The sequence below is a fragment of the Myotis daubentonii genome, chromosome 16 (genome assembly GCF_963259705.1).
Source record: "Myotis daubentonii chromosome 16, mMyoDau2.1, whole genome shotgun sequence".
In the NCBI taxonomy this organism is placed as follows: domain Eukaryota; kingdom Metazoa; phylum Chordata; class Mammalia; order Chiroptera; family Vespertilionidae; genus Myotis; species Myotis daubentonii.
The window spans coordinates 50,998,829-51,143,007 of NC_081855.1; the positions used below are offsets into that span (position 1 = coordinate 50,998,829).

The following is a 144,179-nucleotide window of genomic DNA, read 5'->3' on the forward strand; positions in this document are numbered from 1 at the left end:
TCTCTTACTATGCCCAATTTATGAATTAAACTTTTTATAGGTATCTATATATAGGAAAAAAACAGGTTCCGGACTATCCACTGGGGCTGTTGGAACATATGCCCCACAGATAAGGGGGAGCCACTGTACCCACCATGTCTCAGACATGATAGATCAATAGGATAAATTCTTGTCCTCCAAAAGCTCTCAGCATTCCAGGGGAGACAAACATGGACACATGATGCATGGCCACATGACTAAAATACAATTTTTTGTTTCTATAATAAAATTATCACTGTGCTACAGGAGCATAGAAATACTGTGCTCCTGCAGTTATAGAGAAGTAAACAGGGATAGTGAGGGGAAAAGTCAGCAGTTATGAAGGATGTCCTAATTTTGCTTTTCAAATCAAACTGACTATGTCATTAAATAAGAAAAACTTTATGAGTAGGGGTTATTAAAATGCTGAACATGCTGCATCGAAGAAGCAAAAAACCAAAGGTGTTAAAAAAAAAAATAAAGGTCAGTGGTTTTCCCAGGTCAATGTTTTGGGGAAGAAACCTTGAAATCTTAAAATCTAGAATAATGTTCAAACTAAGAGAACAAGGAAAGCCATTCCCCCTCCTCCTTTTGGTGGTTGCCATTGTTGACGTTGAAGAGGAACTGGAATGAATAAGTTAATGGTCAGAAGTTTGTTTTTGAGATGCCTGCACTATGGCACTTGGGCAACCTCCCATGATGCGAGGTCCCTGTTGGGTCTGACGAAGGCAGACATTCATTAAGCCTCTCACCACCAGCGATTGGAAGTCATCCACTTCATGCGAGGGGACAACCACAAGTATTTCTTTCCGTACATCAGCACCAGAAGCTAGGAGCATGGAATGCACACAGTATGCTTTGAACCTCATAATTGTTCCTTGTAATAATAAATTTTTACATTTGAACCTGTGAGTTATCAAGGAAAAAGAAACACAAAGCCACTTTGGTTAAAGGATAGACTTAAAATAACAGGAATTATGGAGATGGAAAAATACCACTTTTCTCTTTTGGCCCGAGGATTTATGTTTGGGGAAAAAATGATTCAGAGGTGATGGCCTTTCTTGGACATTAACAAACTGTAAGCAGTTTGCATCCCTGACAGTGGATGGTGTGTGTAAATTTGAACAGGGTGGGGCATTGAGGGGAAATAAATGAACATTAAGCTCAGGCAGCTTGCTGGTTACAAAGGGAAGGAACACTTTGGGTTTCTTTTGTAAGGAAGAGTTATGATCAAAACCTCTTCAGCTCTACCAGAGGATGAGAACAATGGTGCTTTAAACACAATGTGAAAATGAATGTTGCTGAAAGTGATATAGTCATACAAACAATAGGGTTTCCCTGCCCAATTTCTTACACTCAACTCATACTTATAAGCTAGGAGCCTTAAATAAATAGAATCCAAATAGGAGAGATAGTCAAACGTTTAAACATTAGAAATCCCATGACAAAGAATGAACAAAAAAATACATTTCCCTACCCCCTAAGTTTCCAAAGGAGCAACATTTTAAAAAAGCTGATAGTTGGAGTTTAGGTATGTTTAAAATTTATCATATGTAAAAAAATATTTTATATTGAAAGGCCAACTTTATATTACTGCAGGCAGTTATTGCATCAAATAGAAAAATGGGTTTATCTCCTTTTTTTAGTTCCTTTTTTTTGGTTTGTTTTCCTTTTTCTTTGACTCATTCAATTTATAAGAAAACTAGCAGCTCAGTGCACAAATCCATGCACATTGAAAGGAAATTAATTAGAAGAAATATTTTAATATCGCTGTTCGCCCTTTCTCTATAATAGAAGTGTCAACCAAATTCATGATTGACAATAACAGATCAAAACACAAGCATGCGATTGGCGCCAGCGAGAGCTTTATATGTATTGTGCAAGCGTGAGTCAACTTAGCCATATATATATATATATATATATATATATATATATATATATATATATAGAGAGAGAGAGAGAGAGAGAGAGAGAGAGAGAATAAACTTGCTTAATTAGACCTGCTTTCTGATTTAGCTAAACTTTTTCCAGTAAAGCACCCCAACTTCTCATTCAGGTAATTGTCTGCAACACAGCAGTAAATATCAACATGAAGCAGATTATTATTGTAGATCACGCAGGAAGAACAAAGGGTAAAATATTTAACTGTAGCAGTGTTTGACTATATTCTGCACAGTAAGAAAACCTGAAATAATTTTGAAGGTCCACCATTCCTTACGTCTTTTCATTCGGGTTAAGTTTCTAAGCTCTCTAAATCTCCATTTTCTGGCTAATGAAAAGAAAATAGGATTCCACTGATTCTCCTATCTACCTACTCCAGGACTTCTGTGAGGATCAAATGGGGTGAGGCATGGGAAAATGCTTCACAGACATTTGGTTAAAGTGTAAAATTTTGCACCTGGCTAGAAAGCAAGTCGTGTTCCTGGGCTGAAGAAAATGCAAGGAGGCTAGTCACTAGGGAGAGGAAGCCGGGCATTGCTACATGATGTCATTACCCAGGGCCCACAGCCACTGTTTCTGGGCTGGGCTGTGGGCTGCATTTTGTGCCATGGGGTCTCAGCAGCATTGGATGTGATTTGGTGGGCTGTCACTCCTGGGTGGTTGTGGAGCCTGTGTCCCACTTAGGGGAAGCCAAGTGTTGCTTTGTGGGCACCAGGTTCATGGTGCCATTTCTCTGTAAATGGCCAGTGCACGTCAAGGCAGCTCCCGCATTGAGTGTCTGTCCCCTGGTGCTCAGTGCGCATCATAACTACCAGGCGGATGGACACTTAGCATATTAGCCTTTTATATATAGAGAGAGATATAATTAACTAATAGACATACTGGCCAATGGTGTAGCTAATGAGTGAGTAAATATAAATAATAAATATATAAATGAAAAATGTTCAATTATGCTAATAAAATTATATTGCGTTAACATTTCACCTATTAAATAATAATAAGTATCAAAATATAATTTTTTAAGCTAGCAAGAGTATCAGGAACTGATTTTCCTTCATTGCTGATGATATTGTAAATTGGTAAAAAATGTTTTGAAATGTGATTTGAAATTTTATGCACTTGTTGATTGAGTGAGCTGGGTTCAGAGGTGTGAAATTGTGAAATAATTTTATTTTTTCCGCAGTAGCCCATTAAGTTTTGTGTTGAACCCAAAAACTTCAGGTAAACTCATTCTCAGGTGTACAGAAGTCCAGTTCAAGGTTAAGAAACTCACTAACTAACTAACTAAATAAATAAATCTTTCATTATGTAATTCTATTTGAAGCTTTTCCCCTGGACTCCGGACTTGGGGCCTCAAAACCTACATAGTAGGGAAGTGGATACTTCGTTATTTTTCCACTTAGTTCTTCCATTTTTCCTTCCTTACCCACTTTTGTTTTTGACCTCTCCTTGGTGATATGGGGTCAGAGAGGAGAAATTGGGGCTTAAGTTGCTTATTGATTGGTACAGTTGTAATCTGGGGTCAGCGCCCTACGGTGGGGGCAGATCCCTAACTGCTGGTCTTTCTGCCTTCGGGTATTTTATGGGTTCTTCAAAGAACCCATGAAAACTACCCAGGATGCCATTCACTGGCTTGCCAATGGCTCAGCTGGCTGACTGTGTGTGACATCTGTCTGAACGCCTGTGTCTGGTGGTTCTTCCCTTAGCCTCTTACTTGGTTTGCTCTCACCCCTTGCGGGCAAACCACGTGATGGCTCAAGCCTCCCTGCCCTCTGTAGTGTCCACACTGGCTCCCTTTCTTTCTTTGTCAGCCATTTGGATTCCTTCCAGAAAACCTCTTGCCTTTAAATTTCTAAGGTGAGAGCCAGCCTCTTTGTTTTCCAAATTCCTGGCATACCAAGATCTATGTTTCCTCACTTGGCCCCAGGTTGGCTAAGAAAGCACAGAGGAGGGGAAGAGAAATGCAGGACTTACTGGCAATTATTCTCAAAAGTTACTTACCAATCTTCCCAGCGCATTCTGAACTTGTGTTATATAATAGAAAGTAGGTGATAGGCTGATTGCAGCTGAGCCTGATTTTGGCAACTCCTTTTGCAGGTCACCTATCAGGAATCTCTCTCACTAGAAGGTAGGAGTATTTGTCACCTAACTTCTCAGCTTTGAAGTCCCAGCCAAAATGGAAATGGTAGAAAAAGTCCCAGTTAGCCTTTACATGTATAAAAAAACTTTTAAATTTTCTAAGTGTTTTAGACTATAGGAAAAATAAAACCCTTAAATTATGTAAAAGTTATATGAATTAATAAGTTAATCATTATAATATTAATTATAAAACTATAAAATTCCAAAATGATAATTAAAAAGTGCTCATAATTTGGAAGTAATCCAATGCCCCATGATAGAAGAATGGTTAAAGAAGTTAGGGCATTTTCATATTAAGGGAAACCATGCTACTAAAATAATGGTAACAGACTGTGTGCTCATGTGGGAAAATATCATTCAACATTAAGTGGGGAAAGCAGGACACAAAATTGTATGCACACTAATTTGCAACTATGTATGATGCCTATTAGGAGGTTTGGACTAGGAAATCAACTCATTTTTCAGTCATGCCTCTGTGACTTGGTGGTTTGGTAACTGTGAAGGACTTTGGCCTGGACTCTTTGGCTAGACCATTCCTTTTGAATACAAGTGTCATCACTCATTAGTTGAAGTACCTACTGCAAGTTACTTTACCTTTTGTGCCTCAATGTCCTCATTTTAAAATACAGATAATGTTAGTACCTGCCATAGGGTTGATACAAGTTTTAAATGACTTGCACATAAGTAGGTAGGTAGAAAGATAGATAGATGGATGTGCTTGCAGGTGAGTGCTTGCACCAAACATTATTTGAAGCTGGATAAAGAGGGGTTCTTGTTATGTGGTGACAGAAAACTAATAACACTGTGACATGCAGTTATGTGAAATGTAGAAAGTGTGTGTCATAAGCTGGATGCTCTAGCTAAGACTATTTCTAATCAGTGTTAAAAGTGCCACCTGGTTTCTCTTTGCTGTGTCTAGGGCAGTGATGGTGAACCTTTTGAGCTCGGCGTGTCAGCATTTTGAAAAACCCTAACTTAACTCTGGTGCCGTGTCACATACAGAAATTTTTTGATATTTGCAACCATAGTAAAACAAAGACTTATATTTTTGAAATTTATTTTATATATTTAAATGCCATTTAACAAAGAAAAATCAACCAAAAAAATGAGTTCGCGTGTCACCTCTGACACGTGTGTCATAGGTTCGCCATCACTGGTCTAGGTTGATACAAGACGAGAGAGATAAGCTAAAGAAAAGGCTATTAATTTTATATATACATATATAAAATTTATATATATATTGTTTTGGAAGATTGGAAGATTCCCAGGGTTTAACACATAGGAGAAAGTGACTACCTAAATAAATCACTGACATTTTAACCAAAAAAGGTAATGAAATTCTTCTGTGTGATACTAGAATGGCAGATACACATTAGTATACATTTGTCAAAACCAGTAAAATGTACAACATTGAGAGTAAACACTAAAGTAAGCTATGGATTTTGGGTGATAATTGTGTATCAATGTAGGTTCATTGATTGTAACAAATGTACCTCTCAGGTGGGGGATATTGATTTGGGGGAGGCTATGCTTGGTTGGGGGAGGGCAAGGAGTATATGGGAACTCTCTGTACTTTATCCTCAATTTTTCTGAGAATCTGAAACTTCTCTAATTGTTTGTAACTAAAATAGTCACATTGAAGTCAGTACATATCGAGCATTAAGTTTTGACTATTATCACGGTGGCCTAGGCCTATGTTCCTGACAAAATTTAGATGACTCTGGGAAGAGTCTAGTTGGAAAACAACAATAATCAGAGGGGCTGAAATAAGTGGGTAAAGATGGTGACAAAAATAGAACTATATCCTCTGAGTTTCATGCGGAATTTTTAATTTCAGATTCTGTGCTCCTGGGTTGAGTGTTTGGATGTGGGCACCAGGTGTGCATATATCAGTTCCTAGGACCTTTGTTATTAATTTACAGTAGCACAGTGCCATTCCAGTAGCTCCCACAAATTGGACTCATTTAGCCCCTTCATGCTTCAATAAGAGATTGGGCTTAGGGATGTCCCCGTGGTAACTTTGTTATTCAATGCCTTTTGAAGAGAAAGGAGAATCAGACCTTTAGGAGAGTTGACCACATTTTTATTCCTTCACACACTGAATTTCTATTAGCGATGACCAGATTTCTACTTGTGTTCCCAACTGAGATGTGGGAAAACCTTGGGCTTTCATGAACAACAGGACAAAGTAGAGATGTGGAGAAGCAGAACTGGAGCACACAATATGTGTCAGTTAAGAGAAGGCTAGTGATTCATTTTACTCTAGTCATGTACACAAGTAAAAGAATTAGAATCCTTTGGCTGTGTCTTAGATGGCTCTGTGTTAGGTGGCTTAAATTCTCTGGGAAGTCAAAGTACAGCCTATAAATTTGACACAATGGAAATGAATTGAAAACAGGTCATTAGAAATGAGTCAGAGAAAGAGGTGTAACATCTGGGATGACACTCCTGAACCCTACAGGCATCTCCCGCTCTATGAACCCCTGGAAGTAGCCTCACCCTAGGCAATTAATTCTAAACTGGAAACTGGACTGGAACTGTGATGATTCCATGGTTGTGAAGGAAAGGGTCCTCTGGCTTCCTGATACCCTGTTCGTGTGACAGCGATAACATCAATTGCATATGTGGGTGGAGGATGGTGAAGGACAGTTGGCAAGATAGAAAAATTTCATTATGTATTTGGAATTACACTTCTTATTGCTTGCTTATTCCCAACATTTGAGCTTACAACACGGAACCTAAGAGGAACAGTCTTTCTCCTTATAAAGCAAATGCCTTTAATTCTCTGAAGAACGTAAATGAGAAGGGAAATAATTTACATCTTGGATATTTGTGCTTGTCAAGGTAAAGGATCTAGATATAATAAAAATAACTAAATCTATTTTAAGTATTAAAATAATATTTTCTAAAACTATAGTAGTCTTATTGACATTTAGCCTGACTTTGGTCAAGATTATCATAAAAAAAACCAGAGACATTGCAAAGCCATTGTGATCATTCATTCTGGTGGACATCTACTTGCATGAACTCAGTTGTAAGGTCATGAAATATTCCAGAGTTGATGGAGCAAACCTTGTGTATTTGAAATTTAAGAGCATGTTTTATTCCCTCTGGTAGTCTTTCTGAAACTCTGTGAGTAGAACTTACCTAGCTTGATTCTTCATTACTTGGAAGTCCTTAATGGTTTTTCTTGGAAGTGACCAGATGGAAAACATTAAAAGTGTTTTAGAAGAACTATTAGCGCTGTGTGGATTTTTTTTTTCTAGAAGCCTTTTATTTTCATTTAGACTTAGATTAAGAACATTTAGGAGATTAATATTAGCTTATCCGAAATGATAGAAATGGTTTTTACTAGAATTTTAAGCATGGTGGCTACATGCATTGATGAGCTTCACTATGTTTTCAATGATTGTCTTTGCAATCTCTTGAACTTTCAGAAGAAAACAAAAAGAAAGTTTTTATTACAGTTTTGCTCTAAATGGCATAACTAATTGCTTTTTTAAAATGTGAACCTGAAGAAGTGATGACATTGTCTTCAGAATCTTTTCACAGAGGACACCGAGTCCCATTCTTTCGGCCCTTAATGGACGTTCCTTGGTTAAAAGCAATTACAAATAGTGCCATGGGGAGCTCTCAACAAAAGACCAGCTTCTATTACTAGACTTCTGGGAGAAGATAACTTCTACAGGAAAATAATGAGTAAACCCAAAGAAATTCCTGTCTTCGTGTTTTGTAATCACATGCTGTGTGATCCCATTTACAAATAGATGATGCTGAGGTGTTGAAAGCCTCAAGTTTTCCACAAATGGGGAAACATTTTTTTTAAAATATATTTTATTGATTTTTTACAGAGAGGAAGGGAGAGAGATAGAGAGTTAGAAAGATCGATGAGAGAGAAACATCGATCAGGTGCCTCCTGCACATCTCCCACTGGGGATGTGCCCGCAACCCAGGTACATGCCCTTGACCGGAATCGAACCTGGGACCTTTCAGTCCGCACGCCGACGCTCTATCCACTGAGCCAAACCGGTTTCGGCGGGGAAACATTTTGTACGATGTTCATGGTGCAGGCATACGTGCTGAGGATGGGACAGAGGAAGAGTGGCGCTTCTAGAACCCAAAGAAGCAGCCAAATACTTGGATGATCTGTGAACACAAGTTAGCGCCTCTCCCAGAACAGTGCTACCAGGTGTTGTGTCCCTTTGGTAGTTTTACAAGGCAGAGGTGATGGTGTAGAAAGAAAAGACTTTGGAATAAGGCAATCCTGGGTACAGCTTTTTTTATTAGCAACTTCCCCTTCAACAGAGCTCTGAATGTCTCCAAACATCTGTTTTTTTAATTTCTGAAAGGACAGACATTAAAAGGACGCTGGGAAGCCAAGTATCTGGTGGGCCTCACCTACGTTAATGCTCTTCCGCCTGACATTTGTCAGTGTAATTCACCAGAAGGTGTTCGTCTTGTGGGTCTCAGTTCTCTCCGCGTACACACAAACACAATAAATATACAGACAATGTTATCCTCCAAGAATATAAAGGAGTTAGGAAGGTACATTTTAACCTGTGTGAAAGTAGCTGTGGACTAGCCCTGAATCTTGAAAGGGCCTGGTTTGGTGCCCTGTTTTGAAATCGGAATGAAAAGAAACAAAGGATTGTGAAACTGCTTTCACAAATTGTCAAGGGTGGTATGGTCTGTACTCACATCACTTATAAGGAAAACAAGGAATGCAGTTTCCTTTTTTTCCCCCCCAATATATTTTATTGATTTTTTACAGAGGAAGGGAGAGGGATAGAGAGCCAGAAACATCAATGAGAGAGAAACATCGATCAGCTGCCTCCTGCACACCTCCTACTGGGGATGTGCCCACAACCCAGGTAAATGCCCTTGACCGGAACCGAACCTGGGACCTTACAGTCCGCAGGCCAACGCTCTATCCACTGAGCTAAACCAGCCAGGGTGCAGTTTCCTTTTTAATACAAATGTACAGGAAAATGCAAAGATAAAACAAAGGTAAAGGAAGTTGTGACAATGCCAAGGAAGTAGGTTTGTTTACTATATTTGCTTACATTATGTCATTAAAAAATAACTTTTTGATTGTTTTGTAAATGAAAACAGAGAAGCCATGATACCAGATCCCATAGTTTTGGATCCCTGAATTTCTCCAATTTTCAGTCCCTTACAACAGTAACATTTCTTTTCTTATACTTAACAGTTGAATTCTTACCCCAATACTGCTACTGTGATTATAGTGGCTGATATTGGAACATTCATATCATTTCTATTGGTACAGAGCCGAACCAATAAAGAGTGCAGTCATTATGGTCAAGTAAATTCACATGTACCATATACATTTAGAGCAAAAAAGTCTAGGTGGAATCAGGGGAACCAATTATCAAAAAGAATCAGCCCGGCGGAGGACTGTCTATTTGCAAAGCATCCAGTACAGGAATATGTGGTCCAGGATGGACATGTTACGCATCCCCAGAAATTTAGTGGCACGTAGCTCTGGTTTTCAACTTTTTTCATGCTAATGTATAGGGTTTCGTATGTTTTCAATTATCAAATTTTAATTTTGGAAAAGAAAATCAAATTCGATGAATTCCTGGAACTATTCTTCATGGAGCTTCACTGTTCAGGTGTCTTGCATGTGGTGAGGATAACATTGACCTTCAGCGTTGGAGGCTAGCTCCTCTGGTCTTATCTTCCACGTGGATAATGATACCTGGAAGCAGGGATGTTACAAATGATACAGGTGATCTGTTCCAAGCTTTCAAGAACATCTGGTGGTTTTTAGTTTTTCTTCCCTCGTATTTCTCCACTGATATATTTTCTTTCAATGCAGAAACACCTTAGGATATAGACTGATGACAGTAGGGAAGCTGTTTGGAACTGTAAATACTAATTTTATGTGCTGCTTCCCACCCCCTCTACATATATGTAATAAAGCTGAGAGGAAACAATAAAAATATTGTCTATTTTATTGCAACTAAGTTCACAGCTTTTCAACACAGCAACTCCAGCAAAACTTGAAAAGGCATCCAAAAGACTCATTCTAGTAAAATGCCCTTAAATATCAATTTGAAAATGAACTTGTTTGTAGCCTTCCAGTTGTGCCAGTAAGGGGAAATTTCCTGAAATGTTTGCTGATTTTTCTCAGACCCAGGGTATAATGTCCTAGTTACTGACATCCTCTGGAAATTATTGAGACAACTTGCAACTCTCTCCTTCTTGCTCATCCAGGAAATGAAATAAACAAGTGCATCTTTTATGATGTGGCGATGGGAACACTGGAATGTATTGACTAATCTGCTAGAGAAGGGAGGTGCCAGGAATATCCTCTTTCAGCTGCTAGTATCTGATGTTTCCCCCAAATAAACTCAGTCACAGACCTAGGACTTCTTAAAAGTTCATTGTATGCCTGTCCAATTTATAATTCTAAATCAGGTTTTCTCAACCTTGGTTGGCTCTATTGACATTTTGGGTCAGATCATTCTTTACCGGGGAAATGAGGGTGTCCTGTGTATTGTGGAATGTTCATGAGCATCCTTGGCCTATACCCACTAGATGCCAGTAGCACCCCTCCACCCTGATGCTATAAACCGAAAATGTTTCCAGACATTATCCAGGGTATTATCTACACTAATAAAAGAGAAAAATGGTAATTGGCGTACGACGCTACCCTTTTCATTGGCTAATCAGGGCTATATGCAAATTAACTGCCAACTAAGATTGGCAGTTAACTGCCAACAAGATGACGGTTAATTTGCATATGTAGGCACAATGCAGGGAGGCGAAAGGGAAAGCAGGAAGAAGCCCCCTGCCACTGACAGTGATTGGAAACCCAGGGGGGAGCTAAGAGCTGGGGGGCAGGGCAAAGGCGGCCCTGGGGCCGCCTTTACCCTGCCCCCCAGCCATGATCGGAGGAGAATCAAGTGCCTTTTCCGCCCTGGCCAGTGATAGCAGGAAGTAGGGGTGGAGCCAGCGATGGGAGCTGGGCACGGTCGAAGCTGGCAGTCCCAGGAGCTAGGGGTCCCTTGCCTGGGCCTAAAGCGAAGCCCACGATCGCGGGGCCGCTGCAGCTGCGGGTCCCCGCTGCCCGGGCTGGACGCCTCAGGCTTGGGCGGGGGGTGGAGCAAGCGATCAGAGGGAGATGGGGGTCCCCTGCCCAGGCATGATTCCTGGACCAGAGGCCTCAGGCCTGGGCGGGGGCCAGAGCCAGTGATCAGGGGGGAGATGGAGGTCCCCTGTCCAAGCCTGACACCTCTGGCGGAGGCGTCAGGCCTGGGCAAGGGGCCGATCAGGCGATCGGAGGGTGATGGGGGTCTACGCCTCTGGCTGAGGCATCAGGCCTGGGCAAGGGGCAGAGCCAGCAGTTGGAGGGGTCTGGGGGTCCCCTGCCCAGGCCTGATGCCTGGGCCAGAGGCATCAGGCCTGGGCTGGGGGAAGAACCAGTGATGGGGGGAAATGAGGGTCCCCTGCCCAGGCCTGACGCCTCTGTCAGAGGCGTCAGGCCTGGGCAAGGGGCCGATCCTGCGATTGGAGGGTGATGGGGGTCAACGCCTGAGGGCTCCCAGTATGTGAGAGGGGGGCAGGCTGGGCTGAGGGACACTCCCCCCCCCCCACGAATTTCGTCCACCGGGCCCCTATATATATATTTATAGCCCATGTTATATTATTTTAGTCTTAAATATCTACTATTATACAGGGTATCCCAAAAAATGTATACACACTTTAATAGCTGATCACTCAATTTTGAAAATGAAATGTATTTTAATAAACACTGCCTTTATAATTGTTCAAAGTGTGTATATACATTTTTAGGATACCCTATATATAGATATTTGGTATATATATTTGTATAACTATATCTTTTTGTGTCTTCACATACAGTTCTCTAAGCTCATTGTTCTCCTAGAGAACACTAAAGTTTATTATAAAAATAATTTTCTTCTCTGTCTCATAACTCTTGGAATATGCAAGATGGGTGTATTTTGAAAAGCAATTTTTCATGTGGGACTGGCTGTTTATTATTGATAAAAGACCTTAGATGGGGAAGAGTATGTTGCTGGGCTAGCTTCATGTGTGATCACATTACTACTTGTAAATATATTTGCTGGTATTACAATCTTATGTGCATCTGTCTCCAAGAGCTAGCCAACAAGTGCCTCATTGAGACAGCTTTTCCATCTTCCTCTCCCAACACCTTTTTTCTCTCCCTTTAACGCTACAGGTATATTAATCTTGCTGAGAGAGTTCGCCCAGAGAAGTAGTCAGGAAAGCATATATTGAAAACAAAGCCATGAGTCTGACAAGAAAGGTACTTCAGGTAAGCAAGAAGATGGGTTTGCATTTTTATGATGTGTGAGAAAATGTCATCCGCCAAAAATCTGGCTCTGGAGGCCAACAATTATTCACTTTGGGGGAATGTATCATGGAAAAGATATCTTGATTTTAGGAAATCTTACAATGACCTGTGTTGTCCTGGGTGCTTTCCTCAGGAACTTGGACCGTGTTTCAATCTGAGAAAGAATGTTGACCTAATGCAGGGGCTTTCTCTGCGCCATGTCCCCTTCTTTGTAACCTCCCGAGTGTTATGTTTCATTCACCTTGGAAATAGAAAATACAGGGACATGGACTTTGACCCACAGTTTAATCACTTGGGTTTTCAGAATTTGGGAGAATGGGCTGACTGAAGCAGATGTTTCTGAATTTTATCTTTTTACTAAAATCTCCACAAATTGAAATTTCTTCTACACGGTATGACTCAAGAGTTTGATACCTAAAAATAACCATCCAAGAAAGTCGCTGTGCCTTTTCTTAGTCTTTCTGATCATATATTTTCAAAAAAGCATTGAAGTTTATACCAAGGCTTTTATGTTGGTGATCTCTTCAAAGTTTGGATCTGTTATGGAGAATGAGAAAAATCACCTCAGGCAGAGAACTGAGTCTGTTTCTTGGCTTCATCTTAATGGAGTGCTGTGCTCTTTACAAGTGCCCGGATAATTGATAATTCTGAAAGGTGCAGATGTAAATTCTCTATGAATCTCAACTTTGTCCAGAAATTAAACCCTTACCTCCTTTACTTGAAACTAATTTCATCCATTAATAACTATATTGGCTGGAAAGGAAGCCAAATGTAAGGAGAGTAGTAACAAGGCTAACTATGTTCAGTTGTATGGGTTATTAACCATACATAAATAGCCCGCACAGCAGGGGAGGTTGTGTGTGGGTAAGGAATACAAATCCTTTTTTTGAAGTATATAGTGCATGTATATATTTTTCTTCCTTTCTTCTTTCACTAGCACTATTTAGATTGTATACATGGAAATCAGCAACCATTGGCCACTTTCTAGGTGAAAAGTTAGAAAATAATCAGAAGACTAACTTGTTTCATTTGCTTTCATTTCTCATCTGAGAATCTAGAGGGGTTTTGGTGTTTGGTATTATTATCTTTTTACCATGCACCATAGAGCATAGGAATCCAAAGCCCTTAAATGTGTTTTCTACAGTCATTAAATTAGGAGGTGATTATGGCCAATTCCTTTGAAAGTATGAGACCAAAAATACATCAGTGAATCATAGATGTAATTCTCTGTCCTTATGGATGTTCTGTCGAGAAGATCCTTCTGTCTAGAACTTACCACTAACTATTATGGGAATACAAAGAAATCACAGTGAGACATGACTATACACCTATAGAACAGCTTAGAAAAAATATCCAGTGACATAATAGTTGGTGGTTGAAGCTAAAACTATTTGAGAAACAAAATAATTAACATGGTATTGGATTATAGCCCAAAGTATAAAATAAATATACATGATTCCGTACTGGTATAAATAAATTATGGAAATCAATAAATAAACAGAAGGGATAAATTTTCCTTATAAAAATTCTAAATATCAGATAATAATACTCCCTCCTCTCCAGAAGGTGAATCTTACAGACTCATTTCCAAAGAACAGACTATGGAAAGGGAAATGTATTGATTGACTTTACACTTCCTTGGCCAGCTGATGAGGGTTAACATCCTGGTGATGCCATGTGGATTCCATAGGCCATAGGGTCTTTTCAAAACCCTCTGTCTACATCTAATTATGAGAAAATCTCAAACTCCAGTACATTCTACAAAATACTTGACCAATACGCTTCAGAACTGTCAAGGTCATGAAAAAAAAGGAAAGACTGAGAACCTGTCACAGAGCAGAGAAGACCAAAGGGCTATGACAAATAAATGTGATGTGGTCTCCTAGGTGAGATCCTGGAACAGAACAAAAACTCTAATCAAAAGGAAAAACACCCTGCTGAACCATGAATCAAGTCTGGACTTAGTTAGTAGTAATGTTCCAAGGTTGATTTCTTCGTTTTGACAAAATGTACCACAGTGCTGTAAGATGATAACATTAGGGGAAACAAACAGGGTCAGAGGTGTATGGGAACTCTCTGTACTGTCTCTGCTACTCTTCCAAAGACTTAAAATTATTTCCAACGAGAAAGTATATTTAACAAAGCAAAAAAAAATAATAATGTGTAAGGACAAAATGAACAATAATAAGGCAGGCCTAAATGAATGGAAAGGTATAACAAGTTCATTTTTTAGAAGAAACGTTACAGAGATGTCAGTTCTCCCTAAATTGCTACCATGACAGCAAAAACTGCCCTCTTATTACTAATTTGTTGATCTTTGAGTAATACATATTTTAAAAAGAAGGCTAGGGAATTTAATGTACATATAAATGAGTAATTATAAAATACTTTTAATGAAAGGCATAATAGAACTAATGGGCCAGTCACCATAATTATCATCATTTCAGTCATTATCCATTTCCACCAACAAACATGCACCGACTGCTTTATGTACCCAGTGCTCTGTAGAAATGAACAGTCGTATGTCCAATCGCTCCTCTACCCTGATAACAATCCTCAATGTTACTTTAAAGTTAAATATACTGAGATCCATCAAGAGAAATCCAAGTGCCAAGCAGATTTATGCCCAGGAGAAACTGGCACTATTTCAGAAAGCTCTTCCCATCTCCTTGGTTCTGTGGGGATGGAGCTCCCACATGTTTAGCATGGAGCTAACCAAACAGCATGAGGGCAGCCCACAGGGAACTGATGGGGCATCTGCAAAAGGCAATCAGAGGAAAACAGTTTTCAGTCCTGTAGTAATAGCACTTTGAAATGACCCCATGTTCCAGATGGAGGGGAACAGCCTGTGTACTATCCATTCAAGACTTCCAATGGCCTCAAGAAGCCATGGCTACTATGACTAAGCTGCAGGTTAGGAAATAGACTTAAAGAGGTTACTTAAGGTATTGAAACCCATACAACTAGTAAGTGGAGGAAGCTTTAGAGTCTAAGTCCACACTCTGCATCTCACTTTATTCTCCTGAACTGACACTGTGATAAGACACTTCTCTGCAGGACAACAAAAGAGGGCTAAACATTTCAAATACTTGGACACTCCGCGAGCCTGTTTGTTGAAGTTAGGCTGAAATGGAATCACTCTAAGTTTCTCTTGATAATAAATTGGTAAGTCATGCAAACTCTAACTATAAATGCCTTGGAATTCAGCAGAACTTTTTTTTTAATTTTACTTGAGAAAAAGGGGGATTGAATTTCAAGCCAAGCGATTTCTGGAAGGAACCGTGCATGGGAGCTGGTGCACTGGAGGTCCCGCCATATTGGGACAGCTCATAATTGGCGGAAAGAAAGGGAAAGATTCATAATGAACATAATAACAGGGAGAGATGGAACAAAAGCCTCCCTGCCCTTCGCCTTCTAATCAGGGGCCCTGATAAAAGGCACACAGACACAGAACAAGAGCCTTCCAAGGTTGAATCACACCGACTTCCAAACCTGTGTCATTTAAAATGTAGGTTCAGAAAACTAAGCAACCGACAATCAAACCAGACCCTCTCATCTTGGGCCAAATCCTGAGCTGAAGGAACACAGGATATTTTCTAAAAGCTTATTAAATGTTTGGCAAACAATTGAACAATCCTTTATTTGTTATAAAATTATTCTTAAGCTCCCACCACTCAGATGCTCCTCATACATTGAAGTAAAAAGACACGTGAATGACCACCATTCAAATGGACGAGTGGGAAGCACAAGGGTGGGACCACTCTAACCCTTCCTGCCGGGAGCCGGTCCATCCTTGCTGTTTCAAGGGACCTGGCATATATGGCATACGGTTCTTAATATGTTTGCTCACCTTCTTGGCACTGTGTTTTAACCAAGGTCACCTCTCCGAGAAAGGTTGAATCCCCAGGTAGGGATTTTCCCCTGAAGTTAGGGAGGGAATAAAACCCCTCAACTAAGTGCCAGGCGGGTAATTAATCCCCTTAACTACGAACAATCATGCTTGAACTACATAATCTTTTCTCCCTGGAATGGAGATAAGAAACACCCTAACCTTTGTAATAGAGATTGATAGGATTGAATCAACTGGTATAAATACAGTTGTAACAAGACAGAAACACTCAGAACTCAGAACACAGAACTAAGGACACAGGGCTTGGAAGACAGGACCAAGAGAGACAGAGCCTAGGCACAGAACCTACACAGAGCATTCTCTAGAGACAGAAGAACTTCACTGGCAAGAGCATGCCGAAGGATCCTGGACCGGGACTGGCCTCGGAGCCTGGAGGCAGAGCCTGGCGAGAGAGCATGGCAAGGGATCCTGGACTGAACCTGACTATAGAACATGGCAAGAGAACCTGATTAGAACCTGGCTACTGAACCTGGCTAGAGGAACCTGGCTATGATGATCAACTGAACGCTATCTCCGTGCCCTTCCTTCTTCGCCGACTCCGTCCACACCTTTGGGGACCCCTGGACCCGCTGGGTTCGGACCCCGGCATATGGCGCCTGAACAGGGACCCTTAGGTAAGCCGCCTCATTGAGAACCCCACACTCGGGATGGATCAGACTCCACCGTAGGAAGAGGGTGGATAGTCTTCGCCGACTCCGTCCACACCTTTGGGAACCCCTGGAACAGGATTCCCTTAGGTAAGCCCCCCCATTGAGAACCCCACACTCGGGACGGATAGGACTCCACCAGGGTGCTACAGACCCCCCTATAGAGGATAAGTAGGGTAAGAAGGTGGATAGTACAGAACTTAGATTGAGAAGATGTGCCATACTGGGTCCAAAGAAAGAAGACTCTGTATTGATTCTTAGATTGAGAAGATGTGCCATACTGAGTCCAAAGAAAGAAGACTCTGTATTGATCTTTAGATTAAGAAGATGTGCCATACTGAGTCTAAAGAAAAAAGACTCCGTATTGATCTTTTAACACATATGCTTGCTAGCAGAGGAATTAAGGTTACTCCCAGTCAGATGGAACATTTTATACAAGAAATACGTCCATGCTTTTCTGAGGAAGGAAAGGTGCCGGAAAGGTAAATGTAGAGGCATGGGAGAAGGTAGGCCCAAGGAGCCTTATCCTTAACCCCACTGCAGCCTTTCTACCCTGGGAAAGTGCAGGATTGGCAAGCTCTCCCTGGGATGATAGATCAGGACTCAGGTAATAGCGGAAAGCGCCAATCCTACTCTTAAAATGGATATAAGAGAGCATTTCAGGTTTTTCTTTTTAATGCTTGCTTTTAAAAAATAAAAAAGGGGGAATTTGCCGGGAGCCGGTCCATCCTTGCTGTTTCAAGGGACCTGGCATATATGGCATACGGTTCTTAATATGTTTGCTCACCTTCTTGGCACTGTGTTTTAACCAAGGTCACCTCTCCGAGAAAGGTTGAATCCCCAGGTAGGGATTTTCCCCTGAAGTTAGGGAGGGAATAAAACCCCTCAACTAAGTGCCAGGCGGGTAATTAATCCCCTTAACTACGAACAATCATGCTTGAACTACATAATCTTTTCTCCCTGGAATGGAGATAAGAAACACCCTAACCTTTGTAATAGAGATTGATAGGATTGAATCAACTGGTATAAATACAGTTGTAACAAGACAGAAACACTCAGAACTCAGAACACAGAACTAAGGACACAGGGCTTGGAAGACAGGACCAAGAGAGACAGAGCCTAGGCACAGAACCTACACAGAGCATTCTCTAGAGACAGAAGAACTTCACTGGCAAGAGCATGCCGAAGGATCCTGGACCGGGACTGGCCTCGGAGCCTGGAGGCAGAGCCTGGCGAGAGAGCATGGCAAGGGATCCTGGACTGAACCTGACTATAGAACATGGCAAGAGAACCTGATTAGAACCTGGCTACTGAACCTGGCTAGAGGAACCTGGCTATGATGATCAACTGAACGCTATCTCCGTGCCCTTCCTTCTTCGCCGACTCCGTCCACACCTTTGGGGACCCCTGGACCCGCTGGGTTCGGACCCCGGCACCTTCCTTTCTGTTATTACAGGTGCCCACTTTGACGGCTTGTTGTCCTAGTGCCTTTGATCTCCACAGCAGAAAAGTCTCTGCTCCCCTTCCGAAAAGATCACCATGGGTCCCACTCACTGGCCTTTGTGTCAAACCAGCCACAGACCTCACAGATAGAAGTCCGCCGTCGGCCATTCACAGAGAGGTAAGTCCTTGGCATCACTGCCGAATGCTTCTTTCTGTCAACAGAGAACAGTTAAAAAATTCTATTAGCTAATGTTGCCATCTGCTTTGGTTACTAATATGGTTTAGAGTTTGGGCCTTCATCGTACAGTGTTTTGCCAAAGCCCTTTTATTTTCAGCTATTTAAGGAATAAAAATTAAGACTGAGTAGACATTTAAAAAAATGTTTTTAAGTGTTGGCCTCATGCCTTTGCTGCTGATGATAATAACACTCCTATCTGCAGTTCACAACCCGCTTTTAAATACGGATGCTGCTCTGCTACTGGGTTCTGGTCCGAGGGAGGAGGCCTTTGGATTTTCCGCAGGATCTCTCCTACTAGCGCACATTTTTAATTTTGGGGACAGTGACATGTGTTTTTGAGGTAAAAGAAAGGCATTTTGCTATCACAGGGGACAGAAAGATGATATCTGGACCTTGTAAGGATAGAGACTGTGGCTCATTTGAACTCATTTAATTATTTAGGACTAATTAGGAAATCAGAGTGGTGGCATGGAATAACTTCAGATTTGTAGTCAGGGTCCTAGGACCAGACCCAAAAGTTGCCATTTATTTCATTAGTTAACCTTGGGTAAGTGAATTCATATCTCACACACTCAGTTTCCTTGTCCATCCTCTGGAGACGAATATCATCCGTTTATTTCTATGTACAGTTGATTGAGTGTTTATGAGAATATCCGTAAGTGGTGAATTCTGCATTGCTGTTAACTAAAATAATGACTGGGTCACAAGGCCCAAGTTGTAGGGGATTTGGGAGAATATTATCAGGAGTTATTAAATAACACAGTATGGAAAAATGAAATACTGGTTTGACACACTTCATGGCTCAAAACAACGCACCTGTATACCTCCCTGGTCTGTGGTTCAGGAGTCTGGGCCTGGCTCAGCTGGGTTCTCATGGAAAGGCTTGAGGAGCTGCTACCACATGGGTATAGGACGGAGGTCTTTGTGTCTTGCTGACTGTTTCCCAGTGGCTGCTCTTGGCTCCCAGAGACTGTCACAGTCCCTTGCCCATGGCCCTCTCACCAGACCAGTTTAAGTTGTATGAACTCAGGGATTTGTGCATAAGGGGTAATCAAAGAATTATTGTTGAACAAATGAGAATAATTATCCTTTTCCAATAAATGTGGCCTTTCCCTCACTTGATCATTCAGTGTGTCCAGAGGGGCTCCCCGCCTCTAATGCTCCCCTGGTGAGGAGAGCCAGTGTGCTGACCCCACCCCTGGAAAGTCTTCCTGGGGACTCTCAACAATCACTGTTGCCCGTTCCAGAGCGATAGGGCATTGATTTTCTGCCTTCGCCCTTACCCATGTCCAGGAATCAGTGTTTGGGGGTAATAGGATGGATGAAGAGAGGTATGTAAATTTGCAGCTGAATCTCAGTGCTTATTTCTGTGTTTCTTGATGTCATAATCCACATTTTTCTTTGGTGGAAGAAGCAACAAGGCAGAAGCAAAGAATTATTGCCCTGGCCGGGTGGCTCAGTTGCTTGGAGTGCTGTCTTGTACACCGAAAGGTTGTGGGTTCAATTTCCAATCATGGCACATATATAAGTTGCAAGTTTGATACCTGGTTGGGTACATACAGGAGGCAATTGATTGATGTTCCTCTCTTACATGAGTCTCTCTCTCTCTCTCTCTCTCTCTCTCTCTCTCTCTCTCTCTCTCTCTCTCTCCTTTTCTTTCTCTCTAAAAATATCAATAAAAATATATCCTCAGCTGAAAAAAGATAGAATAAATATGAGTATTGGATCAAGCTAAAATTTTAAAAAAATAGGCAGTCTATGAGGACAATCTAAGCAAAAGTATGTGAGTTGTGGCGTCAACACCCAAGGAAGTGCGCCGTGTTAGATTTTCAGAGATAATTAAAAGGAGATTTGGCTGGGTATGCAATATTGTGTGGTGGATGAAAATTGGGAAGCTCTGTGCAATCCGATCAGTAATTGTGAAGTTTTGTTACAGCTGTATTACTCTTTCAACCAGTTCTGGTGTCACTATTTGCTCAGTGGTGTCTGATCAATGAGAAATCCCTGAGACGTCTCACACCCTTGTTTTCATCACAGAGATAGGAGTTATCACAATTCCAAATCCCAAGTAAACAGCTGCCAGACTTCTGGTCTTCGTCCGTGTTCTCTCCTCCTATTAGCTCTGACATTACAGACACGAGATATCCTGGGTGGACCCAGGGCCTTGGAGTCGGAGCCCAGTTCTAGACATGGAGTCATTTTGTTTGTTTGTGCGCCAGCTCCCGGCCCCATCGGGTTCCTCTCTCTCAGTCTGCTTCCTGTACTGCTGTAAAATCAGGACACGCACCTCAAGATCAGAAATCTGCCCTCTAGACAAAGCAGTCCACGGTTTAAAGGAGCGACGCCTGGCTCGGACACATCCTTGGTTCTATGCTGTACCCTCTACGTTTGGTTCTGTGTGATTGTCCATGAAGACATTGGGTAGGGAATTCCTGTGTCTGCTTACCTCTGCAGGACGCAGTGAGGTACTCAGCGTGGTACCCAGCGTAGTAAATGTGTACACCATGCTCTGCCGGTGGCCTTCTATAGGGGACTGTGCTAATTGTTCCTGCCGATCTCGCACTCCTGGCTGGAAGGCTCTGGCGGGTGTGGCGGAGGTACAGTGGGTGCAGTGCTGAGTCCAGATCTAGACTGTGCAGAAATGAGCATGTTACCCCTCTGAGCTTCATTTTCATCTTCTGCAGTGTTAACATGCAAAAGCACTAAGTTTGCCTGCATACTAGCTGTAATCCGTAGCGTTTCAAGATTCTCTAAATGTACACTCTGATTCTGACATGCCCAAAATACTTTTAAGGCTAATAAGTCATTTTTACAAAACTTCTGACTTAACCCATTCAGATACGTATTGAACATTTGCTCTAGAAAGACACTTACTTAGGTGTGGTAATATAAGCAAAATGAAGTAACACTGCTGTTGAACCTTTTTTTTTGTAGTGCTCACACTATAAATGTGATTGTTACTTTTGAGGAATTTTATGACCCATTAAAGGGAAAGGCCATGTTCACATTTAAACCTGATGATTGACAGAGGTTGATAAGGGAGGCTGGGACTCCAAAACCACAGAAAAGTCTCTGTGTCTCTAAGAACCATGGTAAGAAATACAATAATAACTAGTGTAATTATTTATTGTGTGTCAGACCTGGACCAAATGCTCTTCATAGATGAAAACAGTGTTACTAGGCGGGTACTATTATTTGCCCCAATCTACATATTAGAATAGGATGTCACAGACATTAAGTGATTTTCCCGACAGCCGCGTCCTTTGGGACAGGCACAGCCCCTGACGGGGGAAAGGAGAACTGCGGGATTCCTGGCACCGCCAGGGAAATTGAGAGCTGGGTTCTGTGATCACGGAGGACTGAGCCTAAAGGGGGCAGCCTGAAGAGCTGACCTGACCATGCAGTCCCGGTAAGAGAAGAAGCTTACAGAAACCAAGCCTTCCCCGTTTCCGCGGCCGGCATTTGTTTGTTTGTTTACACTGAATCCTGTTCATGGGACATTTCGGATACAGACACTCACCTGTGCTGAAGAGAGGGAGAGTGTGCTGAGGAGTGGAATCTGGGGAGAGACTGGGGAAAGAGGGGGAGCCGGGAGAGGTGGTAGTGAATTGAGTGCTCAGACACCCCAGAGCCTGGGACTGGGGCAGCCACCCGCTCCTGAGAGTGAGTCTCCTCCGCCCAGCCCCCAGGCAAGGAGCACAGCCACACCCAGATTCCACCCTGAAAGAGATCAAGGATTAAGATAATCTGATCAGTCCCTGGGAGTTAACAGGGTCTGGCCTATAGGGGGATTTTCAATCCCAGCAACAACATAGCGCCGGTAACTAACTACTACGCAGTCAGCTCTGGGCAGTGAACTTCCACTCGACAGAGAGGCCCTATAGCCTCAGAGGCCAACCCCAGAACACTGCCACCCAGAGGCTGACCCACAAACTGACTCTTTGCTAAACACAAAATAAGGCAGTCTGGGAAATAAATGCGGCATGCTTTAAAATAAGGACTGTGGTTTACAACACAGAGGAACAGTATATCGCAGGGAATCTCAACACTCTCCTGAATACCTGGAAGGTCTAAGGCGAGCCACACTGAAGAATAGAAGAAACGAAGGACATTCACTACTGCAATTTTTTTTTCTTTTTTCACTTTTTAACTAAGAAACCAATTTTTTTTTTATTTTTTTTTCTGTTCTTTTTTTTTTTTTCTTTTCTTCTTCTTTTTCCATCACCTGATTTTACCCTTTTAATTACTACCTTCTTATTTTTAACCAGTATTATTACTGCTACCATTTTACCATTTTTTAAAGTGCCATTTTATTTTTTCTTTATTTATTTTGGGATTAGTGTTCACCATTCTATTTTCATCGTTATATTATTGGTTGTTTCTAGTTTGCATTCATATCCAGGGAGCTGTTGCTGGAATTTGTTGGGATTAATGGCTGTTCTATAGGAGTATTCTCCTCATATAAAAAGTCTCTTCCCCTCTTCCACTTCATTCTCTCTTTTCGCTCTTTTTTTTTTCTTTTCTTTTCTCGCTTTTATTTTCCCCCTTCCTTTTTCCCAATTTCATTTTTGCACTCCCTTTTTTTGGTCCCTACTTTTCTTTTCCTTTCTCTCTTTTATCTTTTTCTCTTCCGTCTTCCTTATCCCCTAATTCTCTTAATTCAGGTGGTCACCTTTACTTGGGGTTATTAATATCGTAAATATATTTGTGTATAGTGCCTGGTACGTGGTGCCTTGTTGTGTTGTATTTTGTGCCTTTAAATCAACGCAGCAGATCCAAGCAACAGCAACCTCCTGAGCACCACATCCTCTGCTGAGGAACAGCAGCTGTACGTGAAACCTCGCCCCACCAGCCAGAAGAGCCACCACAGCTGTGAACAGCACCCACCAGAGGAGCTGCTGACAACTGAAGAGCAGCTGCTACCGCAACCGCCCGAAGAGCAACCACAGACCAAGGAGTCACTGCCACCAAGGGAGCAACCACTGAACAACTCAACGTCTAGATATGTCATTGAGATCAAACATGGGTAGACAAAGAAACCCCCAAAGGAAAGAGAAGGAGGACTCTCCAGAAAAGCAGCTAAGTAATACAGAGGCATGCAACATGACAGATAAAGAATTCAGAATAAGGATCCTAGAGTGCATAAACCGGATGGAGGAAAAAATCGACAACCTCTTCAAGAAGCAAGAAGAAACAGATGAAAAAATCGATAACATATGGAAGAAGCTAGAAGAAACAGATGAAAAAATCGATAACATATGGAAGAAGCTAGAAGAAACAGATGAAAAAATCAACAACCTAAGTAAGACCCAAGAGGAAATGAAGAGTGATATAGCTGCAATGAAAAACTCCATTGAAAGTATCAACAGTAGACTAGGAGAAGCAGAGGACCGAATAAGTGAATTAGAAGACAAGGAAGCAAAACACACCCAAAATGTACTGCAATTGGAGAAAAAAATTAAAAGACAGGAGGAGAGCCTAAGGGAGCTTTGGGACAACATGAAACGAAACAACATACGAATAATAGGAGTACCAGAACAACAGAAGGATGAACAAGGATTAGAAAACCTACTCGAAGAAATAATATCAGAAAACTTTCCTGAGGTGGGGAAGAAAAAAGTCACACAAGCCCAGAGAGTCCCAAACAAGGTGAACCCGAAAAGACCCACACCAAGACACATCATAATCACCATGGCAAATGTTCAGGACAAAGAGAGAATCTTACAGGCTGCAAGAGAGAGACGGAAAGTTACATACAAGGGATCTCCCATTAGATTGTCAAATGACTTCTCAACAGAAACACATCAGGCAAGAAAAGAATGGACTGAAATTTACAAAGTGATGCAAAGCAAAGGACTGAATCCAAGAATACTCTATCCAGCAAGGCTATCATTCAAACTTGAAGGGGAAATAAGAAGCTTCACAGACAAAAAAAGGCTAAGGGAGTTTGTCACCACCAAGCCAGCATTGCAAGGAATGCTAAAGGGACTGATATAAAAATAAGAAATAAAAAGTTCAGAAAGAAAACAGCCACACAAAAAAAGAAATGGCTACAAACAAATACCTTTCAATAATAACTTTAAACGTAAACGGACTAAATGCTCCAACCAAAAGACATCGAGTGGCTGAATGGATAAAAAAACATGACCCATACATCTGCTGTCTACAAGAAACCCACCTCATTAGAAGGGACTCACACAGACTGAAAGTGAAAGGATGGAAAAATATCTTTCAGGCAAATGGAAAGGAAAAGAAAGCTGGGGTAGCAATACTTATATCGGACAAAATAGACCTCAAAGTGAAGGCCTTAACAAGAGATAAGGAAGGCCACTTCATAATACTAAAGGGATCAATACAACAAGAAGATATAACCCTGGTAAACATATATGCACCCAATGTAGGAGCACCCAAATTCATAAAAAAACTCCTGGAAAATATCAAAGGAGAGATCGACAACAATACAATCATAGTAGGGGACTTTAATACACCATTGACAGCACTGGATAAGTCCTATAGACAAACAACCAGCAAAGATATAGCAATCCTAAATGATTCACTAGATCAGATGGACTTAATAGACATCTTCAGAACACTTCACCCCAAAGCCAGAGAATATACGTTCTTTTCAGGTGCTCATGGGACATATTCAAAAATAGACCACATACTGGGTCACAAGCAAAGTATCCCCAAATTCAAGAAGATTGAAATCATAAAAAGCGTCTTCGCAGACCACGATGGCATAATATTAGAAATAAACTACAATAAAAACAACCCAAAATACTCAAACACCTGGAAGCTGAATAGCATGCTATTAAATATTGATTGGGTTACCAATGAGATCAAAGAAGAAATTAAAAACATCCTGGAAACTAATGACAATGAAAACACAACAATCCAAAACCTATGGGACACATTGAAAGCAGTCCTGAGAGGGAAGTTTATAGCTCTACAGGCCTATCTCAAAAAACAAGAAAAAATGGTAGTAAATCATCTAACTCTACAACTCAAAGAATTAGAAAGAGAGCAACAAGAAAACCCCAGAGTGAGCAGAAGGAAGGAGATAATAAAGATTAGAGCAGAAATAAATGACATAGAGACCAAAAAAACAATACAGAAAATCAATGAAACCAAGAGCTGGTTCTTTGAAAGGATAAACAAGATTGATAAACCTCTAGCCAGACTCACCAAGAAGCAGAGAGAGAGGACCCAAATAAATAAAATCAGAAACGATAGAGGCGAAATAACAACAGACCCCACAGAAATACAAATGATTGTTAAAAAATACTATGGACAGCTTTACTCCAACAAACTAGACAACCTGGAGGAAATGGACAAATTCCTAGAAAAATACAACATTCCAAAACTCAATCAGGAAGAATCTAAAAATCTCAACAGGCCAATAACTATGGAAGAAATTGAAGCAGTCATCAAAAAGCTTCCATCAAACAAAAGCCCAGGACCAGATGGCTTCACAGGGGAGTTTTACCAAACATTCAAGGAAGAACTAAAACCTATCCTCCTCAGACTACTACAAAAAATTCAAGAGGAAGGAACACTTCCAAGCTCATTCTATGAAGCCAGCATCACCCTAATACCAAAACCAGGTAAAGACAACACAATGAAAGAGAATTACAGGCCAATATCCCTCATGAACATAGATGCCAAAATCCTCAACAAAATCTTAGCAAATCGGATCCAGCAGTACATCAGAAAGATCATACACCATGACCAAGTAGGATTTATCCCAGGGATGCAAGGATGGTACAATATCCGCAAATCAATAAACGTGATACATCACATAAACAAATTGAAAGAAAAAAACCACATGGTCATATCAATTGATGCAGAAAAAGCATTTGACAAAATTCAACACCCATTTTTGATAAAAACTCTCAGCAAGGTGGGAGTAGAAGGATCATACCTCAACATAATAAAAGCCATATATGACAGGCCCACAGCCAACATCATACTCAATGGACAAAAACTAACACCATTTCCCCTAAGAACAGGAACAAGACAGGGCTGCCCCCTCTCACCACTCCTGTTCAACATAGTACTGGAAGTGTTAGCCATTGCAATTCGGCAAGAAGAAGAAATAAAAGGCATCCAAATTGGAAAAGAGGAAGTAAAACTGTCCTTATTTGCAGACGACATGATATTATACATACAAAACCCTAGAGATTCCATCAAAAAGCTACTAGACTTAATACATGAATTTGGCAATGTAGCAGGATACAAAATTAACCCCAAGAAATCTGAGGCATTTCTATATACCAATAGTGAACTTTCAGAAAGAGAGATTATAAAAACAATCCCGTTTACCATTGCACCAAAAAAATTAAGCTACCTAGGAATAAACTTAACTAAAGAGGTAAAAGACCTCTACTCAGAAAACTACAGGACGTTGAAAAAAGACATAGAGGAAGACATAAACAGATGGAAGAACATACCGTGTTCATGGATTGGTAGAATCAACATCATTAAAATGTCCATACTACCCAAAGCAATCTATAAATTCAACGCACTTCCCATTAAAATACCAACAGCATACTTCAGAGATCTAGAACGAACTTTCCAAAAATTCATCTGGAATAAAAGAAGACCCCGAATAGCTGCAGCAATCCTGAAAAAGAACAAAGTAGGTGGGATCTCAATACCAGATATCAAGTTGTATTACAAAGCCACTGTTCTCAAAACTGCCTGGTACTGGCACAAGAATAGGCATATAGATCAATGGAATAGAATAGAGAGCCCAGAAATCGGCCCGAACCAATATGCTCAATTAATATTTGACAAAGGAGGCAAGAACATACAATGGAGCCAAGATAGTCTCTTCAATAAATGGTGTTGGGAAAATTGGACAGATATATGCAAGAAAATGAAACTAGACCACCAACTTACACCATATACAAAAATAAACTCAAAATGGATAAAGGACTTAAATGTACGACAGGATACCATAAAAATTCTAGAAGAATCCAAAGGCAAGAAAATTTCAGACATATGCCGAAGCAATTTCTTCACTGATACAGCTCCTAGGGCACTTGAAACTAAAGAAAAAATGAACAAATGGGACTACATCAAAATAAAAAGCTTCTGCACAGCAAAAGAAACCATCAACAAAACAACGAGAAAACCCACTGTGTGGGAAAACATATTTGCCAATGACATATCTGATAAGGGCCTAATCTCCAAAATTTATAGGGAACTCATACAACTTAACAAAAGGAAGATAAACAATCCAATCAAAAAATGGGCAAAGGACCTAAATAGACACCTTTCAAAAGAGGACATTCAGAAAGCCAAGAGACATATGAAAACATGCTCAAAGTCACTAATCATCCGAGAGATGCAAATCAAAACAGCAATGAGGTACCATCTCACACCTGTCAGACTGGCTATCATCAACAAATCAACAAACGACAAGTGCTGGAGAGGATGTGGAGAAAAAGGAACACTTGTGCACTGCTGGTGGGAATGCAGACTGGTGCAGCCACTATGGAAGACAGTATGGAGTTTCCTCAAAAAACTGAAAATGGAACTCCCATTTGACCCTGTGATCCCACTTCTAGGAATATATCCCAAGAAACCAGAAACACCAATCAGAAAGGATATATGCACCCCTATGTTCATAGCAGCACAATTCACCATAGCTAAGATCTGGAAACAGCCTAAGTGCCCATCAGTAGATGAATGGATTAGAAAACTGTGGTACATCTACACGATGGAATACTATGCTGCTGTAAAAAGGAAGGAACTCTTACCATTTGCAACGTCATGGATGGAACTGGAGAGCATTATGCTAAGTGAAATAAGCCAGTCAATAAAGGAAAAATACCACATGATCTCACTCATTCATGGACAATAGAGACCATTATAAACTTTTGAACAATAATAGATACAGAGGCAGAGCTGCCTCAAACAGATTGTCAAACTGCAGCGGGAAGGCCGGGGAGGGTTGGGGGGCAGGAGGTAGTGGGGTAAGAGATCAACTAAAGGACTTGTATGCATGCATATAAGCATAACCAATGGACATAAGACACTGGGTGATAGGGGAGGCTAGGGGGCTGTCTAGGGCGGGGGGATAAAATGGATACATATGTAATACCCTTTGTAATACTTTAAGCAATAAAAAAAAAAAAAAAAAAAAAAAGTGATTTTCCCAAGATCCATAGAACTAGCCAGTGATAGAATCCATATGCTGAGCCAGGCTGCGGTCTGACAATAAACCCACTCCCTTTCTGATACAGCCAAATGCTTGAGGTATTCCAATGAAAGTGAAACATTTTCAACAAGTGACATCAAAGCAGTCTTTGCATATCCTACCTTTCAGGTCTTTACAGTGTTTTTCATTTCTTTTGATCCCATGGCTGCGTGAGAATCACTTGGATGAACTTGTTAGAAATATAGATTCCTGGTTCCATCCTACCTCTATTAAATCAAAATTCTGAGATTGGACAAGGAAATATGAATTTTTAGCAATCACTTTGGTTTATTGTAATGTACACCAAAGTTGAGAACAAATTATAAAGGGAAAGGTTAGATTTTAATAGGTAAATAAGTTGAGCCAAGATTCCAGATGGAGAGAATATGGACAAAGGTGTGGTGTTGAAAGATAAGATATTCTGTGGTTCAAAGAGCAAGCAGTTTGCAGGCATGTGGAGTGTCTGTAAGTTAATGGTAAGATGCAGCTACAAGTCGTGAAAAAGCACAGCTTACTTTTCATTGAGCCTTGAATACAGTTCTTAGGACATTGGACTTTATTGGACATTCAGATGGAGCCATTTGGATGTTTGTGGATGAGTTGGCAAGAGCTTACTTAATTGAGGCCCATGATGCCTGAAGTGTGTGAAATATCACTTGATATTGAGGACTCCGAAAGGAAGGGAGTAAAGTACATTGTGGGAAGAAGAAAACATAGCATGAAGACATTTGGGGTGAGATGTTGGGAGAGGGATTAAAAAGATAAGAGTTTGGATATCTGGGTGCCTGGAATGAAGAAGCACCATGAACCAGAAGAATTATGGTTCAAATGAAGATCAAGCCATTTACTGCTAAGGTGACCATGAAGATGCAAGTGCATTTGATCGCTCTTACTGATCACAGTACTTAAAGAAGTGGCATTTGAAAACATCTAGAGGCAAAGCACACATCTGTTCAGCACTGTTTTATTCCCAGAGAGCCAGACATGGCGCTCTTGCCCTTGAGGCTGCTGAGCCCGTTCTCACTGGTGGAGCTGAGCTCCGCTGCTATTCGCTGCTACCTGGGATTCACACAGAACATTCCACAGGAAACTCACATCTTTCTGAATCATGAGAGCCCTCCTCTGAAAGCACCTCATCGTCAAGGACTTTCCTAAAACATATGTTCAAGCCTAGCCTGAAAGCAGAAGCTGTAAGGCAAGTGACCATCAAAACCCCATCGATAAAAATGTCAGAAACGCTGAGTTGCGAGGCTCCCGCTTTGGTGAGGACTCAGGGAGGTCTTTCTCATCACAACCAGTTTCCCCTTCGCTGACTGTCTTTCGGCGCACTGGGTAGTTAGCTGATCTGGGCATGGGGTAAGGCCGCTTTTGATAAATCTAAAACCCCATCATTATCTCATTTTGGTATATTCTGAGATTTTTCCTAAACAGATGTCATGGAAAATTCATTGAGAAAGAACATAACTCGTTACAGGAGTAACCCACAGATTTTTATCTTTCTCTTTTGCTTTAAAAGTTCAAACAGGACTTACGAGAGATAGGCCTTCTTATAAGAGAAAGAACTGAAGGGTATTTCATGTGGCAAGGACTGGAGAGTATTAAGTGAATTGGGTTGGATGGAAATATGCCTTAAATGCCTTGTGATCCTGTTTGGCACTTCAAACGTGTTCCATTTCCTTAAGGTCTCAACCATTTTCATTTTGAATGATGCTGCTGTGCATATATTAAGAAGCTTCTACCATGAACAGAAAGGTCTCTTTGAGCTTGTTTTTCCAAATAATGTACTGGTTTTCCCTTGAATTATTACCGGACCTTCCTAATGCCCCTGATACCAAAGAGGATACATTTGCAAATAGCAGACTGTGTTCTGGGCTTGCCAAAGAGCAAAGAGATGATTCTTGACCATTCAACAATCAAATCCTTGACTTTGATAATCAGTAAGTGCTATTCAAACTTATCACTAAAAATGAGGAAGTATTTCTAACGTCCTGTATCCTGGAATATAGTATCCTGGAGTATATAACCATTATTATGGAGTTAATTGACATTTGAGATATGTTATTGAGATACGCTTTCCCTCAGAATTAAGCACAGATGAACTTGCAAAGTATCTGAGAATCAGCTAAATCATTTTTCTGTGGAATTATTTAAAGAGCTACCCTTACCACTCTTTGCCTATCAGAAAGCTTAAAACAAACAAACAAAAACTGATAACGTTAAAGGATGGTGAGGAATGCTCATGCTGTGAATGAGGATGCAAAAAATAGTCACTTCGGGAAATAGTTGTGCAGTTTCTTTTCATTCTTTCTTTTTTTAAAAATCCTCAACCGAGGATATGTTTGTTGATTTTAGAGTGAGGGAGAGAGGGAGGGAGGGAGGGAGGGAGGGAGGAGAGAGAGAGAGAGAGAGAGAGAGAGAGAGAGAGAGAGAGAGAGAGAGAGAGAGAAACATCAATGTGAGAAAGAAAAACATTGATCAGTTGCCTCCTGTATGTATCCCAACTGGGGAATGAACCTGCAACCTTTCGAGTGTATGGGATGATGCTGAGAACATCCACCAGAGTGAAAAAATCTTCACCTTTGACTTGTTTATTTACCAGCTACTGAAAACTTCCAAATTCAGCTGGATTTCAACTAGTAATTAAAATTGATTTTAAATCATAAGAAGGAAGCATCAACTCCTTCCTCCTCACAATATCAATTTGGTCGCCTCAGTCATTTCCAGTATTGTTTTTCTGATTCCGAACGCCAAAGAGCTTACGTTCCCTGTGGGCTGAGAATCGGGAAGCTAATTGGCATTTTCACTTAGCTATAAACTTTTAGGGAACAAACTCTAATTTGTTCATTTGTAAGTAACACATAGAAATGAAAAGGGCCAAGTGTCAGGTCCTGAGGACACTAGGTAAGAACATTCTGTCTTTCAGGAGGGAACTATAAATATGCAACAGATATGGTAGCAATTATTTAACTGGGCAAAATGGTCCGAGGGCACTGGAGTTAGGAGTTCTCCAGAGCTTGGAGACAGGGTCTGTAGTATGAGAAGCGATTTTCCCATCCTAGATAAATTACGTGTCCAGGAATTGCTGAGAACACCAGATGAGCTTATTAGTTTCCTATGGCTGCTGTAAGAAGTCATCATAAATGCAGCTGCTTAAAACAAAACACATTTATTATCTTAAAATTCTGGAGGACAAAAATCTGACATGGTTCCCACTGGGCTAAAGTCATGGTGTTGGCAGGGCTGTGTTCTGTTCTGAGGGCTCTAGGGGGTCATCTGTATTCTTGGCTTTTCAGCTTCCAGAGGACACCCACCGTCCTCCTTCCATCATCAAAGCCAGCAAAGGCTGGTCGAATCTTTCTCACATCCCATCAGTCTTATGCTGACTCTTCTTCTTCTTCTCCCATATTTAAGGACACTGGGATTATGGTGCACACACCTGGATAGCCCGGGATAACCGGTTGACGAGCCACCTTAATTCCATCTCCTGTCTTAATTCTCCTTTGCCATGTAATGCAACGTGTTCACTGGTTCTGGGGATTAGGACCTGGGCATCACTGGGAGTACATTATTTTGCTCATCTAAGAATTGCCACTCTTGCCCTGCTGGCGTGACTCAGTGGTTGAGCTTTGACCTGTGAACCAGGAGGTCACAGTTCAATTCCCAGTCAGGGCACATGCCTGGGTGTGCAGGAGGCAGCCGATCAATGACTCTCTCTCATCAGTAATGTTTCTCTCTCTCTCTCCCTTTCCATTCCTCTCTAAAATCTGAAATAGATAAAAATATATTTTTAAAAAAGAATCACCTCTTTGTGACAGCCTATAGATTGGTTGAAATCCTAATCCTAACTAGAAACAAAGTTACAAATAATGTCTTGTGTTGACTGGCTTCATGAGGGTCTTTTGTTTCATTTAACACTGTGCAGGACATCGTAAGACACTTCCCATGTAGGTCACGCCTCAGAGTAGGGAACAAGCCCATGGACAGAGGGGCCCAAAGAGCCTGAAGCTGGTTGTCCATTCTCTCACCTCTCCCCGGCAGTCCATCCTAAGTACCTTCACCACCAAAGCAAGATCTCCAGCCTCCAGATCCATTCCGTCCTCTTTCAAAGCCAGTGGGAGTGGGTATGTTCACATCTGGAAACACCATTTCCTTGTGTTGACACTAATAAACTGGTCTTTCTGACACCTTTGCTGTAAGAATTTCAAGGACCTCCAAGTCTAGGACAAAACATGGTTTTCCAGGGTTTATGTGTTTCACCCTTTAATGGAATTTCCTAGTTTGGGGAATTTTGACCAGATTTTTAAAAGCCTTTATTTTTCTAAATACTGATTTAAAGCAACCAAAATGAGAACTATGAGCATCTCACTAGTTTACTTTGCTGTAAAGAATTCACAAAATGGTAAAAGTTTCATAATAAAATTCAAATTACTGAAGTTTAGTGTGGTAATGAAAGTTCTAGGATCTTCATCCATGAAAATATGTCAATGAGTTCTATCTTCAAAGTTGATGGCAAATAAACATTTTTGTCTGTGAGGTAGCAATGCCTCTGGGGGAAAATGAAAGAATTTCTGTTTGACAGTTATTCTTTTATATTAATTTACTCAACACATTGTACATACAAATTATGCCCCATACACTTGTCATTGTAAGTAAGATTTAAAGAGAGGCAGAGAAGTAGTAATTAAGATTTCGTGTGAGGAGCACTGCAGTTAGAAATATTCACAAAAAATACTATGGGAATAGAGAAGAAAGTGGCCCTGGTTGGCTAAGGAAGCTAGGGAGATTTCATAAAGGAGACATTTAACAAGAAACTAAAAGATGAATTCATATCTGGTTATTTGGTAAAAGTAAGAAAAGGTTTTAAGTAAAAGGAACAGCATGTCAGAACATAAAATGCACAGAGTATTTGGTGGCTAATGGAGCACTTTTGCAGGGCTGGAGTGCTAGACATGAAGAGTCCTGAGATAGGGCTGAACAGTGGGTTAGCATCCGATTCTGACAAAAGGCAGGTCTAAACAGCTGTGTGGAACATGTATTATAAGGCCAGATGTGTGGAAGACATGGCCCCAGAAGACCACTTAGGGCACATTTTCAAGGTGTCATAAAAAACTAATACTATTCCAGTAGGAATGGGAGAGGTGAAACTATTCAATAAAACATTGGCGATGGAATCAGCATTATTTAATGACTCGTTGGATGTGGTAATAAAGGGGAAAAGTAATTCTACAGATCTCTTGGGCATCTAGATTAACTCAGTAATAAAGTACCATTAAGCAAAATAGAAAAGAAGCAGATACGAACGAGGAGGGTTTCTAGCTCAGCTGGGATATGGTGGATCTTATTTATCCATGTATTCAGTTGGCAGTTGGCTAAATGAATCCAGAGTTCAGAGCCAACACGTCCCCAGGTGCATGGGGCAGCTGTCACCACATGGAGAAAGAGTGAGACCTAATAAGAACTGTGAACTTTCAGAAAAAGTACTTTTGAAACAAGACCAGAAGGCTAAGGAGGGAAGCCTGGGGAACACATTACTTAAGAGAGAAGTCAACGAGACACGCCAAAAGTTGGTTCCGAAATTGAGGAAGACATTAAGAAATTTATTGAAGTTAAATTATGAAATAGAATGTTTCAAATATTTAGAATAATACAGAAAATTGCATCAAACAACTCTGCACTTGCCACTGAGATTTAACAACTGACCTTCTAGAGGTCTTAGTTTTGGTTTTAAACATTTGGGTCTATAATATATTTTGAGTTATTTTTTTGCATATGATGTGAGGGAAGGTTTGGGTCTCTCTCTCTCCCTCCCTCCCTCCCTCCCTCCCTCCCTCCCTCCCTCCCTCCCTCCCTCCCTCCCTCAACAGCTGGTTGTTCCTGCCACAATTTGTGAGGAATAATCTTTTCCTTCAAAAAATTACTTAGCTGTTTTGTAGAAAATCAGTTGACTACATGGATCTATTTTATATTTTATTCTGTCGAAGTATTTGTGCTTACGAGAACACCACATTGTCTGAATTATTTAGCTTTTTAATAGACTTCAAATAAGGTAATTGAAATAGTTGAACTTGTTTTATTGCCGAAACCGGTTTGGCTCAGTGGATAGAGCATCGGCCTGTAGACTGAAAGGTCCTAGGTTCGATTCCGGTCAAGGGCATGTACCTGGGTTGCGGGCACATCCCCAGTGGGAGATGTGCAGGAGGCAGCTGATCGATGTTTCTCTCTCATCGATGTTTCTAACTATCTCTCTCCCTTCCTCTCTGTAAAAAATCAATAAAATATAAAAAAACAAAACAAAACAAAAAACCACTTGTTTTATGATCCCACATAATGTTTGGTCCAGGTGATCCACCTTATAGTTCATCTTGGTAAACATTTTATGTGTACTATAATGTCCAGTTGTCGGATGTGAAGGAAAATCATGAAGGATAATATTTACATATTAATTTGTCTCAAACAATATCATATGAGTTTGCTGTGCAGTGATTGGCTTTTACAGTGATTTCTCATCTTGGGGACACAAGGACCATAGAGGGAACAGAAAGTTTGCTTCAGAGATGTTTGATTTCCAGCAGGAGGTGCTATGTTGTTTTTTTCTGCGGAGGAGCCCAGGCAGAGAGATGTCCATTCTCATGGCTGCATACACAGCTGGCGAATAGACTTCTCTCACCCACACTTACAGAGGCTCCAAGCTGGGCCAGTCCCCGCCTGAGGAGAGAATCTCAGTTCAAAATCACACTCCAGTCAAGCTCAGTACAACCTCTCCTGTTCTCCCATGTGAATTTAAAGATCAGTCCCTGGCTTCTGTGGTCTAGCTCCGTTCTGTTAGTTTCTGCAGTTCCCAGGGCATCATGTTATAAGTATATTTCTTTAGCTGGAGTTGCCTCTTTATTTCTATAATCTGGAAATTTTCTTTCCTTTGAGTTGGATTCAGCTACATCATTAACCAAGCATTTCCATTGTTCTGAAAAGAGTGTCCTGTTAGAATCTAAGGTTCCTATTAGATTGTTTTCCCTTGGAGGCATAGTGAGGGTGCGCTGTATTTACTTGTGTGCCCTCTAGTACTTAGCACAATGTTAGGAAACTCCATGAGTGTTTAATAAAAAGAGGCAGAATGAATTTAAAAATGAATGAAAGAAGGCCACTTAAAGTGGTAAAAGTTAAAGGAGAGGAGGCTTTAATATTAGAAATAGATGATTTCTTTCTCCCCCTCTCAAGCGGTCAGAAGAGGTAGACGGGGGCCAGGAGATGGTGGAAAGTGTTACCTTCACAAAGAAGAAAGTGCCCTGCTGGTTGCTGTCCACAGACATCCTGCCAACATCCTGGTGGTTGCTGGTTTGTAATTTTATGGGTTTCCAGAGGATCAAACACTGTATTATTATGTTTGGCTACTAACTCGGGTCAGCAGTTCAAAAGCAGAAAGAAGGGAGTAGAGCGGGTAGGAGGGGAAGGAGGGAACGTGCAGAAGCTGGTGTGTTTAAGACAGTTTAACTTACCGAGTGTGAAGCAGTCTTGACTGAATCTCCACTAATTTCATTTTCAACAGAAGATAATTAGTGTTTCTTGAAAGCTCTGTTTTATAAGAATCAAAGATCTGGCAATTATGTAATTTTAACTGAAGTTTCAATTAATAGGTTGTTTGTTCCCTGTGTATCCTTTTACAAAGATTGGGAATGGAAGATTTTTGTATCAACAATGACAAAAAAAAAAATCAGTTATTAAACATGCTCCAAATCTCAAATCTCTCCTCTTCAAAATATATTTATTTATTTAAATACAATTTGTAGGAATATTGATGTTAAATATTATAATTATTGGCATTTAACAATAACAATCATTATGGAGCAATCAAAATGTAGAAACCATTTTAAAATGTTAAATGATGTATATGGTTTCTCAGAGAATGAACTTGAAATTATGAACATAAGACACTCTGGACCTTGACTTGTCATTATTGAAATCTGCATTCCTGACACTTTCTTTACTTTTAACACAATTCCTGCCACACAACACATGGCCAATGTGTTTGTTGTAATTACTCCATCAACAACAACCACTAATAGTTTCCACTATTACTGTTATCCAGGGCTATGTTAAACTATTGAGAGAACTTCAACTTAGGTTTTCTGATTCAAAGACTAGTGCCCTGTCAGCCTTAAATTCTGGTTCTTTTAGGGAAAAAACAACAACAATAAAAAATCCGGTAGCACCATTATTCGCAGACACCCACCATGGTCATGTGGAAGGGGGTAAAGTCAGGGCATTGCCATCGTAAGTCTGTAAAGGCAGAGTCGTTGCCTCCTGCACAGCCACACTCACTGGAAGCTGGCTCGGGATCAGCAGATGGAGGGAGCTCTCTAGTGTCCCACAAATGGAGTGTGACAGTTCTGAAAATACAAAGCAATGAGCTACACAAACTAATTACAATTTGGCTTTTGGCTCTAGGGCTGGAGGTTCAAAATCTTTCTGTCTCCCTCTACTTCCCTGCTTCGCTTGCGCTCTTGCTCTCTCTCTCTCTCTCTCTCTCTCTCTCTCTCTCTCTCTCTCTCTCTCTCACACACACACACACACACACACACACACACAGGCATTAGACATGCATGTGTGGTTTTCCCTGTACTGGCCTCCTCTCTCTTAGACCCCTACAGCTACAGTAGATAATCCACTCATAGTCAGAAATTAGTGAATGTGCCGTATTTGAAATTCCAACAGGATCTTAATTCTCTTGCCCTATAGACTTCGTCTGATATTTGTGACAGGTTCAGTGGGTTAGGATATAGTAACAAGGTTTGTTTTTCACAATAAAATATTCTTCTCTCAGACATTATACCCAGACTTCATGCTGTTTCTAGGAAAACTCGCCGTTGTGTGTGGTAAAAAAGCTGAGCTCAAATCCTGTTTTTATTTTTGTTTTTTCCACAAGAGATTTCTGCAAGTTTTAATCTCTCTGAACCTCGGCTTCCCTTTGTGTAAGAAAGACTCCTGTAGTAACTACTTTTGTTATTGCACTTCTTCTTCTTATTATTATTATTACTTGAAATCTGTGCTGAGAGACTCTGGGAAACCCATAATAATCTATATGTCCCACTCAGGAAAAATAATCTTTGACAAAAATCTTTAAGAGCAAGTTGTTAAGTTCCTCAGAAAAGCCTGAGGCAGGGCTGGGAGGGGGCAGTTTATCTGGGAGGTCCTCTCAGATGTGATGGCTGGGGGACCGGAGATCCTTGTCTAATTGGCCTCCACTGGGTCTGGTTGCTCGGTGGCCTCTCCCGCAGGTCCCTCTGAGGAACAGGCTTCCAGGAGATGCAGAATCGCCCATCTGGAAGGGGGACGAGGAGGCCATTCACTCACAAGCTCCCATCCTCCAGTGGCCCAGTGTTGACCCCTGGGCAGGCTCCTCAGAGCTTCCCGGATGCTCAGGTGTGAGTGCCAGAAGGTTCTTGTAGTCATTCCACCCCAGGGTGTCAGAGAGGCCCCGGGGCGGAAGGTGAGAGCTTCTCACTGCAGCTGAAGCAGGGGGCTGCCAGACTACACTGCTGGCAGCTGGCCGCTGGCTGCCCGAGCAATGGTCTCAGTAACAGATGGGTCAAGAGGGTGTGAGCCCAATAGGAATCTCCTACAAGTATTTCTCCAGCAATGGGCTAGTAGGTATCCTTTAGTGCAGCGGTTCTCAACCTGTGGGTCGCGACCCCTTTAGGGGTCGAACGACCCTTTCACAGGGGTCCCCTAAGACCATCCTGCATATCAGATATTTACATTACGATTCATAACAGTAGCAACATTACAGTTATGAAGTAGCAACAAAAATAATTTTATGGTTGGGGGTCACCACAACATGAGGAACTGTATTAAAGGGTCGCGGCATTAGGAAGGTTGAGAACCACTGGACTAGAGGGAGTAACCTTTGAACATTGTCAGGGGCATCTACATCTTTGATGACATTACTTGAAGAGAACCTAATTGGCAAAACTAAAGGTGATAGTTTTTTGTTTGTTTCATGTAGGGAGATAGAGGGCCATGCAAAAGATAAACTCAAGGAACTTTTTAAAAAATATATTTTTATTTATTACAGAGAGGAAGGGAAGGGGAGAGAGATAAAAACATCAATGATGAGAGAGAATCATTGATCATCTGCCTCCTGCTGCCCCACACTGGGGATCGAGCCTGCTACCTGGGCATATGCCCTGACCAGGAACCGAACAGTGACTTCCTGGTTCATAGGTCGATGCCCAACCACTGAACCACACTGACTAGGCTCAAGGCACTTTTATAAAAATATGTTGAACTATTTTGAAACTGTAGATATAGGGATGCTAGTGTTTTGTGGGTAGGGACATTTTTTAAGGGATCCAATAGCATTTGGTTCACCAACAGTGTTTTTGTCATCTTACAAATGAAAGATTTGTTCATTTCCTTGGAGGATAGGAAACTGAGGCCAGTGGGTCACTTCCCCTCTTATATCTAATGCAGAGGTTTTCAGCCTTGGCACTGTCCACATTTTGGGAAGCTACTCATTCTCTATTTAGGGGTGGCAGTAGCTGGCTGCCTTGTGCCCTGCGTGATGTTTAGCAGTCTCTCTAGCCTCTATCCACTAGATTGTAGTATCAGTCCCCTAGATTGTGACAATAGGAAATGTCACCACACATTTCCAGTATGTCCAGGGGATGGACAGCTGCCTCAGTTGAGAACCATGATCTGATAGAGCTGGGATGGCTCTCCTGCCTCCTCTTCCTCTCTACCATCTCCCCTCCAACCTTGACCCTGTGACCGTTCCACTGGCCCCTGCACAAGCTATACCTGTGACTCCCACCCCATCCTAGTGACCTGTACCAACCAAGACTTTTCTCTGGAGCTCTGTTTACCAGTTGTGCTATTAAAAGCAACTTGATAGGGCCAACACAACTGGATGCAATTAAGAGCAGTAAAATAAAAGATCCTCTGAGAAAAGTATAAAGGGAATACTCAAATAGTTTGCCACAATGAGGTATATTTAAAAATATTTTTTATGTGTGTGTGTTTTTCCACGTTAAAATGCTCCTCATTTAAACAGGAATAAAGAGTCCTGCAGAATGTTTTCTCTGGTAAGGACACACCACACCAGCAATTAGTGAAGATCACATAACTCTGTCCAGGAACAAGTTTTGCCCTTTCAAAGGCTAACATCTTCTTACGATAAATCAGAAGCTGCCATTTTGAACACACAGCTTCTCCCTGACAGACGTGTTATCTCCCTGGGCGAAGGCTATTGTGAGAGAGAAGCTGCACTGGGAGAAGTTGGCATGACTGTCCATTGATGCTTAGCAGCCTGGGAAAGAGTCCGGATACTTAGAAAATCAAGTTGCCTGGACACTATTGAGACGTGCCAGCCTCTTTCTCCACACATGTAGCAGTGCACTGGGGCAGCCTGGGACGGGAGAGTTGTTGCAAGATCTGACACCTCCTTTGTAATTCTGCATGCAGCACTGTGCGACCCTCGCCCCTTTCTCCAGTATTCTAAAACTGTCTACCTCGAGTTGCAGTATGAAATCAGATTTGCTGCAGACGAGGGAATACCCTGGCGAGGGTGCAAAGCCACTCCCGTGGCAGATAACAGGAGAGCCCAAGGCCTCAGTCACTGTCTACGTGGAGCCTCAGTCTCTTTATAAATTTATAAGGTGTACTTTATAAGATGTAGCGTAAAAAAAAAGATAACTTTTTTCACACAATAGAATATCATTAAAAGAAGGGAGAGCACCTCTTATAATTTTTGGTAACTGTACCTCTACCTGCTTAGAAATGGAAACTATGATGAAAGACACAACCCTAAAAGGGGCACGTTAAGGACTATTGGCTGAAGGCAATGAAACATGCCGACCAGGCTGGACGTCCTTGAGTGTTTTTAAATCTGTTCAATTGTGGGTCAAGTGCATGCTAAGGACCCTGCTCTCAGAAAGCTGGTTATTACTGCCAAGAGTTATACTTCTTGTCTGGCTTGCTGCTATCTTTCTCGGAAACATTTATGGCAGACATTATTTTCTGATAGCTTTCAAAATATTCAGGCTTATAGTGCAGCATACAAAGTTCTGTTACTGTGATAAAAGGATTATGTAGTTTCTACAGGACAAATATGCCACCCTTGTGGCCATACCCTGAAGGGATACCCAAAAGATGTATTCGAAATTAAGATTCTTTTTTTAAAAAAAGAAACTTTAAGGTGACCTAATTGTTTTAGGACATGAATGAACCAGACTGAATTCATCCAGATTTCTCCCTGAATCTTCATTCCAAACCAGCGGTTCTCAACCTGTGGGTCGCGACCCCTTTGGGGGTCGAACGACCCTTTCACAGAGGTCGCCTAAGACCATTGGAAAACACATATATAATTACATATTGTTTTTGTGATTAATCACTATGCTTTAATTATGTTCAGTTTGTAACAATGAAAATACATCCTGCATATCAGATATTTACATTAAGATTCATAACAGTAGCAAAATTACAGCTATGAAGTAGCAACGGAAATAATTTTATGGTTGGGGGTCACCACAGCATGAAGAACTGTGTTAAAGGGTCGCGGCATTAGGAAAGTTGAGAACCACTGCTCTAAACAATAATTTTTTAAAGCCTCAGAAGCCATCCAACCCAAGTTCTTAATTCTACATACAAGCAAACCACCTAGCTCAAGGTCAAAGAGCAAACCTAAACGGGGGTCACATTCCCTTTCGTTCCCCTGGTTCCTGTCATCATTCCCGTGCGATGTGAGATGGCAGTAAGTGGGAAGACGAAGAGCTCGTGCATTGCTATGGCCCAGCATACCATTTCCCAGACATCAGTCTTTCTGTAGAACTTCTCAACATGAAATCAGCTGCCCTTAGCTTCATACAAGGCCCCTCAATCCCCTAAATCTGGGGAATTGAAATAAAGTTTCCACAACTCAGTACTGTAAGTATTGTAGTAAGTAAAGACAAAACTTGCGCTATATAATCAAGATGATGCCAAGCCTGCTGGCGTGAATATTTGCAGGTGGTTCCCTAGATGCCACTGCAAGAATTCTAGAATGGGATCGGAGCCTAGAGAAGAATCTTTTCTGGAGACACATTCTCTGGCAGGTGTTATTAAGCTGACGAGTTATCGGAAAGCTGCCCCAGAAGGAACCAGCTGTCAGGAATGAAGAGTCGAGCACATTGCACAAGAGGGTATTTATTCTCTACGGTAACCGCGAGCGCAACAGCCATTTCAAAAACCAGCCTCTGGCTCATGTTTCTGGGAAAATCTCAATTAAATTGTAAACAATATTAAAACCCGATGGACAACACGGATGTGAGGAAATTAATGCAAAGCTTTGGTAAAGTCAGGATAGATCACATTTGTCTTATGTCCTTTGACAACCGGGCCTGCCAGTCAGTCACAGAATATTAGAATGAGGCAGTTAGAGAAATGGGAGCTGGCAGAAACCCGGAGGGTGGATGCTTGGAACTTCCTCAGTGCACGGGCACAGGGGGAATGCCGTGTCTGCTAATGGCGCTGCTGCGGACTGGGGTTTGGGAATCACTGGACCCAGTCAGGGAACAAGGCAACTTTATAAAAGAGAATTAATTACGCCATGATTCATAGTCACTGGCTGTGCTATAAATACTTTTATGGAAGTGTTTTTCTTTTCCTTTTTCCTTCCCTTTTTTCCAAGTAGGCTGCGTGGATGAGCATGGCTTCCAGGACTCACATAACCGCAGCTCAAATTATAGAACCTTAGGGCTGGAGGACTCCTCACTGTTTGCCCAAGACCCTTCACCGGCATTCCGCAGGTGAGGAAATTGGAGCCCAGGGAGATTCAGGAACTTTCTGGAGGTCACAGAGTTAGTGCCTGGCAGGCCTCGGGCTGGATCCCTGGTCTCCTGAATCCCAGAGCAGAACGCATTCCGCCACACCTTGTCATTTTCCAGGGCCTGCGAGGCAAGTGCCCTGGACAGGGCACTGTTTTCTGCCGTTAGATCCTCAGCCCCAGAGCCCTGCAGAGTCAGGGCACCTGAAGAATTTCTCTTCCCAGAGTTCAGTGGTGTAGTGGTGTTTCTGAACATTACTTTAATAAGAAGGTATTTTTAGCTCATCTTCCATGAGCATTCCTTCCAACTCACTGTCAAAGTGATGGGTTCAAGCTTAGAGGCCAGAATAGCTTCGATGTCTTTTGTTGTTGTTTTTTTAATTTAAGAAATTCCATTCAGTAATCCTTTAGTGAAGGCCTTCCACGCAAAAAGCATTGCAGTAAGTGCTTTGTGGATGCAGATCTGAGTGAAGGGAATCCCTCTTTCTAAATAGTTTGCAGGCGATTGTGGAATGAAGCAGGCATGGCGGGCTGCATCAGGAAAGCTGGTGTAAGAGACACGTTGGAAGCTGGGAAAAGAAGGTGCTAGAAAAAGACCTTATTAGGAACCATTTAGGTTCCAGGTGTACTTAGGGGACAGTGAAAAAGTTACTTAACTGTGCCATGGCACATGTCTTTAAAAAGTGAGTAACTAGTACCTACTTTCTGGGGGTGTTGTGAGAATTAAATTTGGTGCCCCATGAAAAGTATTTTCACAGGTCACCTGGTCAAAATGCAACGAATGGTTATTATTACTGTTATCACTGGCACACATCTAGGATGAAACGTTGACTACAAGATGTCTGAGGGAAGGACTGGGGAGCTGAGGAGACAGGAAAAAATAACAGGCGTCTGAATAATGTATAAACTAGTGAATAATGAAGTATCGGATAACTTTGTTAATGGTGACAAATGCACTCACTGATGGAAAATGTTGATCATGGGTTTGGATGGCTGTGTGGTATGTGGAAGCCATCAGTACCACCTTCACAATTTTTCCATTTTCTTTTGTTAAAATATGTTTTTATTGATTTCAGAGAGGAAGAGAGAGGGAGAGATAGAAACATCAATGATGAGAGACAATCATTGATCAGCTGCCTCCTGCACACCCCCTACTGGGGATAGAGCAGGGCAGGTGTCCTGACCAGGAATCGAACCTTGACTTCCTTGTTCATAGCCAGTGGTCGGCAAACTGCAGCTCGTGAGCCACATGCGGCTCTTTGGCCCCTTGAGTGTGGCTCTTCCACAAAATACCACATGCGGGCGCGCACGTACAGTGCGATTGAAACTTCATGGCCCATGCGCAGAAGTCAGTATTTTGTGGAAGAGCCACACTCAAGGGGCCAAAGAGCCGCATGTGGCCCGTGAGCCGCAGTTTGCCGACCACTGGCTAGGCTCAGCCACTGAGCCACACCAGGTGAAGAGGCTCTGTGGTCCGCAACCCAGGGAGCTCAAGCATACATACTCATCAGAAGGGTGTCCAAGGCTTAGTCTTTCTCCAGTGTTTTCTCAAGTGTATGGAGAAACAACTGAAGTATCCTTGTTCTTGGTCCAAGGTAGCTGGTCTTAATGGAATCTCCACCAGCTATGAAAATTCTATGCCTAATTTCCCAAAGCCCACTCTCTCTTAGTAAAAGAAACTGCTTCTTATAAATCTTACTGTCTGTCAGAATGTTCTCAGCTCCTAAACTGTTTGCAGCTAGCTTTTAGCTTGTTTGGAGTGGCATGAGAATTGAGAGGTTCCTTAAATCTGGTGTGGGAAATGGAAGGAATTCAATTTTTCGTGGTCAAAAAAAATTGGGGAAATCGTGTGTTTTTTCATATCATTGAGAAAAACACAGGCCTTGTTCTTTGGCCTTTAGTTTTATAAAGAAGCTTGTTAAGGATCAAAACAGCATCTGAGCCACAAATTCCCTTAGCATCATGTTTTATTTCATTCTCATCATTTGGAAATGGAAGGAATTGGTTTTAAGAGATGTATCCCTGGATAAAAGTGTTTTTTTTCTCTGTGCCCTGTTCATCCTCTAGGGCTGCCTTGAACAGAGAGTTGTACTGGTTCTAGCTTCTTACATATTTCTCAACCAGTAAAACCCTACCAGGCAAACGCTCTTTACTCATTCTTCACTGCTGGACTTGTCTTTGCTATCACATGCTGACAACTTGGGCACATCTTGGCCTACAACCAACTAAGGGATATGTTGGTATGGAAGGATGAAAGGAAGTATCCTCTCTTGCATGGTTAGCTTGGGGACGGTATCCCGTTTTCTCTGATTCTAAGCAGATGTGGAGAGCACTTGGCCCTTCCCAGTACACTTCCACCTGCATTATCGAATTTAGTTCTTGTGCTGCCTTATCAAGTCGGTGGCTTGAAGCCCTTATTCTCATTCATTCCCCAGATATAAGTGTGCTATGCAAGGTTAGGTATCAAGGGTACAGTATTGAAGAAGTCATGTTCTCTGCCTTCAAGGAGGCTCCAGGCCAGTGAGGAATAGAGAGAAATCAATGGGCAATTGTGTTACAGGGAAATGACTGCTGCATGGGAAGGCAGAAGGGAGATAATAACGTTTTGAGATTGTAGTAGACACTGTTGATGTAAACTACTTGGCCTTTAGCATATCAGTGCATGCTGGTCTTCCTGCCAGCTGCCAGCACCTACATGGCTTTACTCCACGGGGGCTTCCTCCGGTCACCCAGGCTAGTCATCCCTGGCCACTGACTGGTAGGCATAGTGTACAAACACCACAGCTCCTCTTGCTCCTCTGATGAGTGACTCTAGGTGCCTGCTCCATATTTCTTCTATACTTTTTCTATTGAATGGTAAAACAAAAATTGGACTTTTTGTTTCAAAGGGAACTTAAATTAATTAGAGGAATTAATGGGTGAAAAAATAACTTTTTTTCTTAACCCATAGTTATGGGCCAATCCAATTCAATACTCTTAGCATCTGTCTTTTTATTTTTTAAGGACCTATATTTGTTTATGTAGCTGCAATGGATTGGGAAGGAACAAGTTGTTCCAAACACTCCTTACCTCCTAGTTTCCCACCCTTGATCCAGAACAATATTGTCTTCTAGTTCTGGCTTTCTCCCCTGAGCTGGACATGCTATGCATCTGGTGGAAGGAAGGTGCAGTAATTTATCTAGGATTATGGCTTGACTGCTGCTTGGTCCCCCACCTTCTGTAGCTGCTCAGAAGGCAGAAGGCAAGGGGTTGATTTGGGCCCCAAGTTATCATCTGAATGAGCAGGATGCATCTTAATCAGTCAACTGCCACCATATTTTGAATTTAATTAAAAAAAGGTCTGCCGCTTGTGTCTATAGATGCTCATGGCAAACAAATGGTTAAAGTGGTTCAAATCCAAATTTGTAGGATTATTTTCTTCAGAAACAGAGCCTGCCCATACTTCTCTAGCTCCCTTAGTGTTTGTTGCAGCAGTATCAGTGATTCCTAATACTTCATTTACTCCTAAACCAAAATAATAGAAGTAAGTTCTCATTCCTATGAGCCCAACTGAGATATTCTGGCCACTGGCTTTCGGTATAAGTTTGTGACTTTTGCTTTATTATGATGGGGACCATGTGCTCAGTTTTCACGTTCGCCTAAATTAGAAAACTTTAATGAATGCTTTATACACCTCCATCCCAACAAATATTTATCTTCCTTAACTTTCTAACATACTTTACATTTATCTCCACCCTGAGGCTTCTAGCCATTATGAAATCCATTAGCTATAATTGCAAAACTCCATTAAGATTCAATACTCAGCAATTAATATTCATCATCTGCAATCTTCCGAATAAATATCTGTTTTTTTCAGTCCTTTAGCTCCAACATCTAAAATTGAAGTTCCATAATTGGATAAGGGCCTCAGCAGCCTTGACTACTTTCTTTCAGCCGAGAACTGTGTAACTTCTTCAAATATCTCAGGCTCTCTCACAGAACTTATATGAATGCTCCTATTGATTTTTTGTGAGACTAGAAAAGGGAAAAAATTGGGATTATAGAATTCAGGGCTATTTTTAGAAAGGTATGTAACAATCAAAAGACGTATTTAGAGGTGTTTTTTTTGAAAAGGCAAGCTATCATGTCAATGCAGTCTGTAGTCAGTAACTGAGACATGCAAGTTAAAATGATGATCATTGTCAAGTAAAACTGCCATCATCATCTAAAAAAGCTAATGTTGTACTACTTCTAGTCAGAGTTCTTGGTTGAAATAGAAACTTAACAAACCAATTAAATCTTCCCATACAAAAATTTATAAAATGAGTTTATTACACGTGTTTCTGTTGTTTGTTAGCATCATTTATTTGTGTGTCCAAAGCGAGATGTGGTCATATATGAAAAATGGCTAGAGATGGTGACTAGAGTCATACATGGTTTAAGCTCATGTGAACCTAGAAAGGTCAAAGGGTAAAAACAATTTCTTTCCCTCACACAGTTGGAATGATGGCCAAGTTAAACCTCTTACCAACACCCCCTGAGCTACATCATTCTTTTTCCCTATCTGTCTAGCCCTTCTTCTAACTGGGCCTTCACTGATTATTACTACCTGTGTTTCCTTTATCCCTATCTAGATGGCAGACTCTCTAGTAGTCCAGACTACAATATGTAGAGCACCCTTAGAAGTAGGAGACCATGCCTTTGTTTGTCCAGTTATACCTAACATAGTGCTTTATATGCAGTAGACTCAAAAATGATTTATAACACTATAATTAAAAACCACAGCATGGAGCACCTTGCATATTAAAAAAAAAACCCTCAAAATGTGTGTTGAATGATTGGACATAATTCTCAGTATAAATAAATATTTGGAAGCTACGTAAGTTTCCAAATGTAGAGTCCTCAGGATCTTCTAAGCAGAGTTCCACCCAGAACTCATTCAGGAGCCTTAGGAAATTTATTTATATGTTATGTTGCTAATATAACACAAAAAAAGGGGGATGAGAACAGTTTTTTCCCCAAAAAACCTAACTTGCCCCCTATAGGTTAGTGTTCTGATTTTATTTTAATGACATTGTGTCTTAGGAGTTTGGGTTGTCAAGGACAAAAAAACGAGGTCATTATGGCTTCTCCTGGTATTTTATACTCCTTGAAATGAGCCCTCTCTCCATCGTGGAGAAGTAATAGACTGAAAATAGATACCTCCACAGAGATCCTAATAGGTGAGCTCTTTCAAAGGGGAAATTGCTCTTGCTCAGAGAAATGTTCTCACCATTTTACTTTTTTTTGATTGTTCTTTCACACCTTATTTGACATAGGAGGACGTTTTCTTTAATTACCGTAATGAAATGTGTAGCTCATAGGAAGTGACTCAAAGGAAAAAGGTGTCGACTCCTTTGAGCTGATAACATAGAAGCTGGTGACCACACAGGAAGGCCCTCAACATGGAAATACAATGTTAATTTTGTGCCAGGATTCCCTGGCCAATTAAAAGGCATTGTATTATGTTACATGACTTCATGACATCACTTTAATATGCATTACATGTATGGACTTCACTTGCATGTCGTTCTTTAATCTTGATGAAGTCCATACTTTTCTTAGCTTTGAGTCTTAAATGAAGAAGTGGGTACTTGTTCATTCATTCAACAAGTATAAGTTGAGGATCTTATGTACATAGCATTGTTTGAGGATCTAAGACACAGACTTGAACAAAATAGTGTTCTTTTTCATTCCTGGGTTATTAGGGTAATGTTGAGAAGATGGGGGTGAAGACAGATAATAAATAAATGAACAAACAAATAAATAATATAAAATATTACAATCTTTATTTTATAAAACGCTAAAATGCTAAGTGTACCTGCAACTATCTGACCAGTCTCTATGATGCGCACTGACCACCAGGAGACAGACACTCAGTGCAGGAGCTGCCTTGACTCGCACTGGCCATTTACAAAGAAACAGCACCGCAGACCTGGCACCAATAAAGCAATACTCAGCTTCCCCCAAGTGGGACACAGTCTCCACCACCACCCTGGAACAGCCCACCAAATCACAGTCAATGCTGCCGAGACCCCATGGCGCAAAATGCAGCCACAGCCCATCCCAGAAATGGTCCCTGTGGGTGCCGGGTAATGATGCCACATAGCAATGCCCAGCTTCCTCTCCCTAGCAGCTAGCCTCCTTGCAGTTTCTTTAGCCCAGGAACATGACTTGCTTTATAACCAGGTGCAAAATTTTACACTTTAACCAAATGTCTGTGAAGCATTTTCCTGTGCCTCATCTCATTTGATCCTCACAGAAGTCCTGCGGTAGGTAGATAGGAAACTCGGTAGAATCCTATTTTCTTTCCATTAGATGGAAAACGGAGATTTAGAAAGTTTAGAAACTTGACCCGACTGATAAGAGGTAAGAAATGGTGGATCTTGAAAATGACCTCAGGCTTTCTCAGGGCGCAGAATATAGTCAAACACTGCTACAGCTAAATATTTAACCCTTTGTTCTCCCTGCATGATCTACAATAATAATCTGCTTCGTGTTGGTATTTACTGCTGTGTTGCTGACAGTTACCTGAAAGAGAAGTTGGGTGCTTCACTGGGCTGGAAGAAGTTTTAGCTACATCAGAAAGCAGGTCTAATTAAGCAAGTTTATTTTATATATATATTTTAAAAGGCTAAGTTGACTTGCAAATGCACAATACATATAAAGCTCTCACTAGTACCAATCGCACGCATGTGTTTCAATCTGTCATTGTCGATCTTGAATTTGGTTAACATTTCTATCATAGAGAAAGGGCGAATAGTGATATTAAAATATTTCTTCTAATTAATTTCCTTTCAATGTGCATGAATCCGTGCACCGAGCCACCACTAGTGTGTGTGTGTGTGTGTGTGTGTGTGTGTGTGTGTGTGTAAAGTTCTTATAAATACACTGAAAAAACCTGAAAGAGGGAGAGGAGGAAAACATTGCCAGTAAGGTCAGGGATTTCTGTTTTAAATGGGTGACCAAGGAAGTGCCTCTGAGGAGATAACTATATGATCAGAGGTCAGGTTTAGGTTTAATGAGACCGGGGTCATGTAGGTAAGTGAAAGTAGAGTTTTCTAGACAGAGACATCTTTGAACTTGTTGTCCGAAGCAACACCCTCTTCCAAGGGAAGGCAAGAGGCTCAGGCAGTGAGGGTGAGTGGTAGTAGACCAGACCATGAATACACACACACACACACACACACACACACACACACATTTGGTCTTTGAGACACCAGCCTCCATGTCATAGCAACAACCTCTTCTATCTCCTTTCCTTTCCTTTACTTGAGTTTTTATTCTGCACCAGGTTCTTATATAGAAAGGAAAAGCACCCAACATTTATTGAGAATGTGGCAGCTACTGCACAAAGAATATTCCCATTTGATCTTTACCACCACCTTCTGGGATGGGACTCAGGTTAATTAATTAGTCACACAGTAAATGGGAGAGCTGGGATTCCAGGTTAGGGCTGTTTGACCAAAAATTCTGTGTCTATCCTACTTTGCCACACGGCCAGCTAGATGCTCCATGGTTCAAGGACCCTCCATCCTCTTATCTGAAAATTGTTTGAGTGGCTTTACCTTACATTTCAAGCTGTATGAGAGGTTGAAGTCAATCTCTTGTGATAAAGCCAACAGGACTATGTTCCAGTTGTTTCCACTCCTGTTCTTAGATCCTCATGTTCTTCATTGACTGCCACAGGGGGGATCTAAAGTAATTGACCAAAGCCCTGGCCGATGTGGCTCATGGGGCTGGAGCATCATCCTGTACACCAAAAGGTTGCAGGCTCAATTCCTAGTCAGGAACTTACCAAGATTCCGGGTTCATTCCCTAGTTGGGGCATTTATAGGGGACAACAGATCAATGTTTCTCTTTCACATCAATTGTTCTCTCTCTCTCTCTCTCTCTCTCTCTCTCTCTGTCTCTCTCTGTCTCTCTCTCTTTCTCTCTCTCTCTCTCTCTCTCTCTCTCTCTCTCTCTCTCTCTCTCTGTCTCTTCCTTTCCCTTCTTCTCTCTAAAATCATTAAACATCCTTGGGTGAAAATTAAATAAATAAATATAGAAATAAAGTAACTGGCTGGAACTGGACCTTCTGGGTTGGTCGATACAGCTTGTGACTATCCAGGTTGATGATGAAAAGAGCAGCTCTAAAGCCCAGACCAGTTTCAATCACCCCTTTATTATGGTTTTAAAATCTTTTCCTCTCTAATATCAATTATGTGTCCATTCTTAACATTAGCCTAATGAAATAATTAGGGAGCCTTGTCCAGTGCAGAAGAAAAGTCTTAATTTGATATGAACTCAAGGCCAAGTTGACATTTTTGAAAAGTATTTGCTTTTAGAATTAAAATTAATCATGACTTCTTTCCTCTCAATGCAATTACATATTGACCTTCTGTGCATGGGTATTAGATGCATATTAGTAGTCGACTAGATTAATCAGAGCTTTAGGAAATCTAATTTAGCAGAATATTGGGCATGCAGTAATCATTGAATAATTTAAACAATTAGTGTATATCATTGTCTGACAGTGGGCCAATGTAATCCTATGAACTTTTATAATTATATTTTACTGTGTATACCAATTATTAATTGCTTTGCATCAACAATGGCTTTGGGTAGAGGGGATATGATTCTTGGAAGATAGAAACATTGCTGTTTGTCAGTTGCTTGTCCTCTGTCCTCCGCGTGTTCACTCTTCACTGCACATTGACCATTATCAAGCTCTGTGTCCCATACTATGTGTGGACATAGGCTGGGGGCTGAAAGGGAGCTGTGATGCGTAAGTCATTTGCCAAACATCTGTCTAATGGACGGTTCTCTCACGACATGAAGGAAATTGAATTATAGCCCAGCAACCGATTATGTAGAGATTTGATGTCTTCTCTTAAACATTTCACATTTGGGATGTATTTGTTCTCTACCCTCCCCAATGATTTGCTTTTTAATATTAAAGTGCCTTTCCAAACTAAAACTTTAACATCTATCAGTCATACAGTCAGTAATTATGTGTGGATTGCTGACAATTTACAAGACGCTGCTCTACCTCGGAGACATGACTGTGAGCAGATTTGACATGTATGCTTCCTCTTCCTTTTCTTTGACGTCGTGCTCATTGTGTGGAACTAAGATCGTTCACATGGGGGGGGGAGCCACTTTGAAGTCTGCACAAAAACAACACATGACCCCAAAGATTAAAAAACAATAATTTCCTCCCATGACAAAGAGAAGAGTTCCCATGTCCCCCTTTATTCTATTTTGTGAAGAGGAAATGGGAGATTGAGTAAATCTTAAGGTTTTATTTTTTTAAATATGGATATTAAACCAGAAAAACAAACAAGAAGTGAACAAAAGCCACAACAGCCACAAAAAATAAGGAGTCTTCTGGCTCAATCCAATGCAATGACCTAGAGCAGTGGTCGGCAAACTGCAGCTCACAAGCCACATGCGGCTCTTTGGCCCCTTGAGTGTGGCTCTTCCACAAAATACCACATGCGGGCGTGCATGTACAGTGCGATTGAAACTTCGTGGTCCATGCGCAGAAGTCGGTATTTTGTGGAAGAGCCACACTCAACAGACCAAAGAGCCGCATGTGGCTCGCGAGTCACAGTTTGCCAACCACTGACCTATAGGATGGGTCACGATGGGATACTCTGTGGACTGTCTACCTATTAAAGAAGAAGCACAAAGAAAAAGTGGCCATCCTCTGGCTTCCTTTTAACAATTGTGAGCATACACAAACAGAGAATTGGCTGCCCTAGCTGGTTTGGCACAGTGGTTAGAGCAGCCGTGGGCAAACTACGGCCCGCGGGCCGGATCCGGCCCGTTTGAAATGAATAAAACTAAAAAAAACAAAAAGACCGTACCCTTTTATGTAATGATGTTTACTTTGAATTTATATTAGTTCACACAAACACTCCACCCATGCTTTTGTTCCGGCCCTCCGGTCCAGTTTAAGAACCCATTGTGGCCCTCGAGTCAAAAAGTTTGCCCACCCCTGGGTTAGAGTGTCAGTCTGTGAACTGAAGGGTCCTGGATTCGATTCCTGTCAAGGCCACCTACCTTGGTTGCAGGCTTAATCCCCAGCCCTGGTTGGGGCCCGTGCAGGAGGCAACCAATTGATGTCTCTCTCTCACATTGATGTTTCTCTCTTTCTCTGTCTCTCCTCCTTCCTTCCACTCTCTCTAAAAATCAATGGGAAAATATCCTCAGGTGAGGATTAGCAACAACAACAAAAATTTAAAAAATAATTAAAAAAGAGAATTGGAAAAGAGAATAATAATCACCCATTTGATTCATGTGAACAATAATTGTTTTATTTTCACAAAGACAAAACAAAAGCCATTCCCCTATACAATTTGGGATTGTTACTAAATTATCAGACAATCTGTTCTACTGTATTTTTCTATTGGTGAATGTTTTACCTATTGTCCCCAATAATAGTATGTGGCCATGTTCCAGAGGAAATGAAAATAATTTGGGGATTATGCATATTTTGTATTAGCCATATTCTAAAAGATATTTTTCCCCAAACAAGGTTAGTCGTCATGTTTCTATTTTTAATTTGTGCATAACCCTCCATTTCAGTTCTCACCATTCAAGGGCTCTGTGCTTACTTACCTCACTTCACACAGGTCTGTTTTATGGGAAACTCCACCATCTGTTCCCAGTGCCATAATAACCTGCCATGAGGTGCAGGTTTACAGCAGTGTTGACAAATTTGGGGGCGGGGGAGGAATGGCAAAGAGAGTAAAGAAAAAGAACTATGCCAGTTGATGGTCAAGTTCATTAATGGAAAACTTTCAGGTTAGCAAAGCATTTTGATGGCACATTGTTCAATGAAGCTTGAATTTCCTAAAGATGAATTTATTACTATATCTACTATGAATATTATTAAGTCCTTTTCCACATGCAGTGATTGGTCTTTGAGAGTTTTTCATTGTCATCTGATGCATAAGTGAGATCACTTTGAAGAAAGAAGCATTAAGACCATTTTCTATTCAAAGGAAAGCAATTCAGTAAAAACATTTCACCAACAAAATATATGAATGGGCACCACACCCCTGAAAAGATGCTCAATATCATTAGTCATTAGGAAAATGCAAATTTAAGTGACAGCAGGTTACTGTTTCACACCCTCAAGGATGATGATAATAAAAAAAAATTAGGCAATAATAATTGTTCAACATGTAGAGAAATGGGAGCTCTTATACATTGCTGGTGGGAGTGTAAAATGATTCAGCGCTGTGGAAAAAAGTTTAATAGTTTCTTAAATTTGCCGTAAAACCCAAAAATGCTATTCCTAGGTCTCTACTCGAAAGAAGTGAAAGTATGGCCACACAAAACATGCATGTTCATAGCAGCATTATGCATAATAGGCAAAATCTGGAAATGGCTCAGATGTTCCTTAACTAGTAAAGGGATAAAAAATTGTGTCTTCCATACAATGGAAAACTCGTCAACAATAAGATAAAGTACTGACACATGCTTCACCACAGATGAACCTTGAAAACATTATCCTAAGCGAAATAAGCCAGAAACAAAAAAACAAATAGAGTATTATTCCACTTACATGAAATGTCAGAAAATACAAGTATAGAGAAACAGAAAAGATCAGTGGTTACCTGCGGCTGTGGCAGGAACAGGAATTACCAGTACGGGGGCGTGAGTGACCTTGTTAGGGTGATATAAATGTTCTAAATTCGGATGGTAGTGGAGATGCACTACTGGGCCCATTTACTAAGCATCACTGACTCGCACTCTTGGAGCAGGTCTGAGCCCTGCGGGGTTCTGTGCAGGTGTTCCATACGGGTCAGTGTGGAGAGGGAGGCTAGTCCTCTGGGGGAAAAGGGACTTGCTGGGAGTTGATCGAGTCTGTGTCTCTGTTGGTGCCACCTGCCCCCCCCCCCAGGAAACCTTTATGGCCAATAAAACAGGAAATAGGTCATTCCTGTAGCTCAGGTTTTATATTTTCCTGCTCCACAGGGTAGCATAAAATCCACATTAACCTTCAATTTTACACATTTCAGGTGTTCAAAACAGGGTCCAGTGTGGTGCAGGGGACTCGAAAAGCAGAGCATTTGACCTCAGCATCCCAGAATCAGGTGTGGGCAGAAAGAAGCAAGGCCCCTGGCAATGAACACAAATCCAAGGCCAGATGAATAATAAAGGTGGCAGACAAGTAGGGGGATGTGTCACAGGCGAGGCCGACCAGTGGATTTCAGTGTGTATCCTTCACACGCAATGGGAGCTGCATGTGTGAACATTGACATGAAATCTGGGAAGTAAAAAACCATTTTTCCTTTTCATTCTATAATGATCGCAGCTGCACTTTCTCTATGATGCATCAGTATGAAAGCAGCAGCCTCATTTTCTTTCATTGCGGTACATTGGTTGGGTGTTGGTTGCGCAGGACACTCTGCTAGATGGAGGGACGCACCCTGGAAAGAGATATCCTTGTTTTCCACGATCTGCCACTGAGTGGAAAGACACAGCCTCGCATAGACATAGGCACACACTTGCCATGAAACAGGACAGCAGATGCTAACAGCCAGAAGGGTGGTCAGTGGTAATTCCCAGATGGAGTGCATTAAAATTGTAGGGAAAATGCCTGGCTGGTGTGGCTCAATTGGTCGAGCATCGTTCTGTGTACCAAAAGGCTGCCAGCTCCATTCCCGATCAGGGCACATACCTGGGTTGTGGGTTTGATCCCTGGTCTGGGAACGTACAAAAGGCAACTAATTAATGTTTCTCTCTCTCTCTCTCTCTCTCTCTCTCTCTCTCTCTCTCTCTCTCTCTCTCTCTCCCCCCACACACACACCCACCCACCCCTTTTCTCTCTCTAAGCATGTCCTCAGGCGAAGATGTAAAAAAAAATAAAAGTCGGGAAAATAAATGAAAACAGTTTCCCTACTCCAACCCCTTGCTTCTCGGTGTGGTGTCAGGATCGGCAGCGTTGGCATTACCTGGAAACTCATTAGAAATGTAGGACCTCTGACCCCACCCCGACCCCCTGAATCAGAATCTGCACTCTTACAACAGGCAATTCTTTCATAGAAACTCTAGAACTTGATCACTATCCTCTTGGGTCTGATCCTATAGTCTGAAATTTTTAACAAGTCATTAATTATCCTTATTGGGAGTTGTATTATGACATAATTTTAACTATGAGACTCACATGAGCAACCCTGTCTGTTAAGGCCCATGGGTGCACTGAAGGATTGCAGGGCTCTGCTTCGGAGATACGGTCGGCATAGATTGTCTCCTATCTGACAGGAACCTGGCCTGGGACTGCCCTTCCCCACCGGGACAGCCTGGAAACCACTATCAGGTGCTAATGATTTCTGAACCAGACGAAAACAACAGAGAGACGCGAACACAGATTTCTGGGCTGTCATCTCCTTCCTGGCCAGTATTCCCTGGAAGGCACTGTTTGTTTTCAAAGGGAACAGTTACGGAAGGTCTATATTCTTGTTTGCAGTTTCTTCAGGTCCTGAAAACAGAGTAGTATCCTGACCTGATTTTCCAGGCCAGGGTTACCCAATAGGTCAGTGAGATAATTCCAGAGTTTGATGTGCCGTGAAAAAGGATGGTCATTGGATCAAGAGGTCAGCTGGGGAGAAAAGTTGCCCTTTCAGGGTAACATAGATGACAGATGACATCATCATTGGCTGCGGCCATGCTCGCCTTTGGGACTCAAATTTCATAAATTACCACAGATTTGTGTTTGTGCAGCACGGATTGTGTAGAGGCAAGAAGATATAATGCATTTGTAGGAATTGCTAGGACTAGGAAAGAATTTACCAAAAAACAGATACTGCTGTTTAAGTGAGTGTAAAATCATATCTATCCACTCCATTTTAAAGTGGACTATTGTGATATACCAAGGCACTGTTTTTCTTCCATACCTTTGTTGTTATTAGCATTAGTATTATTAATTATCACATTAAATGTAATTTGTTTCTTATTTAAGATGGAAAATTCACATTTAATCTTGTCATTAAAAATTCTTTATAAACACATATTTTCTGTGAACATAACTTTCTGTCAAGGGCCAGATAATAAATATTTTAGGCTTTGCAGGCCATACAATCTGCAGTAATTGCTCAGCTCTACCCTTGCATTATGAAAACAACCAAGGACAGTATGTAAATAAAAGAACGTGGCTGTGTTCCAATAAAACGTTATTGACAAAACCAGAAAAATCTGAACAGCAGGCTGCACTCAGCCCATAGCTATAATTTGCTGACCCCTGAACTATAGAATATTACATTATAGTATCTCATAGGTTTGCCTTAATTTACTTAACCATTTTCTTATTGTTGGGCCTTTAGATTATTCCATAGCTTTTATTATGCTAATAAAACAACTTAAACAAATGTCTCTGATAAAAACTTTGTCTGCATTTCCAAAATTGCCCTCAGAATGGATTCCTACCAGTAGAAGTTCTAGGTCAAAAGCTATCAGTACTTTTAAAGCTCCCCATTCTTTTGCTGCTTGTGGGGAGTGTAAATTGGTGTGTCATTTCTTGAAAGCAGTGTGGTGATGCCTAATTGCTGCCTCCCCAAGATCTTACTGGTTTTAAGTCTGGTTATTTGTAAAGGAAAGCACAGCTGCACGGATTGTGTATTTTATAAAAAGTGTCTGAGTGTCAATGTTTTGCGTATGTGTAATGGATTATAGTTCGACTTTTTTTCAAGGTTATTGTCCACTTGCATTTCTTCTGCTTCTAAGTTTTATATGTTAGCCTTTTTCTTTCCTTTTCCCAGCTTGTCTTTTTTTCTCCAATTTTATTTACATTATATATATTTTAGAGAGTAAAAATCTGAGAGCACAGGTTCTAGAATCAGACCAACGAGGTTCACACTCTGGTTCTGCCATTTGTTGGCCCTGTGACCTTCCTCAAGCTTCCTACGCCCAAGCTTTCATATTTCTATAACGGAGTCATTGAGAGTATCTGCATCGTGTTGCTGCTTTGAGAAAATCACTACATACATTCCTTGCCCACAGTAAATGTTCAATAAACATTTCCTATGAAATGATAGCGTGAAGGCACAGTTCCTTCATCACTTAAACATTCATGGTCTAATTCATGATCAAATTCATTTTTTAAACATATTTTTAATTGATTTCAGAGGGGAAGGGAGAGGGAGCGAGAGACAGAAATATCAGTGATGAGAGAGAATCATTGATTGGCTGCCTCCTGCACACCCCTTACTGGGGATTGAGCCCTCAACCCGGGTATGTGCCCTGACTGGGAATCGAACTGTGACCTTGTGGTTCATAGGTCGATGCTCAACCATGCCAGCGGGGCCAAGTACATTTTTTACCTCTCTTTTTTAAACTTACTACAGCTTAATTTTTTAAAATTTCCCTGAATATTATTTTGGTGTAAAGTAGGAAGTCAGGCTCTAAAATGATTTATTTTCCAAATAGCTGGCCAATTATTCTAATACTTTTATTGACTAGTACATTCCTTCCTCGTTAGTTGGTGCTGTGACCTTTATCAAATATTTTGCTTTTACACACTCAAGGATCTGCCTCTGGGGACCTTGTCTTAAATTTATCTGCTGGTTTATTCTGGATTCTTCATCACCAACTTAATTATTGTGACTTTACGATATGTTTACACCCAATAATGTAGCTCACTGCATTACTCTAGTTTCCCATTTTTTCCCCTTAGATAGTCTCATACATTATTCTCTCTGTCGTGTTTTATAGTCCTGTTGTCTGTTTCTAAAAATAATTGCTGTTACTTGAATTCAGATATGGGGGTGTTAGAATAAAAACTACTTAGGAACTAATAGTTGGCATGTGATTAGCAGTCTTTTCAGAAGAGCTGATGATTAAACCAGGCACAAAAAGAGGATGGATAAGGATTTTTAGCTGCCCTGGCTGTTGTGGCGCAGTTGGTTGAGTGTCGTCCTGAGCACTGAAAAGTTGCCGGTTTGATTCCAGGTCAGGGCACATACCTAGGTTGTGGGTCCAGTCCCTGGTTGGGGCATGTATGGGAGGCAACTGACGAGTTTCTCTCTCACATTGATGTTTTTCTCTCTCTTTTTTTTTCTGTCTCTCTCACTCTCTCTCCCTTCCTCTCTCTAAAATCAATAAAAGCATATCCTCTGGTGAGGATTAAAAAAATAATAATTCTTGGCAGGTAACTAATCCCTATGAACAACCATTAATTTAGATGTCATTCTGTTTTTCTGTCTGAGTCCCAAGATCATCATCACATGTCTGCAAAGAAACTTCATTTTGTGTAGGATTGATGAAGAATAAAGGTCCTTTTAAAGAGGCTAGATAACGTGGGTTCTCTCTCAACAATGCAGCCATGCGCAACCAAAGCAAGTAGTCTTGCTTTTAGCAAAGAGGAAGCCTGCAGCCTTTCCTTCATGTACAGAAGAAAGAGTAAAAAAGTCAGCCTGAGGAAGCAATGCATATCTCATGGTGCCTACCCACTTCCTGATAAAGGATAGCAGCAAAGTAACACACCCCTTATTTTTCCTTCGGGACAAGGAAAGGGCATTCATTCATTTTCGTATTTACTTAAGCCAATGTGAATGCCCACTACCTCTCAGTTTCCAGGAAGTGTTAGGGAGACAGAGGAAAGTGGGTGCTGGATGCCAAAATGATGGAGACAGGGCCCTGAGAAATTCACAGTCGCGTGGGGAAGAGAGCTGTGCATGAAAGTAATAATTGATAGCCACGAGTGTGGTAATAGCCTTGAACCATGTGCTATGGAAGGATGCATTTTGTCTGCGGGGGAGGGAAGGGTTATTGGGGATAGATGAGCCTCTAGTAAGTCAGCAGTACGGTATTTCTAGCCATTCTAGAATCTAAGCTCTCAGTTAGACCAGCTAATTCATTGTCATGCTATAGGTATATTCTATTTACTCTGATGGAGTCAGGAGTCAGATGGAGCAGATAACACTTGGAAATGTAAAAAATAGGGACTACGCAGCCTGTGTGGCTCAGTGGTTGAGCGTTGACCTATGAACCAGGAGGTCATGGTTTGATTCCCAGTCAAGGCACATGCCCAGGTTGCAAGCTTAATCCCCAGTAGGGGGAGTGCAGGAGACAGCCGATCAATGATTCTCATCATTGATGTTTCTATCTCTTGCTCCCTCTCCCTTCCTCTCTGAAATCAATAAAATATATATTTTAAAAAAAGAAGTAAAGAGTAAATATGAAAAGTACCTGGAGTGAACCAGATTATACCTACATGATAGTAGCTTGGGATATAATTCTTCGGTTTTCTGACATGTCACTGTGAAAATCCTGAATAATAAATATTAGATTGTATAGGCAGAATTAAAAAAAAAAAGAATTTCTAAGTGACTTTTGTGTGCTTTAATGGGTTAATATATTGAGAGTCCTTTGTATTTTAAAAACAATCTTGATATATAGATTTCAAAACATTATAACTAAAAGCTAATGATAAAAATAATATCACATCTTACTTAACTCACATAATTACTTTGATCTGTAATGTAAATGTTAACTGTGTTCCTCAAGGTGATAATGAGTTACTTTTTAAAATTTTTACTGTTAGGATATTGAGGTTAAGTCTTGAATGTTTTTTAATTTTTATTGAATTTATTGGGGTGACATTGGTTGATAAAATCATATAGGTGCCAGACATACAAATCTTTAATCCAACATCTCTATATTGTATTGTATGTTCACCCCCTGAAGTCAAATCTCCTTCCATCAGTACTTATCTCCCCTTTACCCTCTGCTACCTCCCCCCATTCCCTTTTCCCGCTGGTAATCACTCTACTGTTGTCTATGTCTATGAGAGGTTTTTTTTTTCTTAATGTTTTACCCTTTTTCACCCAACCCCCCATCACCTCTCCCCTCTAAGAGCTGTCCATCTGTTCTCTGCATCTATGAGTCTGTTTCTATTTTGTTTGTTAGTTTATTTGGTTCATTAGATTCCACATATGAGTGAAATCGTATGGTACTTGTCTTTCTCTGACTGGCTTATTTCACTTAGTATAATGCTCTTCAGGTCCATCCACACTGTCACAAAGGGTAAGATTCCTTCTTTTTGATGGCTGAGTAGTATTCCCTCGTGTTTTTGTTTAATGATCAGGAAAGATACCTGTGACCATGCAGATTGGGTTTCCAGACACACAATTTGGTCATTTTAGCCATGATTAAAATAATATAAAATGACATAGCATAGCTTAGAAAATAACGGTAAAGGAAATTTTCTAGTGAGATTTAGAATGTGGAATGGCTATTACTTGAATGGAAGAAAGTCTTGGGGGAGTCACCAAGAGGGATGGTAAACATTAAAATGTAGTTAAGGCATTGATGCAGCTGGTGACACCTTCTGTCGATGTTGAGTGAGGATGATCATGTTCTCTCCAACTTTCTATTCTTGTCAAGTTTTCGATGTCATTTTGTTCTTAATACATTGCGGACAGATCACGAGAATTCTCGCTTCATATTACACAGTGTTTTACAAAGTACCCTACTTTAAAAAGATATTAGCTTGTAAGAACATGTAACAAATAACTTCAAAATGCAATGGGAATTTCATTTTAAAGCGTGCCTTTAACATTTATGTAAAATGTTGTTTGTACTTGTTCATTAGAAACTTATCTGGCCACTGGGTAAAACTAGCAATAAAACTACTGGTCCGCAATGTGTTAATATCAAATTAAGATCCCATGAAAGTAAAATCTCACCGAACCAGTTTGTGACGTTCTCTTTCCGCAATCCAGCTGTGGTTTGGGTGTTCAGAACATCCAGGAACTGCCAGGTCAGTCCCAATTTCCAGGGCTCAGAGCACCTTCACGAAATGCTGAAGGGCCATCTGACCTCCAGTCAGTGTGCCTGGTTCAGGCGAACTCAGTGTTTCTCATGACGACCTTGAAAATCACTCCCATGACCATGGAAGCCCTGCTCTAACATTCAGAGGAAAAATAATTATTGTTAATGAAATGGTGAGATTTCAAGGAAGAAAAGTGACTAACACCACATATGGGCCCACTCCTAGTGAGACGAGACCTGAAAAAAAGTTGGACACATGCTACTTCCTACTTGTAGATAATTGCAACATCCAGGACAATTACACCCAGTCCACAGCTGGGCTCTGCCAGTGCGCATTCTCCTTGTAGAATACCCAGGAGAAATCCGTTTAGTTCAGAGGAGATTTCTCATTTAGATGGAAACTGACAGGTTCACTTGGAGTCTTCCCCAGGTATCTTATGCAAAAGCACAGGAATGGGAGGATGGCCAGTGATAAGGAGAACCTGGGACCCTCGCTAGCTACATGACATTGCAGTCCACGTCTTCAAGGTCCAGGTTTTTATTTGCAAAATGGGAGTGATAATTTTGTGTTGACTTATGAGGTTAGAGGATTAAATAAGATAACACACTTAAAGGGCTTAGCACACTGCCTGGCCTCTGGCAAATGCTAGATGGGAGAGAGCAGCTATTCATAACTCCTCATAACTCCAGGGGCTTGTTTCCTTGGGAACCTCCTCCCCCTTCCTCCCCCAGCACTGATTCTCTTTTAACTATATGGCAGTAGCGTATTTGTATCTATTTGGAGGGAATTAGGATATACAGAACAAACCTAGTCAGAACAAACCTAGTTTCTATTCCTTTGTCATAATATAAGCCTTCCCTCACAAAATACCCAGAACACAGGCAATTCAAATGCAATGTGAGAAGGCTCATTATATATGAACAGTTGGTTGTCTGACTAAGGAAGGTAAGACCAGAAGAGCCATGTTAGGATGCCTTATTGCTGCCCTGCATTTACTAGGTTTAATGGTGAAATCTCGCTGTTAGAATTAGTAGCGTTAGCATAGAGTCAGTATACTGGTTACAATGATCTCTGAAGAGAACTCTGCTCCCTAGAGAGTGGGTACCCTGTCTTCCCAATAAAAGAGAAGCAGGTGGCACCTTCTGTGACTCTCCAGCTTAGTGACTCCGTTCTGTCCATCTCTGACGCCCCCTGGGGCTGGCTGAAAGTGGAGAGATAGTAATTCCTCCTGCACATGGAGCAGGAGCTGCTTTTTGGAAGTTGTATGGGCGACGATTACTTTGATAGGTGTTTGAAAACCCCGGTAGCACATAGATGACACTTTCATGGTTTGGGGAAGTTCAGTCTATTTTGGGCAGTCACCTGGCTCTGCACATGCGGCTTTTTCCAGCAATTCCCAGGCATCCCTGCATTTTTATGATTTTCCATCTGGTTGTTTTGGAACAACTTCCCTATGTCCACCTACCACCTTAACCAATAGCAAAAGGTCACAACAAAAATGACCAGAGCCCAGGTGCTGCAATGGATGTGTGTCTGTGGCAGAATCCAGCTTCATTTTTAGCAGAGCACACTTTTTTCCTGTTGTTCTGAAAACTACCACCACCCCATTCCAACTTGGGGGACTCTAAGGACAGGCTTCATGTATAGGTTTATGTACTCTCCTTGAAACCATCTGTACAGCCCTAGCTGGTTTGGCTCAGTGGATAGAGCATTGGCCTGCAGACCGAAGCATCCCGGGTTTGATTCCGGTCAAAGGTACATCCCTCTGTTGTAGGCTTCTTCCGGCCCAGGCCCTGGTAGGGGCTCATGCAGAAGGCACCCAATTGATGTGTTCCTTTCACACTGATGTTTCTTTTTTCCTTTCCCTCTCTCTTCCACTATCTCTAAAAATCAATGGAAAAATATCCTCACCAAGATTTAAAAAAAAAAAAAATACCCAAACCATTTGTACTCAAACACAAACATTTCTAACTCAATCAAGAGCCCTTATTGTTTGTTGTAGAGAAAAACTCTATACCTAAATTATAGCATACAGATTTGTAGCTCTATTTTCAGAGAAAGGACTAACTGGCATATCACAGGTCAGCAATATTACTGAATACCAGAACTACATATTACACACTCACCTTAAGGTGAAAAAATTGGCTTGTTTTATTCAAATCCATTCAATTAAAGGGCATATGATAATTGGGTTGTATGTTAATGAGAAAGGGAAGAAGGAACTTAAATCTCATAGAACAGTACATTACTAATGAATTACAGGAATGTGAAAAAGGCTTACCAGGAATTGTGGGACTTTGGGCTGGGAAGAATCTTAGGTATTGACTTCAGTCATCTTAATTTTACAGATGAGAAATTGAGACAAAAGGAAGTTAAATGACATCTCAAGGTGACAGATTAGTAAGTGGCAAAGTTGAGACCACAAGCTTGATCTTTCCATTTCAAGACCAGTGTTTTCAAAACACACAAGCAAACTGTGTCTTCTCTTCAACATTATACAATTTAATTTAATAAGCACCTACTTAGGAGGTCCTACTATTTACCATACCATGTTAGTTCCTACCACCTCCTATCGATACACCTAAAACACAGGAGTGTAGATTCATTGAAGGGATCGAATGAAATGATTCAGAATTTATCTGTTATTTCTTCAAGAGTTATATTTTTTATGTTTTACAAAGAAAACTATGTTCAGATATAGTATTTTAAGTTGTTTATCTGGGACAGCTTTTAGGTGATGGGGAAGCTGGGTTCATGCATCAAGCGGAATGAATCATAACCGCATACCATTATCACGAGCGCCAGGGGTGAGAAGCCTGGCTCTTACTGTGCACTTTCTTCTTCACAGAAGCATGGCTGCTAGTGGAAGCCCTTTGGTCTGCCCTTGGCTAATTTGAGGTAAATGGAAACAATTTGTTTCCTGTTCTATCGTGAGTCTTGGAGACGGGTGCTGTCACAGCACAAGCTGTGTCTGCCTGCAGTTAGACTTTGCCAAAGCAGTTCATCAATACATTGCCTTACTGATATATTTAGAGCACCAACTACCAACCAGACCTCCCACCTGTGTTCCCCAGACACAGGTCCACGTAGAAGTACAGAAACCAGTGATGGACTGGGCATGCTTAGAGGAATTCATTTGGCTCTGGGACTAACCTATTTGAAAGGGAGGCCCTGATTAAAAATAGGGTTACAAAAAAAGGATAGAAAACTCATGCTCTATCTGGACAAGTGTTAAAGTACCAGGAGACCAGCCAGTACGGTAGGTGGAACATCAGTAGATTTCAGGTAGTGGCTGCAAGCACATCCTTCAAGATCGTAGTACCTAAGGCAGAGCTCAGAAAAGCTTACCTATGCCAGATATCAGGACCTGAACCTGATGTGAGGGGGGAAATGAGCAGTTACATCAGCGTGCATCTCGAATTAAGCCAACCAACAAACAAATCCACTGGATACATGAATCTTCAGAAGTAATATGCTATTAGTTTTCCTTCATACTCAAATAACTAATACATCTGTGCGTTTTAATCAGCTATTCCCACCACTGGACTCGTCTCATTTCTTGCCTCTTCATGTCCCCAAGGATCTATAGAGCATGTCCCCTGTCACAAGCTTGGAACTGATCAGACAGTCGTATTTTTGACTGATGACTGTTCTGCTCCAGTTACTGACACCTGAGCTGGGCCAAGTGAGTGGACTGGAGACTGTGCTGACAAATTGAATACATGGCACAATTCAGTTCCTGTCTCTCAAATCCCTGTGGTTCATGGGCCTGATGGTAGGTCTCTCTCTCTCTCTCTCTCTCTCTCTCTCTCTCTCTCTCTCTCTCTCTTTAAAAACAAATCATCTCTCTTTAAAAACAAATCACTTGAGGCTCTACTCTAGGCAGGCCATGAGGCCACATGCTAATAGCTTGCGATGTTGGTAATTGCAATCATATGAGAGAAGTCTCCCGTGTAGAATTTGACCCCCTAAGAGCAGGGCATTGGTAATTTGAGTGCCCGCTTTAAGAAGAATCTGACTTTTTAAAAATGTTTCCCTTCTCTGCTTAAAACTTCAGAAATCTAGTGAACAATATTGTCAGAGTTGGGACAGTTAGACAACATTCAAACTTCAGTCTCTGATCCTCTCTGATCTCTAGGAAAAAAGAAATAGAAAAGCAGGCCACCAGCCACCGATAGTTTATGGAATTGTATTGTGCTACCCTGAGAAAGTGAAATACACTGGTTCCATAAAGGACACGGAAATATTTGTCTGCAAAGAATTATAAGTAAGAGTGGGTTTCATATCTTCAATTAAATCATGTTTACTGCATAAAACATATGCTGATTTCCTTTTAACTCGAGAAAGAAAATACTGTTTGCACAAGGGGTCCCCAATTGGTGATGTAGGCAAAGTGTCCTAGGAAGGGCTTGTTATTGATTGATATTTACTAATTTATATTTAAGAAAATTAAGAAACACATTTTTTAATCCTCACCCAAGGTTAGGTTTTTATTGATTTTGAGAGAGAGAAACTTCGATGTGAGAAAGAAACATTGATTGGTTGCCTGCCATCGGTGCCCTAATCAGGGATTGGAACCACAACCTTTTGGTGTGCCCTGACTGCAACTTGAACCTTTTGGTGTACAGGATGGCACTCCAACCAACTGAGTCACCTGGCCAGGGCAAAACACATTTTCTTAAATGTGAAAAAGTTTTACAAGTTCTCTAAAATTTCTTTTTTTAAAGAAAATGACAAAGAAATCCTGTTTAGCTACTTTATTGGCATTAAGAATCCATTTCCTCTGTTTTGTGTTGTTTTTCATTGTGATCCCAGGTCTGGCTCTCCTGTTTCTCATCTGTCATCCTGTCCAGATCCTGTCATGGCCTCTGTCCCCGGATGGCAGTGTTTCTTCTGCTTTTTTGTTTTAGGCCTGGAGATAAAATATGGAGAGATTGAGACTTTTAGCGAATCTTTCAAACCCCAGCTTTCTTTTCTTTCCAGAAGCCAGCGTCCATTTGATTCCACAGAGGTGGTGGGATTTTTCTCCTTGTTTTAATCTTGGCTTCGTTTCTGGTCTGACATAAAGGAGGTTTTCTTAAGAGTCTATAAACCGAATGCATATTATTAACACAAAACATTCTCAGGGGCACAGGAAGTTTTGAAAATGACCTTTGGTACTAGTTGTCCGAGCCAATTCCAGAGGAATCAATTTAATCATAGAAGGGATGTTTACCAGAAGATCGGCAATTCACATACTGTGTGTGCATGTTTTATAGGCTGTTTTCTTGGATTAGCCTTAAAAACATGATGAGAAAGGCTAAGCCCAGTGTGGGTGTTCCTGTTACTTCATATTTACATTGGATCCTTGTAAAACCCTATCCAAAGGGTAAGATTCCTAGATGGAGAAGATTCTGAACTCTGCATATTATGGAAAAAGCAAATGAGATAGACTGACAAGCATTTGCTTTGCATATTTGATAGAAGTGGACTAGTGTCATAGGGCTGAAGGAAAGCTCCAGAAAATGATAACAAGATCCAGCTTTAAATGAAACAAGAAAACATTTCAAGGGTAAGAAATTGCTGGATAAAATTAAAGAATGTATTAATGATAGGTAGATGTGCTATAAAATATTGTGATTAACATCTGGAACAAACAGAAGAATTTAAAAACCAGAGCTAGACTAGACTTATTGGGCTGATCACTTCATAAGGTATATAAATGTCTAATCACTACACTGTATGCTGTATATACTATACACTGAAACTAATATACTACGGTATGTCAACTGTAATTGAAAAGTAAGTTTTAAAAAAAATAGAAACCAGAGCTAGGTAAAAAAATGGAAGGTGAGCTGGAAAGACAACGTAATCTGGTCAGTGAAGGCACTCCCTCGTGTGAGAACAAAAGAAGCTCTTAACCAACTTCTTTGACTTCCATATTTATGGTGTGAGAAGATAAGTGGTATTATTGGGGAAAGATGAAAAATATAGATGTAGAATGATGTAATATGTCAACACAACACTGAATAGCTATCTGGAAATCGCCACAGGGTTCAGAAAAAGTTGAACTCTTCATTTGACTGTTAGGTATTAAACTAGTTTAACCCGAGAATATTCCGTCAGTTCTGCTTTAACTCCTGCTTGAAAATGCAAATTCATTTTCCTGTGCACTTGATATACTGAGAACAATTTGAACATGACCTGTGATTGCTTGAGCACAGCATATAATTTGAGCAAGCATGTGATTTTCTCCTCAAGAAACATGAGGTGAATGAGAAAAATGGCACCTAACTCAGCTGAGCTACATGGGAATCCACAAAACACACATGCACAGCTCGCTCACCTGACCCTGGGGCTCCAGCCTCCCATTGGATTCCAGACAAACTCTCTGCCACTTCCCAGTGCTCACAAGCTGCAAACCTTTCTGATTCCCACGTCCACAACTGAACCTTGGGCCTTTCCCAAGGCAAAGTGCATTCCTTAACATCGATCGTGTGTAACACTATGCCAACCTTTTTATCAGGTTCCTATCTTTGTAAAAAAAAAAATATTTCTCATGAAAAAATTTTAAATCCTCACCCACGGATAATTTTTATTGATTTCAGAGAGAGAAGAAGGGGGAGAGAAAGATGAAGAGAGAGAGAACCATCGATCCATTGTCTCCTGAATGTGCCCTGACTGGGTATCGAACCCGCAACCTTTTGGTGCACAGGACGATGCTCCAACCAACCGAGCCACCCAGCTAGGGCTTCCTGATAAAAATTGTGAGTGTTATGCTGCTAGTCCTAATTTCCCTGGAAGTCCTATTTTTTTTTGGGGGGGGGGGGGGCGGGAGGGGGTCATGGATAGCACTGTGATTTCTAAGAATGCCTATGTCACGTGATAGCAGAACTGTTCCACTGCAGAGGAGAATGTGCAGCACTGAGCACTTTAATATGCTCAGCCTCTGAGCCCCGGAGGAGCTGTTTCCTGCACGCTGGGTCTGTTCCATACCCTCCCTCATTAGCAAGAAAATCCACACGAGTGACTCAGTCTTCATTTTCAGATTTGCCCTCTGGCCATTGCATGCCTAATGCCTCAAGGCTTCGTTTACCTAGGATGGACCTCACCAGTTGGCAGAGGCTCCTCCTTTGAGATGCATTTTCCAAAGGCCAAATGGACCATTCTGTTGCCTTTTCAAAGAGAACCACACAGGAAGGAAAACAAGAAATTCAACTTTTAAGCTGGGCTATTCATGGCCTTTGCTAAATCCTGGCAGAGAATCGCGGTTTTTCATTACGATTCATCTCACTGATTTCCTAATGGAATGAACCAGCCTTTTTCTTAAGACCACAGGAAAGCAAAGTCGGGTTACCCAAGTCATTAACCATTGTTATCTGACGAGTGAGAAACGAATCCCTTTTCAATATGCATTCGGGGATTCCTGTGTTTTCTTCCACTGGGTTCTGTTTTGTGAAAATTGTTTCAAGGGAAAGGAGGTCAGTCTGGCATACTCTGCCCCGCTCCAACAATGTGTGCCTGTCTGCTCCGGGGGCAGGCGAAATGATGGAGAGGAGCGCAGTCATCGAAATGTAGTGTGAACAGTTCTATTCCCACTGTTAAGAGAGACCAGCCGTTTCACTCCCTCCAGAACATTCCATCCCCACAGCCAACAGGAGTGTTATTTCATCAGTTTTAGCTTTTCAATTACAGCACACACACATACACACTGACATTTTCTGCCTCCTACTAACCCCCCACTCCACAGAGAGAGCAATTGTATAAGAAGGGAGAATGAAAGCAAGTACATATTAGCGTTCAGCAGTCTACTTGTGGAATACATAGATCAGGAAAAGGGAAATCATTAATGCAAAACAAGCTTTCTAGAATAACTGTATGCAAGGATTTGTCTACACAGTTCTGCTAAATTGGCTCCATTCTTTTCCCTTTGCATAAATCAAAACCAATAGTTGATATGTGAAAAGTATTGCTTTCTAAGGTGACTTGTGGTATATAGGATACAACTGGACATTATAAAGTCAATTTGTTGCAGGAAAAAAATTCAAGATGCATTTTATCTTCAAATAGCATTGTACAAATCCACAGCAAAATGCAAGATTTCTGAGCCTGTGACACCTCACAGTAACTACTTCCCTTTCAGCCTTCACTGGACCTGGATTTTATACTCTACAGCAACAGCAGCCTATAGAGATGACAATGGGAGTAAGAAATTCATAGAATCTTCCATTTTGAAGACTAATCATTTCTGGGAACAGTTACATGAGAGCAATAGCAAATAACTTTTAAGACTATAAGATGATATAAATGTGACTATCATTTTTTGGTGTCAAATAGACTGTTTCCACATGAATCCAACCCAACTTATGCCAAAACTTCAAATGGCTACTTTGATTTAAACAAAAATTGAAGTCTTTGGTTCTTTTGCCTTGATATAAACACATAATCTTCTGTTGATTGATTGATTGATTCATTAAACATATTCTTATTGAGCACAATTATGGGCCAGGTACTGTGTTAGACATCGAGTAAGCAAAAAAAGAACAAAAAGTATACATAATCCCTGTTCTTATATATGTAGCTTCATTTCATTATAATGTGGATAGATGGAGGGAACAATAAAACTATATACCAAGAAGAGATAATAGAACCACGCAACTCTTTTATTTTGCATGCTTAAAAATTAAGGTTCAAAGAAATAAAGTGTCTTGATAAGGGTCATCCCTCTGATTGTCAGTCCAACAGTAAAATCCAATATTCTGACTTTTTTCTCTAGTAATATTGCCCCTACAAATTCCTGCTTATACTTAGTTGATGCCTTTGAAGAATATTCTTCTCATTAAGCAATGAAGAATCTTTGGAAAAATTACAGTATTTTGCATTATCTTATGAAAATGCTGAACTGGATTGCTGCTTAAGGAAACAAATTCAAGTTGATTTTTTTTTTTTTTACTTTTTCATCTGCTTCTTATCCTATACATTCTGGTGGGCTTGGAACATTGTCAAGTACAGACAGCCCTTTAGTATTTAAACAGAAAAGGAAGGAAGGAATGAAGGGAGGAAGGTAAGGATGGGGGAGAGAGGGAGGGAGGGAGGGAAGGAGGAAGGAAGGAAGGAAGGAAGGAAGGAAGGAAGGAAGGAAGGAAGGAAGGAAGGAAGGAAGGAAGGAAGGAAAGAAAGGAAGGAAGGAAGGAAGGAAGGAAGGAAGGAAGGAAGGAAGGAAGGAAGGAAGGAAGGAAGGAAGGAAGGAAGGAAGGAAGGAATGTGGCAGGCAAAAGACGCTTGAGCAGAGACTTATTTTAAGACTCGGAGTTGTAGGTATTAGGATACAGGGCTTTTTGATTTGTGGTTTGAGCGACTAGCTGTGTGAACTTGATCTTTACCAAGGAAAAGTCCCATTTGCATCAGCCAAGGCATCATGTTGCAGTTTTATTTCCTTAGGAGATTCAAAAGTTCTCAAGTTCCGCCTCCTCCAGATACAAACATCAGCTCAGTCAGGTTTCTCCGTGGCGGCACAGGAGACCTGAAGGAGCACGCGACTCCGCTAGACAAAACAGAGACAGACAGACTCCCTGGAAATGTCTAGCTTTTGAAAAGTACCTGATGTGGAAAAAAATTAGAAGAGACATAGGAATGGAAAATTCCTTTGCTGGCTTCCTTCTCTCCTTCCTGCTAAGGTGGGATTAGTTACCAGCTGTCAAAAGAAATAGCACTTTTAATTCTTATTTGGGGGAAAGGAAAGCATTGGGGGGAAATGTCTGGGAAGGGCAGGGACAACAGGGCCTCCCTTTTCACCATTCACTCCTGCAGTTTGAAAGAGTCAGGAGAAGGAAGGATTATGCCTCCATATGAAAATTGAAGAAGAATTGAGGAAAGTGTGCAGCTAAATTTGTCTCCCTCCAACATTTCCTAATGAAGTCATCAACATGGCAATGAAATATATAAGTTAGGGGCTTGGGGCTTGAGCTATTCAGGTAAAGACATAATTAATAAAAATAGTCTTTCAAATGAGGGCTTCTTTAAATTTTTTTAAAAGTATTTCAATGACAGCTTACATTCAATATTATTTTGTATCAGTTTTGGGTGGACAGCACAGGTTACACACTCATATACTTTACAAAGTGTTGCTCCTGAGATTTGCAGTGCCCACTTGGCACCATTCATAGCTATTACACTATTACTGACTATACTGTATTCTCTATGCTATACTTTACATCCCCGTGACTATTTTGAAACTACCAATCTGTGCTTCTCAACCTCTTCACCTTTTTCACCCAGCCCCCTTCCTACTTCCCCTCTGGAAACCATCAGTCTATTCTCTGTATCTGTAAGTCTGTCTTTGTTTTGTTGTTCATTTATATTGTTCTTTAGCTTTCCTGTGTACTAGTAAGTGAAACCATATGGTATTTGTCTTTCTCTTACTTATGTTACTCAACCATAAGAAAGAAGGAAATCTGACCATTAGGACAGTGGATGGACCTGGAGGGTATTGTGCTAAGTGAAATAAGCCAGTCTGAGGGCATCTTTCAGAACCCAACCACCTTTGTTGCTCCTCCCATCCCCGCGAACAGATACTTCCTTGAGGAGGGTGATGACTTTGAAGCATGTCTTACAGAGGAATAGGATTTACGGAATGTTTGGGCACATCTCTGGCATGCTTTACAGTTCCTAAAGCTCTCTCAAGGCATGATTTCAGTTCACGCCCACAACATGGTGTGATTCCCATACGTAACTGAGGATGGGATGAGGGAGGATGCAGAAGCCAAACTCATGCTTCGGAAGATCTATGAACTTGCATCTCCTGGAGGTTGGGAATTCCAGAGCTAGTAGGTGCATTCTTTGGCATTCAGGTGAGAGCTCCTTGACAAAGATTAAAAAATGCAATTCAGTGATAAATAGAATTGCATCTCAATTTTATCTTAACACAAATAGAGGAAAAGATTGGAAATAACTGTGCCAAAGGAAATCGAGGCACAATTCGTGTTTATTGCCTTTCTTGTACTTATTCATATTTTCTACCATGTATGTTCTGAAAGGCTTGGAACACAGTAAAACACCGTTGCTCGAGTGGAAATGAGATATGATGAAGGAAAATTTTGAGTGCTGGGGTGAAACAGAGAGAAAATGGCCCAGGCAAAATGTAGTCATTCTAATGTTGGGTGGAATCTCTGGGAAGCAAGTGGGGCTTGGGCTTCAGGAAAAGTGGGAGATGGATGAGGAACGTAGGAAGCTTATTAAGATAGCAACTGGAGAGAAAGGTCAAGAAGTGTGAAAAATAGAAGTGTTTGGGTCTCCAAATAGAGTATAATTGCTGCATGAAGAAAACATTCATTTCTCAGCTTTTGCTGTAGTACAGCTTTCTGCTAGATGCTTTACTGGATTTAAAGATGGATACACTTCAGTCAGTTCTTTCCCACTGGTATTTAAATTCTGGTGAAGGAAATGACACATGCACCAAAGAACCATGCTATATGGGTTGAAAGGGAGAGCGCCTTTGAAAGTTTCGTTAGTTCTGATCAAATAATTGAATTGATGTCCCCTCCGGTGGAACTAACCTTTAGACCACTTCACAACCAACATTCCCTTTCGCTTAGACCACGTTCCACTTGCTAAGACCATTATCAGACCTTCCCAGGATCCAGACCTTCCCAGAGAATTCTTCACCCAGAAAAGGCCCACCTAGAGTCCTTTAAAATCTCTGACTCCCCGTCTCTGGTCCTTGGGTGCTGGTGTCATTTGGGGGTTCAGCCCATCTGGGGTTCCAGATAACCTAATAAATTTATAATTCTTTACCACTTTTGGCCTCGGGCATTCCTCCTTTGAAGGCCCTAACAAGTTTGCGTTTTTTAAAAAAAATTATTTAAAAAGTAACTATAAATTGATGTTTGGAGAAGGCAAAGAGGAGTTAGTGAAAGGAACTTTGGAGGAAAGATGGGATTTTTTTAAAGAGTTTATTATTTTTTAAAGCAGGAAAAATTGACAGAAAAATTGAGGGATGGTACCGAGATTCCCATGGATTCCCTGCTCCCATGCATGCAAAACCTCCTTCATTGCCAACACTGCTCACCAGAATGATACATTTTTTAGCAAGGGTGACCCTGCCTTGATACACGATTGTCACCCAAAGTCCACAGTGTACCTCAGGCGTCACCCTTGGGTTTGGACAGCTCTGTAATAACATGTGCATCATTATAACACCACACAGAGTTTTTTCACTGCTCTAAAAATCCTCTGTGCGCTGCCTGTTCATTGCTCTCTCTATTTGCCCTTTACCAACCCCCGATTTTCTTATTGTCACCATAGTTTTACCTTTTCCATAATGTTCTATAGCAACATAGGGTGGGGCCAAAGTAGGTTTACCGTCGTGAGTACAAGAAACACAGAGTTTATTCTTATATTTTTTATTGATTAATTATGGTTTTATTTTCCATATGAACAACTGTGAACCTATTTTGGCCCCACCCTGTATGTATTTCTCCATGTCTTTTCGTGGCTTGATAACTCTTTTCTTTTTTTAGCACTGAATAATATTTCATCATCTGGATATACCATGGTTTATTCATCCACTGAAGGAAGTCTTTTATCTTGGCAATTATGAATACAGCTGCTGTAAACATCTATGTGCAAGTATTTGCGTGGACATAAATTTTTAACTCTTGGTAAAGACCAAGCGGCATGATTGCTGGATTGCACATAGAAAGATAGGTTTTTAAATTATAGAAATTCAGTCAACTTGAAGTTCAGCATGTGCCAATCACTAGTCAGTGGAGAACAGTGAGTTGTATGGGTTAGCCGGCTCAGGGATTGGCAAACCCTTTTCTGTAAAGGGTCAAATGCTAGATATCTCGGGCTTAGAGGGCCACGTGATCTCTGTGGAGACGCTGAAGGTCACTGTTTTTCTACTTACATGAGTATGGGTGTGTCTGATATTCTAGGCATTTACTTCAAAGGAATGAAGCCAAGCCGTGATGATATGACTCCATTGGAGTTGGGAAGACATCCAGTTTCCCCATCTTGCTTGCTGTCCTGCCTTCTCTGTGGTCTTTCTCACGCGATACAGTTAAGATGCCTCATCTTCTCAGATCAGTCCAAGCACTCACCCAAACACACCCCCCTTCCCTGAACCTGTCCTTGCAGAGCAGAGGGAGCTTTCTGTGTACCCCCATGCCCTTTGAAAAGTCCTTTGAGATGGAGCACTGATGAAGGGAGCTCAGCTTGGCAGCAAGCCAGTAATTGAGCAGAGGAATCCATAATGCTAAACATTCAAGTAGGGCTCATTATGGATAAGCCATAATGAAAGTTGCCTCGATTAGTATGGAAATGTAGACATTTCTCTACTGTTCAAATTTCTTTGCAGAAAAGTTAGCCTCTGGGTTCACTACTTCCCTGACCTTTATAGGTGATTGAAAAGATTGGTCCCTTGGAGGATTCAAACTCTTCTAGCTGTTACTGTTTAACAGGTTGCATATTGCATGCTCCAGAACAGAATGTCAAAGCCTGAATGGGAGCTAACAGGTTTGCAACTCTTAAGTATCTAGCTTAGGTGGGTGTTTTGACATCATTGTTATCGTTATTAGCCCCATTTTATGGATGAGAAAACTGAGGTGCACACAAATTAAGCAGCTCCCACAGTCTCAAACCTAGTGACAGCACCAGCATTGAAATCTAATTTTGCTTTCTCAAGTATTCATGCTTTTGTTTTATTACTTTATTTTATTTTTTTAAATCCTTACCCGAGGACATGATTAGAGAGAGGAACGATAGATAGATAGGTAGATAGATAGATAGATAGATAGATAGATAGATAGATAGATAGATAGATAGATAGATAGATAAACATGATATGAGAGAGGAACGTTGATCAGTTGCCTGCCATAAGTGCCCTGACTGGGAACCAACTCAATAACCTTTCGGTGAACAGGACAATGCTCAACCAGCTGAGCCACTCTGGCCTGGCAAGTGTTCATGCTTCTAAAAAAATGAAAACCCAAAGCAAACACCCCCCCAAACAACAACTATGCTCAGGACCTAGAAAGGGCCCCTTGGGTTTGGAGGGTCAGCCAAACTGGATGGGGCTCCTAGATCCCCTGGTTACCGGTGCTCTTTGGAGTAAAGAAAAATACTAATCCCTCGCCAGCACAATACTGCCTTTGAGCTTTCCTGGATGTAGCTCGCCCAGGGTGTGAATAGCTTGGGAATGTTGTTTCACATTTTCTGGGCCTTTCTCTTGATGCTTCCACTTTAAAGCCAGCTCTTCCCTTACCCTTCCATCTCCTGACTTCTGGTCAACCAGCTTGCCTACGCGACCACCTCCACAGTTCATTTCACCCCGAGAACCCGCTGCTGGGATGGAGTGACTACCTGCACACAGCCTGTACATCCTGGCTCTGGCCCATAGCCTGTGTTTCACTTGTCCTCTCAGTCTTAAGCTCTGGTTCTGGGGTTAGGGGAGGGTGGACCCTCCGGGCGTAATCTCTGTCTCCTATTTATCAGGGCGTCTTTGGAACTGTGTGGCGCTTGGTAAATAATCATTAAAGGCATGTTGAATTAAGGTAGGAATGGATGCTTAGCTCTTTCTGATTGTCTTGTCTCAGTTTTCATTGGCACGCACTCTCAACCCTCACCTGCTAAGATGCAGACAAAGAGTTCTGGTTGAAAAGGGTTTCTTTGCAATGCCCCACATCTGAAAGCCGGCAGGAGGCTTTCCATAGGTTAGTTCCCAGCAACCCTGTTTGTAAATATTTGAGTCACTTACTGGCATTGTTGAACATGCTTCTGGCCCAGGAAGTCTTCCTCCTTTGTAACCCTGACCGAGTGAAAACTTCGTCAGGGTATGCATGCTCGAATGACCTTCACGCTGTACCTTGTGCAGAGGTGCAGAGGTGGTGAGGTAACCACAGTCTCAGCTGACCAGCCACTGCCCGCTTTATAAGATGCCAAGGGCTCCCTATGTAGATCCCAGGGTGGAACTGTAGGAACAACCAATGTCAATGGTTAACCCGGGTTCTTGGTGTCTGCAGCTTTTCTTCCCTTTATTATTAACTAAAGAATGTTTTTTTGCCATTGCTCAGCTGTGAGCACCCAGCTCACAGGTCCTCTATGGGGAGAGTGAATACAGGTAAGCTTTGCTCTACTTTGTTATTACACAAGGTCTTCAGCCTATGCTTTGCTCATGCTGGACTCTGTTTAGGGGCCAGCAATGCTCTGTACCCAGCATGTAAATGTCAGTGTTGAATTAAGGGCAATAAAGACCATTTCATTTCCTATCCAGGTGCTTTAAGTAGGAGGCAGTGTGTCATTCCTTGAGTTCTTTTGAAGATTTAGTCATAAGTAGTTTCAAATGGGTCTTTAAGGGATTTACTAAACAGATCTTGGTGCCACTATGTATGAAGCTGTCTAAAAGTGACTTCGTGTTCCATATTCAATGCCAGGTGGAGTATTCTAACATTTTTTTTCAGAAGCATATTATTACATCCTGTTTTATTAACTTCAAGCATTGAAATAGGCATCTACATACCATCTAAAAACTTCAAGACAAATGAGCTAATTCTTCTGAGTTTTATATATAATGATATGAGAGAGAATAAAAACATCGACTTCCTAGATTGATTTTAACATAAATTAGAAGACTTTTCTCCTCTTGCAATCACTCCTCTCTCTCTGAAGCTTTTTTAAAATTCTTATCTGTTAAAATCATGGAACTTTTGTCTCTGAGTATTTATTCAGAAAAGTGTAGACCTGTTAATCCTTTCTCTCTGGCTACCATGAATTCTGTAATGTATATAATAGAGTTGCTTCTCTTGTTTGTGAGTGTAGGTGGTAAATAATAACTTTACTATACTTCAGATGATTTTGATAGTGTGCCTTACATTCTTTTGTAGTCATATAAACTGAAAAGTCTCTAGGAAACAAGGACTGAAATATTTCTGCTGAATATTAGTCTTACAGCTACAAGAGTCAGACCTTTAAGAAGAAAGAATATATTGTATAGTTGCCGATAGATATAATTCCTGATTAAACTTATTTTTAGAACCTGAGACTATGAGAATTGTGGTAAATCCAAGACATTAGTCTCATACAAAACTAGGCCATGATAACATTTGAAACTGGAAGAAAAGACTGTAGTGGGAGGGGCGCTCAATATGCTATTATAATGCATTTTCCTAAATTAGTATATTTGGATTTGCAAGATAAAAAATGTTCAAGGACATTGGAAAAAATGTTCCTTTCATTATACATGTTAATGGTGAGTCCAAGTTAAGGGTATAAATTAGTTGAAAATTAGGACTTGGCCAAAATTGTAATTTTGTGGAAAGCATTGATATATAAAAGGTATTCAGAGTAAATATTTGGTAGTACTAAAACAACCCATATATTTAGTGGAACCTTCTCTTTTTGAATTTATAAAACCCATCCTTTGAACAGACTTTCACCTTTGTCCCATATAAATTTATTCTAGTGTTCTATATTACTTCCTTGTTCTATGAAAAGTGGCCTCAAACCTAACTTTAGGAATAGTGGGTGGAAAATTGCATGATTCCAGGCATCAGATGGATGATAACTATTTCTATGGTGAGGTAGAAAAATAAGCATCTTTGTGCTTACTATGTTCTGGATGCTTAAATACTATATTCATTGGATTTTTATCTCAAATGTGAGAAGAGCTATCATATTCATTTTATAGAGGAAGCTTAGATTTTCCATTTTCTGGCTGTGTGGGAAAGTCATGGAACTTCTTTGCGTCTAAGATCCACACTCAGTGTTGTCTGAATTCCAAGTGCATTTTGATCAAAAGGGAAGTGATTTCATTGAAGCAAAGAACAGGTGATCGTAAGACTCCCGCAGTCCAGCCTTCTAAGGGCATTGTCTCCTCTTCTATGAACCTCACCCGCTCTACCACATATTCAGGCTCTTATGTATTCTGTTGTGTATTTTTATGGAGTTTATTTTTTATGTGTATGAGTCCTACTCCAAATAATCATATTCACAGTAGCAGCAATTTGCCAGAAGCTAAGAGAAGCAATGAGATGACCACAGTGTGCCTTTTAGAAGCATTCATTTAACTCAACAATTTGGATGGAGAATAAGAGGAATAAAATAATTTAACTGATAAGCAATTAAGTAATTATTTTTATAATGGAGGTATTCTGATCTATCAGAATTCAAAATTAGCATACATTGTAAAGGAAAATCCTAAGACTGGAGTATTTTGAACTTGGGATCCAGTCCTTCGTGTTATATTCTTTATCCCTTTGGGTAGGGATAAAGATAAAAGGCTCATTTCTGTTTTCTCAAGTTTGTTTTTTAATGGAAAAATTTGCGAAGCTCTACTAAAGGATGATGTTGGTGAGACTAAATTCTTGGATTAGGTTACTACTTGATTAGTTAGTTGGCTGTGCCCCAGAAAAATATCCACTCACCCACAAATGCAGCCAATCTTTTCACAACTCAGTACTGTTCTCATCACACGTGAGGCTGTTCCAAGCCGTGGGTAATTCAGAACATTCTGTCTTTGGGAAAATAATGCCAAAGGAACTTCAAAAACAAGACACCTGCCATAATGACTCGGCCACAGAAATTGTTCAGTAGATTTCTGGTCAAGATTCTCCTGTACAGAAGCCAGAATAACACTGACTCGGCCGAACAAGAGCTTACTAGGTCTCACCAATGAGCACTTACCTAACAGCACGCTCCACCATCCTTTAGTGTTTTCATGACTGACGTGCTAGTGAGCTCTATTTATAGATGGCCCCGTAAAACCCTTCCCTGGACATGCAATTATCATTTGAGAAGGTGCCAGAATATCAGAGACTGTGAACTATACATCCAGAAGCCTCTTCCTTTTGCATGTTTACTTGCCTCTTCTTAGGGTCGGAATTGAGCCCATGTGTGGGTGTTCAGAGAACGCTCAAGGAGAACGGTATGTGGCTAACATGAGCAAATTATCAAAGGCTTAGGAGCTACCCATATTTAAAGTTGGGCTTTGTGGGAATAGGAGGTAGTTTCATTCCCTTATGACTAAAGTCTTATTGAACTGTATTAGATAACAATATTGAGCAGAAGATAAGATTACACCATTAGCCCAAGGAATTGAAAAGCTAAAGAAACATTAAGAGAAATAAAACTGGTCAAAGCGAAATCACAAACAAACAGAACTAGACAAAACCAGACAGAAGCAACTTATGCTGTGCTTTGTCCTCACAATAATTCAGTGCAATAGCAATTAGGACAGTATTCCTCTGCATTACACTGCCCTAGGAAGAATATTTTTGTGTTCATTTTCCTAAATAAAATTTATTGTGTGCTTCTGCACAATTGTGCCTTGACGGCGTGAAGAGTGGATGGCGTTTCTCCAGTTGTGCATGGAGTTTGTGGTCTGTTGGAGCAGGCTGTACAATAGGAATATAGAATGAGCAGAGCCGGGAGGTGAGAAGGAGAAGTCCCAAATTCTGTCCTGTAGACATTCGTTGTTTAGAGTCACCATGCTTCCTTCTGTGTGGAAAATAAGGAACTGTATTAATTAGACACAAAGTAATGCCGTGAGAATCACTGTGCATTATTACCATATTGTGGACCTGGTTATTTTAGGCATGGAAATAATAGGCCTCAGTAACCCCACTGACGTCCAGTCTACAGAATGTTGTCATCTGTTACATTTGGGTTCCGTGGACTGAACAAATGGCAGGTCCTTTCTTCTAAGTGGGTGTATGATACTCATTCCTTGGACACTAGATATGCAAGATCAATCCACCAGTTCCTTGGTTGGGAAAGTCAATGCCTGGCAAAGGAAGACGTGGGCAGGAAAACCAGCCATGCCTGGGGAGTTGGGGCAAGTCTTACAGTGGGAGCCACACTTGTGCTTTAGCTTGAAGGAAGAAGGGATGCCCATCTGATTCAGAAAGACCCTAGTATGTTTGGAATGTGGCTCAACTCTGCCCTGTGCCAGTAATGTGAGCCCGCAGGTTAGTGGCAACCTGGGTGAGCGGCCACACTGCTCTTGCCCTTCACTGACCTTCTGATGCAAAAAGAATGTGACTGTTGATTGACTTTTACCTTATGTCATGCAAAATTCCTCCCTGGCTCCGGCTAACCTGGAAGGATGGAGGGAATAGAATTCTGGGACATGTAGTCCTGGTTTAGTTAAAATAATACAATCCAAATCTACCACCTCCCACCCCTGCCATTCAAAATGAAACAAATGATTGAGATGTAGTTCCTGCCTCCAAATAGCTAATTGTGTGGTGGGAGAGTCTAAATTCATCTTGATAGGTGTTATAATAGAACTGCATTGCCACTTTTACAAGCATGAAGTGAGATTAATATACATGAACAAGCTTCAGATGTGTTCAAGTTGTAATGGTTTCCAGAGTCTCATCTTGGTGTTTGACATTAGATTACCTCTGTTTTTAAATGTAACCACTAGGAGATAGATTCATTCTAGATATTTTAATAAGTTTAGATTCCCTAAGATCCCTTGATCTTTGTGTCATCAGTTGGGAGAGCGGTGGTGCTGAATGGATAGCAACCAAATCCCCACACTAACCCAGATCTGTCCATTCATGGGATTGTGCCTGCGAATTTGTCACCAGCTCTTCTTCCAGAGACCACATTTGTCCTGCTGAAGTGTAACTTGCTCTGGGGAAAATAAGAGATACATTAAGAAATGGTATCAAAATTCTTCATTCACTCTGAAAAGCATCAAAGAGAAGAAATAGCGTCAAAATGTTATGAAAACCACTCGTGTATCCGCATCACCTTACATAGATTTTCCTTACTGTTTCTTTATAAGATTATGTTTGACTAACACCTTTACCTGAACCTTCTGCCTCCGTTTCTCTTCTTTTGATGCTGTATAACAGGGTAGATTTGGTATATTTTAAAGACTTCACATTTTCTCCACATGATGAAGATAGTGTCAGAATGCTAAGTGTCCTTCTCGTTTCTTTGAAGGGTTTGTTCCCACATCTCGGATATTCTGTTGCCATAGTCATGAGAAGAGGGTATTTTTGTTGATTTTTTTCCATGGATATGAGAATATATGGAGACACTTATGAAAACGGTCATCTACCAATGACAATGTCATTTCACAGCAGAATTATTTTCAATTTACCTATTTGTATTTATTTAACAACCACAGGGTGCTAACTGCATAGTGTACATAATTCTTAGTCCTTTACAAATATCAGTTCTTTATCTCCATGATGCATTTCATTTTTACAGAGGAGGAAGCTGGCCCAGAGAGGCCATGTAATATTCCCAAGGTCACACAGCTAAAAAAAAAAAAAAAATAGCTGATTTTGGACCAGGCAGTCTTTCTGTACAATATGCATCTTTAACCACTAATCTATGCCCTAAAGAACCGTAATTCCCTATAAATTCATATCTGTTTAATTAACAGGGATCCTAAATTCTGTTACCACATAACTTGGATTATACACCCATCATCAAGAAACCTTGGTACATAACTCCAAGTGAAAGGAGAGAAACACTCAGGCATTGAAAAGATGAGATAGAATCATAGCATCTGGACCCTGCTCTCTGAAATCGGATTATTGATGTGTTTGTAGTAGTCTATTTTGCACGCCAAGCATTACATTGTACTTTCTCTATCAAGGCATTTAAAGAATAAATCCAAACAAGTCTAAAACAGAAAGAAAGATTTATGCACTGGATTTAAGGGGCAGAGCTCAGAGGTTTGCCATTTTTATCAAAAGTTCGTAAGCACAAGAGGAACTTGAGAAAGATAAATCAATACAAATTTCACTTCACTGAGCAAGTGCAATGTTCAGTCCAAGGAAAGTAACATTTCACTGATGGGGAACATGCGACCACTCTTTTTTTAAAAATATATTTTTATTGATTTTTACAGAGGAAGGAAGAGGGATAGAGAGTTAGAAACATCAATGAGAGAGAAACATCAATCAGCTGCCTCTTGCACACTCCCTACTGGGGATATGCCCGCAACCAAGGTACATGCCCTTGACCAGAATCGAACCTGGGATCCTTCAATCCGCAGGCCAATGCTCTATCCACTGAGCCAAACCGGTTAGGGCGTGACCACTCTTTACAGTCCCAATCACATTTTGAAGTCTGTGGGCTTGAATGCCAAGTATTGACCTAATAATAAGTAAGCCATTGGTAGATACAAGTGGAGCCCAGGGGTCCTGGTAGGTTTCTTAGGTTAGTAAAAAGCCTCTTCTTAATTAATCCAATATATAAATGACCCCTTTTCTCTGTGCCATTGAATATTCACTTTGTTAATGAGAAATTACTGCTTAATTAATGCCAGTATTTGAAATTGTTATGGAGAAAGAAGTCTTAGTTTTTACTATTTCTTTTACTAATCAAGTTTTTAACTATTTTAACTATTCAAAAATAATTAAATCAAAATAACTCTTGACTAATCATATTTCAGTATTCATCCAAAGAATGTCTCTTGAAGAAAGAACTAGGATGTTTACTTTTTAACTTGAAAAAGAAAAAAAAAGCTATTGGAAAATATTTATCAGTCCCCACCTCCCACCCCCTTGACGCTGTGAGTGCATCTCTGAGATGACAGGTCTCTGAGGTCCCCATAAACTTCTTTCTTGTGTCCGGCATTTCCTTTTACGCAGTTGCAGCTCTTAAACTAAAGACCAGATCGTTCTCGGACATATTTTTTGTTTTTGTTGTTTTCTTCATCTTGACTCTTCTTCTGACCTGATTCCTAATAAAAAGAACACACAGCGTTCATGGCAGCACCTCAAGGCCTAGAGAAGTCTTTCACAGCGGTTGTCACCTTTCGTCTGCAAACGACTCAGTGAGATGAGTGCGAGGAGCAGCAGGAGCATTCTTATTGTAGCGATGAAAATACAGCCGATCCGGTCAGTTAAGTGCCATGCTGTTACATGGCAAGGAGGGGCCCCCACCCCAGGGTTCCGACTCCAGATTCGTCCCCCTTTCCCACACCATGCAGCTACTTAGTGCCTCCTCTCCTCTTCCATCTCCGCAGTGGAGAAATCTTAAGGGGGTGACAGGTGGCTCCTCAGGGAGGTCTCGTGTGCGTTTTCTCATCAGACAGCTGACTTTACTCCAGGCTTGGCCACTATGACTTGTGTGACTTAGGCTAGTGGCCCTCAAAGTGTGGCCCAGGACTAGAAGCATCAGAAACCCCGGGAGCTTGTAAACGGTGCCAGTGCTCTGGCTCCCCCCAGACCTACTGCGTGAGCAGCTCTGGGCATGGAGCCCAGCATGTCTGTGTCTCACCAGCCCTCCAGGGGATTCTGATGAACGTGAGGGCTTGAAAACCAGCGGCCTAGGCCAAGGACTTCCCACTGTAGAAGTCCTGTTTTCCCTTTCATCTGGGTCAGTGACAGCTATGATAGAGAGCCTCTTGCGAGGATTGGGTTTGGGGCAATGAGTGTGAGACGGCTAACACACAGTAAGCAGGCACCTTGAAATGAAATGCTGACGCTCCCAGGGGATTGAACTTTATTGCAAGGGTTCTTTCCAACTCATCCAGTAAATTTGATCCTTGGAGAACAGGAACGAAGTGATCGCCTTCCTTGGATGCAACGCTACTTCTAAATGGTGGAAGAGATGACTGTTTCTAACTAAGGGGCAAACTGGACGGCAAATTTGTCTGTTCTCATAGTCGTTAGTGGCTGCCATGGGAAAGAAATTAAATGGAGCCCGGTGACTTTTTTCCACCCAGGAACTTGTAAGGAATCAAGAAGGGGCATGACCTCTCTGTGTCACCATTTTATTTGTTCGTGGGATCATGGCAGCTGGCTCACAACAGCTTTGTCCAATGGCTAATTTTAGTTCCAGAGTTTGAATTGCTTAAAATTTGTATATCTAAATACAGCTCAATAATTTAAAAGTTCTCGGCTTTAAAAATTGGTAAATTCAATTTAAAAACTGATTGAAAAAAATTCCAACCCCTGTTCACCAAAACATATGAAAGCCAGTCTTAGGTAGCTATGTGGACGACATGGGTATGGACAAGCAAATCATGCCGATTTCTGCTTCTGATTCCCTGTTATTCCTCTTCCTGGACCTACTTGTTATATACCTACTATGTGCCAGGTGCTTGGCTGTATGCTTGGGGTCGCCTTCTCTTCATTTATTTGGCTTTTTTCTTTTTAAATCGGGGAAGGTCGGAGGTGTATTGTAACAGGAATTGGGGCCTTTAAACTACATCAGTTAGCCACCTAAATTTTTGCTTCTACATTGAATTAAGATTCTTGCATAATCTGTACATGAATTTTAACTACCAGGAAAGAGAGCAGTGTTATGCCTGCTTTCAATAAACTCAGCGTCCCCAGGTTCCAGAAGTTTCAAGAGAAACAACCAGCCAAAGTCGTGTTTTCTGTTTGTTTATTTCAGTAGTTCCCAAAGGTGGGATTCCTGACTCTGGGGAGACTGAGAAAAAAAAAATCCCTTATGGTACTAAAGTGTAAAACTGCAGGATTTTCATCGTTGTGGTCATTTGTAACCAGAGGGCACGCTAATAAATCACCTCAACTTGCTAGGAAGCGAGGGAAATATTTAGCCATAAACTAGACTTGCAACCTCATGTTACATGTTTTCAAAGGTTCCCATATCTCTGTTTACCAAATCAATCTGCACATAAAACAATTAAAAGCTGGCTACTCCAGTATTTACAGAGAACACGGGGCTATGTTGAGAATCTTGTGATATCACCCTCAAGATGAAGGCAGAATATGACAGCCTGGCACTCCTAACTCCGGCCTGGCCCTGGCGCGTTGCTGCTGGGGAAGATCTTGACTGGTGGGAACCGGTGGCATCCACCTCTGTCCAGCTCAGCTGTCTCCTTGGACCTCAGGAGAGCTGTGCAGTCATTGGCTCCAGCATTTATTTTTCTAGGCTCCGCCTCCAAATTAATCACTGACTTATCTTCCTGCAAAAGTATTTGTGCTGGTTAAACAGGGCAACTCGATCTAGGCAGAACCTGCTGTTTCTGCTTCTGTCCAAAGGGTCAGTGGGAGAAAGGCCGATGGCAGTGATTTTATAATTGAATGGGGCCATTGTCCCAGGTCTTTTTGTTTTTCCCTTGAATGAAAATTCAGGTTTCAGAGCTCTGCGATAAGGGGGAAAGTCTACCTAAAAACACTATCTTCTCAGAAACCTTCAGCTTGTTGAAAACAGATCATCTTTGTTAGGCTCTGGCTGGGTAAAATGGCACACATGATGTGGGTAATTGAGGTCAGTGGAAGCGCTTTCTTTTCCCAGGGTCTTTTCCAGGCTGAATTGGGGGCCCTACTTACAGACTGAGCTGCCAATTCACAGGGGGGCACTTAGCATGTTCATCTTCCCCTGCTGATGGTTTTAGCTCATCCAGTCTATGAGCTGCAGGCCTAGTTTTTTGCTGTGGCCCTGGGTGGGTCTTCAGGTTCCTGCTGTTGCACAGGTGGACCTTGATGAGACGCTTAGGCTTGGCTTGATTTTAGCTTATACTCTCCAATCATCCTGATCCACTCCATGAAGAGTCTCTTCTCCTTTATTTTACCCTCTCGTGTAATATTCACACTTAACTTGACTCTCAAGTGCAATAATGTCAATATGTGGAATACTGTGATGTCCTTGGTAGGGTAGGGGTGGGTGCATGCACTGTTTAAGCAGAGCCTGATTCATAGGCCAAGATAACAGGTGTTAGACAATACCAAAAACCTAAAATTGGGCCTGCACCCTAAATAAAAGTCCTAAAATATCTATTTAAAAGCACATTTAAGTGAACCATAGTAGGCTTTTAATTTTTTAAATTTAGTCTTTACTATTTTATGAGTCTCAGTTTCTATGTAGAATCAAAATAACTTTAAACAGTATCTTCAAAATATGTACTTGCTCCCTTTAGCTTATATTCAGAATTATAGAATAAACCGTTATTGACACCCCAGAAATATACATCTAGTGATCTGTAGCTACTATATAAAGTTGAAGAGCAACTTTTAAAGATTTTTACTACTTGTCAATAATGCAATATGTTACAATCTAAAGGTAAGTTTAGCACATAGAATGGAATTTTGGGAAAACAAATTCAGAACCTGACTATTGTTAAGCAGCTAGTTTCATAGTTGGAAAAAATTGATCTGCTTACAAGTCCATAAATTTGCAAAGGTTGAAAGGTATAAGAGAGTCCTCAGAGATGAAGGAATAGGTAGAAGAAAGTTCTAAAAGGTGTAAAATAACCTTTCAAAGGCAAATATGGATGTTGGTATTTGTTTCCTGTGGCTGCTCATGCTAAGGGGCTTAAAACAACAGTTCCAGAGGCTGGAAGACTGAAATCAAGGCCACCTTCCCTTCAAAGCTTCTTTCAGCTTCTGGTGGCCCCAAGTGTCCCTTGGCTTGTGGCCGCATCACTCCCATCTGTGTCTCCACCTTCATATGGCCTCTTCTCTCTTCTCTCTTTGTGTGTATGTGTGTGAGAGTTCTTTCTTATCAGCACACCAGTCATATTGAATTAGGACCTACTCTAATGACCTCATCTTAACTCAATTACATCTGCCAAAAACCTATTTCTAAATAAGGTCACATTCATGGGTGTCAGAGATTAGGGCTTCAAAATATCTTCTGGGTAGGACACAGTTCAACCCATAACAGATGATAATGGCAATGAGATGAGAGACTTCATACTTTTCTTAGAAAAGCATGGAGAAACACAATGACATGAAAAATGACTTCCCTTTTCTTGATAATTCCTCTATTATTGTGCCTTTATTTTACCATTATAAAATGGTAAGATCAATGGAAACATTTATTTTTCTGCTTATTGCTTTGACTCTTTCATCCCTTTGAAGCAGCATGACCAGACTCGTTCTTGTGTAATTTGCCATAAGTATTGGCATTCGATGAGCTGTCAGTAAGCAAGCAACCCTAAAGCAGACAAAAACAAAATGAAGGGTGTTATTTCACAACGAGGAAGGGAAAGTCCAAACAAAAGGGGCAAAGAAAAGGAACCATACACTGTGGGTTGAGGAAAGGTGAAAGCCATGAAGTATTTTCGGAAGTAGGTATCCTATAAACATGGAGAAAATAGAGATTTGGGGATTGACTCAACAGCTCATGACTCAGATTTTCTCCTATAACTTCTCTTGTGCCCCAGACAGCCGAGTGTTCGGGAGCTTCTGCTGGTATTTTCCAGACTTCCTAGCCTAAAGAGAAATCACAATATCAACATTTGCATTTACTTAAGGCTTTGTAAAAAAAAAAAAAAATCAAAGTGGAAATAATCGTAACCTTCCTGGAGTGTCTGCATGGAAGAACTGAGTCAACAGTTTTAGCTAAGGCTGTCTTTCATGGCCTCGATAGCACTGTATTCGGGGAGGGTGGAAAGGTGGGAATATCAAATGAATCGATCTGCGAACAAAAACATCTCCAAGGTTGAAAAGACTATTGAGTAGTCAGTGTTGCCTTTGTGAACTTGAGTTTCTAGCAACTAGTGATAACACAGGCACCACCTAGGTTGAAAGGAAGGGCTGGCAAAATGTTGAAATGACCACATCCATCCAGGGCACTTTATTAGCCAAGGGGGTAATAAGCCAGAGAAACACAGCCAACAGAAAAGGTGGGAGGAGCTGGTAAAATACATTTACCTCACTTTCTGTGACTCAGACAGATTTGAATTGGTAGATTCGACCAAGATGAAATGTATTATGCACTATCACCCCTAAGTTTAAAATAATTTTGGACTCTTAAAACAGTCACACTTGGAAGTAAATGCAAAGTGGGCAAAATGCCATGTTTCCAAGAACAGGATGCACTTAACTTGCTGTTGACCAGTCCTGAGAGATGGCAGGGCCTATTGTTCTCAAGAATCTCTACTGCAGCGCCATGCAGTTTCTCCATAGAATAACCATTATCATTGAGAATTTCTTACAACAGTTTTCATTAATATCAGAAAGACTCAACTACACTGATATCAATCCAGCCGTGATATATTGGCTCATAGATAATTAGGATTCTAAGAAAACCAAGTTGCCCTGAAAAGAACAACAACAAATGCTTGATTAAATGCATTTTTTAGTCATACCATGGAAGAATCTGAATAATAAATGGGGGGGAGGGGTTATTCACAAATAGTTCAATTTGTAAGTATTGGTGTGGAGGCTGTAGGTATGACAAGTATGTTTGTGTATGGTTGCTGTCCCACATGTCACTTACCAGCATAGTGTATTGTTTTTGTTGAGAGGCTGGATATACAAACCAACAGTGACCAAGCCCATCTATGACAGGGGTGGGGAACCTCCGGCCCAAGGGCTGTATGAGGCCCGCAAACTCATTTGGTCCGGCCCCGCCAAGGCATTAGGGGTGAGTTAATTAAATGTTTGACCAAATACAGCAAGCTAATTTTTAAGTTGATCGTTTTGTGTGGCCCGAGAATGATGTTATAAATATCCAAATGGCCCTTGACAGAAAAAAAGTTCCCCACCCCCGACTGTGACAATATAGCTCTGAGCCATAGCCTCTGTAGTAAAAGGCCCAGAAGACAAATCACAGCCTTTGCAACAATGAGCCCCAAACAATCAAGACTTGGTCATTGTCTTCCAACTCTTGTCATTTGTTGCCCCTGCTTCAGACTTAGCACCAATGAGGAAAGCAAACTATGCTTTTCCGGACCCATCAAATGGGTGCCTGCTTCTAGTTAATTTGATGCCATCTTCTCGTGCCCAACAGCCACTGATGAGAGCAGACCTACCACCTTCCCGTTTGCACTGTGCTGCTTTCTCCCTCTCTGCCTCCCTCCGTGTCTCTGCTAAACACAGTGATGACGGCTGGCTCCCTCTGTACAGCAAAAGCTGTAGGACAGCCCTTCCTTGTTCTCCTTTGGGTGGTCTATGTTGATTTCTACAACATAATTTCTAGGTAGAAATCATTAAATGGCAAAATAAAGCTGCCCGACTTTAGAAATCATGGAGGGCCACTGGGTAGTAAATGCAGTGCCATCATTTTGAAAGCCAGAAACATTGCTAGGACTGGTTCAAAGGCGGGCCAAGGTTCCTTTGTCGTTTTTCAGATTGTATGAGGTACCAGACAAGCTCTGCTGTACGACAACACCTGCATTACATCGTATGGAGAATGAAGGGGTTGTCTTGACGATTCAGGTGCTGCACACCTGCTGAACTGAAAATCATTCCTCTCAGAATCAGGAGGACTTGGTATCAAGCAGGCGGAGTAGCTTATGACCTCAGTGGCCTCTTCTGGCTGAGCAGGTTACACCAAGTAACTTGATTACGGTTTTTGGACATTGACTCTATTTTGTATAGTGGAGACAAAGCTGCCTGTGAGAATACAGAACTCCAGGGTTCAGGAAGGCCCAGGACCCAGCCAGCTGAAGGAAGGCAGCACATTCTCTACTCTCTTTTGCATCCTAGTCCAGTCAAGAAAGCATCTGACCTGGTGAAATGCTCATTTTGTAGACATGACGTGTGCAAGTTTAATTTCCGAATGAAGCAAAGGGAAAATTCCTGGGCATTTTATGTGCATTTTTCTTCATGTGATCCCAGAATCAGAGTTAGCCATTTAATCCCAAACGAGACATGACCTCACTGGGGTTTGTTCCTTGACTGAATTTCGGAGTCCCACCCCAGGACAGCACCCATTGTTCTGCCCAGGAGCTCTGTCTCCTCCCTGATGGAGGGATGTGTTTGGAAGGGGAGGGGTATCTCTAGCAAATGTTTTCTCAACAGATACTTGGTGGGAATTTCACTGTTCTTTTATCACGAAAATAAGCCATTTAGTGGTTGATCTGGAAACCAAGAACTGCACAAATTCCCTTGTTAAAATTCTTCAATCAGGAAGTGTTTGTTTCGTTGGATGGCCTTCATTAGAAATTAGAGAAACAGGTCATTAGAGGGAAATGGGAAGACCTCTCAGGAGCGCCTGGAACACTTTCTTCAGAAGACACACATTCAACTAGATTCTTGAGAAATGTTACTAAGAATAGGCCCTCAATGCAGCCCTACATGACGTACTCTTCAACTTCCCGACAGTGACTATTTCAGATGTTTTCCATTCCCTTGAAATCTCTATTCCTGTCTCTTCTGCTCACCATCCCATTATTTAACAGGGAAATTAAGTCAGCAACTTCTTGCCACCCAATCTGAAGACTGACCGCAGTTGCACCGGCTCTTGGAATTACCCTGACTGTTCTTCATCCCTCTGCTCTTACAAATAGTCCATCCCGGTCTCTTCTTCACCCTTCCTTCTCCAATGGATTTCTGATGATCCTGGATTCTGACTTCCAAGTATCTCTTGAGTGTATTCCCTGGGTTCCATTTCCCTAGGTTACACAATATCTCCCTTACTGCCTCACCCACCCCATCTGTTGTCTGTCCAATCCATTCTCACCACCACTGCCAGAATGCATTCTCTTGAATGCTAATCAGATTGTCTTCCTCCCTTGGTGGAAGCCCTTTCACCCTCCTTAGAATAATCAAAATTCTTTAACCTGGCTTATCAGATGCTGCTCACTGCTCCACCTTATCCATCTCATACTTCTCACCATCCCAGATCCCACGATCCAGCCAAATAAGCATTTTTGTTTTTCCTGTAATGCTGATTCAGTGCTAACATGGCTTATCTTCAACAGCTGCATTCAGTATGAATATAATATAGGCATAAATTATAGCCCTTGGGAAATGTGACTCACGAGTAACTACTGCAGAATGGATTCACCAAAGAACAAAAACAAACACATCCATGGTTTGTAAGAAAGTGGGAGCCTACCCAAGAGAGAAAAAGGCTAAACATAAGAACAAATCTATTCACTAGTAGAGTTTTAAATGGAATGTTTATAGTTTCCTTAATGTGTCATAAGGACTTAATAAATGTTTACTGAATTATATGGGAATATTTAAAACTCTAAATCATTTTTTGCAGTATCCCTCTTTAAACCCATTTCTTTTTCATTCCATTAAACAAATGACAACTTTAATGAGGGTGTACTGGTATATATAATTTAATGAGCATGTTCCCTAATCTATCAACTAAAGAGCAATTTTTTTTTCTGATCCAAATATTAGAAGCTAGAGGCTTTCTCTGTATGCCCCCACCACACACAAACACACACACACACATTCATAGATGCTTTGAAGTCGGATTTTGATGGAATTGGACATTTGCAGTTGAATTTTAAGTGGAATTGAGACTGATTCTGGGCTGGATGTGTAAAAAGATATTCAGAGGAGAACAACCAGGACGTTAGGATGTTGAGCAAACCCTGCCATGTCTCATCACACAGGGCTGTGCTGGAGCCGACTCGTATCAGCTCACAAGAGCCGGCTGCGCACACCCCTTACCAACTCCACATCCAGGGAAGTCCCCTCAGTCATTTGAAATTGGCCATGGATGGAGTATTTGCACCACAGGAATTGGAAAACTCTACCCATCCCCCGCAGAGAGCCCACTCTTACAATTTGCCAGCAGCCCTGGTTGGCACCTGTTGCCTTCATGATTCATCATTTTAGCATTTGACCATGCCCTTGTCGCTCTCAAAAAGGACAAATTAAATAATCAATATGCATATCAGGAATAATAGGATGCTTTGTAGCTTTTTCAATGGAAGAAGTAAAGACTGAGTTAGGAGATAAGAAGCAACTATAAAGTTATTATCTCTTTTTTTTGTCTGAAGAACTGCTTTTGGCTAGTATACAACATATTCTGCAGAGGGAGAGCACGAGGACAGGAAAGTCTTGTGAATGCTACAGGGAGACATATTTTTATCTGAGTTTAAGGAAGGACTTCCTCGTTGGTAGAGTTGAATCATCATCAAACAGGAACAGACATGTGAAGGGTCAGTGAGATTCTTGTCAATGAAAATGCTTAATCAGAGACTGAGGGCCAACTTGAGAGGATATCAAGCAATGAATTCTTGTTGTGTTAATGTTCTTCTGAGGGTTCACATTTTGAATTGAATCCTCCTCTGACTGTGCCTGGCACAGACATTTTGGCAGTTTTCACAGGTCATTGCTTGGTAATATGTGTGTTTGGGAGTTGGTGCAACAACCAGCCAGAAAACCAATTCATTCAAAATCAAGAGAAAAAGAAAATAACCCAAACAGACATTCTTATTAATTCTCACTGTTCAATTTTAAAATGAAGTGATTTGAGAGGAAGTATATGCTAACCAACTTACTACTGATTTATTTCTGGTTCCAGATTTTGAAATCTATTCCACTTTAGCACAGTTTGACCAAAGAGAAGAAAATAAACCAGTGTGCTTTAGATCACCGGCCGCCAACCTTTTGGATCTCACGGACTACCAGTGGCCCGTGGACCACCGGTTGATGGCCGCTCCTTTAGGTAACTAGAATTCAGGTAGGGGGAGAGACTTTTATAATGAGTGGAAGAGGAACACATTGTTTAGTAGTGAGGACTGCAGACACTTCCCCTGTTCCCTGTATTAGCCAGGCAATTAGAACTATAGGAACTTGTAGTTGGTGTGGATCTGTCTGCAGGCATAGTGTCAGCAGTGGCTGAAGCTGTATGAGAAAACTTAAGACTTGTCCTTGGCTATGGAAAATCAGGCTACAACAAATAATTCTGTCCATTACCCAGTTTCTACATTGTGCCATGTAGGAGTCAGGCTCTTTTTCTATATTTTGTATTTCTTTATGGAATTAATCATTTTGATTATCATGTGGATTCTGCAGTAAACCCAAGAGACCAAACAGGATACCTTCTTCAGAAGTACCCAAAATACTGTTTTAAAAAATATATTTTTATTGATTTCAGAGAGGAAGGTAGAAGGAGAGAGTGATAGAAACATCAATGATGAGAGAGAATCATTGATCAGCTGCCTCCTGCATAGCCCACACTGGCAATGGAGCCCACAACCCAGGCATGTTCCCTGACCAGGAATCCAACCGTGACTTCTTGGTTCCTAGGTTGACTCTCAACCACGCCAGCCAGGCCAACATACTTATTTTTAAAAGAAATGACACACAAGAGTAATTGTAGGACATTTACTTAAAAATTAATAACTTGGCAACATTTTATCTGATGAATTATAACATCTCCCACATTAAAACAACGCAAAGTAAAAAGCTCCCTTCATGAAAAGCAAATCTCTCTTGAACCCCAAATCCCTTCCCATCCATCATCATGGTTTTCTACTCCATCTGACAGCCTAACTCCCAATAAATGGGATGCATATTGTGTTTACTTCCGCTCACCTTGTTCCACCTTCTTCCTAGTCCAATCAGGCATTTGCCTCCCAAACTCTACTGACACATCTTTCAACAGAGTCACCAGTGACATCACATTGCCACATCCAGTGGTCAGTTCTCAGTCCTCATCTTGACCTTCCTTTATCTCTGACAGATGATCACTCCTTTCTCTTGTCACACTTTCCTCACTTCACACCACACATCATGGTTTTCCTTCCATTTCAAGCAATTCTCCTTCTCAGGACCCCTTGTTGGATCTTCCTCATCTTCCCAACTTAAGATTGGGTTGCTCAGGGCTTCATCATTGGAACCCATCTCTTCTAACTACTCTCTCTCTCTGCTGTGGCCCCGTCCATGTTCATGGTTTTAAATACCATGTACATACTGATAACTTCCCATCTTGTACCTATGTTCTGGATCTCTCCTTTCAACTCCAGAATAATATACTGTCTACCTGACATCTTCATTTGGTTGTCAGAGAGCATATGCTATTACCAAAACAGAACCTCAGCTATTGAGTCCCCCATTTCAAATCTCTTCTCTCCCAGTCCCATCATCTCAGTAAATGACACCAGCATTCACTTGATTTCTTACACATGTCAACATTCTCTTGACCCAAATTACAAACCTTCCTTGTGGGTAAATAATGGACATTGACTAAGAAGCCAAGGCTCTCCCTCATCCCAAATGTACAAGAGGCAAACAAGGCACAAAACAATACCAACTTCTCAGAAAAAAACATCTAAACGTTGTCCTTGGAACCACCGCTGAGGTTATCACTGGTCTTCTAGGGTCACACACTTCCTCAGAACCCAAATGAAATGATGTTGGGCAAGAAGTTGTTTGCTTTGGGTGTAGGATTACACAGGGTGTGTACTTACACAGAAAAATCTTTAGAATGACAGTAATAGAGCACCTACATTTAAGAAAGACACACTGGGAAGAAGTTGTACAAGACCTGGAGGTCTTCATAAGAGACAGTCCAGCCCTCTGGAACAGTGAGAAAGTTAGGGGGAATTTTTGGCCATTTTTTTTTATTTGGGGGAGATTTTTATTATTGAATAGGATTGAAAAACAAAGATGTAGACAGGCAGTGGGGAGGCTGTTTCTTCTTGGTTCTTGTTTTTTGTGAGCCACCGTTGGCAAGGCTGTCCACTCGTGTAGGCATGGGAACCCGTTAAAGAAAGTGTTGATTCACTAGAGCGAAGCAGAACTCAGTGGCCTTTGTGTGTGGTGAATGCTCCCGGAAAGGCAAAGAAGAGCGAGATTCTCCTGTGGGCTTTCTCATCTCCATGGCGGTAGGTGCTGACAGCTTGAGAGAGAGAGCCCGAGGAAGAAGAGACAAAAGGTGCCTCGCTGCGGCCCTCTTACAAGATGAAAAGGCCATGGGGTTTGGACCTAAACTTCATTATCCGTAATTAAGGTAAGACCATGTGGTGGGTTACACAGCGATTCAAGCCTGAGCCCCTTGCGCACCTGCTCTCTTAAGCTCATTCTGTTTTGTAGAATGCCTGCTAAGAGGCACCTGAATGGTGCTTCCTTCGGCTCAGTAGGCAGGCTTTACTGCTGCACCGTCTATGGCTGGGAAGAGTCTTTTTGTCTCATATCATCTCTGGGGAGCACTGGACCAAACTGATGAAGAGTGTTAGTGCCATTTATAGATCAGTCAAGGGAAGTAACATTCAGAGACTAAAAACATGATGGCTTAGCCGGCCGAGCTTTACTTAGTGACGTGGAGCAATGTGGAAAAGGGTGCGTCTTTAATTTCCTGTGGAAATGATCATTCATAAAACCGTCTCTTTTTATGTCTCTGTCACTCTTCCATGGCTCTGAGGGGACAACAGAGTGGCATTGAGAATTTGAAACTGTGTGGTAAAGTATGCTGTCATTGGTCTGTAATTAATCGCGTCTTTACAACTAAAGATATAGACAGACATGCTGTAATGGCTCATTAGAAAGAAAAGAAAACCACCTGCTGACAGGTCACTTCCATAAACAATCAGCTCCTCAAACTCTGAAGTCTAAGTCGGCATCGAGGCACCGGCTTTCTGATTTCTGACAGTTTTCTTCTACTCATGGCCGCCCTTCCATTGCAACTCAGAATTGTTGCTATGGAGTAGGTAACTCCTGGCACGTCCCACATCTTCAGGTTTCCAAGTCGCTAGTACAGCGATTCCCAACCTTTCTCATTCCGTGGCACAGACAGACTAGTTAAACAAATTACTACAATTCTGCGGCACACCAAAAAAATATGTCTCGCTGATCTGACAAAAAAATTAGGTATGATTTGGATTCATTCATATGGACGGCTATTGTTGTGTTGGCTGTTATCATTTCTTTCATTTGACAATCTAAGGGGAAAGAGGACCGTGCCCTGACTAAATAGCCAAGTAGCTGTGTGTTTTAAAAACTGTGCAGCACGTGGGGTGAAAATCATTGTACAAGTGGGGGGAGCGGAGGTGGAGATACTGCAGGCTGTCCACTCGGAAGCTCCGGGACTGCTTGGGTGTGGCCTGGGGTTTAACCGAAAGCATGACTTACCTATAAAACTCTCTAAGCTTTTCTATATAAAACCCGTTCCCTGCTAAGAGCCGTGAAATCATTCTGAGAACTCAGAAGGAGCTGGGGGCATTACTGCCAGAGGATCAGAAAGCCCATAGTCCTGAAGGTAGAGCCCAAACTGGTGACTTATTAAAGGCAGTGTGACCTTTCCAAGTTGCCTCACCTCTCTGTCTCCTCTAGGAAGCCTTTAATTATCTCCACCTCTTCGATATTCTTTCATCTCATTCCACAGGGTAGCTGGAGCCTAGAGAGAACAAACTAAGTGAAGATGATAATTATTAGCTGTTTCAGAGAGGAGGGAAACTGATACAATAGCTGAGCCCAGAATCAGATCTCAACTGACTCAACTCCAAGAAACATACCTCTTGTTCTCAGGTTTGTGAAAATACAAAGCAGATGCAGTTTTGTACTGAGGAAGGTGGAATACCATTGCGATGTCAGAGGCAGTGTACACCAGCCCAGACCTGCTCCTGGTGAGGTTTTCTGACCAGTGGTGTTCAGCTGGCAGCTTCCCGACCTCACATTCTACCCTCCTCTCCTCCCCGCTGCCTCGCCCCTCTGTGGAGCCCATTCCCCGCAGGCCAGCCATGCCGCTGAGGTCTGGGAAGATATGCTGGGATGGGCTGGCCTGAGGGTAATACGGTAAAGAGAGTGAGGGCCAGGGACATTCTATACATAATTTAATAAAGACAAACCAGTCACTTCACGTCGGGAGCTTTAGAAATCCTAACGTCTGCCTCTGTGGTTGTCACAGTGGCTGTTTCCGATCAGCTGAGGCAAAGCGTCTGTTTTGTCCACGTGATCAGCTTCCTGTGAAACTGGCATTGATGGGCACCTGCTGTTACACAGGGTTATCTGAGTGGGTTCTCAGTGTTGCCCTTTTCCCAGAGATGGGGATCAGAGGTAGAGTAACTGGTCTGGATTCATATATGTAAATGGTAGGGATGAGGTTCAAACAGAAATCAGTCTGATGCCAAAGTCAAATCTAAGGCTCTCCCCTCTGTTCAGCTCCCAGTTCTGTGTTTCCCTTCCCTTGTCCCTGCCTCTCCCTGGTGGCCGAATGGCTGCCTGACTGGAGCCCTATCACTCTTCTCTACCTTGCCCTCCAGCAGCTTCCTGAGCTCTGTCCTCCCACAGGCAGAGCTGGGCCTGCGTCCACCCATCCAATGCCCACTCCAGGTCAATCCTAAATTCTTGGCCTTTGACCTGAGGAATCTGGCCATTATATCCCCTATTAAGCCACGTATGTCACATTTGACGCTTACGAAGGCATTGACACTGTCTCCAGGCTATGGGGGTGACTCTCTGAGCTCACAGGGCCCACTGGCTACAGAGTGAGAAGCTGTGAGTGGTGTATTCTGCCAGGCCAGTCGCTAGACCAGCCTTGGCAATGACCTCCCATGGCTAAAACACTCACAGGACACTGCCTTCCATCTGCAGTTTTAGGAAGATACTACTCCCACTTAAAAAAAACGCTAGCTCAGCTGGGTGGCTTAGTGGTTGAAGCATTGTCCCCTATACCAAAAAGGTTGTGGGGATCTATCCCTAGGTTGCAGGTTCGATCCCTGGTTGGGATGCATGGGGGAGGTAGTTGATCAATGTTTCTCTCTCTCCCTCTCCCTTCCTCTCAATGCACATATCCTCAGGAGAGGATTACAAAATAATTCTTCTTAAAAATTCTAGACTCTAATGATAATACATTCTTTACCCATGTGCAGTTTTTTTGTTGTTTTGTTTTTAAATGAAGATGGAAATGTTTTTTTTCCATCCCCACCTCACCACCTTAGGTTGTTTTGTATTCTTTTTTAAGAGAGCCAGTCAGGTGTGGCCACAAGAGGAGATGGCGTCAGGGCTCAGGAAAAATGAAGTTTATTATATTCATAGGTCCTCAGGACAGGAGCCGTGGCATGCCACAGAAGACCTCAGGGGAATGACACCAGGTGGTCAGGAGGTGGGAGATAGGAGTGAGGGGAAGGTCTAGGTCATGGTCTCTGTCGGGGTTTGCACGGAAAGGAAAGGCAGGCCGGGGTGAATAGTTTATAATTGGCCAGTTCAAATAATTTGGCAGGCTTTGGGCTATGGGGGTGGTTCCTAGTTGCTCAGTACCTGGCCCTGGATGATTAAGGCAGAAGAATTTTGCCTCCTTGGATATGGGGGCCAGAGAGAGGAGGTAAGGCTCTGTATAGCAAAAGCACGCTCTGGGCTGGGTCCTTCCATTTCTAAGAATTGGCTAGCCCTCTTGGAATAACGCTGGGCAGTCTCTCCCCAGCCAGAGGAGGGCCCAGAATCACCATTATTATTGGAGGAGAAGGCAGGTTTCTGATCACAGTTGGAGAACACCCTTGAGGAAAGCAAGCCAATTTTCTGTCTCCCTCAGTGAAAATGGCCTTTGCCTAATTACATTGAAATCATAAACTACCTACAACATGTGTGGGGGAATGTTGATGCTCTAACTCCCATGTCAGGAACCAGATCTCTCTCACACACACACACACACACACACACACACACACACACACACTCACACACCTTCTCTTCAGCACTGAGCCCTTATGATTAAGACTGATCACTCCGTAAGAGTCAGGTTTCTGGCTGCAGAAGGAATTCATGCCAAAATAAGTGTGGACTTTGGATCCAAGCAGTAGGAAGCTTTACCCTTGCTGCTTTCCTCAGGATGCTCCGTGACATCATCCACATTCCATTGTTTTTCCCTTTGTGTTCAGACACTTTGGCGTATTTCCAAGTATTTCCAAAGTGTGTCTAAAGGCAACAACCGTTCCCTCCAGCCCACCTGGTTGCGTAGTCTCACCATTGGAAGCGTTCTTCGCCACAAAACAGCATCACCCAATGAGCTCTTTCTGGAGCCTCTTTTCTGGCTGACACTTTTTCAGATTCTTAATGGCTCCGTCAGGTGGCCTTTTGCTCGTTGAAGGTCCCTTGTGCTTGTGTATACTGATGTGCAATTCAAGAGCTGAGCTTTTTCCTAGAGTGTGTAGACCTATCTCAAGAAAGCTGGCAAACAACCACAGATCCCCAAATATCTCCCTGCATCCCTGGTGCTTGGAGTCCCAGGAATAGCACATAATCTCAATTCTAGAATCTGGTTGGAGCCTTATTATATACAAAAGATATGCACCTCCAAAAACATGACCTTAGTCTTCATGCACCATTTATAATCTAGTCATGCAGACGTGGGACACAATCCCGGTTCTTTCACTTTCCAACTCTCTGACATACAGTGAAGACTCCATCTCTCTAAGATTTAGTCTGCAAATGGACAAGACACGAGAGATAGAATGACACCAACTTTTCAGGATTGTTCGGATGAGGGGCAAGTGGCACAGTGCTGAGGCTCTGAAAGAAGAGGCCCAGCCAGACTGGGGGGCAGATGTCACCGGAAGTGAGAGCTGGGCGCACACAGGGAAACCTCGGTCAGCATCACAAAAGGTCTGTGAGCCGGACCTGCAAGGCTGCACCACACTGAACCGCGTGGTGGAACTTTCAGTTCCCCAGCTGTCACTGTTGAGATAGTTGAGATTTTGATTAGTGTCTTCTGTTGAACTGACAGGAAAATCTCCTTGGGTAAAGGGACTGGGGAAATATGCCCATACACGGGCAAGGTCACAAATCCCAATGTGTCACTTCCATACAAACAGCGTTCTTTGAATAGAATGACAGGGAAGGAGGTGATGAACGGCCCTGCCGGAGAGAATGAGTGGAGACCAGCTTTGCCTGATGGCACAGGCATATCGATATGTCTTCACACCAAGGTAGCCCTGGGACCAAGAACCAAATGGAAACTCCGGGTTGGTGGTGCTGTGGAATGAGCAGTGGCATTTTAGTTTTAGTTTTCATCTTACATTTTAGTTTTCGTGAGCTGTTGGCGCCATTTAGCCAAATATGAGTGACTAGTATGTCTCTCCTCTTAAATGTTCATAGCTTGAGAAACTGCATGGGCTGTTCACAAGTTGCTGAAAATCTGATTTGAGGATTGCCTTCTAATTTTTTTTTTTCCAATGAGAGCATCCCATCTGTTTCTACAAGAAAGTTACATGACATGTGGGGATTCAAATGCCAATAATGTTTACATTTCTCAGTTACAAAGCCAATATTTCTTCCTCTGGTCCTAGAATGGAAAAAATGATCTTAGTTCATAGCATATTCTTTCTGTTAAGATTTTAAAGTTCTGCAGTATTGCCAAAGCTCATCTGTTGAATAAATGTTATCTATCCTACATGGGTGCAAAGTGGCATTCTGATTAAGTTGAAAGAAAAGTTAATTTTATTACCATATAAAACATTTCTTACCATCCCCTCCTCCAATCAGCCTCAAATAAAAGGGAGGCCATGCCGGCTGCATTTATAATGGTTACAAATAATTTTAATAAAATCAGCAGCTAAAAAATGTTTAATTTTCAAAACATATTAGAAATCTTTCTCCATATTGCTGCATTTTTGGCTAGGGGTGAATTTTGATTTTAATGTGGGAAATCTATTTGTTCAAACCAAACACCACTCAAATTTCCATAGGCAGATTATCTGCTGGATGAATTAGCCCGAGGGATTAAAAATAAAAACTCCCAAACTGCCTTTTGCTCTACCACCCAGAATGTTCCCCTTGATTGCATCCTGTTTGTCTGACAGCTTGAATTCAAGGAACAGAAAATCATTTTAATAGCCTACCATGCACAGAAATGGGGCATTCTTTCCAAAGCAAATGATTTATTCCAAGCCAAATGCAAATCGATTGCTCAGTGCTTTCCTTCTGTGGCTTACCTATGGCACCATCTTCCTGCATTAGCCTAGAAAATCAAGAATTAACCACAAAAGCAGAATGCTGGAAAAGCTCCTTTGCACTGTGGGGGAGGAACAAACTTCCCTCTACCTCAGGATCTAATAATCAAATAGACATGAGACATATCAGCTAAAGAAAATAATCAAATTTAATGCATGCATATGTACGGGAACCCAGAATACATGGGAGTGTCAAAAACCCCACATTAGGAGAGGGTTAGAGGTAGAAAGAGAACAGAGGTATATAAGACATCCTGAGCTAGGGATAACACAAGGTGCCTTGGGAGCATCAAAGGTGCAGGATGATAAGAAGTTTGTCCTGCCTATCAATAGGTGGAGGAGGTTATGTCTGATCATCCCTTATTATGAACAAGGCCCCTAATTCAAGTTCTTCTGTGTAGTTAAGGAAGGGACAGAAGTTTTCTCTTGAGCATGTGACTAAAGTTGCCTTTAGCTCAAAACAGTCTGCACAACTTGGGGTGACCTGTTCTGAACCCTACAGCACCTGCCAAGAAAGATCTCAAACCTAAGCACCTTCCTTTTGGACCCACAGCATCATGCCACTTTAATGGTATTCTGCCATAGAGTTTGTGCTCTTGGCAGGCTGTTCTGATAGAATGTCCATAGTATCCTTGGCAATACTGACCTCCTCAAGGGCAGCAACAGTCCTCACAACCCTCAGTGACAGTTCGCACATTGTCTCGGATGTTTAAATGTTGACAGACTTAAAGAATTCATAAAGGCTGTTTGCGTGTTCCTTTACAAGCATTGGTATATATATATGTAAGCCTAAGCAACCAAACGACCAAACAACTGGTCGACCGATTGCTGTGACGCACAATGACCACCAGGGAGCAGACGCTCAACGCAGGAGCTGCCCCCTGGTGGTCAGTGCATTCCCACAGCTAACCTCTCACAGCTGGCCAACCTCCCGTGGTCCCTCCCCCCAGCCGGCGGGTCCCCCCACCGGCCCTAATCACTGGCCAGGCTGAGGGACCCCACTCGTGCACGAATTCATGCACTGGGCCTCTAGTACTTAAATAAATATAGAGTATCTCACAGTGAAGGTTTTCACATCTTACCACCAGGTTTAAGGGGAAAGTGCTATCTGCCCCTCCCTGAGCTCCTCAGTGCCCAGCACAATGAAACATCCAACCTAAGAGATGCTGGGAACAGGCCACTTCTCTTTTTCGGTATCACTCACTGTGGTCACCTCTGCTTGTACAGGCATTCATAGATGAAGAATCAAAACCTCTGACTCAGTAGGAAGACTCATTCTTCTTGTATCACACTGTGCTGGAGACACAAGAACACATGGTGGAGCAAGTATAGAAAATGAAACACAGGGACATTCAAGAGCCTATCGAATGCTCTGACTTCCATCAGCCACCTACCTCTTCCATCATCTGTAGTCAATGGCAATGCTTTTGTGCCAAGTGCCCTTGCAAAGGTGCAGGCTAATAGAAGGCTAATCTCCTATGATCGGCCACACACTGCTTAAGGTTCTGTCTTAATAGGCTCTCTCTCTGCCTCTTCCTATGGAGATCTTTTGTCCTGTATTTTAAGGCCTTCTCAATTTGTCTATGTCCACAAGGGAAAATTGGAATGAGGTAACAGCCAATAACAGTCACTTTACTTTCCTCCGTAATAAAGCCCACTTGAGTTTTCATTTTAAGAGCTTAAAACAGAACTCAATCATTTAAAGGTCAAAGAAGTTATAGACACTATCCAAGGGGTTCCTGATCTACAAGCAAATCACATGTGTGAGTTCAGTGATTCCCAGCAGATTGAATAGACTAATAAATAGACTCTCTGCAAATTGACAAAGAGAATACTTTGCAGGTAGTGCTCACAAGATGGGAAAACAGCAAGATAGGACTTGGCTTTCTGTTGGAATACCATCAATACTGAACTTGGAGAGGTCAGAAGCCACGGCACATATGCTTTCCATAAATTACAGTGGTTTGGGAACGGACAGTCAGATTCAACCACCGCAGCCCCCAAACCAAACTATATGGGAGCTATCAAAGGTCACAGTCATAGGTAACCCAGCATTTAGAAGGCAAAGCAGGTACTAGTGCAAAATGGCTTCTGTTCTGAATGATACATGTGTGTTTTCTGGCCACCCTCCCTGTCATATCTCCCTGAGGATGATGTCACAGCAGCCAGGTGCTAGAAGGGAAGATTCCAACAAGTCTGGGCAAGTGGTAATCAATAATTCATGGGGAAAAACTGGCATAATATCGCTCTCTCTCTCTCTCTCTCTCTCTCTCTCTCTCTCTCTCTCTCCCTTCACTTGGATCTGCATTTGAATGAACTGTACTCATAGCTATAAGCATTACAGTTACATATGTATTAAACACAAGTTACTGTGAAAGGAGGTTGGGGACACAACTTCATTTAACCCTGCCATGCAGTCCTATGGAGTAACTTTTGCAGACATGCAGTTAGTCTTACCAGAAATCAAGTAGGCATCTGAACTGCCTCATGTCTGTCAGATCCAGCCTCTCTGTTCTTGAGACTTTAAGGTAGATTTCCATCTTGAGGATATATAAGAAACAGCTGGGCGGGGGAGGGGGGGCAATCAGAATATTTGGAGTGAAATCCAAGGTGTAACATGCCCCCTAGGATTTCAGAAGCAGATTGTTAGAAGACTATGCTTTGAAAAACACTGACATACTAGACTGTGTGTAGGGGCATCCAAATGAAGTTTTGAAGTTCATGAATATGAATTACTAAGAACTGGCTAGGGCCAGCTATTTAGGCAAGTCTACATCATGAATATCTAATTGCTGTCCTCCAATTTATCCATTTCAAAGGACCATTTACTTGAGTCTTAAAAGTCTATCAACATAGACCTTAAAGTAGTAAAGTTACAAAACAGCACAATTTTTAACATTTTTTTCCAAAGTTATTGAAAATATTAAGATAAAAGAAAGATTCCAAAAACAGATTTTGGTCTACCAAGCCAAGAAGTGAAGGTATTAGGAGTTTAATATGTTTTGGAATGGGGAAGGGAGGAGAGGGGTGCTGGGAGGGGGGCTGCATTGGGTGCCTGTTTAATTTTAACTCGGCTTCGTGTGCCCCCAGTTCGTTCCCAGCTGCTTTCATGATCTCTCCAATTGGTCCCCCGTGGCCAAATCTGACCAAACTCCCTCTGATCCCCCTCCCCCCTTCCTTGTTTTAAATGAGATCTGGTTTTACTTAGATGAATTAAATGTCACTATATTTGTTTCTGTGGATTGTTCCAGCAAAAATTACAGCATCAGTGTCTGACTTTGAACGTCTGTAAGACTGTCTGCCTCTCTGGGCTATTTATAGCTGCCTTTTCAACACGCTAATAAATGCTTTTAGATTGCTGTTGGTTTGCTTTCCCCGTATGCAGCCAGAGAATCGGTCCACTTCAACAGTCCCAGCTGAAAATACCTATTTTCCTTTTTTTGCGAAAGTAATGCATGCTCATTGTAAAATTTCAGAAAATGTAAATAAGCAAACAGAAGAAAAAGGGGGAAATTATCATACCGAGCAGAGAAGGCCACACGAGCATTTTGTTGTGTCACTCAGTCTTTTCTCCAACCCCATGCTTAAATATATTAAAACTTAAGAAGTATATATTGTACCTGCTGTTTCACAGCCCCATTTTATTTTTTCCACTAAACAGTGGTTTCATTTTTCCTATCATTCTTTCACTGTGTCACCTTTAATGGCTACATTAAAAGTAGACAATAATGATATGATTGTACCATGACCTATAAAACAATCCCACATTTATTGATGGCTAGGCATGGCCAACTTTCACTACTACAGATAGTCCTGCAATTAGCCATAACTCTCTGCCCATCCACGATCATGTGTTTCAGGTGAATTGCTACCACAGCCATTGCTGGATCAGAGGATGTACCAAGTTCATAGACTATTGTCACATAGAACCAGCTTATATCCAGAAATAGTTCAAGAAAAATCTATGTATATTATATGTGAATGAATCTTTAATGTGACAGTATAATAACCTGCATTAGCGTAAGAAGAACCACATTCCTAATAATTTAATCACTACTTTAACAAATTTTACTGAACACTTTTTAGTATTAAGCACATTTTTTTTTCAACTTCAGATTTCCAGATAGTTCTGCGGCATAATTGAATAGTTGCATGCAGTTTTCCTTTCTTTTGTTTTTTTTTAAACTGTGTGTGAGCTGGCCGCTTGGATGGCGGAAGGTAAGGTCAATGGAAGGCATTGAGAGCTGGTGTCGGCAGACCTGCCAGCCTTGATGTTTGTGCAGTTCCAGCAATGACAATTCTCCTGCTAGGATTAAAACCCCCTGAGTGCTCAGTTTATATCACTTGAGGATTTATTAATTCATCCCTTCAAAATATAACTAATGAGTGCCTACCTGCCACTTATTTCTATAGCTGCTGGGGACAGAGTGGTGAATAAGACAATGGGACCTTCTCTCATGGAGCTTACAATCTAGTCCAGGGGGCAATCCAGCCAAAAAACAAAAAAACAACAACCAAGTAATTCAGTCAGTAGTGGAAAGTGGGTTAAAATGAATAAAGCATGTTAATGAGACACAAAACTGGTGTGAAGGGTTTTAGTTTAAGTCCTCATCAGTCAAGGCCTCTTTAAAAAGGTGACATCAAAGATTTCAGTGATGATAAGCAGCTTTGCAGGCAGAGAAGGAAGTGCAAAGGCCCTGAGGCAAGAACCTCATTGTGTGTGTTTGAGTGGAATTTAACAATTTTTTCTGTAAAGATTCAGATAGAAAATATGTTTGACTTTGTGGACCACATGATCTCTGTTGCAACTACTCAAGACTGCATTGGGGGCCTGACAGGAAGTAGCCATAGACAATATATAAACAGTGGTCTGCATGTATTCCAATAAAACTTTATTTATAAAAACAGTGAATGAGGTTTGGCCCTTAGGCTATAATTTTCTGACCCCTATGTTAGTGAAAAAGACAGATACAGTGATGCTAGAGGTTGAACAGGGAGAAGAACATAGGAGAGAATTGCCAGAGATAGGGAGAGGTCAGATGTATAATCTGTATAAAATACAGATTATGCAGTTCACTCTTATTGAAGTGGAAAGATACTAGAGGGTTTTAAGCAGAGGAGTGCCATATTTTGATTTTTTTTTTTTAAGAAAAAATAGATTGAAGTATAGCAGGGACAGAAAGAGATTTCTTAGGAAGCTGTTGTGGTCATTTGAAGACCTGGCCCACTGAAAACGTGGTTTGGACTGTGATGAATGTGATCAGAATGAAGATCTCCTTCGAAGTTCAACCAACAGGACTTGCTGCTAGTTTACATGATAGGAGTAAAGGAGGGTGATTGGGCCATCCTCTTGCATATTGGAGATATTCTTAAAATGTAAATTAAGCTGAATTTTCTCTGTTTCAAGCAACAGAAATAGCCCTGGTTTACACAAAGCAGAGAAAATATTACTGACAAGCTATCAGGTAGCTTACAGCCTCAAAGGAAGTCTGAGGAGAAGGAAACTGATTTGAGCAGAAACAAGAGGTGAGGCAGAATCTTATCTCAGGACTGTCTCTGGGCGCTGTTACTGTGCCCTTTACCAGGGAGACTTAGGTGCGCTGCCCACCACTGGCCTCTGAATCCCTGTAGTTGCCTAGAATAATAGGACCCAGCACCCTGTGTCCCTTCTCAAGAAGTTCTGATTGGCCACTCCACTTTCACGTGACCCTGCTCCCATGCAGGGTGAAGAAACACTGTCACAACAGGTGGCCTCCGCCACCTCCACTAGCATCATCCTAATACCAGCCACCATCATCCTTTCCCTGGCCAATGGAGTACCTTCCTGGCTTATCTCCACCATGTCTGCTTTTAAATTTCTCCAACCAATTTTCCACAGAATAGTCAGAGATCTTTTAAAAATGCAAACTTTATCATATCACTACTAGGTCATGTATGTCCCACCTCTCTCCCTCTTTCCAGACTCAGCTCCCCCTGACACCCGCCCTCCGCCTCAGTTTCAGTTCTTTGGAAAGCATGCCCTGTGCATCCGTGAATCACAGAGCCTCTGCGAATGCTCTTCCTCTGCCCGGGAAACTCCTTGTCTGTTTCTTCTTATTCAGTGAAGTCCCATCCATCTTCCAGATTGTAGCTCAGATATCCACCTCTCCCAGACCAGATCGAAACAGAGGAGAAATGACTATTCAAATTAAGAGTTAAAGGAAGACTATAGGGAATGAGTGCATTCACGGTGCTAGGCTTTATAGTCTTTTATATCATTCATTTGTTCCTTAAAAAATCCACTTGCGAGGTCAGCTATTGTCCTGTGTTTTAAATAAATACAAAGAAGCATAAAGATATTTCTGAGATGCTGGCATCATACAGCTAAGATGTGGTAGAACCATCGCGGTCATCTGAGGCTTTGATCTCCATATTCCTGCCCTTTAACTGCAGGACCAGGTGGAGCTTTGCCAGCACCCCGTGGTAGCAGAAGGGATATTTTCATTTCAGGTTACAATAATCACTGGGGTGAAAGTGGCAAGGAAAGCTTAAAGGTTGTTCTGTAAACCAGTCAGGAGATGCTGAACTCCGCGATAAAATGCTGATGAGTTCCTGTAATGAGAGGTTCCTGTGAGAACCAGGCCTTCAGATGAACTCAGAACAAAGGATGCAGCAGCCAGGTCACACCTAGAAATAGCGCGCGCCTTGACAACCAGATAGATAGTGACGGGCCTCAAACAAACAATCAGGACAGAGAACAAGGCCTGAGCTGAGAGCATTACCCAAGGCTGGAGCCAGGGAAAAAGGAGACTGGGCTGACTGTGAGGTCCTGGCCAAACTTTCTGACCGCCCTTGTTACACCGCACCTTCCATTCTCTCCAGCCATTCTCCCCATCACCACTTCACTTTGCTTCCCAAGATCAGTGATTATCTCACTGTATTGTCTTCATGTTTATTGATGCCCAACCCTTAAATGCAAATTCCATACAGGTGGGACTCTGTTCACTCATTCCTAAAAATGGGTGGGTCTGGCACACAAATAGGAGCTCAATTTAAAAAAAAAAAAAAAAAGTAAAAACAAAACAAGAATAGGAACAATCAGTAATAAATTCTTCATTGGGCCATTCTGGAGGCCTTTGGGTGAAGTACTTTCCTGACACAAGGAGAAGTTGATCTGTGGTTCCTACAGGGACATAAGATCTCATAATATTGAACTTCTGCACCAGCCCAGTCAGAGCCAGGTAAATTCTGAGCAGCGGCGGCTGGCATGCAACCAAGACAGGGATGGGCAGGCTTGTTTTCAAGATAAAAACTAGAAACCTTCAGAGTCATCTTAGTACAACATGTACATATCATTTAAGTCAAAAAATAAGCGTGATGAAGTGATGTACAAACGTTTTTATAAGCATTTATTTGAGCCAAGTAACAACTTATGCTGGGGAGCCAGATCTCTAATACTCCAGAGAATAACAGTTTTGCAGCTTCTTTTGCACCTGGAATTAAGCAGGGAATTTACATGGATGTGGGAGAAAGCAGGCGGGATTGGACTATAGGATAGTTAACAAGATTATGTGCTTTCTTGAGGATTAATACCCCTTCCAGGCCTATTACTCTGGCATTTCCAAGGCACGTTAACCTAGATCAAGGATGGGCAAACTTTTTGACTCGAGGGCCACAATGGGTTCTTAAACTGGACTGGAGGGCCGGAACAAAAGCATGGATGGAGTGTTTGTGTGAACTAATATAAATTCAAAGTAAACATCATTACGTAAAAGGGTACGGTCTTTTTTTTTTTTTTTTTTTAGTTTCATTCATTTCAAATGGGCCGGATCCGGCCCGCAGGCCGTGGTTTGCCCACGGCTGACCTAGATGCACAGGAACAGTGGACAGGGCGAGCTTAAGGCAAAGGTAGACCTTTTACTAGAGAGTTTTGGGCCTGGGGCATGACTACCCACCATGACCTGTCCAGTTACAGATTTATGATCAGATCACCCTGTGAGGTTACTTTCCATAGATCCCCTTTTTTCTGTCCACAGTAATTACCTTATAAATTTCTTTAACTTGTCAAATCCTGCCAAGTTTATCGGTCTTGGATTACTCAGAGTAAATAGCAATACAATTCTTAAACTAAGTTAAACGTGTGTGTATGTGTGTGTGTGTGTGTGTGTAGAACAAGGAAGGAGGGGACCTCTTATTTGCCAACAGTTGTGAAAATGAACAGATAATGACCGGTCCGTGGGTTGTGGGAGGAGTGGAAGGACAGAGAAGGAGCTGCGGCCCAGGTGGCTTAGTGGTAGGACACAGAGGCGCAGTCCCTGACCTAAAATAAAATAAAAACAGCTCTTGGGAACCACATATCTTCTGCCTGGCTGTCAAGCAAGTGGAAAGCTCTTGGGTGGGTTCCCACAGATGCTCTGACATTTTACAGAGGGGGAAACTGAGTCCTTGTGGGAGCAATAGTTATGGAATCACTACTGTGAGCGTGGCACAGTGAAGATGGCCTCCCATTAATTATCCGCCGCAACCTCCCAGTAACTCGGTGACACAGGTGCTACCCCCATGCCATGGTTGAGGACACTGAGGGTCAGAGACAGTGACTTATGCGAGTTGCTCAGGGCCCTGAGGGCCGACTTGGCACTGGGTCTGCTTCCCAACTCAGGGGTTCTGTGCAAAACCAAAACAACAAAAATCATTTTATCTCAGACAATTTCTTTTCTTTCTTTTTTTTTAAGCGGAGTTGCCAGTCAAAGGAGATGTGGATTTTTTAAATTTATTTTATTGATTTTTTACAGAGAGGAAGGGAGAGGGATAGAGAGTTAGAAACATCAATGAGAGAGAAACACCGATCAGCTGCCTCCTGCACACCCCCTACTGGGGATGTGCCCGCAACCAAGGTACATGCCCTTGACTGGGATCAAACCTGGGACCCTCCAGTCCGCAGGCTGATGCTCTACCCACGGAGCCAAACCAGCTAGGGCAGACTACTTCTTAATTTGACTTTTAAACCAGAATAGTTTGAGTATTATAATTCATGTTACTTGGGTACTATCTTGACAACCTGAAAATAGAGAACCCTCCTCCAGCCCCCAGATTTCTTCTCCTGTGTGAAGCGCAGCAGTTTTGTGGGTGAGGCAGGGTTACGGTGGGAGGTGGATACTATGTCAGGCAAAGCTAGGCTATGGAAGGTCTCCAGGTGACATGACCAGCTACTTGGGGTTTCTGCCTCTCCCTCCCAGCACCAGTGTTCAGTTCAGTTGTTTCCTCATAACACATATGACTCCTTTCCTGTCAGTAACAGGCAAGAAACTTTCTGAAATTGATTGAGAAGGAGAAACGACCGGGTTGTATCAGGGAAAAGGTAAAATCCATGGCCACTGAGAAGCTGCACTGGGTGGAGGGGAGGGCTGGGAAGAAGAGGACACAGTGCTGTCCCCTGGAGAGTAGGTCCTGGGTGAAGCAGGTGTTCAGTGGCTGAATGATGGGCTCCACCCCAGTGTGTCTGGGTGTCTTCAGAGGATTCCAGGCAAGATAAGGCTCAGGCGCAATTCCAAGGCAACAACTTGTAGGACGAGTTTTGAGCAAAATAACCTAACTTGTTTGGGTTTTGTTCTAACTCATTAACACCCCTTCTGTTGTCCTCCCCAGCAACCAGAGCCCACCCCCATGTGCCATCTGGCCATGCCTTCTCTCGCTGACCCTCCTGTCCCCTCCCCAGGCACCCAAGCCCATCCTCAAAGACAATGGCGTGTGCTGGGAATGTAGGCTACCCTTTCTGCTCTCTGCCTGGTTGCTCTCCAGTTTCCACTGACACTTATCGTGCCTAATAGTTGCCAGGAAAGTAACCTGGTTTCCAATGATGACTTCACATAAGCCATTTACATGATAAAAATGGTGCTGGTAGATCTGAAGGGCCATGGGCATTACAATGAATTTTACCAAAGATACTCTAGACCATTATTTGTAGTTACTCTTACTAGATTTATCTTAAGTAGATCTGAAGACAAAATCAAATTTTATTATCCAAGTGGCACAGGTTTATAAAGCCTGAAGCATTGTGTGGTACCTCAACACAGCTTGGAGAACTAATTACAGTAGGTGTCTGCTTGGTAAACAGCTGAATTTGAGAAGCTATGGCAGAATAGCAGAGACTTGCTGCAAACCGGTGAGTCCCATGAGGAGAATGGGATGGAGAATCAGACAGACAGGACAGTATTCGTTTGGTTGGAAATATCCCGTCATGCACGCAGCTCATTTGCAGTTAAATCAGTAGAGGTTTCCCCTCAAACTCAGGCAAAGACCTAGGAGACTGGGGACGAAGGTCAGACCTCACAGGTCAAAGTGGATTCAGTGGATTGAGGAGCATTTCTTTTTTTGTCCATGAGCTTAATACAAGGAACTTCTGAGAAAAGTCGCTGTCGGGATTGGCTTGGCTGTCCCTTCCGAGTTGCTCTGCCCCGGGTGTCTGTGGGGTGAAGTGAATGCGGTCACCTTCCCGCTGCCCTCGGTGTCTTCACAGATGGTAACGAGCTTCCCTGGCCGTCTCCGGATGCACCCCCGTCTGCTACTCTGGCTGCACGTTGGAAAGAACTCCCATGTCAGGGCCGAGAAATTGCTGTCCTTTTTCTCCCTTTGTCATTATGATCTGGAGAGACAGTGGGAACCTGGCGCAGAGGGGGCCCTGACCTGACTCAGCCTGTGCTTTTGAACTTCACACCCCACAGTTGTGTAGTGGCAGTGATCACATTTCCAATCTCATTGAAAAAAGAGAATTTTGCAGCCAATGAAATGGCCACCCTCTGTTTCTGAAGGGCAAGGAGCTTAACACGCAAAAGGAAATAGAGAAGTAAGAACGCCGCCAATGCTTTTTCATGATGGAGTCCGTGGTGAGATGGTTATGAAAGCATTGAAGAACATGTGGAGCTGGTTTTAATCCTCAGAAACACAAGTGTTAAATAGAGGCCGCCCAGTCAGTCAACAAGCCTAATCCTCTATTATTTGATGGTGAACAACTGGAAAAGTGCTCTAATCAACAGGATCTATGAAACTGGATTAATCAATGTTTATCTTGTCTAGCCATTTGTTAAAGGGGCCTCCATAAACTTCTTTGCTCATTGGGTAGCCTGAGAATTTAGACTAAAGAAAATAGTTATGATCTATGGGTTAGCTTTAAAAAATCGCCTTTTAAAAAATGCATCCTTTGAATAAGTAGAGAATCTAAGAATAGGTTAATAAAGTGTATGCCCTAACCAGAATCTCAAGGCTTTTTTCTGGAAAATTAAAATTAACGACCCAAGTCATGAACTACAGCGAAGGACTTGGTGGGTGTGGGGCTGAATTCTCAGAGCTGTAACTTGTATCCTTGCAATTATTCCATGATTCAGAAATACACTTTCCACATACTCAAATTTGTTCACTTGTTGCTTGTCTTAATTGAAATTTTATTTGCCAATGAGCATACTGATGGAGGTGTTTTAAAAGTGGCTTATTTATGGAAGTTGTTGGCACCACTGGAATTGCAAACGATGCCAACCAAACGCCGTTTCAAATAAAAATCGTTTTTCTTTTGGCAGCAGGAAAGTTCTGAGTCGCACAGTAGCTCTTGATTTATGAGCTGTGCTCTGTGATTCTCAGACTCCCACGATCCGTGCAGGTCCCTTTAAGGAACTGGGTTGGAAGCGTTCAATAGGAAAACAACCCTATCTCCAAATCTGCTTCTAACTGGGCAGACATACGAGTCTTTGATTATCATTGGCTGCCTCTCCCACCCCAAATGACCAGGTGAGAGAATGGAGACTGAGGACCCCTGGGCAGCCGTCTTTTAATGAGAAATTGGGCTGGGCCCTACAAGGAACAGTATATGTTGTGGACAAAATTTGCAGAAATATCTTCCATTCAGCATTCCAGTAAGCGTTTTCTCAGCCCTGGGTCACATCCTGAAATTATACAATGACCTCCCCAAAACACGATTGAGGGCTACTCAAGACAGGCGGGTCGGTGAAGTGATCGGTGGCGGGTGGATGGATGGACAGAGACACTCCTCCATGCCTTGCGGGATTTTTTGGCCGAGTGTCCATCCCCACAGTGGTCCATCGAACAAAGTGTTTATTGTAAAGTGGGCCTGATCCCTGGAGAGGAGGAAAAATGATTCCTTGTGACTGGAGGGAAATTAACTCTTTCCTGGCTTTGGCAGCTGGGAGGTGCCGGGCAAATCCTTAGCGATCTGTTTCCTTGCTTGGGTTCAGTGGTGGGGGTGGGGGGGTCTCCATGTCAGGAATAGTAATGACTCCGGCTGCATCTTTCAGTGCAGAGAGTGGTGGGGTCCTCGCAAGTGCCCCCTCCTTCTGACGCTCCCTCCCCGGGCCAGCACAGGTAGACTGAGGGGAAAACACACTCCAGTAAAGGGGGCTGCAGGGACGTCTTCATTTCTTCCAGAAGTAACCAAAGGCCATTCAACACTGGATTTCTAAAACCTGCTCTCAGGAAAACCTTTGGCCTAGACCGTGAATGCGAACAGCGATAGGAACTGTATGTTCTGTATGGATGTGTGTTTTTTTAAAGACTGGATTTTGAGGGACAGAGATGGTTTTGCCTGGGGATGACTGTGAGAGCCTCCGGGACACACAGAGGAGGGAGGGAGGGAGGGAGGGAGGGAGGGAGGGAGGGAGGGAGGGAGGGAGGGAAGGAGGGAGGGAAGGAGGGAGGGAAGGAAGGAGGAGTGGGTGTGAGTGTGCTCCCTTTAAGAGGGAAATAAAATTAGCAACTTTGGCAAATTTTCGGGCTTCTATTCAGAGAGAAAGAGAAGAGCTCTCAGTGCCAAAAAAGAAGAGAGAGAGAAAAAAGGATGGGTGTTAGGAGACAAAGGCACAGCAATTTTATACCTTATTGGAAGCCGGACTGGGAGGGTTGTGACTCCGCTGGGGTTAAGAAAGATTTGTTTTCCCTCTCAAGAGTAAAGGTAGAAGTAGGGTAAAGGAGTTGAATCTGAACTGCTGTTCCAGTCAGCTCTGTGCTGTCCTGTCCGGGAGGACACCAGGAAGAGGAACGGCCTGGAAGAGAGGAAGCAGCAGGAACCCAAGGTGAGGGACTATATCATAGCCACCCGCATGTAAGTTACATTATAACACTGAGGTGGGAACTCTGATTGCTTTCTTCTAAGGAAAACCACCTGATTTGAACAGCTAGAAAGCTCCTAAGACTGCTAGATAAATATCTGAGCCATACTCTGCCTTTTTGCATTATCGATTGTTTTGTTTTCTAAATGCCTTCATGCCAAAGGAGGCTATAAGAATGAGACAATGTTTTTTTACATTGGTTCAGAAAAAGTATTGAGGCTTCCTTTGGGATAATCATAGTGTTTATGCATTTATAAAAATGTTATTTTCTCTAATTCCTATCTTGTTCCTACAATGGCTGAGTTGAATCCTACTAGTAAACTCAAATGAGTAATCCATACTGAGCATTTCTGGCGTTCAAACCAAGTCTTAGCTATCTGGTTTGGCATAGCTTTGCTTCACATTTGGCAAGTTACTATAAAGATAGAAATTAAAGCTAAAGTGAGTATCTTTTTTTTTTTTTTTTTGCAGGTTTTAACTGGAAACCCAAACCAACAGAAAGCAACTGGCCTTGAACTATTTCTGCTACCAAACTCACCTGGATGCCCGCAGGCCATCGGCAAGAATGAGCTACTACGGCAGCAGCTACCCGATCGTGAATGTGGACCCCAAGTACCCAGGTTACCCCCCGGAGCACATCATCGCGGAGAAGAGGCGGGCCCGCCGCCGCCTGCTGCACAAAGACGGCAGCTGCAACGTGTACTTCAAGCACATCTTCGGGGAGTGGGGCAGCTACGTGGTGGACATCTTCACCACCCTGGTCGACACCAAGTGGCGCCACATGTTCGTCATCTTCTCCCTGTCTTACATCCTCTCCTGGCTGATCTTTGGCTCCATCTTTTGGCTGATCGCCTTTCACCACGGAGACCTGCTGAATAACCCAGACATCACGCCCTGTGTTGACAACGTCCATTCTTTCACGGGTGCCTTTTTATTCTCCCTGGAGACCCAGACCACCATCGGCTACGGCTACCGCTGTGTCACCGAGGAGTGCTCTGTGGCCGTGCTCACCGTCATCCTCCAGTCCATCCTCGGCTGCATCATCAATACCTTCATCATCGGAGCGGCCTTGGCCAAGATGGCCACGGCTCGGAAGAGAGCCCAGACCATCCGCTTCAGCTACTTCGCCCTCATCGGCATGAGAGACGGGAAGCTCTGCCTCATGTGGCGGATCGGGGACTTCCGGCCCAACCACGTGGTGGAAGGCACCGTGCGGGCCCAGCTTCTCCGCTACACAGAAGACAGCGAGGGCCGCATGACAATGGCCTTTAAAGACCTCAAGTTGGTCAATGACCAGATTATCCTCGTCACACCGGTCACCATTGTTCATGAAATCGACCATGAGAGCCCTCTGTACTCCCTGGACCGGAAGGCAGTGGCCAAGGACAACTTTGAGATTTTGGTGACATTCATCTACACGGGCGACTCCACAGGGACCTCCCACCAGTCCCGGAGTTCCTACGTCCCCCGGGAGATTCTCTGGGGTCACAGGTTCAACGATGTCTTGGAGGTGAAGAGAAAGTACTACAAAGTGAACTGCTTACAGTTCGAGGGGAGCGTGGAGGTCTACGCCCCCTTTTGCAGCGCCAAACAACTGGACTGGAAGGACCAGCAGCTCCACAACATGGAAAAGGCCCCCGGAGGCCGAGGATCCGGGCTGTCAGACACCAAGGTCAGGAGAAGGTCATTTAGTGCCGTCGCCATTGTCAGCAGCTGCGAAAGCCCCGAGGAGACCCCCAGCTCTGGCCTGGATGAGTGTAAGGAAGCCCCTTACCAGAAGGCTCTCCTGACTTTAAACAGAATCTCCGTGGAATCCCAAATGTAGTCCCACATCGTAATTCCACTCCATCCTTTCGCTCTCTAGCCAGTCACCTTAAGGCAAGTAGTTACAAAACAGGGCTTTACAAGAACACTGTAGCTGTGTTTCATGCTGATTATCAGAGCAGGTTAAACTTGATGAAAGATAATAAAAAATTATGTAGTATCCAATCAATTTTCTTTTGCTAGCAAATTTTGTATTAGGGATGCTACTAAGCGTCAATTGATTAATGTAAGTTTCATCTCCTTTTATGATTCCATATACTTGCATCTTCAATTGGAGGTATAATGTTCCATTTTGGGGGAGAAAGGTGGAAGGTAAGGATACTGGAATAAATAAAAACAGAACAGGCAACCAGTATCAATAATAATAATATTTCATATATCATAATTCATAGTGTAAAGACATCGTACCATCTAACCAAGACCCATGCAAGGCACGCATTTAGTAGATTGTCATGTTGAGATATTTAACTGTGGCATCAGCTTTCCCCATGGAGTCCCTCTGCTTGCCCCCCAGTGTGTCTCGGCATCCGCAGGAGGAGGTAGCGGCTGTGAGGAATAGGCAATGCCACCAACTCAGACATTTCTCCACAGCCACTTGCCCAGGTAGTGTTCAGTGAGTGCCAGGCTGCTTTTCCTCCAACCTTGAGGCAGAAGAGAAGCCAGTGGCGTTATTCAGAGCAGTATTTCTCCCTCACATGCCCCGCTTGACTCCAGCCAGGAAGGGCAGACATAAGGAAGCGCTTTCTGACAAGGGGGTTTCCTCCTACCTTCTCCAAGGACAAGGGAGGGAGCAGGCTCACAGAGAGAGGGTGAGGGCCTGGACTGCGAGGGACATTCTCAGGCTCTGGGAGAAAACCTGTTCAGCAGCGCCCTGAGGACTGCAGCTTTCCTGGGGGGGCGGGGGGGGGGGCAAGGTATTTATTTGTGCGAGGAAGCAGTTATGTATGCTGCCTGTCTTGGTCACTTGACAAAACTTGAACTTTGGATTTTGAGAAATTTTTCCATCAAATTTAGAAGAATCATTTAAATGGAAGATTTTTGTGAAATGTAATTAAAGTAATTTAATGCACATTTTAAAATGAAGAAGCTGAGGGCTGTCCCATAGCTTACACTTGAGGACATGAGCTATGTCTGGATACTCTATTTCCATAATTACTTTAAACACAAATTCAATCACTACGATGAAGAGTCACTTTGCTCCATAAACTGAAGAGTTATTAGCTACATTCAGAATTATCTGCATGTTTTCTTAACATGATTTCCGAGTGGGCAATCAGTATATGCCACAGTTTTTTTATTGGTTTATTTTATTTAAATATAAATATACACGCACATAGTTTTTACTTTTTCTGGGGACTCTCAGTCTCTCTCTTTCTATTTAAATTAAAGCACACAAGTAACTTGATCTGAATCACATACTACAAGATGACCAATCAAAGTAAAATACATAGGTTTATAAAATGGTGTTCTTTTTTTTCCTTTTTGCCTTTTTCCTCTCTCCTCCCCTTTCTTCCTTTTTTCCTTTCCCTCTTTCTTTTGCCTGTGAGCAACAAATTTATCTTTTTAACTGAACATGTGCACATCTCTTATTCCTGTTTTATGGATAAGAGATTTGTCCAGGTCACAAGTGCAAGCTTAGCATTGGAGATACAAATGATGCGCGCTTTCTGCCTGGCCCCAGGAACGCAGATGCATTTTCCCTTGCACGGGCGTCTAGATTTGGGCTTTGCAGCCATGATCTAGTTTCCTTTCACTTTCCTTTGCTTCCTGGACCGCATCGACCCACAACCTCACTTTGTGAGGATCAGAATGGAGACATCAGCGTTCAATAACTTGTCAAATTCTCTTACCCAGAACAGAATGTAAGCTAGGCATTCCCCTGTAATATTTATCTCTGATTTTCTGTTGAAATGTATCACATGCTTCGACACCCTGATGAGTTACTCAACAATAAAGATCTCAAAAATCAGAAAGTGTGTGCCCCTGCCTGTGTTCGGGTGGCGTAGACTCTACCGCTGTGTCAGCCTTGGTGCAGCGCCCACAGTGGCCCTGTTGTCACGTAGGATGAGAAAGCCTGCAATTACCAACCATCTCTCTGGGGTTGGACCAGCTGGTGCAATAGCTACATCCGCATTACAATTAGGTGCTTCTGTCAGCATTGCAAGAAGGCTCCCTGCAAAATGGCATTTCTCTGCATTGTCATGATTTATACTAGCACTACTAACTGGTAAATCCTTGGTTGTGCTTCACCGCCTAAGAAAACTCCCCAAATACAGTGATGCTCACAGAAGCTTAAAAAGAAAAAGGCATTTCTAGCTTCAGATGCTGAGTCAATGATGAGAAGGAAGTCAAATGTGTTTTCTTCCTTTCTCCCTAAAGATGAAATCACTCAGTGAACTTAGGGGGGCCACCAGCTGGGGCATCAGGGCACGACCCCATCTTGTACAGGTCCCCACTGAGCGAGCAAGTGAGGGAGCACAGGGAGGGAGGAGGGAGCACCCGGAGGGAGGAGGGGGCACAGGGAGGGAGCTGGCGGACCTCCAGCTCAGCAAGCTCTGGGAGGTGCTTGGCACATACACACCTAATCCCCATGACCGAAAGGCCGGTGGATCCTTTAAATCTCCAGGTCATCAAATATCTCATTCTTGATTCTTTCTAACAACGTCCCAATGGGGACCACAATGTGTCCTGGTTAAAAAAAATGTCAGTGATGTTCTCCAGTCTCCCTTGCAGCTGGGGGAGCAGGGGGAGGGGCTGGTGCTGATGTGGGGGGTTTCTGGCCCAGGAGATGTCAGCAGAACTCCAGATGTGACCTTCCAGAAAAGCTGGCTTAGCGGGCACGTGCCCTCTACCCGCTGCGTGCCTCCTTCCGAACCTCACACGTGGTAGTTGAAGCTCCTGCCACCCTCTTGTGAGATGGGGAATGAAGGACACGCCTTCCAGGGGACACTGAGGAAGGAGGAAGGGGAGCAGCCCGGTTGCATATTCCCTCTGCACGCGTGAGAGGGAGTATGATTATCCACTGGCACGGCGAGCCGCAGATGTAAAGGCAGTTACGCAGGGAATAGAGGCTGGTGAGGAAAAGATGACGGACCTGTTGTCTGCGGAAGCCACTTCTTTTCTGGGCCGTTTAGAAAACGCCACTGTTGTAAAACAAACACAAAAGAGAGTATTGGCTGGGAACTCCCCCCGAGACACTGATGGCTGAGTGACTTCAATCAAAGGCCTGACCAGGCCTGCTGCCCTTTATCCCCCCAACGCCCCCGCCCCCCCCCCCCCCCCCCCCAGTGCTCTTCTCCCCCCAGTGATATTCCCTGTCTTGCTGGGACGGACTGGGGCCAAGGATCGGAAATCCACGGAGACTCGGGCTCAAAAGCAGAATTCTGCTGGGACTGTGTCTCCTACCCCCCCAGGGAGACCCATCGCGTCACCGTATTCAGTTGTACAAATACATACCAAGGGACCTAGGCCTGCCCTTGAAATGCGTGTCTTTCATTTCTTCCGAGTTGGCCAGGGCTTGTGCAAGTGGACTCCCTGGGCCGCACCTATTTGAAAGATTGGGCACGAAGTCCGCCCAGCGTAAAAGATGCTCTTAGCTCTCTCCACTGTGGGCACGGATCCTTCTGCTCTCAGTGTTCTGCAAGGCGTGTGTACCAGCCCCTGTGTGTGTATGTGTTTTATATAAGCTTTGCCTTTGGGCTTCTAGAAACCGCCCCTGCACACCCTCGCTCCTCTATAAATCACAGGCCCTGCCTCGGTGCTAAATTTGGTGTGGCCTCTTTCTCCCTTTCACTTTTAAAAGAGCAGCATGACCCATTTGCCAGAGAAAATAACTTTGCCTTGCCCTACCCCCCACCCCCGAAATGCCTGTGGGGATCTCTCTCTCTCTCTCTCTCTCTCTCTCTCTCTCTCTCTCTCTCTCTCTCTCTCTCACACACACACACACACACACACACACACACACACACACACACACACACACACACACACACACACAGCAGCAGGGAGGCGCTTGCCAAATTCTTTCCAAAGGGTCTCCTGGACTTGAGGCCTTTGAAAACGAAAGCTCGTCCTAGGGACGCAGTTCAGATCAATCTGTGGCCGGAGGGCAAGCAGGGCCTCCGACCCCCTTTTCCTGAAGAGACAGAAATCACAGCGTTGCCAGGAAACCACCCTTGGCCTGCGTGGCTTTGCCGCTTCTCTCCGGGAAGAAGACATTATGTCCGAGTGAATTCCCACGTTCTTGCGCGGCACCCGGTGTCCCAGAGCCACTGGGTGCAGCCCTCTCGCAGCTCCTTGGTCAGGTCCTGAGGTCCGGCTGGGGACAGCTGGCATCTTTCCCCATCACGTCACCCCGCACCGCGCTCCTTCCCGGGGAACGTCGGGCATCTTTGGTGTTGAGTTTGGAGACTTAATCTCAACATGGCTACGTGTTTCCAAGCTCAGTAGACTTCGTTGCTGAGGCCCTAGCAGGGAAAATAGACAAATAAATCAGTGATGGCCGCTTGCTGTTGGGTCTCACTGATTTATGCTGTTTCATAAATGCTGGACCTCCAGTCTGTCGTCCCAGGAAAAAGCAGCTGGGCTGAGGCTGAGGGGATTCTAAATAAATAAGGAAACCCGAGCTGGGCAGTTGCCGAGGTCGGGGCGTCCCTGGAAACTTGGGCGCCTGGGCGGGCGGAGGGGAACAGGTCAGTCGTTGAGAGCTTTCAGCGCGCCGGGGGGATGAAAATCCAAACAGCTAGGTTGTGTCTTGCTAAATTACACAGCCCGGGCGTGCTTTTCCTCTGTGCTATCATTTACCACGGGGGCTATCAGCCAGCCTTAATCACTAGCTAAGTAACTTGAACTTGAGACAGAACGAGCCTCCAGAGGCTCAGAGCTTGAGAAAACTTCTTTGCAGAAAGTTACCAGAAACCTCCCAGCGTCCACAGAAAATGCCTGGGTCACGCGCCCTGTGCACTGTGGGTAAAGACTCCTTATTTGAATTAGAAGCACATGTTTCGGAGCATTTATTTTTTGTGCTACCTGTTGATTTTATCGGATACCAGTTTGCCTGGGGACCAGGGTAAGGAAAGAGCTAGCCCATTCCAGAACCAAAGGTGATTATTTCTTCGAACATTAGGTCGTTTAGCCAGATTTCATTTTACGTATGCGGACCCCTCCACCGTAGAGGAGTTAGGTGCCCAAAGGGACACAGCTGTGGAGGGACAGCCTAGAGCCCAGGACCTGGAACCACCGCTGGCCGTAAGGTTGAGTGTTTTCATGCTGCAGTCACTCACTGGGAAAAGCGATCACTCCAAGACCCGCTATGAAATAAAAGCCTATTGTTTTGTAAACGTGCTTTCTGAGCTGAACTGTTAATTTGTCATTATTTAGAGAGGCTGGTGTGTGGACAAGGAAAAATAAATGTGGAATGAGCTGTTAAGAGCAATGACGAGTGTGGAGAACCTCATCGAAAATGTGAACAAAAATGATTGAATTCAAAAGAAAAAGGCTTCCCAACCCTAACTGGTTTGGCTCAGTGGATAGAGCGTTGGCCTGCGGACTGAAGGGTCCCAGGTTTGATTCCGGTCAAGGGCATGTACCTTGGTTGCGGGCATATCCCCAGTAAGAGGTGTGCAGAAGGCAGCTGATTGATATTTCTCTCTCATCGATGTTCCTAACTCTCTATCCCTCTCCCTTCCTCTCTGTAAAAAATCAATAAAATTTATTTAAAAAAGAAAAAGGCTCCCCCTTTCTCAGGGCAGTGCTTCATGCCTGGTGATCATCGTCCCCAAGCCTCTCGCCTGCGGAGCAGGAACATTCAGTCCTCTGCAGGGCCAGGCTCAGGGAACCGGCCAACACCGTGAGTAGCGGGGCTTTTCAACCCTTAATGCACGTGGTCCATGCTTGAGGCAGGACCTGTAAGAACAGGAGCTACACCTGAGACAGTCCCACAGACCCGCGCTGACCACAGCCGCCCTGTGCAACCTGGAGCAACTCAGCTGGCCTTTCTGATTCTTAGTGCTCCTGTTTGGAGTTTTTCTCGTGGTATGAAGTGGCGATTGTGAGAGCAGCTTAAAAACCAGACTGCCTGGGCTTGGCTCCTATTTCTACTCTTTTCTTCCTATGTGACTTTGGGCAATTTACTCAACTTCTCTATGCCCCAGTTTTTTCAACTGTGAAGTGAGGAACAGAACAGTACCACCACCACCACCAGAGTTGTTATAAGGTTAAGGCAAGTGATATTTGCGAAGTGGTTGAACAGTAAGTACCAGGCACGTAATGAGGCTTAAGAAAGGGTAAGGTATTATCGCCTGCAGCAAAGTCAGCATCTCTTTCAGTGTTTTGATCATTAATTAACATTCCATAACTTCGAACATTGACTGAAGCAAAAAGAAAAAGGAGGGGGGGAGGCGGGGATTAAAAAGAGCAATCGTTTGGTAGAAGAAATATAAATTATTCCCATCTGAATGCAAATGATTTGTGTACTCTCTTATCAAAACCACGTTGGGTTATGTAAACCACACTTCCTCTCCATTGCAGGAGGCATCAGGATTAGGAAAACGGCGCTTAGGGAACCAAACTTCTACTTTGCTCAGAGATGCGGAGGCTTAGTGACTAGTAGCAAACCAAGAGGAATCAGATTGCGTGCTGTACCGGCGACCCCCCTTGTGAAAGACCCACTGGGCATTCAAGCTGTTTCAGAAACGATTTCACTACTTTATTCCGAATACCATGCACTCAACATGTTCCGGCAGATTAAAGGGGTCCTGGGAGGAGCAGGCTCATTAGCCAGGCATGGCCCAGCACAACCCCGACCGACTGTTGCTGGCTGTTGGTCTGTGAAGTGCCTGCAAGCCACCCGGAGGCTCAGAGCCTCACTCCATGTGCCAGAGAACAGGCCTGTGGATATCTGGATGAGGGAGGAACAGTTCTTTTTCTCTATGGCACACAGTGGGAGGGCTTTGGTGTGAGCAGGGTCTTCAACTCAGACAGAAGTGGATTCAAATTCTGCGTGTGCCCTTTGGCAACTGTGTGAATTTGAGCAATTTTGTCATTGTCACTGAGACTCAGTTTTTCCAAGGAGATGATATTTATCTTGAGGGCTATCCCAGAATACCCACAAGGGATTGTTTCCAGGACCCGACCCCCAGCCCTGAAACACCCAAATCCAAGGATGCTCAAGTCCCTTATAGAATACTAGGGGCCCGGTGCACAAAATTCGTGCATGGGTGGGAGTCCTTAGGCCAGGCCGGTGATCAGGGCCAATCGGGGCCAGGCCGATCAGGACCAGGCCAGAGAGGAGGCGATGGTAACTGGGCCGGGCGCAGAAGGAGCGGACGCTGGCCGCCACCACCACCATTGGCCCTCCACCACTGCGTGGTTCCCCCCCTACTGTCTCTTCCTTCCCTCACCGCCATGCCACCACCAAGGCGGGAGGGCGGTGGGCCGATCGGGGCCTGCCAGCCAGGGGGAGGGATGGTGCATGGGAGGTTGGCTGCTGGCCTCAAGGAGGGAGCCGGCCCTTGGCCCCCCTGGGAAAGGGGCCGTGTCCACTGCCACCCACCCCCAGTTCCCTGTCCCAGCCCAAGCCCTGGCCCCAATTGGGCAATCAGGGCCTGCCAGCCGGGGGTGAGGGACTGCGGGAGGTTGGCCAGCTTGGGGAGTTTGGTTGTCGGAGCACACTGACAACCAGGGGGCAGCTCCTATGTTGAGTGTCTGCTCCCAGGTGGTCAGTGCGCATCATAGTGACTGGTTGTTCCTATCATCTTAGGCTTTTATATATATAGGTGGTATCATATTTGCATATAACCTACACACATCCTCCCATATACTTTAAGTCATTTCTGCATATAACGCCTAATGCAATGTAAACGCTGTGTAAATAGCTGTTATACTGTACTGTTTCGGTCATAATGACAAGAAAAAAGTCTGTACATGCTTAGTACAGATGCAGCCACAAAAGGCCTAACTACAGAGTACACATCAGCAACAGTGTAACAAATTCTTTTCTGAGTGTTTTCTACTGGTGGTCAATTGAATCCCTGTACATGGAACCCGTGGATATGGAGGGCGGGCTGTACATGTGTGTGGAGTTACATATACACACATATACACATAACTGTCTGGCCAGTAAGGCACATAGGAGTTGCTCAATAATTATTACCTGTTTTACCTGTTTTCCTTCTATATGTCCCTATTAATAGCGGTTTCAAAGGAATCTGAATGCAAAGGCATTATTAGCTATAGGATAATAACCCTCTACTAATTATCACAAACTTATTTATCTCCTAAATAGTCATGCTTTCATCCTGATGTTTGAAGTCAATTTTCTAAGTGTTTTCTCTTCCTGCTCCTAAGAGCCAAGAGTAATTGATTCCAGTCCCAGCACTGCCACTAATGAGCTGGGGGATTTCGGAAAATTACTCAGCCTCTCTGGTCCACTGTTTCCAACCACGTACAGCCTGGATGTTGCTTTAAATTACTTCGTGATTCCTCGCAGCCATAAAATGCGATGATTTTTCCCTCCCTCTGCGTTTAGTCCTGATTCTATTTTGGTTTCTTTTTGGCATTCTAAGAATTTTTTTCATTAGCATATGTAATTTACTGTAATCTTTCCTATTCTCATGATTATGGTGCTCCCTGAATTTAACAGGAAAGTCCTAATTTCATGTTATTTTCTGCTTCTTTTAAAATTCTTCTTTAATGCATAGCTAACTGCGATGTACATTTTATGCTCCCATGATAGTGAACCCACAGTTCATTTAGAGTAATGATATCTGCTGAACTTGGTTTTCAGGATTTTTTTTTTTTTTTTTTTTTTTTACTATTCTTTTCTCACATCGGACCTATTTGAAACAGGAGCATTAAAAATGACACAAGTCTGATTTTTTAAAAAGGTGAAATGTTTCCTTTGTACTTAACAATGGCGGGAAGCAGGTAAGGGCAAGAACAATGTGGTAACTGAAGAAGAGCAGTAACATTCTGACGAGGGCGGCCTACAGACAAACTAGCAAAGGACACCAAAGATGCTATTAGATTGTATGAAATGGCAGACGCTTCATCCATGCAGGTTGTGGGGAGGGTGTGTGGTCCAGGTGCTACTAAACCTGCCTGTTGCATCTTCAAATCGGTGACTTGTGCAGTGAGCAACTTGAACGACTATACCTGGCCAGCCTGTGTTTTCTTTCCATTTGGGGGGAAGTGGCTGCTTGTTAGATCTGCCCCATAAGTATAACTGACTGAGATTCAGGACTTGGATTCCCAGACACCAGTGGTCTCTTAGTCCCCTGAGCCTGAGAGAGATGGTCTAATACCAAACCATCATAAATACGTGGACAGCACATTAGAATATTCCGGATACCCTTCCCAAAAGCATGTCTTCTGTGGGACTCAGGAAAGAGCACTTTGCAGATAACAAATCTGAACTTCCACTGTAGGCCGACATTCCCAGAATGGCTTTTTATCCTGGTATTACAGAGGAGAATGAGACCGGCACGAAATCATGGATCTGAGCGACATCAGATCCATCGAACAATATAAAGTTTTGTTTATCCTCTTCCAGAAATGTAACATACTATCCAAGTTATTGCTCTTTGTCTTTAAAGCTTTGGGCAATAAATAAAATGAAGGATTCTGGGCCAGAAGGGCTCAGCAGTTGAGCATCGACCTATGAACCGGGAGGTCATGGTTTGATTCCGGGTCAGAGCACATGCCCAGGTTATGGGCTTGATCCCCAGTGTGGGGCGTGCAGGAGGCAGCCCATTAATGATTCTCTCTCATCACTGATGTTTCTCTCTCTCTTCCTCTCTGAAATCAATAAAAATATTTAAAAATAAAATGAAGGATGTGCACACCTACTTGTCCTTTCTGAGACTGAGAGCAAAATAGTAATGATGTTGCAGGCAGAAGAGCTCACAAAGTAAATCAAAGCCCTTTTTATCTCTTTTACCAAACGCCAGGGCGATATGTCGGCCTTTTTGAAATACTGTAATGATAATAATAACAACTATTAATAGTAACCATTATGTAAACGCCTCTTGTAATTGTAATTCTAAGAAGGCTGAGTATTCTTGGTCACCATTGTGCCACCTTGTGGTCACAAGGGAACACATGTTTTTTTCCATGAAGTAAATCCAATGCGTTTTCATTCCCGCCCCACTTCTGTGGGATGCTGTTTGGAAGAATAACTTGGGAATCACATTACCAGGAAGGCCTCTGAATGAAAGACAATGGGTACCCCTCAAGTCAGAACATAGCTTCCACTGAAAAGCAGCAAGTGCCAGTGGTCTAAGTATGGATTCCATGGACTGGATTTTTCCTTTGCTACCTCCACGTGGAATAGATATTTAGAAGATGGAATTGGTGTTCATTTGGGTGGCTGTTCTATATCCACAAACATAGACATGATAGTCTGGATCATGTTCATTGAGAATTTTTATGCATTTCATGGGGTTGTGAGATTTGTTTAAAGGACTTTTCTGTTTCCTAAATTCCACTTATGTCAGCATCCAGATGTAAGGAACAGAGAAAGATGGGATTGGCCACCTTCCCGCCGAGTTCGGTCTGCTAGGGACTAAATATATAGTTAGTAACAAATTCAGGAATTGAATGGCCACTATTTTATATTATCAGGGCTCATTTGTTCAAGGATATAGTTTTAACCAGGGATGAAAGTATTAGGAAAAAATGGAGTTCCAATAAGGATGTGTGTGCGTAAAGAAGGAGAGAGGAATACGTTCTCACAGAGCTATTGCCAAGCTAGCGTGGGTGCTGAGTCTCTTCATCCATTTCTTGGTCTCTGTTTGTCTCTAATATGACAATTTCTCTATCTCTCTCAGCCTCTTTCTATTTCTATTCTCCTTCTCTGTATATCAGTCTCCTTGTCTTTCTCTCTGTATCTCTCTGTTACACTCTTTAATTTAATTAGACGGAAACTCGGCAGTCCGAGGACCTACATTTGAATCCTAGCTCTGTGGGTGTCTAGTGGTGTCCCCATGAGCCAACTTCTCAGACTTCTCAGCCTGTTTCCTTATCTGTTACAGAGGGGTAAAGGTACTTACCTCATAACATGGTCACAATTAAATGACACATTACAGGTAAAAATACTTAAGACAGTCCTTAGCACAGAGTAATGGCCAGTACATGGTACCCATCTTTGTTTTTATTGTCTGAAAAAGGTACCCATTCTTAACATTTGTCACAAGATGTTCGCATAGGATGTCTCCATATTGTCTCATTTAGCGGTATAATGTCACTACAAATGAGAGATGTAGCTCATAGATTTAAAACAGGAAAACCTCCCATGTATTTCTTCTAACCACTTTATTCATGAAATGCTAAGAATCAGAAAACATTTGCCTATACTCACATAATTAAATAGTAGAACCTATTCATCAATCCACATCTACTGCTTATGCATCTGTACCCAGAGTTTATTGCCGTGAACAATAATTCTCCTTCTAAGCCATGGCTTTATTTTCCTGTCTAACCCTCCCTCCCTCCCTCCCTCCTTCCCTCCCTTCCTCCCTTCCTCCCTTCCTTCCTTCCTTCCTCCCTTCCTCCCTCCCTCCTTTCTTTCCTCCCTTCCTCCCTTCCTGCCTTTCTTGCCTGTTAGTTTGTTAGTCTATTTGCCCAAACTAGAATTAATGCATTCAGTGAAATAAGAGTTTTCAGTGGCAGTACCTGATATTCCTAAAATTCATTAATTCATGTATTCATATTTGGGCTGCATTCCTAGACGTCGTGTGGGCCATAATGAACTAAACAGAAAAATGACCTTTCCCTCTTGGACTTCCAATGTAGGAGGGGCGAGAGGAGGCAAATAAACAAAGGCAGAACGTGAGGACAGGCGCCGGTAGTGCCCTGACGGGAACTAGCGGTGTGGTCCGGGCACAGAGCGATGGGCGCCCTTTCAGCGAGGGTGGTCAGGAAAGGCCTGTGGCTGGAGGAAACATGTGCTCGGGATATTAGAAGAGAATGTTCTAGACCCGGAATAGAGAAGGGACACCATGCGGGTACCTGGGAAATAGAGTTCTGAGCCAGTGCGCAGACCCTGGCACACAAAGAAGTTTCAGAGTTTGGGGGAATAGGGAAGTCAAGAATTCCGTGTTGGCCGGAGTGTGTTTCCGATGCTTATTGGATACGCGGGTGGGGGAAGGACGTTGTACATGTGAGTTTGCGGCAGGACAGAAGGCCGGGCCTGAGGCTGTAAGATTGGAGGCCCTGTGCATACCTCTGCCTTTACCGGTGCAGGTTTGCATGGGATCTGCCGGGGATTGGATGGATACCTGAAAACGTGGTCCTAGAGCCGGAGACACTGCCACGTGGGGAGGCTGAGACGTAGGGAACTCATCAGAGGGGGACGAGAAGGAGCGAGCTGTCTGCGAGGCCGGAGGAAAGACGGGGAAGGGTGGCTACTTACCAGCCAAGGAGAGGAAGCGGCCCAAGCCATCACGGGCCACCAGGAGCCGCCCAGGGGCCCTGGGAGCGCGAACAGAGCTGCGGTGGGACTCGGCATGGAAGCCTTTGGAGTGAATGCCCGGGGTCCGTGCCCCCTCAGGGAGGTCAGAGAGAAGGAGCATGAGAGGTGAGAAAGTAGTGGCACCTTTTGAGACGTTTTGATCTAAAGGGGAGAAGATACATGAAGCAGTACTAGCCGGAGGGAGATCTGGGGTCAAGCTTTCCTTTTGTTTTCTTTCTTTCTTTGCATTTATTTTTCTTTCTTTTGTAAGTGGGAGGTAGTTCAGCATGTTTTATGAACAGATGGGAATGATCCCATAGAGAGGAGAAAATAGACAATGTAGGAGGGAGGGGCTAATTAAAGAAGTAGAGTCCTGGAATAGTTGAGAAGGGATGGCAACTAGTCTGCAAGGGAGGGCAGGGTGACACCGAAGCACAGACACAGGTGGAGGCAGCAGACACAGGTGGAGGCTTGGAGGCTTGGAGGCACACTGATGTTAGGGTCCTGCTCGGGAAGCTGTATGTGGGCATGCCTCACAGGATTGACTGATTGATTGAAGGATGAATGCGTATTGAATTAAATGCGTATTTTGTGTTTGTTGCTGTAGATTCGATAGTAATACTATTCGAGTAGGGAATGGATTTATATTTAGTTTATCGTAGAATTGCTCTTTATCAGATGGCTGCAGTAAATTGTTGATTTTTGTTAACTGTTATGTAAGCAGCAGATAGGCTCAGGAACACTTGTCGGTATGCTTCTTTACAAATACTTACCAAGGGAACACTCTTGGAAGTATTAAATGCAATATCTTTTTGTGTTCTGATGTTCTGCAAGGATAGCTGCGAGTATACTTCATCTTTCCAGGAGCCTGAATGAAGGAGCTCTATATTCCTCTATGAACATTGTGGTGAAAAGACAAGACATTGTAATTTGCTTTTAAATTCATATGCACTTATTGGCTGTGAAGAAAGAAAGTTGTGGTCTCTAGCCTAGCATTCCCTGTTATGAAAATGACAATGATAATGAGGATAATAATATTAGGAATAGTAACACCGCTTTTAGATCAAACTTTGGAGATCATAAGATTAAAGTAACCATGGAAAAACAAACAGGAGAAATAATACAATTATGTCCTGTTAAAGGCCATAGTACTGAAACCACCCAGGGCATGGAGAACTATGTAATAACTCATTGAACTGTATTTATATCATAATCATTTAAATTATGTAACTCCCAGAGGACTCACATTCATGCAGAAGATTTTAAAATTGATTATAACACCTTGATTTCTAGTAGATCAAATTGTTAAAAGGGCCAATAAAATGAGGTAAAATTTCCGCCCTTTTAGCTTGGCCAGAGATAAACAAAAAAATAACTCTGGGTGGAACCTGAAGGAAGACCGTGTTCAACTCTCTCTTCCTTGTTTGTAAAATAAAAAACAGGATAAAGAAGAGGATTAATGTTTCCATGGATTTTTGATAAATATTTAACCCCAAAGATTACTAAAATTCCTTTTCAAATAAAAAATTTCAATACTAAATAGAGAGCATTTGGGGAAATCCTGTATTGTTTGAAGTCATTAATATCACCATTTCCATTTCATTAGATTCTGAAACTCAAAATTCCACCAAAACGAATGAGCTGGCTTACTTCTTTTTAATGTTTGATGAATTTTTTCCAAAAATGTCTCATGAAATACAGTCACTTATTATTTTATAAACCCCATCCATCTTTATATTTGATTCCCCCCTGTTGTGTTTCTATTTAATTGAGTCCTGGAGGCAATCCTGAACATTTACCCACATATGCCACATGGTTTGAATGACTAATTGTTCTCTATGGAAGCACATTTAATGTATTCAGCTGACTAGAATCACAGATGAGGAATAGCATTCACACTCTTTTTATTCAATTTGGCCTTATGTTCCATAGCATTATTCTGGGCCAGTGGTGAACAATCTTACTTCTAAAGGGCCAGATAGTAAATGTTGGGGGTTTTGAGGGCCACATATGATCTTTTTCTCATCCAGTCAGCTCTGTCCCTGTAGCACAAAAACAGGGACTATCAAACCAAATGAGCATGGCTCTGTTCTAATAAAACTTTATGAATATAGGCATTTGAATTTTATAAAATGGTCAGGTGTCACAAAATATTATTCTTTCTTCATCTCCCAACATTTAAAAGTGTAAAAACACTTGTGAGTTGTGTAGATGGTGAGCCAGGTTTGGCCTGAGAGCTGTGGTCTGTAGACCACTGACCTGGAACCATGGAGAGAGTGACATCCTTGATGTAAAATATCAGAAAGGCCCAGGTTTTAAATACATTTTTATTGATTTCAGAGAGGAAGGGAGAGGGAGAGAAAGAAAAAAACATTAATGATGAGAGAGAATCATTGACCTGCTGCCTCCTGCACGCTCCCTACTGGGGATAGAGCCCACAACCTGGGCATGTACCCTGACCAGGAATCGAACCAAAACCTCCTGGTTCATAGATTGATGCTCAACCACTGAGCCAAATCAGCCCAGGTTTCAGAAACAGGCTTTCTTTTCCCTGGCTCTTGTATAATAAGAATATTCACCTACAGAACATATATCTCTGCTCTGGGTCATTTTCTCCATGCAGGTACTTTCCCATCAAACCTGCTCAGCTCTCTATTGTTTTTCATGCACAAAAGGAACGGGATACGTTGGGAGAACTCATTTCAGAGGTGGCTGTCTGTGGTGCCAGGGAAGTTACTCCACACAAAGCAGCGAGTTTTCTGAAGAATTGATTTTTGGAAAAACAGTCTCCCAGTGACGCCATCTCTAAGTGTCTGTTCTTTTCCTGGGTTGCTGCCTTTTGCGTTTTAGTTCTGTTCTTCATCAGAACATCTAATACGATCAGTAGTCCTCAAGAGGCCCAAGACCAGCTCTTCTGATACCTAGTGATCTAGATATTTGTGCTCCGAGGCCAGGAAGCAGCAAGAGGTTTTCTTTGAGGAGCCTGTGACCAGACATTAAGGAAGAAGAGGAGAACAGGACAGCGGCGGGGGGCCTTTGGCCGGACATCGTCGCAGCAGCTGCTGCAGGCCCTACAGCACTAGTGGGTTCTACAGGCACAGACACGGCCACAGCCAAGGGCAAAAGTGCAACTTCTCTCATCAGTGTGACAGCTGGTGTCCTTGCTCTCCAACTGGTGGGAAATTCCTTGAGGAGAAAGGGAAACGAGGAAAAAAGGGAAAGGGGAGCTGTTGGTTCGTCATGGGATCTGAGTGGGGGAGAGGGAGAGGCTCTGAGTCTGCCCACTTCCTGTTGCCCCAACCGAACCCTTCCTGCCAGCTCCATTGACAACTAGCTTGCTCACCTGGAGAAGCCTCCATTGCAGGGTGAGGAGAGAGAGGACTGAGGCATCTGCCTCACTCACCCAATGGGGCATCGATTTTTACAGGACAGCAAGCGCAGGTCCTCCATCTTCCCTTTGCTCAGACAATCCTCTTCCTATGCTTTGTGGAAAGAAGGCAGAGCATGATGCCTGATTGCCTGATGAAAGGCAATAGTCCCAGGGTCAGTTTTCTTTTTCTTTTTTTAAAGTAAGTGTAATGGCTTTTATCTGCTCCTAATTCTTTCTGAAACCAAGTCCTCTGGATATTCAAGCCACCCCCCTTCCTAGCAAGTTAAGATTGGAAGAAAGCAATTATAATTCTAGAACCTGTCAGCTTGACTCAGACCATCACAAACCAATCACACAAGGCTGTTCGCTTCAGCCCAAGGGTTGGATTATTTTTCCACGATGCCATGAATCTTTCAGGTCCATTGGAAAGGAAGCTCACCAGCAAGTCCATCTCGCTGCGTAGAGGGCCTTTCTCACCAGAGGCAGTTGAGATCATCCGTGGCGGGTGAGACGTGTCCTTCAGGGAGAAGGTTTTCCAGACCAGAAGCATTAGTTATGGAGTTGCCATTGTTGTCGTTCCTTGCAAGGAACAGAATCAAAGTGTAATCGCAGTAGGTTATGTGTAAATTTATGCTGTTTTTACTGGCTCTTAACCCTTTTCCTTCCAGGAATTGTTAAGGTCCTTTGCAGTCATATATCAGTCCTTGGTTGTTCTCACCAATGGTGACTGTTTGATGGTAAGGTCCCCGAGTCGACCGGGTCGTGTAACGGACTCCCTGGAAATTACGTAAGAGAAATAAATACCCTGGGATTTGCACAGAGAGGAAATGATGAAATTCACTTTGAGCCTGAACTCCTGGACGCTCTCAAGCTCTCCTGTGAGAAACACTTTTCACAGTCAGAGGGGGTCTTCAGTGGAGTTGGGGTGAGACCTCTCGTAGGGCAGTCCCCCATTCCCACGTTGCTCGAAATGGGCTGCAGGTTAGGCTGCCTCCCCCTCTGGAGACTCAAAGAGGGTTGGGGAGACAGGAGAAAGAGCAGACATCTGTCAGTGCCTAGGGTTCTTTCCTTTTTTCTTTTCTATCTTTTGTTGTTGTTTTGTTTTATGTCACAGCTCTTAAGTCAATTCACAAAGGTTGCTTTTTCTTTTGGAGAAATAATTTCAAAAATGATTTTTTTAGCCTGGCCAGCATAGCTCAGTAGTTGATCATCGACCTAAGAACCGGGAGGTCATGGTTAGATTCCCAGGTTGCAGGCTCAATCCCCAGTTGTGGGCATGCAGGAGGCAGCTGATCAATGATTCTCTCATCATTGATGTTTCTGTCTCTCCCTCTCCCTTCCTCTCTGAAATCAATAAAAAATATATTAACAAATGATTTTTTATTTTATTTTTGCCAACTGGACTGTGCCAACTGCAGGGTGCCGGTTGATTTTGTGTCATCAAATGTGCTGGGTGCCTTGGGGGCCTGTTGCTTTGATGGGCTGTGTTTCTCCATAGAGCCTGCGGCGAGCTGGAACCATGCAGCTCCTGAGCAGTCTGTCCAGCAATGAACCAAATTCTAAATTATGACAGTAATGCAGTTCTGAGCACTGTGCCTGCATCATTGGCTCAGTGTGGGTCTCCACCCCCTTTCTGAAGGGTTTGAAATAAGGGGTGGGCCATGGAGAGGAAAAATGAAGCAAGGCGGCAATGCATGAGGAGAGAAGGCAGAACAGAGATAGGAGTCAACTGTTTTTCTGTGCTTCACTGACTTAGGGGAGAGCATTGCTTCAGTCTGAGCCAAGGATTAAGCAGACTTGCACACGTGTCCGTTACTCTGCCTGGATTTTGAACCTGTAGGTATGGCCTTGCAGACTAAGTCTTGGGCTCATGATGCTTTGCCCAGTAGATGTTCAGATACCTTCAGCAAGTAAATACAAATGACATTTTCATCATCTTCTACTCAAAGGAAACCGCTTATATTATGTGCCTTTAGCTAGCACTTTGCTGAAATATTGAAGCTGTTTAGCCTCAGAGCTTTATAGATTATTTTACTTTTGGAAACTACCAAGAGTTGCCATTACCCGCTTTGCATTTTTCATATTTTAATGCATAAGAAATGTGTGTGATGGGAGAGTAGATGCTTTTTTTAAAATTGCAAATATAATGTAAAATATAACTGAGCTCTAAACATCATAAAGTCAGAATGATGAATGCAGGTTACTGAGTTAGGAAATCTCAATACTAAGCACAGAGTGAAGTAACTGCTACTCAAAAATTAACTCTCTTCATCCTCTTAAGAGGTCTTTAAACGAGTCACCATTGAGCAAATATATATATAACTCTGTGTGTGTGTGTGTGTGTGTGTGTGTGCGCGCGCGCGCATGTCTACTTTGCATCTGCTTTCTGCCACTAATTTATTAAATATACTCCTTCCTTCCTTCACTTAATCCTGAACTGAAAAACACTGACTTTTTATATAAAAATAATAGACGTTGAGAGCAATATTTTCGGGCCTGCCCAAGTGGGAGATACATCATTTTTCAAGATTTTTTTAAAAGCACTACTGCATGTTACATGCATAAGAAGTTTACTGTTGGTAAACAGGAAAGCTAGCTCTCCCAGTGGACTTTGGTTCCCCGAGTCGTGTAGCAGGTACAGTAGGCGTCTCCGTGTGTTTCAGTTTCCACGCAGGGAGCTGATGACCACATCATAAAGCAGCATTGTTTACAGGCCTGATTCCTGCCTTGCTAAAACCTGGTGACTCAGCCATGCCAACCATATAAAAGAATAGATTGGGGTATAACACAAGTTTTGAATTGAGATTTTCGTTGCTGATAAGACCAGAAGCTGAAACACGGGTGGCAGGATTTAAGTCTCTGTTACGAATTCAGAGTTTCTCTATTGCTAAATCATAGACATAATTTTCTCAAACACTTGTTTAGAGGGCTAATTCATTTGAATTTCTTTAACATTTAAAATGGACCATGTAGCTCAGATCCAAATGCAGAAGAAGAAACATCTGCATGTGAGCCTAATTATTAAAATATCTAAGTAAGCGCCTATAAAATGAGTCGTGGCATAAGGGGTTTTCTTTTAATAATCGTCTAATGTGATTGGTTCTGTTACCGTTGGTCATTCATGTTATTGGTGACAGCAGCACAACATTTTATTGCATAATTGTCATACACATTTTATTTCTTTGTAACATATACACAAGAGCTTTGAGTATTAAAACAAATTTATCAAGAGCCTGGAATTAAATATCAATGAAGGATATATGCTTGCACCACACAAAGTAGTCAAGGAAGGAGGAAAAGATTCAATCCAATCCACAGATCCCCATCGAATTTATTTCTAAAACGTAAGGAACTCTCCCACAGAGAAGCATGAATAGGGAGCCACACATTTGGGATTAGGTCCTGTAGGAAAAGCCAAAGGCCCAGCTGTATATGGTATAGTCCGGGTAGAGATTATTTGGGGGAATTAGTAGGTGCTGTGAAAAATTCAGGCCCTACGCCATGCTTTCTAGAGTTGTCTGGCAGCCATGCTATGCAAACCTCTAGCCTCCTGCAGAAAGCAGGGGAAGACACACAGGACTTGTGCCGGAAGGCTTAGAATTCCTATCTACAGCTTCCACTCACAGAGGAGCTTTCTTGGAACATATTTTTTATGTTTCCATTTCCTTAAAAATGAAAATTGGGATTTGGGAAACCATTTGAAGATCACACACACACATGGAAAAAAAAACAGAAGAAATGATCACATGTTAGGGTTGCAGTCAGAGGCAACAAGGAAGAGAGAATCAGACAAATGCTCCTCCCACGCCTCACCTGGAGATCTCTCTCTGCCTAAAGAATAAAGCATCAACTACTCATGCTTGTTTTAGGGGTCTCAAATCTGGCCTAAACTTAATGCTCAATTGAAATTCCCTTTTATTAATGAATTTATTCAGATACTGACCATCAACGGGACAACTCATTTACTTTCCTCTCTTTGTCTACGGCCAGCCTATCCTTCCAGGTAGAGCTGTAGCATGGCCCTAGATGCCCCAGACACTCACCTGTTCTTTACGTGGTGTGCTCAGAGTGGAACTGTCTTGCCCACGGGAGACAAGTCTTCCAGCTGCATGAAAATGTAATTTACTGAATAATAACTTGGCTGCTCGGGAAGTGTGAGCTTCTTAAGGAGCAATCCTACTTACTGTTGTTGGCTTAACCAATATTTGATGGGAAATAAAGACCCCATTCATGGGCACAGTAAGCACTCAATGATTCCTCCATAAAAGAGGGTGTGGTTTTGTTTTACATGTACATATAAACCTAGGCATATTTAAACACACGCGTACCTCACTTACCCAGAGGTCTTTTTCACATAGCAAATACATGAACTAAAGCATGTAAGTGCTCTGAGACGCCGAAATAGATGTGGTAAATCAGTATCCTGAAGCTTTTTACCCTAAAAAGAACCAAACAAAACAAGGTTATTGCAAATTTAGCATCTCCTCATTCTATTTCAAAGACATGCATCCACTTTGAGCCCCTTCGAGCCCATTTGCTTTTACTTTATGCACATTTTCAACAAGCTTGCTTACATAATCTCTCAGCCCAGTGCAGATGAGAATCAGCAAATTAGACAGTTTTGGTGACAGCCTGAAAGATATGAGGCAAATTGGCGGAAGCAAAAATGAGAAGTGAAGGCTGTCACTGATGGAGAAGGAAAAACAAGCAGAGGCTTAAACACGCTTCGCCTGGGGCTATTTAATGTAGGAGACACTGCTCTTACTGCACCCGGATAGGCCCACCCACCACAGGCAAAATCAAATAGCTTGTTTATTCAAATGAATCTGACTCAGTCTTCCGAAGTCCTATTATACTCACAAATATTGGTATTTTCATTCATTTATTCATTCAACTGACATCTAATGAGACTGATTTTTTTTTTTAATGTGGCCATATGCAAGGCGATGAGGACATAAAGAAAAAATAAGACACGGCAGTGGATTTTGAAAAAGTCGCTATTGATGGGTAGACACAAATAGGGGGAAATGCTTATGATAGCATGAGAGGAACAAAATAGGCTCTACTAGGAATGTAGACACAGCTCTCCAGGGGCAATCTGTGGAGAAACTGAGGATGCGTACATCAGAGAAAATAATTCCCACCCGAACAAATTTCAGCTTAGGAAAACCATCACGTGACATGTTACATTCCCAGGTATGCCAGCTAAATAAGGCATAATCACTGCGTGTCCCAGTGACAAATGGCACATAAGGCCTGTGGAATACATCCCACTACTCTAGGGGGACACAGTGTCTGTGTAGGCAGTGGCATGCATGACATTCTTAGAAGCAGCTTAGAATTTATACACGTGATTACATGCACGTATATAGACAGGTCTGGAGGCACACAGGTATTTTTAGGACACAGACAGGATTGCCTTCTAGTATGTTCTCAGCATCCTTAACACAACTGCATGTGGTGCTATGTTGTACACATCACGTCTTCCATTCTGAGACGTCTCCATAAATTCTACTCCATTCACTCCACTCCTCAGACGCTTTCCGGAATTTTTGTTTCGCATGATCCATTTTAGCACTTAATCACAGGCTGCCTTATATTGTCGTTTGATTCCATGTGTGCCTTGCTTATCTGCTCACGTGGAGAATGTAAATTATTAGAGGGAAGCAACTGCTCCCCCTGGGGCTCTTGGGGGCTCCCATGTCATAACCTAGAACATAGCTAAAGCACAGAGTAGCCACTCAGCCAATACACTGACTGACACTAACATGAAGATGAAAAGTTACCACTGCCGTGAAATTGCCAAAGCTGTTTTCTCACAGATAAGAATACCATGGTAGATGGCTTGTCCACATAGCAGCAGATTGCAAACTCAACCCATCTACGTTTCAAGTCAACCTGACGTGTATGTATTGTTACTATGGATTATTGCTGTGAAGATGAGGAAGTGGTTCATAATACCCAGTAGATGCCAATGACAGGAGTTCTTCGCCTCTTTCCATCGTGAAATTGGGCTGCGTATATGGATCATGGAAGGCTGAAGCTATACCCAGTGGCTGGAGAGCTCTAAGTACAAAGGAAAGATCGGTGTTCCCAGTGGAACACAACCCTTCTTCTGCATCACCCCACTCATCATCTGACAGCAGATCAGGATTGTGACTAATATTTGGCCCTCATATCCTAGGTGGTTACCATAGAGGGATTCAGTAAGAGCATAATTCGCATTTCCTTGGAAAAATTTAATCCACAGATGGACCCCAGCACCCAACTGCAGTGGTGTTCAAAACTAATTGGGATTTTTGCTAAATAAAGACTGATTCAGCCAAAAAAGCTGTACTCTGACTAGAGAAATCTGTATCACACATCACTCCAAAAAGTATATTTATCCAAATGCTGATTGCATTGGAGCACTAGAATTTTCCTAATAGGGACATAGGGAAAAGGCACTTATTGATGAAAATGCACATTTATATTTTTCCTTTATAAAAGGAAGAAATAGGATCGATGCTATCATGCATTCACAATGTTTTAGTTACAAAATTTAATCTCACGTTTTCTTATGTAGCTAAATAAGGTAACATTTTTCATTCAAATTGGGAAGCTGATTTTTAAAATAATCCACATCTGCCCCAGCTGGTTTGGCTCAGTGGATAGAGCGTCAACCTGGGGATTGAAGGGTCCTGGGTTCATTCCAGTCAAGAGCAGGTGCCTGGGTTGTGGGGCTTGACCCCCAGTAGGGGGTGTGCAGGAGGCAGCTGATCAATGATTCTCTCTCATCATTGATGTTTCTATCTCTCTCCCTCTCCTTTCCTCTCTGAAATCAATAAAAATATATCTTTAAAAAATAAATAATACACGACTTCATAAATAAACATAAGGTAGACTTCCCTTGTGAGCCATCATTCCCACCTACAGAACTTTAAAGGGCAAGACAGCTGGTAACGGAGCTTGGAGTACTGCGTAATCTCAACAAATGGAATGGAACAGGAATGTGTTCGGCTATCAGAGCAGTCACACTGCGTGCACACACAACCAACTCCACACCCTTTTAATTTCAGTGTTTTGCTCAGTGCTAGAAAAAGAGGCATACTTGCTCGCACAGGATCAAGTACATGGCTGCAAAACCTAAGCATATCTCACCAGCGCCTCCTAGAGGCCATGTGAGGATATAGGCTGGGAGGGTAGCAAGGGCACAAACCCTTTCCTTGAATTGGGAGTTTCACCTCTCCCCCCAGCTCACATCCACCCGGGCTGTGCCGCCCAGACTAAGAACTCGATTGTCGAAGTAGTTTGGCGACTCTAAGAGGCCTTTTAGAGGAGTAAACAAACTGCTGCACAAAAGGTTAATTTCATCGCTTGAGGAAATTAACATGAAACACACGGAGGGGTTTCAAACTCGGTGTTCAGAAAAGACCACTAAATATACTATGCACCTACTATTTGGCGCGCGCGCGCACACACACACACGGATTAATCTGCGAAGTTCCAGGATGCAGATCCAGTGAACATTGAACTTGACATGGGTTTTTTACAGGGTCCACACGCTCTTGCCTGGTTGCTGGGAATGAGGGCTGGGAGGCGCTGGTGCGAGGGCAGAGCTCGAGTGTCTGTAGGAGTTGCTGTTCCAGAGAATTCATTACTGTCTAATTGCTCTGATTTTAGATCAGCAGAGCGTGTCAGGCGGCGGTGGAGAACGAGATTGAGGGAGGACAACGCGAGAGGGAACGCGTCGTTCACCCTGCGGAGAAGTCGAGGCGCTTTGTAAGTAACTGGCGAGCAGTGGGATAGCAGGAGCCCGGCGGCGATGCAGTTGCAACACTTGCGCGCGACTAAATCCTGCGGGATCTGCGGGGATCCCGGCCCCTGTCCCCATTTAATGCTTGGCTCCTCCGCCCAGCGCGCAGGTTCTGCTGCGGATTCGGGGGACATGGAAGGGTGGGGAGCGCGGGGGACGCGCTCGGGATGAAATGCAACCCTTCCCCCGGCGGCTGCAAACATTTCGCCCTGGCACCGCCGCCTCGCTGGCCCCTGGAGGAGCCAGCACAGCCCAGGCGCCGCCAAGGATAGAAAAAAGGGAGTGGGGGGCTCGGAGAAGGGCAGGAAACTGCCCAAGGCCAGGCTGCAATTAGGCAGCGGCCAAAGCCCGGAAGCGGAGCTTCCCACCTGCTGCTGTCCGGGCTGGGGCGCCAGTTCCTCCAGCCGGGCTCGGAGGCTGGAGGCGGTGGGAGCCCGGCAGGTTCTCCCCGCTGGCAGAGCCCGGGGCGGCGGGTGTAGCATCCTCTCCTCCCCTCCCCGCGGCGGGTCTCGGGGCTGGACGCGCGGCCAGACGCGCTGCGATTGGCCAGCAGCGGCCGGGGGCGGGGCCAGGCCGCCGGTATCTCGTGGGCCGCCTCAAAAGAGCCCAGGATATTGCAGAGCGCACTGGAGCCCTGGCCAGCGCGCCGCCTGCCCCCGCGCCGCCGGCAAGCTGGGTCTTGGGAATTCGGCTTTGCTTTGGCGCCTTCGCCCTTACAAACCACTGGATCTTACATGCCTCTGGGCCCCCCCTACTTCCACTCCATGTCCCCATGCTCCTGCGCCAGCAACAGGTAAGGGCTGCTGTGTGTTTTCTTCCCCGCTTCCGTCTCGCTGCATGCGTGTCCTGGGGAGCGTGGACTCGGGCTGGGGCTGCCTTTGGTTCCCGACTCTTTCCCTGCCCCGCTGCCCCAGAGGTGCCCAGCTGTCAGGCTGCAGGAGCGCGCACCCACGCTCCCTCCGAGTCCTGGAGCATGCCTATAGAGTTCGTGTGCGCACCAGCACATCCCAGAGCTAAAAATACTGAGACATGCTTGGAACAGTTGAGCAATCGAAACATTTCCCTGCAGCATCTGTTTGTGCTCATAACTTCCAATGCACCAGCTGTAGCGAGATACTGAGTTTGGAGACGGGGGCGAGGGAGCTTGCGTTGGATTGTCGCTGTAAGGGAAAAAGAGGGGGCGAGGGGATAGGGCAACTGGGGTACTGGTCTCAAACCTAGGCAGATCCGGGCACTCCGCAGTAGTCTGGATCCTTGGCCTTTTTATGTGATTTCTTGGTCATTGCTTGAAGTATAGAGGCCAGTTCCAAACGGAGCAAGCGTCTCAAAGTTGCTTTGCTGGGAAGAGAGAGGCAGCCGGAGTTGGAATGGAGCCTAAAGACCGCAACACGCTCACAGGATTGTGTCACTTTCCTCTAAGCAACTTGTAATTCTTCATAATAATAATAATAATGCTAATACCTACATGGAAGACAGCATGGTTTCTAGGGAGGCCAGTGGGGGAGACGACTTTTTCTGCAAAGAAATTGCATCATAACATAGACCGATCATGACAACTGGGGGGAAAAGTAGAGATGAGAGATGGGCAGTGTAATGTTTGTGCCTCAGTAAGCAGAGCAGTAGGATGGTAACCAGGATAGGACTGTGAAACTGGGGCTTCTCATAGACTCAGACTCCACCTTTACCTGTTAGGAAATAAGGCAGGATTTGAAAACATGCTTCGGGTATGCAAAGAGTGCACATTGCCTTTTACAACTATTATTTTCACATTCATAATCTAGAGGCAGTGAGATTTCCTCTCGCCACAGTTGTATGTCTGCTGCCCATTACATTACCGTGCACTTGTTAGCTTTTTCCTGCTCACTTCCACCGCCATCCCCGGAGTGTTTTATTTGTATTTGCCATTATCCGGAAAAATCTCCAAGGTCAGGGGTAAGAGGTGTGACATCAAGGGCTGTGGGAGGGGTGAGAGTTGGGGTCAAGGTCATTTCACTTTGCCTTCAGCTCCTCCCCTCCTCCCCCCCCCCCATGTTTACGGCATTTTCTTTGGTGTTATTGGTGTCCCGAGGAATATTTGTCAAACTCTTGTGAATTTGGCATTAAAAATCAAAAACCAAAAACAATCCGCAATATTTCTACTTCCTTGAGACTCTCCAGTTGTCGAATCTCCCGTTAGCTGTAGAGACCTTGTATGACTTTTCAGTAGCATGAAAGATTGACCACATCTTTACCTGAACAGATGGCCTGTGTTCAGTTTTCCTTTCGTGTGTTTTTTTGAGTATCAAATCTGTATATTCTTCAGCATTGGCACATGCTGAGGGATGCTCCATGCCTTGTTGAATGTCAGTGTTGTAGTGGTCACATAGGTAAGTGGGTGTCCCCCTCTCTCCCCCTCTCTCTGCTCCTCCCTCTGTTTACTGAGCTTCACAGAGGTTGCCTTGCTAGCACTTGTGCTCACATAGCAACATGTGCCCAGAGCACAGTCAGGCTGGTCTATATGGCGTCAGCTGGGGAATAGCTACTCTAAACACTCATTAGCAGGCCTCTCTCTAAGCCCAGCTCACCCTCCTTTACGACCCTCAGTTCCCATCCTCAGAAACTTTCTTACTCCCTACACCATGGCCACTGGATGGGACACATGTATTCTTGTTTATTGTTCACCATTGCATTTTTCTGGTTTTTATGGTCCATGTCGGAAATATTTCCTACATGATAACCATGATTTGGGGTCACTCCTTATGTTATCTCCTTGATCTTTTCCTTTTCTTTAATCCATAGCTCTCCCTCCCTTAACATCTACCTAAGATTGAAGCGCTGAACTCTTTTTTTCCATTGCTTATGCTTAATTTTGGCTCAGCCTATAAATAGTCTTACCATGAACAGCACCACATGTAGCCTCTCAATTTCCCAGAAACATTTTCTACCTCGTTGGGGATCGCCTGGGTGAAATGATGATGTGTGTCTTTCAAATTGCCATCAAGCCCTTAAATATTTAGGCTGGAGGGGGAATGCACACGTGGTTCATCCAATCAGATATCGATTCTCCTGCCTTGTTCCCACCAAGGAGTCACAGAGTGTTCTCAGCTGCTCTTCATCGATCCTTTCTCACAAAATTAATTTGAATCTATCCCTAAACTACTGCACAGAAGCCCTGTTCCTAATGGAAGTTTTCCCAGATGCTCATGAATTAGTGATTTTCAGTGAGAGAGGAGCAAGGAAGTTGTCTGCTTGCCCAAAGCCACCACCGGGTGTGTGGGCAGGTTGGTAGGAAAGTCATTCCTCACAGTGGGGTATTAAAACAGTGGACCTACCAGACTCAGGCAGGTTCTAGATTTTTGCTATGGAATCAGCTCCACCAAGTCTAAATGTATCTTCTGTATGTGCACACATATATACACATACATCTGTTTTGGAGCATATCTATTCAAAGTGACAAAAGTCTCCATTTTGCCCCCCCAACCCCCCAAAAATATTTTTTCGTGGCAGAATGGTCAAATTTGTAAATGATGCGCTGCATGTGGAACACATTCTGTCATTAGCAGTGGAAACAGGACAATAATAGTCCCTCTATCCAGGCTCTTTTCGAGGGCCTAAATGCAGAAAGCTATTCGGAGGAAGCTGGTAGTGTGTGTTTTGTGGAATTCAGACCAATGTCCTGGGGTCGAGTTTTGGAAAGTTGTAATTCAGTCTTTAGATTTCCTGTGGTTGTTATGCTTTCATCTGGAAAAGTGCAGAAGTAAGTCAGAAGAAATGTGAGGCACTCCCTCCGATGGAAGGGCTATTCTGAATCAGGAAAAGGGAATTTCTTGGTGTCAGTTTATAGGATTCCGAAGTCAATCAGAACTCAAGGATACATGTACTAGTTAAATGAGTCCTCTTCCTTACTCTTTTTTTTTGGGGGGGGGAGGGGGGGGGGGAGTACACCTGTATTTGGTGTCATATCACCTCTATCTGGTTTTGTGCAGAAATGCTTGGCAATTACACCTGAGCCCAATCAGCTGAGGCCACTGTTAAAAAAAAAAAAAGTAAAAAAAAAAAAAAAGTTCTTCCCATGTCCAGGATCTAGAACCCTGAGGAGCAGGAGTCTGGTTTCTTTTGTCCGAGTACAAACCTCACAGGGAAGCAGACAAAACACTGAAGCAGGTGGAAGACTGGGAAGGCACAGTAACTTCTTTTTATAAAGTGATTCAAAGACACTTTTAAATCGGGCATCATTTAGGTGTCAAAAGCTGCCAAAATGTAACACACATTGCAATTTTCACAGATGACTAATCTCAGGAAAAATGTGTTGGGGCACATTCTTGCATAATAACTTGGATGAAGAGGGAGCGGGGAGAAGACGGTAGCAAGGCAGTTTTCAAAGACAATGCACCTCGCCCCTCTGCAAGGGGGTGCGCAGAAGCAAGACAAGCGATGTGCTTTTCTGGTGTGCAGCTGGCTTGGCTGCGACTGGTTTTGTTAACTGCTTCACCTTCACATGGTTTGGAGGGAGAAGGACACTGTGGAGTCCCCATGATGAGGGCTTCAACGGATTCCTGATCTTTTTAATCTGTGGTTCCCTGTCCCCCTTTAATCCAGGAGATAGAGTAGGCTCGTGTTGATTTGTTTAGTTCGATGCTGCATTAATTTATATTCGATAAAGAAAACACCCTCGACTTTTGCTCA

At 42.7% G+C, this 144,179-nt stretch overlaps 2 protein-coding genes across 9 annotated transcripts in view; both read left to right on the forward strand.

The window, feature by feature from the left end:
• Positions 1–18,529: 18,529 nt before the first annotated feature.
• Positions 18,530–117,874, forward strand: KCNJ16 (potassium inwardly rectifying channel subfamily J member 16). Of its 5 annotated transcripts, none has more exons than XM_059671036.1 (3): positions 76,430–76,581; positions 113,914–114,041; positions 114,549–117,874. In XM_059671036.1, exon 3 carries the CDS (start codon positions 114,643–114,645, stop codon positions 115,900–115,902), a length of 1,260 nt encoding a protein of 419 aa, XP_059527019.1. In that variant the 5' UTR covers positions 76,430–76,581; positions 113,914–114,041; positions 114,549–114,642; the 3' UTR covers positions 115,903–117,874. The 5 variants fall into 5 exon arrangements, with proteins under 5 accessions (XP_059527023.1, XP_059527019.1, XP_059527020.1 ...); XM_059671038.1 differs by lacking the exon at positions 76,430–76,581 and adding an exon at positions 94,680–95,054; XM_059671040.1 differs by lacking the exons at positions 76,430–76,581; positions 113,914–114,041 and adding an exon at positions 18,530–18,638.
• A 21,485-nt stretch (positions 117,875–139,359) lies between these two features.
• KCNJ2 (potassium inwardly rectifying channel subfamily J member 2) overlaps positions 139,360–144,179 on the forward strand; it is a 259,346-nt gene continuing 254,526 nt past the window's right edge. Inside the window, exon 1 of one of the 4 annotated variants that reach the window (XM_059671044.1) lies at positions 139,360–139,480. Coding sequence is in view for 1 of the 4 variants with exons in the window: in XM_059671041.1 (XP_059527024.1) it covers positions 140,249–140,307 (59 nt within the window). In the remaining 3 variants the exon portion in view is untranslated. Of the gene's footprint in view, positions 139,481–139,518; positions 140,308–144,179 lie in introns of those variants that run through there. The other 3 variants (XR_009449350.1, XM_059671041.1, XM_059671042.1) reach the window with 3 other exon arrangements.

What these genes read in the sequence shown, in the direction of transcription:
- KCNJ16 (XM_059671040.1), top strand. Translation starts at nt 114,643, where the DNA reads ATGAGCTACTACGGCAGCAGCTACCCGATCGTGAATGTGGACCCCAAG.